The sequence below is a fragment of the Myxocyprinus asiaticus genome, chromosome 6, assembly GCF_019703515.2.
Source record: "Myxocyprinus asiaticus isolate MX2 ecotype Aquarium Trade chromosome 6, UBuf_Myxa_2, whole genome shotgun sequence".
NCBI lineage: Eukaryota > Metazoa > Chordata > Actinopteri > Cypriniformes > Catostomidae > Myxocyprinus > Myxocyprinus asiaticus.
The window spans coordinates 25,327,276-25,471,454 of NC_059349.1; the positions used below are offsets into that span (position 1 = coordinate 25,327,276).

The following is a 144,179-nucleotide window of genomic DNA, read 5'->3' on the forward strand; positions in this document are numbered from 1 at the left end:
GACATGTCTGTGTGTGGTGGCTCTTAATGCCTTGACCCCAGCCTCAGTCCATTCCTTGTGAAGTTCACCCAAATTCTTGAATCGATTTTGCTTGACAATCCTCATAAGGCTGTGGTTCTCTCGGTTGGTTGTGCATCTTTTTCTTCCACACTTTTTCCTTCCACTCAACTTCCTGTTAACATGCTTGGATACAGCACTCTGTGAACAGCCAGTTGCAAATGAATGTTTGTGGCTTACCCTCCTTGTGAAGGGTGTCAATGATTGTCTTCTGGACAACTGTCAGATCAGCATTGTGTAGCCTAGTGAACCAAACTGAGAGACCATTTTGAAGGCTCAGGAAACCTTTGCAGGTGTTTTGAGTTGATTAGCTGATTGGCCTGTCACCATATTCTAATTTTTTGAGATAGTGAATTGGTGGGTTTTTGTTAAATGTGAGCCAAAATCATCACAATTAAAAGAACCAAAGACTTAAACTACTTCAGTCTGTGTGCATTGAATTTATTTAATACACGAGTTTCACAATTTGAGTTGAATTACTGAAATAAATGAACTTTTCCATGACATTCTAATTTATTGAGATGCACCTGTATATAGGCATGGTCTTAAAGACACACCCACCTGCTGGCGATGCCAGTAGAATTTGGAGACACTACCCATGTCTTTTGGGAGTGCGTTAAGATCCAAGATTTTTGGTTAAAGGTTCAGAATTATTTGTGTGATGTTTTGAACATTCAAATTTTGCTTTGTCCCAGACTCTGTGTTTTGGGTGATGGGCCGGTCATGAATTTGGAGGATAATCACATTAAAAATTAGGTTCTGACCAGTCTCATGATCGGTAGGCAAGTAATTTTAAGGGGTTGGAAGTCAAGTGGAGCACACTCTCTTTTTCGGAGTGGTGTGTGGAAATGGGGAGGGTAGCTGCATTTGAGGAAGTGGTAAGTAGAAGCCTGGGGTTTAGGGATTTATTTGTTAAAAAATGTGGCAAATATTTAGTTTTGGGGGGGAACTCTCAGGGAGGGGATGTGGAGAGTGTAGTTTAGTTTATGTATGATTATTATTATTTATTTTTTTGGGATTGTGTGTGTATGTGTTATGTGGGACCACAGGGGTGTTCGTTGTGGGTCAGGGTGGGATTGTATTAGTGGGGTTTAAATGTAAAATGTTGATTCTTTGTATATGTGTTGAGTTTTTCCTCTGTCATGTGTATATGACTCAATAAAATGTTAATTACAAAACAAAAACAGTTTTTTCCCTCAGGCTGTCCATCTCATGAACAGTTAAAACTGTACTATAATTACGTGCAATACACAGCCTAGTCAATTATATTATTTAACATATCCTACCTCTTCTGCATTACATTCCCTTGCACTGTATATAACAGATTTGTATTTTTACATACTATATGTATATTTTTGTCTTATTGTGTATTTCTATATATACTTATATTTCAATTCGCTCTTTATTTATTTTTTATTTTATTAAATTTTTTTTTATTATCTCTGTCTTGTTGTTGTATTGTTTGTGCACTGGAAGCTTCTGTCGCCAAGAAAAACTCCTTGTATGTGGAAGCATACTTGGCAATAAAGCTCATTCTGATTCTGATTCTGAAATGTGAAAGAAAATGAAATTGGGATCAAAACACCTAATTTATCAAAAAATACAAAACATATTGCTGTGTAAAAATATTTCTACCTTAAACATCAGAGGTTGTAAGTTCCCGGTCTAAAAAGTGGAAAAATGACCAGTTTATGATGACAATAAAAATAGACTTTTAATTCAGAAGATAAATATTAGAGTCTGCATTAGAGACTGTGCGACAGGGATGTATATTTACTAGTAAAACATAACTGCTTTTTTTTAAATAAAATGACACAATATATCTCTTATGATTTATCTGTTAAAGGAGTCCACTTATAGATGTTTTGGTGCCCTAAAATATAAGCAATTTCAGCCTAAACACATTCATGATTTGGGCAACATCAACAACACAAATCCTCAAGTTTTTTAAAGCAACAAAACAATCGAGTCATACATTTATTGACTCATAAATTTACCAGCTTTATCAACTGTTGACAATGAACAATGTATAGTCATTCACAATTTTGGACAATAAAAAATGGAGAGTTAATTGAATTCTATTATTAGAGGGATAGTTCACCCAAAATGGAAAATTGTCTCATAATTTACTGACTATCATGCCATTCCAGATCTGTATGACTTTCTTTCTTCTGCTGAACACAAACAAAGATTTTTAGAAGAATATTTCAGAAGAATATTTCAGCTCTTTAGGTCCATACAATGCAAGTGAATGGGTATGAACATTTTGAAGCTCCAAAAAGCATATAAAGACACCATAAAAATAATCCATAAGACAGTGCTTAAATCTACATCTTCAGAACCGTTATGATAGGTGTGGGTGAGAAACAGATACATTTTTCAGTTCTTTTTCATTATAAATTCTCCTCCCTGCAGATGGCGATATGCATGAAGAATGTGAAAAAAAAAAGAAATAAAAAAAAAAAAAAAAGTGGAGATTTATAGGTTAAAAAAAAGGACTTAAATATGGATCTTTTTCACCCAAACCTATCATGTTGCTTCTGAAGTTATGGATTTAACCACTGGAGTCTTATAGATTACTTTTATGGTGCCTTTATGTGATTTAGGAGTTTTACAATTTTAGTACCCATTCACTTGCATCATGAGGACCAACAGTGCTGAAATATTCTTCTAAAAATCTTTGTTTGTGTTCAGCAGAAGAAAGAAAGTCATTCACATCTGGGATGGCATGAGGGTGAGTAAATGATAAAATAATTTTCATTTTTGGGTGAACTATCCCTTTAAGGTGCTTCAAAACACACATGTATATGAAAAAAAGAACAGAAACAATAACAGTAAAAAAATAAAATAAAAAAAAATCAAACGGGCAATCAGGATAGTATAAAACACAGTGTGTATTAAACACACAAAAAGTAAGAAACCCTTCACTCAAACACTAACAAGTGCCAGAAATACAAACTACTGACAACAAATTTCAACAAACAACAGGTCATTACTCCAAACACTTATTATTACAGCTCTGTATGCTTCTGTATGTTTATTATTCTGTAAATATACTGTACATAAAAGTGTATATGTATTGCAATAAGCATATACTGTATCTAAGTAATAGTTTCACTATTTTAGTTACAATATTTTTTGCCTAACTAAGGTTTATCATAGCACAGTTGACTGAGAACGTTTTGCATACTGAATCAATGTTTCATATGGGAATGGAAGGGAAATCATAATAGTATTAGACAGATGATAAGACAAAGAACACTGGGTTATTTGGACACTTTTGCTACATAAAAAGTACCTCTGTATCAGAAATATTATAATGCAGTATTATAATACAGTGCAGTAGTTACAGGTTTCTAGAGTCTGTCCTTCCAGAAGTGAAGAGTGGTGTAAGGGAACGCAGGTGAAAATGTGATGGAGCCACATCAACTGAGTGCAGCACAGCTGATGGAAAAGAGACTATACCATGCAGATGTGGGCCAATATCTCTCAGTGGTTTGCAGCAGCTTCCATTTGATTGGTTACAGTGGACGAGTCATATTCTGGATGAATGGCCTCAGAGATGGAAGGGTTCCTTACCTGGGAACACTTCTCTCTGTGAGCTTTCAACATGTTGGAGAAGCGAAATCGCAGGCCGCACACTTCACAAGGGTACGGCTTCTCTCCGGTGTGTGTACGGCGGTGCCGCTTCATATTGGGTCGGCTTGTGAAGCTCTTCCCACAGATCTCACATATATATGGTTTCTCTCCTAAAAAGAACCATCAGAACAATTTTTTACATGTTGTTTGTCAACTGTCTGTCTCTGTTTGTGTAAGAGTATCAGTGTTTGGATCTCACCTGTGTGTGTCTTCATGTGTTCATCAAAATACTGTTTCATATTGAAGTCCTTCCCACACCACTGACACATAAACTGCTTATGTCCAATGTGGATGCTCATGTGAGAACGCAGCTGGTACTTGTACTGAAAACGCTCACTGCAGACCTAAAGTATATACAGTGGACACATTACAAACACTGCCAGCAATGCCTCTAATAAATGTCAAAACCACAGTTTAAAATATCATACCTCACAATGGAATGGCTTCTCTCCTGAGTGTTGAAGAGAGTGGACTTTCAGTGACATGCTCCTTTTAAAGGACTTGCCACATGTCTCACAGATAAATGGCATCTCCTTGTTGTGGGCTGAAGGAATATTAGATAAGTAGAATAAAAGATTATTCAAAGCATAAACGTTTAGTGTTAAAAATATGGGAGAGATTGTAAGTAAAGCTTTGAAAGTGAAAAAGCCACTAACACAACTCACCAACCATGTGTTTGCGTACATGAGCCATTGTGTAGAATTTCTTCTCACAAATCTCACAAGTGTACTTCTTCTCAGCATAGCCGTGAACAATCTTATTGTGCTCATGTAGGGACCAGAGCTTCCTGAAGACTTTTCCACATATTAGACACTACAAATTAAAGACACACCAATAAAAATTCTACTCAATCTTTCAAATACAATCATGCACTATGTGCTGTGCTTTACATTTACTTGAGTATGTTTTTATGTGTAGGGGAGACTGGGCTAGTTGTCACATTGGTTAGTTTTCACAAGAGCTGTATTTCAGTAACTATAAGATTTGGAGTCAAAAGTAAATTTTCACTATCATAATATTTTGTTATAGCTCTCGGGTAAACAAGTGAACATAATCAAACCACACTGGCATGCATTAAGGCAAGGGTTAACTATATTATCAAGGGAGATTTGTACCAAAAAGTTTAAACATGTTCTTAGGAAAAATGTATCTTTCATAAAGTCAGGCATGTTGTCACACAACACATGTATTAAAATGTCATAAATTGGTACAATTTATAAATCACAATATTTTTGGCCAAAACAATGTTGTGATATGTTTATGTTACTTTTTCCATTTTTGTAGTTTCATGAATCGTTTTGTGCTTAATAATTGTAATAATTTATAAATTAATAAGTGTAATAATTTTATTTTTAGAGGTTTGCTTTAAAGGGATAGTTCACCAAAATGAATATGATCTCATCTCACCCATTCCAGATGTGTATGACATTCTTTCTTCTGCAGAACACAAACAAAGATTTTTAGAAGAATATATTAGCTCACATAAAGGCAGCATAAAAGTATTCTATACTACTCCAGTGGTTAAATCCATATCTTCAGAAGTGATATGATAGGTGTAGGTGAGAAACAGATCCATATTTAAGTCCTTTTTTTACTATAAATTCACCTCTCCGCCCGTCCAGTAGGTGGCGATATGCACAAAGAATGCGAATTGCCAAAAACGAAGAAGAATGTGGAAGTGAAAGTGGAGATTTATAGTTAAAAAGGATTTAAATATTGATCTGTTTCTCACCCACACCTATCTTATCGCTTCTGAAGATATGGATTTAACCACTGAAGTCGTATTAAGTAGAATTTTCATTTTTGGGTGAACTATCCTTTTAAAGCCAATAATAGGCTGTTTAATGCAGATGTAGATTTAAAGGCATAGATTTTGTTTTTGTGGTTGTGTTGGTTGGGGCTTTGTTCACTTAAAACCTACACCACAGGTTAAATGACAGGATCAACTGTGACAACTAACCCCATATAATGTTGTCACAAAAGGTCAACATGTTTTCAATGAACTGTATCTTTTTCCTAGGCAACAGCTTTAAATTTAAATAGCTTTTTTGTAACCAAGACTTTAAGGTATGTGGCAATGGCGAAATGTTATTTGAAATTGAAAAGGCAGGTCATGTTAGTCAAGCTGATGCTCAGCTGATCATGTCGTCTACCAATACAATTCAGATGCTTATCAGAGTGGTTCTATTTAAGTCCTCCATTTATTCATTGCCTTAGCTGCCTTTCCACGGCATGGATGCAAACTGCACTTAATACCCTACTCCTTTCCCAGCTCCACACTTGTATAGCTGCTTTGCCTTATAGTTTGTCTCTACACATGCCTTGTTCTGTGCTCTCAGACTACTATTCCTATCTTCAATTTGTTACTGCACCTTGATCTTGATTTAGCAACTTGATACAGAGCATTTGAAGTTCTATTAAGTGTTCATTTAATCTGTTATGCAATGAAGGATTGTACCATGTTGCACTGTCAGAATGTTACAAAAATTGTATTTGGGGGGTTTTATTTGCTGCATTCCCTGCTTTGTCCATGTTTGGCTGCATGGATGGGCAGAGAGTTTGCCCAGAACAGAACCATGATGCCAACACCAACAGATTGCTTCAATTGTCTATAAGTGAATAAAAGTATTCATTCAAGTATTCAGTATTCAAGTCAAGTATCATTTGACGGAAGTTGTCCTGACTGAACTATTGCAATTGTTTTTTTAAATATTGTGATTGCAATTTGAACAGTGGTATGATAAACTATGATTAATATGATTAATCAACTCATATTGCTGCTGCTTAGATATCAAGGCTAAAAACAATAACTAAAGGCATAAAATCTCAGGTTGAACAGTGTGTGCGAAAACTACAAAATAGCAAGTGATGTCTTTTGTCTCCAAATTTACTCACATCTCTTTTAGTTGATTCAAAAGAGAACTGTGAACCTAGATCTCTTTGCATTGACATTGCACCTGAACTTGCAAGTGCACTCAAGATCTCTTTTCGGCTGACTTTAGTTATGATTGAGTTTCAGTCCGCTTTTCATTCATTTCATTTCATATTTTCCGGAAGTGTTCTCAGTGTCTTGGAAACATCTACTGCTTTGACTTCCATTCAAACAAAACAGCCTTGTGTCTCCTAGTTCAGATATTTGTAGTTGACTTTGAAGCACACAACAAATGCAGACTATACAGTATATTTACAATAATCACACTTAGAATACACAATTTTACACTGAAAAAATTGCTGTACCATGAAAGCAATATTAACCCAACAAATGTGCTTCATGTGGTAACATCTAAATTAACTGGCTGTATTCGTCAGAAATATTATTTAACATCACTGAACCAAACTGATTACATGAGGTTACACCAACAAAAGTAATTTAAAGGGGATCATTATGGTAACTTTTTACAGTGTTGTTTGTACCTGTATGCTCTTCTCACAGTCTGTCTGCTGATGTAACAGTAGTTCACTTTCCAGGAGGAAGCGTTTGCCACACTTGTAACAGATCTGCATGTGGTTATGTGTCATGTTCATGTGTTTCTCCAAGTACCCGCGGTTGTTGAAGATCTTGGGGCACCTCACACAATGAAAGCTCTGAATCTCCAACCTATCATTCTGCTCCTCACCGCTCCCACCATGACCTTTCTCTTGCCTCACATTCACACCGGTTCTTTTGGAGACCATTGCTATTGCATTAACGGAGACACGAGTTTGTGGTAGGGGTCTTTCAGACATGAATACAGGTAATGTGTTGCCTTCCTCCTCACTGGTGTCTCCAAGTCCCACATCATCTTCTTCACTTTGCTCACCCTCCTCTTCTTCCTCCTCCATGGCCACATTATCTCTACATTCCTCAACAGTCCGATCATTCATCCTTGCTTTTCCAGGAACCTGCTGCCCTGAGGGAGATTGAGCTGCTGTGTTGGAAGAACTGCACTCTAAACCTTTGGATACATTAAGGGTCTGATTGTTCAAATTCAGCTCGACAATAATTTGCTTTCTATTAAATGAAGCAAGATCCTCAGATTCCTTTGATCCTTCGGTTTTGCCTTCTACTTTACAAGCACTTAATTGTACACTTACTGGACACCCATCACCAACCTGACCAGCAAATGGGCTTCCTTCAGTTTTCCCTACATAGATCTTGGCACAGGTAGGGTCCTTCTCTTGCTTGATCTCCATGAGAAAGTTAGAGATCACTGAGTTGCTGTTGCTATTGCTACAGATATGAGAACTGGTTTCCTGTTTGGCTTGGTCCACACTAGGACTGATTCCCAGCGAGTCTCTGGTAATGAGCTCGCTACAGGAAGTGGCAATGTTGCTCATTTGTAGCACAGTGGCAGCCTTGAACACATCCTGGGCATTGCAGCTGGTTACCAGGAGTTTGGAAGTGTAGATGAAGTTCAGGATTTGCTTCAGGCCTTGTGGCGTGAGAGCCTCCAGAGAGAGCTCCACTCGCTGCAACTCCTTACTACAGGCAAAGAGCGAGTGGAAGAAGGGGCTGTAGGCTGCTAGTACACCCTTATGGGCCTGAAAAGAGGTCTGATGGTGCAGGAGGATGATGTCCACATCACATAGGTCTGGTTGGAACAGACGTTGCTTGTTTAGCCTGTCCATCAAAAACATACAGTGAAGGGCCACATCCTCAACCAGGGAGAACTCTGCAGATGGGTGATCAGCAGTCTTCTCCACTATGAGCTACAACAGAACATTGGATAGGATTGAGATTATGAAAGAGATTCACATTTATTAAATTAGTATAAATATTACATTTTGCTTTAGCTATTTTGTAATCAAGCAGGACAATGTAAGAAAGTAAACACAGCATGCTGTTGAATTATAATGTGAAAGGCAACTATTAAGCAAATTCTAATTCTAGAAAATTAGAAACATTAGTCCAGGACAAAGATACTTCTGCAAGGAAGACCGACTCTTGACTCTTAGTTTAAAATTAAATGATCTATGAAAATTTTAAAAGATATTTCACACCTAAGAGTGTCTAAATATTAAACTGGCTGGCCAGCTGTCAACATGTGGCTTGAGACATAATGTTTTGACTATCCAGACAAGAGCAGCTAATATACAATAATAGTATATGCCTACATGCCAAAAAAGCTGTAATTAAATTAAAGGACACGCTGTAATTAAAAGTTGGGCAAAATCTTTTGCCGTTTTGCAGTGGGCTTTTTAATAATAGGATCAAACGTGCAGATTCAATTCATATCAAGCATTGTTGGCAAGATAAACTTAAGTGTACATAGTCAATGCATTATAAGACACTATACATACAGATATAAAACATATTGAATGCTGAAGTTTAATTTGCTTTTAAGTTTAAAATCTCAAAACTATTATTTTTTTCTGGCTGCCGTTCAGTCTCTATCACGCACATGCTGGGTCTCTCTCACGCAGTTTCGTTACTGACACTGGTTCAGATGACAGTTAGTGACTGTTTTAGGGCGATGCAAAGAGATACGGCAGCTTGTCCGTATTTCTCCCACACCTGGCTCACCACTTGTGGGTGAAGTCTCCATTCTCTGTACAGTTAATCAGCTCCCGTGTTTATTATGCCCCATGCGTCACACGTAATGAATAAACAAGCACTGCTCAACACAATCAGTTTCTGTGCTAGCCTAGGATGTGCAGTCGAGTCAAGCATGTACCTCCTGGAAATTTATATACAGTATGCCAATTTAAGTCACAAGAAGTGGGGAAAAACATTAGTGAAGTTTCAGAAAGTGAAAAAAAAAAAGACACTGCATTAATTGCGTTAAACAGTCAACTATTAATCCCAGAAATTAACGCGTAAAATTTCCAAGACCTAAATATAATATAAAGTATTTCTGGTCCTGAAATGTAATTGTACAGGCTGCGTTTCAAGAGTGCTGATATTTAGTATAATATCACTGGGACGCTTTACTATTTGTATCACTGTTCGTGGCTTGCCAAACAGTGGTGGGGATTTTAAATCATCTTTCATTTTGATTTAATTCACTTTGAATAGTTATTATTTCTTGAGATTGCATATTTACTCCAGTAGGTGGAGACAAATGAGTCTCTTTTATGTATGACTGAGTCTTTCAATCACTGACTCAACTGATTAATTAAAAAAAAAAAGTCATTCACCACCGAAACAATGGAAGTGAACGAGAATTCATTCACTTAAAAGATTTGTTATAAAACACTGATTTGTATATGAGCGAAACACCAGTGGTTCAAAACAGAGAGCAGCGCAGAGTGGAGTTGTGCTTGATGTTTTGCCTTTTTTTTGGAACTAGCCTACTTTTGCTGGCAGAGAAGAAATACAAGAACTAACAGGCCAATTTTTGTCTGAAACATACAATGCCTATAGAAAGTCATCATACCTTGTCAAAATCATTTGTCCCATTACACCCTAGAAATTTTTAAAAATTCAATCTAACCTTTTCCAGCTGTATTTACACATTATAACCATCAAAATCATAGTGAAAATAACATGTAAAACAAATTCTAAACAATTAGTACAAATTAATTAGTAAAATACCTGGTCTGGATAAGTCAATCAGCCCCCCAAGAGCAACCATTACAAACTTGCTCAGGTGCAGCCCACCTGACATCAATTGTGGTGGTTTTTATTTATTTCTGAATAAAACCATGTTCCATGCCACGTTCCATGAGGATTCCATTACTAGTAGAGCATATTAATGAATTCAAGAATTCACCATGGTTGGAAAGGTGCTTTCAAAAGGGCTCTGGGATAAAATTGTGGAAAGGCACAGGTTAGCAGAAGGGTACAAAAGATATCAAAGTCTTTAACTATCCCTCTGAGTACCGTTCAGAGCATTATTAAGAAGTGGAAAGTGCATGGCACCACCAAAACCTTGCCTAGATCGGGCATTCCCTCCAAACTGGATGATCAAGCTAGAAGGATATTGATCAGGGAAGCTATCAAGAGGCCAAAGGTAACTTTGAAAGATTTACAAGCCCTTTTGGCTGAGATTGATCGGTCTGTGCATGTGACAACAATCTCCCAAGCTTCACACAAAGCAGGCCTGTATGGCAGGGTGGCAAGAAAGAAGCCTCTTCTGAAAAAGTGCCACACTAAGTCTCGTTTGCAATTTGGGGGGAGGAAAAAAAAACACTTGGAGGATTCTGATGCCATGTGGCAAAAGGTTTTATGGTCAGATGAGACAAAAATTAAATTTTTTGGATTGAACTCCAAGCACTATATTTAGAGAAAACCAAACATAGCACACCACCCAGAACATACCATACCTACTGTGAAGCATGGTGGCAGCAACATTATGTTGTGGTGGTGTTTCTCTTCAGCGGGGACTGGGCAATTGGTCAGGATTGAAGGGCAAATGGATGCTGCCATGTACACCCAAATTCTTGAGATAAATCTCTGGCCCTTTGCTCAACAACTGAAGATGGGCAGTTGGTTCAACTTTCAGCATGACAATGACCCTAAACACACCGCCAAAAAAACAATGCTATGGCTTATGGATAGGAAGGCCAAAGTTCTTGAGTGGCCAAGTCAGAACCCTGACCTAAATCCAATAGAAAACCTGTGGATGAACTCGAAGGGAGCAGTCCGTCACTGCTCACTCATCAATTTGAATGAGCTCAAACAATTCTGCAAGGAAGAATGGGCACATATTCCCCAATCTAGGTGCGTGAAGCTAGTAGAGACATATCCAAACAGACGGATGGCTGTCATTAAAGCAAAAGATAGCTCTAATAAATACTAAAGGGATAGTTCACCCAAACATGAAAATTCTCTCATCATTTACTCACCCTCATGCTATCCCAGATGTATTTGACTTCAGAACACATCTGAAGTAAAATAGAAATATATCTCAGGTAAGTAGGTCCTTATAATGGAAGTGGATGGTAACATGATTTTTGATGCTCCAAAAAGCACAGACAATCAGCATTAACGTCATCCATATAACTCCAGTGGTTAAATGAATGTCTTATAAAGCGATACGATCACTTTTGGTGTGAAAAAGATCAATATTTAAGGACTTTTTAACTATAAATCATTGTGTCCCGAAAGCAGCAGTATGCGCGTTCACGAGAGTGCTGAGGTCACATGGTCTTTCATGGTATAGCAACGTTCTATTCGTTGCAGCAGACGCTCTCTACCTCTGTTGGCATTGCCAGGCATTGCCTACATGTGCACCACCACGTCTTCTGAGCTCTCTGTCTCTCTGAGGCTTTTTGTTGTGCTGCTGTTGGTTCAGCCTCCTCCATCTCCCTGTGCTCCTGGTCAGAGTACTCAGGTTCAAATAAATATGGCTGTGCAAAAACTTGTATCTCCTCTTCTCCTCTTAAATCAAAATCTTCTGACATCTTCGTTCAAATTTGCTTTCATTTGTTTACGGCGTTCAGTCTGAACAGCGGTCCTCCTACTCAGCTGTAAACAGCACTGCTCTTCTGGGTGTTTCGCGCAAGCGTCACTTCTTGTGTGAACATGCCAACGCCAATACGTCACACAAGAGACCACGTCACCTACGCACTCTCGTGAACGTGCATACAGCTGCTTAACAGAAGCGATTATTTATAGTTAAAAAGTACTTAAATATCTATCTTTTTTGCACCAAAAGCAATCGTATCGCTTTATAAGACATTCATTTAACCACTGGAGTTATATGGATGATTTTAATGCTGATTGTCTGTGCTTTCTGGAGCATCAAAAATCACGTTACCATCCACTTCCATTATAAGGACCTACTGAGCTGAGACATTTTTCTATTTTTCTTCAAATGTGTCCTGCTGAAGAAAGGAAGTCATACACATCTGGGATGGCATGAGGGTGAGTAAATGATTAGAGAATTTTCATTTTTGGGTGAACTATCCCTTTAAATTCAGGGGTATGATCACTTTTCCAACCCTTTTATTCTAACACTGTTATTTTATATCTTTTATACATTTTTGGAACTGTTGCCCCCCCCCCAAATTACTTTAAAATCTTATTTAAAAAAAAAAAAAAAAAAAAAAGTTGTACTAGATTTACCACCACTATTACAAACAGGCAACATTCAACATTGCTCCATTAATTTACTTGATTCTTCAAAATTCTTTTAATACATGCCATGCCAAAATAAACTACCTGCCATGGCTCAGGTAGTTTATTTTGGCATGGCATGTATTAAAATTTGAACAGATATTTCAATTATAACATTCAATAATTATAAAATGTCATCACCACCTGATCAAAACAAAACAAAAGTTGAAAAAAAAAAAAGTCGCTCAAGCAGCACATCTCCGTTCTATCATTATAATGTGACAGTCGACAGTCAGATTCCACAGGCCTAATACATATTTCCAAATATGTAAGACATCAGGAAATAAGCAGTCAGAGATGGGGGCTTACTACCATGGTGATTCAGTGGTCTCTGCCTCGAAGGAGTACCAGTTCCCCTCCTTAGCATTTAAATGATTCCTTTTCATGAAAATAGCTATCGTTTATATCCACACTTTGTTCTTCTGTTTATAAATCGGTCCTTTTTCGCCATGTCCGCGTGCAGAACGGTTCGCATTCTCACCGAGGGGAGTGATTACTATTGGAGGTCCAAAATCATATGGGGCGTTTTGTCTGTTGAGTTAAAGCGACAGGGACATGATTAAATGAGGGAGAATTCCATAATCGACTGCTTTCTAAGTACAATTTTGTCTATAAATGGCAGAAAAACCATTAGATTTTTGTTTTTGTTTTTTTGTTTTTTTGCTTTTTTTTGTATATCATAAAATGATCTTCCTGCGCACCTGAAGCCTGCTGCGCAGTCATATCAGCAAAGCCTATGACAGTCAGGGTCAACGAGTCCATAGCGGTGTTAACCGGTTCAATGCACAGTATAAAGCTGTAGTTGATCTTTATGGCCACAGGGTGTCGCTAGAACATAATGTGTAATTGATCTCACAACTGTGCCTGATACATTTAATGGATTTCATTGCTAAAACTAGCCTACTATATAAAAGCCATCATTTCGCAGTTTTTTATTCATCTAGATTTTATTACATTGAAAAGAAATGTTATTCTTCATGTTTTCAGATTACTGTTTAACATTTGGATTAATAATTGCTGAAAAAGTATTGTTCATTATTTGTTCATGTCAACTAATATAGTTAACTAATGCTAAATTATTTTTGTGTGTGTGTGTGTGTTACCCATGCACAATTGGTCTGTGAATTAAAACAGCCATAGATCTCTTTCTTATGGTCTCAAGTTTGCTGCCAATGGATCTGTTGATAGGCTGAGAATATCAAAGTCTGATTTCTTGCCAACACAAAAAAATCTGCGAAGGTATGAGTTTATTAAGGTTACTGGACTTTCATCCGTCCTGTCAAAAGCCTACTAAATCAACTCATTGCCTTGGCCTATATATGAGACTGCATATCTGTGACACACAAGTTGAAAAATTAAATCAGTCCTATATAAAAAACATTCACATAATCATTAAATGCAGAATGATGTTTAATTTGCTCAATGTAATGCATTCTGCATTCTATTGTTAAGGTATATTGTTGAAAAAAATTAATTGAATGTGTTTGCTGTTGTTATTAATATGCATAAGATTAGAAAGTGTGTTGCATTTTTTATTACACTAACACATTTAGTGCATTAACTAATGTTAACATACAATTTTTGATTTAAATGTATTAGACATTTGATATAATGTATTAGTATTTGTTGAAATTAACATTAACCAAGCTTAAAAAATGCTGTAAAAGTATTGTACATTGTTAGTTTATGTTAACTATTGTTGTTAACTAATGTTAACAAGCTAAGCTAACTAATGTTAACAAGCGTAACCTTATTGTAAGTGTTACCAAGCAATCTATAGAAACCCATGTTGGTAAAGGACTTTAATTAATGAACCTTGCAAACAAAGATGTTTATGTTTGCATTACTGAGTTATGCCAGTTTATGTATAAAATGTCATATGGGCTTTATCGTTACGTCCATTTTTGACCTTTTGAGGCTGCCTGTTAAAAGAATGAATTCATCCATTGAAAAGAGTGTCAGATATTGTGCAGATCATGACTTTCAGTAATATAACAACTAACTAATTAACATGATGTGCTTCTAAGCTTTGTTTCCAGCCCTCCACCCATGGGAGTCCATTCATTAAAAAAAATAAAAATAATAATCTTTGGTAAGGCTGCCTCCAGTTGGCTCCTCTGCTCAGTTCAAAAAACAAAATGTTGTTTATCTGTTGAAGATATATGTTATGTAATTTTAAACCAAGCTTGACCATGCTGAGTTTGGGTAATCTGTCTGGTGGGATAATTAATGCACTCACTGGTTTTCATGATTCTAAATAGGTATAAGGAGAGATAGGCTAAGAGAGAGAGTTACAAGAATAATTTGGGATTTTGTCAGAGGGAGGTCAAAAAGATGATATACGTCTCTTACCCACACTTTCCACTTTGTCTTTCAGTTACAGTCCTGTTTCTCTCCCTTCATCACTCTTGCACAAGATTTGAATGTCATAACAGTGATGCATGATTTACATTGTTTTTTTTAAACATTTATCCACAGTATTAGAAAACAAAATGGTTGCTATTTTGTTGACTTAATGATAGAATTCATACAGTACATTGTGTCTGTTTTAAGTGCTTTGTATATAAATACCTACCAGCAACAAATTAATAAAACAAATCCTTCATTTTGAAAAATTCTGTTGTCATTGTAAATGGAAGTGCTTATTGGCATGTTGATAATGATACAAGAACTATTCAAGGTTTCCTCCCACCAGGTTATCACCAAAAGTGATAACCTGTAATTGTTACCTTAAGCTGTTTCTACTTGATCTGACCCTTACAGGGATAGTTCACCCCAAAATGTAAATTCTTTCATCATTTACTCACTCTCATGCCATCCCAGATGTGAATGACTTTCTTTCTTCTGCAGAATACAAACAAAGATTTTTAGAAGAATATGTCAGCTCTGTAGGTCCAAACAATTTAAATGAATGGTGACCAGACATTTCAAGCTCTAAAAATCACATAGAGGCAGCATAAAATAAATCCATAAGACTCCAGTGGTTAAACCCATATTTTCAGAAGCAATTTTATAGGTGAGTGTGTGAAACAGATACATATTTAAGTCCTTTTTTACTAGGAATCTCCACTTTCGCTTTCACGTTCTTCTTTTGTTTTTGGTGATTCACATTCTTTGTGAATATTGCCACCTACAGGGCTGTAGGAAAATTGATAGTAAAAAAGGGCTTAAATATTGAACTGGTTCTCTCTCACACCCTTCATATCGCTTCTGAAGATATGGATGTAACCACTGAGATTTATAGATTAGTTTTGTGCTGCCTTTATGTGATTTTTAGGCTATCAAAGTTCTGGCCACCATTCACTTCTATTAAATGGACCTACAGAGCTGAGATATTCTGCTAAAAATCTTTGTTTGTGTGCTGCAGAATAAGGAAAGTCATACACATCTGGGATGGCATAACGGTAAGTAAATGATGAGAACATTTTTAAAAATTAATTTTGTTGCAACCTAATGTTGCCAGGTTTATTTAGATATGTTAAAAATATTTTTGACTTGAATCAAACCAGTTCATTTAGATGTTACTAAATGAAGCACATTTATCAGACAGTGTTGGGTGTAATTTGATTACAAAGTAATAACTAGATAGTAAAGTTTGAAGACAAACTTTATATTGGCTTGACAAAGCAATGTCTGAAAGTTTAAAATAGTTTGAAGAGTTGGAAGTTTCAGTCAGACAGACACAAGGAACATCATACAGATAGACAACCAGCTGCAAGAAGTCCAATGCAACCCTACCCCTTGCTTGTTTTTCTGAATGGCAAATTGGTTGCTAGGGTAACCCCATTTGGTTGCTAAGCAGTTACCAAGGTGATACTGAAAGGGCTCCTTGCTACCCTGAGTCAAATGAATGAAACCAGAAATATCTTTCGATGTTCTGGTGCAGAGATATGTGATTTGTTACATGGTTGCTAGGGTAACCCCATCTGGTTGCTAAGCAGTTACCAGGGTGATACTTATCAAGGCTCCTTGCCATCCTGAGTGAAATAAGTCAACCCGGAAGTCTCTACAATGTTCTGGTGCAGAGATATATGATTTGTTACTTGGTAGCTAGGGTAACCTCATCTGGTTGCTAGGCAGTTACCAAGGTGATACTTATCAAGCCTCCTTTCCATACTGAGTGAAATAAGTCAACCCGAAGTCTCTATGATGTTCTGGTTCAGAGATATGTGATTTGTTACTTGGTTGCTAGGGTAACCCCATCTGGTTGATAAGCATGTACTAGGGTGATACTTATCAAGGCTCCTTGCCATCCTGAGTGAAATAAATCAACCCGGAAGTCTCTACATTGTTCTGGTGCAGAGATATGTTATTTGTTACTGGGTTGCTAGGATAACCCCATCTGGTTGCTAGGCAGTTACCAAGGTGATACTTAACATGGCTCCTTGCTATCCTGAGAGAAATAAGTCAACCCGGAAGTCTCTACGATGTTCTGGTGCAGAGATATGTGATTTGTTACTTGGTTGTTAGGATAACCCCATCTGGTTGCTAAGCAGTTACCAGGGTGATACTTATCAAGGCTCCTTGCCATCCTGAGTGAAATAAATCAACCCGGAAATCTCTACAATGTTCTGGTGCAGAGATATGTGATTTGTTACTTGGCTGCTAGGATAACCCCATCTGGGTTCTAAGCAGTTACCAGAGTGATAATTATCAAGGCTCCTTGCCATCGTAAGTGAAATAAGTCAACTCGGAAGTCTCTATGATATTCTGGTGCAGAGATATGTGATTTGCTACTTGGTTGCTAGGGTAAGCCCATGTGGTTGCTAGACAGTTGCCAGTGTGATACCAAGAAGGCTGCTTGCTGTTCTGAGTCATGCAAGCCAACAATGAAGTCTCTACGACATTCTGATCCTGAGATACCCATATAAGCGATTTTAAATGGAAGTCAGTGGTGTTTGGTTTCTAGGGTGCTCTAATGGTTGCTAGGGCGTGGCTAAGCAGTTTCCATGATGATACTTGAAGACTGATTGCTCACCCAATTCAAACAACCAACTCTCATGTCTGTAAGACATTCTGATCAGGAGATATCCATCTAAGCCATTTTGAATGGCAGTCAATGGGTTTTGGTTGCTAGGGTGCACTAAATGGTTGCTAGGTTGTATGCAGTTGCTAGGGTGTTAAAGTGACAGAGTGAAAGAAAGAATAAAAAGAGTGATGGAAAGATAGAAAAGAGAGTGATAGATAGAAAGTATGAGTGGTAGGGTCAATTTAAAATCAGTCCTGTTCGGAAGTCTGATACAGGAATACCGGAAGTCCGATCAGTTAGAAAAGAGATAGCAACCCGAGTCAGACCAGTCTGAAAATCTGTGGCGAGTTTGGTGTTTGTAGCTTGAAAGCTCTAGGAGGAGATACTGTTTAAATTTTGGCTCAGAAGAAGAAGAAGAAGCTTAAATAGTAGATCAGTATGTTGGCTTTGTCATGCCAACATAAAAAGTAATGTAATGGATTATATTTAAATTCTAGTAATCAGATTACAGTTACTGACGTTCAGTTAACTATTTGGGTTACACATTTCAAAAAATTATACTACTAATGTTATTGTGGCAGCGGGGGCATGGTCAAGCATCTCTCCGGAGAGAGAGAAAGCGGTAAGGGCGCTTACACCTGAGCTAAATTATAATATATATATATAATTATAATATTATAAATTATATTATATAACTCTAATTTAGCTCAGGTGTAAGCGCGGAGAGATGCTTGACCATGCCCCCGCTGCCACAGTTATTTATGTAGAATACATTAAAACATGAAATATGTTCATATGTATGTCTGTTTGCATTTCTGTGATAGCTGAAAGGTATGCACCCCTAACAAATCATTGTAAGAGAGAAACGTGATGCTGAGTGAATGACTTGTGTGCAACAGTGAACAAGTAGGAAATAGACATTATTTTGAATTCGTTGAGCAGAAAAAAAAAATTTCTGTGAAAAGTGTGTAAGAAAGAAACTTAGAAGTAATTAGTAACGTGACTGCTTTTCGATGAATAATCAGTAATCTAATTACAATTTTAGAGAAGTAATGAGTAATTTATAGTGGAATACTTTTTAAGTAACTTCCCCAGCACTTGTCAGGTAACCTAACAAAATGTACTTTATATAGTAAGATCTAAATGGTTTTATTCAAGTCAAAAATTTTAAAAGGTTAGTCATTTTATGGGTTAGATCAAGTAGAAATAGATCATTGAGGTATTAATTGCAGGTTCCCGCTTTTTTCAGTGTATAAATACTTTGAAAGAGAAAATATGACACAGGTAATCAGAGAAGTGTGTCATAACATATTTAATGTAATAAACATGTTCTGTTTTTTTGCTATGACAACATCTACAAGACACTTTCATAAAATAGCAACAACACTTTTAAAGACATGTCCTCTTGACTACATATTCACACTGAGGTATAAGAACTGTGCATGCAAACATGCAGGACCACTTACATGCCAGCAACAACAGCTATGATAAACGCTACACATAGTATTTTTGAAAGACAATCATTTTTTACAAAGACTATTCTTATAAAAAAGAAAACAATTTACACTATTGTCTTTATATGCAACAAGTGCACAGTTACACAACCCATGCATATTTTTGTATATACAGTAGCTATACAATTACATTGATCCAAAAATCACAATCATATAACACATCAAGGAACCATATAGAATAGGATTTTAGCAGAATGTCAGATTGTCTAAGTCAGTCACATTAATTTTTCCTTGAATAAGGAAGGAGATAAAAATACAACTAGGTCTCTAGAGACCGAAAAGGTCACCATTCAGTTTACTACAGGTTATTACAATTTTAAGAAATAAAATCTTGAGCATTATAATAAGGGCAGGGGAAAGCAGAATAACAGAACAGTATGCTACCACAGATAGACTCCGAACACCAACACTGAGGATTAATGCGTGTTTTGTTGTGTACAGGAGGGTGCCTATGGAAGGAAATCATAATTCAAATGTAAATCACTCTCACTATGCATAGAATTGTCCACAGTATTATTCACCAACAGTCTCATGGGTCTGTAAGTTTGAGGTTAACGGGATAGTTCACCCAAAAACTAACAAAAGGATATGTTCGACAGAATGATTATATCAGTCACTATTCTCTTTCATTTCTCATACAGCCTAACATCTTTTGAGTTCCACCAAAGAAGGAAAGGAAAGTTCATACATGTGTGAAACAACATGAGGGTGAGTAAAAGATGGCACAGTTTTCATTTTTGGGTGAACTGTCTCTTTAAGAACATGAGCTTTAATTGCATCCTTTTACTAAAGACAGTGTCCCTTGCTGTTCAGAGTCAGTAGTTTTCTTAAAAACATTCAAACGTCAGAAGTGTAGTGTCTACATCAGTACACGTACATTTCACATATGTATGTGTATGATGGGATGGCTATGAGGATACATCATTATGATTGAATAGTTCATGTATGTCTCGTGCCAAACTAACAACAATGAGCACTGCTGTGTGCTGTTTCCCACACATTGCTACTGAGCAATGAGATGCAAAGTTACAACTGGATAGAGTTGAGCTGCATCCTTGGAGATGATTGATGGTGGTGCAAGTGCTTGTAGAGCACAGATTTATTGGTCTCTGTCTCTTATCATAGATGGAGCATCACTCAGCGCTCAGACTGTAGAGAAGTCATCTTGGCAGGTGGACACCCTGCGTGTGGTGGGGCTGCATTTAGTCATCGTGGTGATTTGGGAGCTGAAGTTTACACCGTTGCTTGCCATCGAGGGCTGCTGGTACTTGGTGTCAGCTCCAAGAAATCTCTGCATGTGCCACCGCCTCCATTTTCGTTTTATCTCAGACTGAACCTGGAGAGAATAGATAGAGGAATGTGACTTCAACATGTTCTTAGCAGATGAGCACACATACCAAAATGACTTCCAACAAAGCACCCAAATTATATGTAGGGGTCCTAAAATTTATTTGGACACTTACTGTAGAATACACTTAAAAATGTTTGAATGTGATTGCATTAGACAACAAATTATCAAAGCAAGTGGCTTTTATTTAAAAGAAAGATAACACAAGCAAAACTTTTCACAAAAAGAAGTTTTGAATGATAAAACAAGAGATCTACACTTACTGAGCACTTTATTTGGAAGATATGAAAAAGTGCCTGACGTGGTCTTCTGCTGTTTAAACTCATCCGCCTCAAGGTTCGACATGTTGTGCATTCTGAGATGCTATTCTGCTCACTACATTTGTACAGAGTGGTTATCTGAGTTACCGAAGCCTTTCTGTCAGCTCAAACCAGTTTGGCCATTCTCCATTGACCTCTCTCATCAACAAGGCGTTTTCGTCCGCAGAACTGCCGCTCAATGGATGCTTTTGGTTTTTGGCACCATTCTGAGTAAACTCTAAAGACTATTATGCTTGAAAATCCCAGGAGATCAGCAGTTACAGAATAGTCAAACCAGCCCGTCTGGCACCAACAATCATGCCACGCATGAATTCACTGAGATCATATTTTTCCCCCATTTTGATGGTGAATGTGAACATTAACTGAAGCTCCTGACCCATATCTGCATGGTTTTACACATTGCATGCTACCACACGACTGGCTGATTAGATAATCGCATGAATAAGTAGGTGTACAGGTGTTCCTAATAAAGTACTCAGTGAGTCTAGTATTCTAAAATGAAGACAAAAAGTATTTGGTTGTCAAATGTCAGAGAACTTGTCAAAAGTAATTAGTAACTTTAATCTGATTACCTTTGTAAATTCAAAAGTAGTGTCATGCATTAAATTTTAAATTCTTAAATTCTTGCGACTTTGAATTAAGTGAATTACTTTTAGGATCATTACCTGGATTACACATATTTCTAAATAATATTATTTATGCAGAATACATTTAAAATATGAATTATGCTTATACATGTATGTACGTCTGTGCGTTTTTGTGAGTTGAAGGGCTGTACGGACATTATAATATAGACATTTTTATGAATTCATTAAGTGGAAAATTAAAACTGTGAAAAGTGTTTTAGAAAGTACCTTAAAAGTAAAGTAATTAGTAATGTGATTTCTTTTCCAATGAATTGATCAGCAAATTAATCCGATTACAAATTTAGGGAAGTATGTAATTAGGAATCTGTAAAAGATGACTTTTTTGCGTAATTTACTCAACACTGGTGATGAACAACTGCTGAGCCATCTATGTGAAATTGAGGGGAACTGAAAAAGCTTTTTGTCTGCAGATGCTTACATATTTTGTTATCTAATGCAATGGCATTCCAACACTTTTATGTGTGACTTACGTGTCCAAATACTGCTTGGGGCCATTTTAAGTGTTTTTTTCATAAAATAATCCACAAACAAATATTGCATGCTGATAATATTACCTCTCCATTCAGAAAACAGTACAGGACAGCGACACAAAATCCCTGAAGGAAAACAGAGAGGGCAATTAATATGAGCTGCTGCAGGGCAGATTAAAGTCACATAGTTAATGTAAGATTATGAGTGAAAGTGTCCAAAATGTGTGTTCAAGATTTCATACATTTATTTCTTTAGGAATAAACACTTTTTTAAATGAGGAAAAAATTATAGAGTACACCTTTAAATTTCAACTAATTTGACTTGGAATAAGTGGAAGTGTAGCGGTAGTTCTGTCAGGAAGACTTGTAATAGCATTACACCAATGTGACGAGGAGGAGGGAGTAGCCGGTCCGTGATGGAACACGGCCGGCGCTGAATCAGCTGATCAGCGGGACAGTGAGATAAGGGACAGCTGGAAACGCCGGTTCGAGAGAGCGAGACACACGCGGCAGCGTTGCATGTTTGTTTATGTTGGTTTAACGAAAGTTGACTGTTCGTCACAACCATTTATTCAATTTAGGCATCTCATCCAATCATAATCAAGCATCTGCTTTACAAGCCTTGCAGCTGTCGTTCATCACTCATTATGCGAATTGGTTTCACCCACCATCCACCCCTTCGCCACCAGTTTAGGTCCCCTCCTGCTGTAGAGGTAAGTTCCTCTTCCCTGCCATCATCGTCTTTTGGCAGGATCTGATGGTTCGAGCAAGAATCTGAGCGCTGAACCGTAGGACGCAGCTTATGCCAAAGGAAACAATTCTATCCCCATATCATGATTATTCTCATTTATTCAGAGTCTTTCTGGTAGAAATGATGCATGGTCAGTCATAAAGTATCCAAGCCCATTTTATCTATCCATATCCAACATTTTCATCTGGCTGAATAACAAACACAGAGTGAATAAATACCACTGGGTATGTCTGGGGTTAAGGCAAACTGGCAGATCCCACGGTGAGTCTGTCACTGTGGCCATTTTTAGTATTCTATTGCCATTTGGAGAATCAAGACTAGATAAGCATTGCTTATGGCAAAGCAAAACTGTTTGTGTGTGTTTTTCAGTCCCCTGCTGCCTACCTGAAAGGACCCCAGGATCAAGTCAAACACCAGACGCACATTAGACTCTATGTGATGAGGCATAAAGGCAAAGATTATGTAGTTTATTCCAAACAGAGGAATCAGAAGTAGAGTTGATTTTGCCAGTCTCCTGCAAATCAAATGAAAGGGCACAGGTTGAAAAACAAAAGTTAATACTGTACATGTAAGATCTTTGCATTTATGAACTTCAAAATAAACTCACGAGTACTGGTGTGAATCATTTCTCCCAATATCTCGACAACTGATTTTCTGCCGAAGTATCCGGATGATACAAATGAAGAGAATAAAGTTCATCTAGAAAAACAGCATAAACAGATGGGGTCCTATTTGAATTACTTTATTCACCACCTGCCACATTACCTGGGGTGTAAAGTAACGAATTACAAATACTCACGTTACTGTAATTAAGTAGTTTTTCCCAGGAATTGTACTTTAAGTAGTTTAAAAATTGTATACTTTTACTTGAGTACATTTTAAGTGCTGTAACTGTTCTTTTAATGCACTATTTTTCCACCGTCTGTGTTCGCTACTTCCCTGTCCTGATTTTATTTTTATCTATCAACATGATGGGCTAGGGAGAGTCTCGTGACTCCCGTCAAATCAAATCACACGTAAAAAACTGGAACGGCAGCTGTAGATTTGGCACCAACTGTTATGGATGTGGAGGATGCCTCAAACACATTTTCGACACCTGAACATCACGGCCGCACCTGAAAGGGCTTTTCGCAGTGAAAAAGGCCAATTGCATGATTGTGTCATGTGAGTTTAACTTTAATCAGCTTTAAATCAGCTTTAATCCTGCCTCTAATTTGAAGAAACATATCGAGGTAAATTTCATATTTCTGCTTACTAGATTCTGTGTGTCTATAATGTAGCCTGTAAATTAGCTTTCTATCACTGAGATTATTAGGCTGATGTGAGATTAAGGCAATGTTATCAATAGAGCTTGGCAATAAAACAATCTTGATGTTTATCTGAAAAAAGAAAAGAGAGATGTCCTTGATATCGATGATAAAATTTGAGTATTTTTCTATACTTAGCCTATGTTCTACATCTAGACCAGGTGTGTTCATTACATCGATTGCGATAGCAAGACAACCACTGGTTGGTTGATCTAGATAAAATATAAAAGATTGACTTTTTATTTCCTGACGTCTGTAGCTGCGTGCTGTTTGATTGACAGACAGCTAATGTTTGTGCGCTTAAGCGGGTACTCGCCTAAATGGTCAAATACACTTTATAATTCCGCCAATGCCTGTCTTGGTGAGGCATTAATGTAAACACAGTCAATTTGGTCTAAAGTTAACGTAAGCAGTGGGTCAAAAAGCATATTTGTATCAAAATGTTGGACTTGAAGTGTACATGTAACCGAATTGAGCACTGTCTAGTAGGCTATGTCATAAAAATGCTATTAATCAAACAATAACAAGGAAACAAGAAAACCACTCACTACGTTTGGCTGAATAACTTGAGTAGCTTTAAAAGTATTAATGTAATAGAATAAAACAGTGACATTTTTAATAACAATATTTTTTAAAATTATTGTTAGTTTTTTAAATAATACTGACCCCTGATGTAGAGTGTGTTAATTTGTATAATAAATTACCAGGAAAGTAGAGATGATAAAATAATTTATAATTATGCTTAGCCTTTTTCATGTTTTTTCTAATGCCTGATAAAAAAAAGTATCAACCTTTGTAGAGCAATACTTCAATTCCACCAGTCACAAACTTCAGAAAATTGTGCATCATGCATTAGAATGAGAACACAACTATTTCTGGGCTTAAAAGATACAAGAACTAAATCAATGTGGAACATTGTATCTCAAAAGGAGTACAATGTGGCCCCCCATGTGCTACTTAAAGAAATAGTTCACTCAAAAATGAAAATTCTCTCATCATTTACTCACCCTCATGCCATCCCAGATGTCTATGACTTTATTTCTTCAGCAGAACACAAATTAAGATTTTTAGAAGAATATTTCAGCTCTGTAGGTCCATACAATACAAGTGAATGGATACCAAAATTTTGACACTCCAAAAAGCAGATAAAGGCAGCACAAAAGTAATCCATATGACTCCAGTGGTTTAATCCATGTCTTCAGAAGAGATATGATAGGTGTGGGTGAGAAACAGATCAATATTTAAGTCAATTTTTGCTAGAAATTCTTCTCCCTGCCCAGTAGATGGCGATGTGCATGAAGAATGTGAATCACCAAAAACACATGACGTGCCAAGTGACCCTTTTTTGTTTTGCATTCCTTGCATTGTTTTGAACATGTTTTATGCACAACAGTAACTCTCTGTCGACATTAAGGGAAATTTAGACATTACACATAAACTGATTTTAATGTAATTGTTTCATACGTTACGATATAAAATGGGGATCATTGTATTGAAAATAACTTTTTCATCTTTTCATTTCTGTAATCATGTCGCCCTTTTATTTTTTCCATCAGATTCATGTAGTGTGTACAGTATCATAGATAAGTGATGTATTTTAAAAGTTGTCAATCACAAACGCCTATAATATACCTATATTTTTATTCTTTCTGGCAAACAGCCATTAAAGGGAATGTAAATTACGGTATGTGTGCTACATTTTTAAATTGCAGCATAGAGTTTTTTTTTATAAAGGGGCATAGCTTTCACAACTCAGTACTCAATACTCATGAGTACTTTTAAATGAGCTACTCTTTTACTCTTACTTGAGTAGTTTTTAGGACAGGTAATTTTACTCAAACTACATTTTTTAAGAAGTATCAGTACTTTTACTTGAGTATTATTTTTCAGTACTCTTTACACCCCTGCACATTACGATGAAATTCTCATTGAAGTTCAGCAAAAATGTCACTCACCAGTATTGTTATCAAAGTAGGGGTTTTTATAATCCACCACAGATCATCATCAATAAAATCCCAGCATCTGTCAAAAGAAAACAATACCCATTTAACAGTCACTACAAGGAAGAAAAAACAAAGATATAATAAATGAAAAATTCTTGCAGATTTGTTTTTCCATTTTGACCATTAATGGAAAAAATATTGTCCTCAACCAACTGGTTGAAATATTTTGGGTTTTATTTAAAATTGAGAGGATTCTTTTTAGCTTCTACTTTCCCATCAATGTTATCATGTTCAAAAGACCCAAAGTCCCTTTCAAGGTAAGTCAGTCCACTTGGCGGCCATCTTTGGAGGCAGATATTTTCAATGTAAACAAGCGACATAAAAGAGCAGCTACTATCTACTTGAATGGGGAAAGATTACGATCAAAGAACATATAAAAAATCAGCAGTAAAATCTGACAACAACGGTATCATAAACTGTGCATCTTTAGCTCAATCACGCTAAAAAAGGCTATTTTCAGGCTGATTCAGCTAATGCGCATTCTCGAGTTGATTGACAAGCGATATCTGTATCTAAAAAGTGATTGGCTCTTTTACCTTTAAGGTCAGACTTCCTTTGCTTTACCTGCTGGCTATTCCAATTTCTCCAATTAATTTTAATACCAGTGGTCCGTCTCTGCTAAACTGTCTCTAAACCAACCAACAAGATGGTTTCCTGCTAAATTGCACTGAGGGTGGGGATCTGATTATCCTGGGCCAGAAACTTAGAAAATCAGATCTGGGTCTGATTCACAGTGGTTTAACATTTTTTATCTACAACCAAACTATGGTCTACCAATCGGCTGAAAAACTGTTAAAAGTTTTCTTTCTTGCTGCAGTTTCCTGGTGAAATCAACACTAGAGGCGCTATACAACAACTTTGCGTTTTATTAACCTTCACACAAATCACGTGTACTATAGCTGTTTATGACTTTAAAAAACTATAATGTTAAGCTCTATTACTCACACCCTGCTATGTTATGATATCAAAACACCTACTCTGATGCATCATTCGAAAAAAGACACATATTAATGCTTGTATTACAGACCCACTTACATTTACACACTTATTCAAACATAATTAGCTTGCGCTGTAGCTCACCTGTTAGAGTGTTGGACTTGGGACTTGGATATCGAGCCTTGACGCATGACACGAAAGTGAAAGTGAAGCGAAAATGCCTTAGAAGTAACATGAAATAATGTGGTTGCTTCAGTAAATGTGTTTTCCATGTCAAATTTGCTTTTAAAGCACTGTCGGTTAGGTTTAGGAGTTGGGTAAGGATGTTTATTTTGTTCATCTCTCATTTATTTTTAAAGACACGATTGGTTAGGTTTAGGTTAAAATTTTAGGTTAGGGAGGTACGTTTTATTAATTAAAACATCCCTCTAATATTCACCTTAAAAACCTTGTCTAATTACAACATCATTTCACTTGTTTCTGGTGCCCCCACTGGACATTTCAATGGGAAACTGCAGCCAAACGTGTAATGAAGCATGACATTTTGGTTTACTAAAATTTAGCCATTGTCACGTAAATTTCATGAGATCAGGCTTAATCAGTCAGTCAGTCAGTCAGTCAATAAATCAATCAATAAAATTATCCGAATATAGTATATTGACTTCTTTTAAGGTATGTCATTTATCGCCACAAGGAACAGCCTTGAGTGAAGTTTGTTGAAAGGATTTACACTGTCAGCTGTATTGTAGCTATCGGAAGAAGAAGAGCAGGAGGCAGAAATTCAATTGAGCTAAAAAAAATCATAAAGTCAAGCACATCCTTTTCTCGACTAACATGCTTTTCAATGTTACACTAAAGTAACTTTACAGAAAGTTGAAGCAGATAAGATGTATCTCTCTCCCATGAATGTGTATCTAAAAATGTAATGAAGAAGCAAAGGAAATTTTTATTTCAGCAGAGGAGTGCTGTTCTGTGAACAAGTAGTATTTACTTACCCAATATCATGTAAATAAGCTTTTGTGATGCTCCAGATTGTTATGAAGACACCTGGAACTCCTATCACACACAGAAAACACACTAACTTACAACATTTGGTTAAAAAAATCAATATTGTAATTTTTTTAAATATATACAGTTTTGATACATTTTTAAGTATCTGTTTGAAGGCATGTTTACACAGATTTTCTTCTTTAATTGGTCTACAAGGTAATTAGGAATTCAACAAAACAAGTGGGAATGCCAATTAATCTTATAAACCTTAATTGAGCCTTAAATATAGATCTGATCCTGTTTTAAATGTATAGAAATGTGAAACATTTGCCAACACTACTGTAGTACTGTACAGTTATGACATCAAGGAGAGGCTAATTACCAAATAGAGAGTGTGTACATGCACAAAGTCCTATTGACTTTAGTGATCAATTTGTCTTTCACATTTGACAGGTGTTGCTCTTATGTTGTGAAGATTTACAAGACCTAGGGGCAATTTCTCATTATTTCACTGATACTGAGAATTACGAGCACGTACTCACCCCAGCCAATGAGAATGTACCACCAAAAGTACTTCCTCTCAGAGAAGAAGGATACAGTCAGGAGGGCATGGAGATAAAGACCCTCCACCAGTAACCAGAAGAAACTGGCCATGACGCCATACTGGAAGAACACCACTGCAGCTTTGCAGCCCACCTGTGAAATGCAGAGAGAGTTTTGTTTAGAAATATTATGCACTTGTGTATATTATAGCAGGAACTGCGGTCTTGCATGTTTACCGTGTATTTAAACAAAGGGAATGCCTTTGCTGTTTACTGTGCTAGTTTGTAGCATGTGCTAGACACAAGAAAACATTGTGTAACACTTCTAAAGAGAGGCATTAAATGAAGTGTAAACACATATAAAGAATTGCTGTATGCTGTTCTGTTAATGTTTGACGCTTGTATTATTTCTAGTGTGCTGATAATAGTATACACCGCACCTGCACTGCATAATGATCACGTAGAAGCATTTCATAATTATTGGAATAATGACATCGCAATAACCAATAATAACATAATGATAATGAAATCACACAGGCACAACAACTTTTGACCAAAGTCCCATAAAGGCAAGTCAGTTCACTCACTGTCCTTGGTAACACCCAAAAAGCAGACCGAAATCTCTAAACTTTTAAGATAAAGTTTCAATAATATATTTAAAACAAGCAATAAAATCTGACATTAATGGTGTAATAAATTTGCTCCTTTAACTCAAATAAGCCATGAGAGGCTTTGCATTACAGTGATTTTGACATGGGTTAGGGTGGCTTTTTGCTTTTACAGTCATTATACAATGGCTTAGAATGCGGCTCATCCAATCAGAATTCAGAGTCGGAACTAGGGATGTCATAAAATATCGATATATCGATTATTGATCGTCACGTTATTTTATCGATATATTTTTGAGGCATCGATATTAACATTAGCCAACATTTAAATTAGAAGCCTAATTTGTGTGCTTTCCAATGGCGTAATAGTTTTGGAAACCACAAGGGGGAGATATAACATTTACTGAATGCTGGTTGCCGGTAGAAGAGGCACAGTTGCAGTCCAAACTAGGTTGTGGTGGATCACTATACTCACAAAAGTTACAAAGGTTTTTGTACTAAATTAACAAAGTGACGATAATGAGTTTTCAGGTAAGTGTATGTAACTGGTGTAACTGGGCAAATTATCGATTAGAAATGATGACGTTTTTGATCAAATGTATCTGTGTGTAGCACTTAATAAGTTTCATTCAAGCTGTCAAACCACAAAAAGACATACTTGTAACTGAAAATACATTGTATAGGCTATATGAAAGATACATGTACACAATGTGTACACATTGGTGGCAGGAGTAAATAATCTTTGTCCTTTGATAATAATTTGGGTCGAATTTAATGGAAAGCTAAACGAGTTGCGTTAAGTAGCACTGCAGAATTTGCAGCCTCCAGAGTCATAGCTCGTCGTCTTTCAGTGGCGGTGCGCATACTGTAATAAAACATAATTATTTTGAATTTTAAAGCGCACCATGTCATTCACCAGACATGTCCGGTGTGCTTACCATTTTAATTTACCCTGCCGCTCATACTTTACCAAAGTTGTGTTTAATATTTTTATTTTTTTTTAAAGACAAAGACTACTGTGCAACAAGCAGCCTTATTTATATCTAAAACAAATCCTGATATATAGCGATAGTCATCGGGAAAATCTTCCGATTATCGATGTGTGAAAAAGGTATCGATCCCTAACCTAGTCGGAACTATATCATTTTTATGTTATAGTCATATTATGTCATATTTCTCAGGCTGGTCCATTTAATGTGCATACATGTTCTACACTGAAAACATTTTAACCAAAAATTTGCTTCATGTGGTAACATCTAAATGAAATAGTTTATAATAGTCACAAATATTATTTAACATCACTGAATCAACCTGAATACATTAGGTTTCAAGGGTTAGATCAAGTAGAAGTAGCTCCTTAAAGTAACAATTGCAGGTTATTACATTTACAGAGTAAACAAACATGATGAAAAAAGCCAATCCTACAACAGCCATTTTGAGAGATACATTTCTTCCATTAATTTTTCTACAAGTAGTCCTTATAGTGTCACTGCCTTTGAATGATTTCAAAGAAATGATCCCCAACAAATACAGACTCTATTTTAATTTATGACAATATCAAACTAAGACTGATTAATCTATGGACCGTTCAAATGTTAGACATGTTACAGTACTATGTGACCTTGCACCGGTGTTTACAGTGGGGACACCATACCATCATGAATGTTTGAGCACCCTGTTGTGACAGATGTTATTTATTGTGTTGGCCAGCAGCTGCATATAGACCGCTCAGAACACTCAGCCAGACCCAGATGAAGAGTGTTTATACAGGGACAAACACACACAGAATACAAGAGAACAGTACAACTAAACACTAATACACACACTAACACACACAGAGGCCTTCAGAAAACTTTTCTAATTACCAAAAAGACTCACTGTTATTAAGGACATTTCACAGCTACACAATTATTCAGAAAATCCGAGCACAGCATATGCTATTCATAACTACGCAAATGGAACTAAACAAACCAAACATGACTATGATGTTGGGTAAATACAGCGTTGTCCATATCCGGATAGAGGAGGTCATTAGCGCACTCTTCAAAGATCTTGAAGGACATTTTTCAAACACAGCTACGCCTCGTCACAAAATGAGTATAAAGAGCACTTTGACAACCAGCATTCAAGAGCAAACCTTATAACAATACTTCAGAGCGAATTTAATGCTGACAGTGTATTAATGTTGGGGTTTGTGCTGTGCTGTTTATTTCTGGTGAGGAAGAGCAGTCAATTACAATAACCTGATACACTAACATTAAAAGAATAGTTCACCCAAAAATTATGTAATCATTTACTCACCCTCATGTCATTCCAAACCCATCTGACTCTCTTTCTTTAGAAAGATCGTAAAAGGAAATATTTCAAAGAATGTTGCGATCGCTGATTTCCATACAGTTGCAGTTGATAGTGACTCACTTTAAAGCTTAAAAAAGCACCCAAAGTGTCATAGAAGTTGTCTATGCGTCATATTCTAAGTCTTCTGCAGGCATACGATAGGATTTGGTGAGAAACAAACCGAAATGTAAGTTACTTTACAGTGAAAATGTCTCCTTTGTGCGTTCATGAATGCAGGAGAAGCTTGTTCACAATGGCATGCTCTTAAGGCCGATTTATACTTCTGTGTTGAACCTACGACGTAGACCACAACAGCTGTGATTGGTCCATTGTGTTACCAGAGACACCCCTTTTGTGTTAATCAAGCAAGCAGTTATTTATAAAAAAAATTCAGCACGGAGCATCAAAGTATGCCATAATATTTATTAATTATTATTTAAGCGACTCAAAAGCAAGCATACAGTGTATGCCTGATTTATTCTCTCTCATCATGGCAGGCAACATGTATAATAAATAATATGTACCTAAATACAACATACTTTGATGAACTAGTTTTTAATGGTTTCATAATTTAATAAATACTTTTGAATCCATGAATTGCATTGTCTTCTTTATGAAATGAACAGTTATTTCAGAAATTAAGGCATTTTCTCTCAAAACAATAGCATTTTGGCTGTGAACTTAGAAAACGAAGCAGACACACCAACGCAGAACTATAAATGCAAACCAACGCATTGGCCTCTACCCAGAGCCTATGTCGTAGGTTCGACGCAAAAGTATAAACCGGCCGTGTGAACACAGAGATATGGTGAATGAGCTTCACTCTTGCGTTTATGAACGCACAAAGAAAATGGCGGAACATATTCACTGAAAAAAAACAATTTGTTTCTCTCTAAAATCTATTATACACCTTCAGAAGACTTTGAATATGGTGCACTTGGACTACCTTAGGCTTTTAAGTGAGTCATTATCAACTGCCATTGTATGAAAATCAGGGATGTTCTTTAACATATCACCTTTGTATTCTTCAGAATAGAGAAAGTCATGCAGTTTGAAACAAGATGAGTTAATGATGACAGAATTTTCATTTATGGGTGAACTATTCCTTTAAACTATGAAAGCATAGAAAGATAGTAGACCATGGAAATATAAAATTAACATTGGAAACTACATTTAGCTTTTACATGGCAAAATTGGATTTAGAAATATCTGAAGGGACTATTGTGCTGGTTATTACTACAATTTAAAAAACACTTACAGATCCATAGTGGCAGTCGTCAGGTTCCTCCACCTCATACAAGACTACATCTTTCATAATCACAGCAAAAGCTTTCAGTATAAAGGACATGAACAGGTGAATATGGATGTAGTTCCTTGTGCAGTGGAGTTTTCTGGGAGCCAAAGGACAATGAGAGAAAGAGAATGGGTTGTCTCAGCACAATGAATGACAGGCAAGAAAACAATTAAAAGTCTTTGCGTAGGGCTAAATAATAGACTATGTATTTGAAATACATCTACAAACACAAAAGTACTTTCGTCCAACATATATACTGTACTTCATACAGATATAGTTATCTAAATTCAGGAGAACAATTCAATGTTCAGGACAAGTTGTTTTCCTCTGTTCACATTAAGGGGAGAGCCACTCATTCTATTCAAACACATTGGGCTCATTGTCCACCCTTCAATGAAGAGTAGGCAAGTCATATATTCATGAACCTTACGTTCACCGCTTACATACTGTACACAGACACCCAAGAACTATGTTCCTGGTTTTAATGGTTTAATGGTTTTAATGGTTATAATGCTAATTGTACTGGTTTTAATGGAAACTATAATGGTCTGTTCTGGTAATATGTTGGCTTCTGTTGGTGGCATGTTATGTCTAGTGGATACCATTAGAGACCATTACGTATCTATAATGGAAACAAATACATACTATTAAATCCTAATGGAACATGACCCCAAAAAACAAACAAACTTGTAACTATTAGAATTTCTATAGTTTTTTTTTTGTTTTTTTTTTTGTTTTTTTTTTTTCAGCAGGACTTCAAAAACCAAAAGAGGAAGCTTTAAATACTCTTGAGATCTTGCTTTAACTCTTCATCTAAGATCACAAGAGGGGAATGTTTTGTGGATCTTATTTATCATTGAGAAACTACAAGTTAGAGTTTACAAACCTCTAAGCCCTCTGAGTGTTTGGGAGGTTGAGCAATAATGAGAACTGTGTATAACCCCATCAAATGCCTGAATCTGTGGCCTTTCTCATTGTATTAAATGTGATATAAAACAGGGCATTTTGAGCAAGGTCATCTGGTCTGACAGCAGTATGATTTAGCAGAACACTGATTCACAGCTGGACATAAAATGTGGGCATCCACTGAGAACAGCAAAACAACAAATGGGAGATTTTTGGGAGTTTCTTGAATCCAGGAAATGCCATAAAGAGCGTTTATGATCCCGTAACACGTGTCAAGTGATGTGTTTGGAGGATTTACCTGAAAAAGCACAGTATGATGATGGCAATGATGAGGGATATAAGAGACAAAGTATGACCAATGGTGTATCCAATTCTCACAGAGCCCAGAAATTCACCCTAAGAGAAAAAAACACAGTGAACAATTGCTGAATAAACTCAGAAACACACTGATGATGATTAAACAGCACTGGAATAAGAACTACATGCCAGCTAATGATTGCCTTAAATGTTTGTTTAGTTAGCTGCCATTTAGCAGCAAGCAATTCCCTTTAAAGCAATCTAACACATTATTATTTTAAAACACAGTAATTTCATATTCTGATTCTGTAATTGAATATTTGACTACTAACTTGCTCAAAACTTGTGAACTACCTATGAACTTTATCAACAAAAAAAAAAACTGAAAAATGAATGCTTAAATGCTGCACAGCATCATACGCACCACATTTCCATCCTCTGTGATATTGGGGTCATAGCCACAATTAAACGCAACGACAACTGGGTTTATTTCAGTCCAGCCATTGGCAGTACAGCTCTTCGATATATTTCCTGCACAGGGCAAAAAGGCAGAGAATATGTCAAAAACTGAGAGAGAAATGTAGAGTGTCAAACCAGAGGTTACAATCACGGCTTCGTTACTCCAGTAATCACTGCTACTCAGACACACTTAGTGCACACAGCCAAAGATGAGGCCACCGATTACTGCAAAATAAGCAAAGGAAATGAGCACTTCATGGATAACTCACAAAACCCAAGACTCCGATGAATTAATCAACAGGAAATTACTTGCATAAAATGACAAACTTGGAACACCTTTTTTCCTATGTTGCAACACAAAATTTCACGATTTGATTTATTTTGAGCAAAATCTAACTTTGGAAGAGATTTTTGGAACAGTCTTCCTTGCAATTTGGAGAAGCAGATTTCAGCACCTGATTAGATTGTGCTAAATGTTCATTGGCTCGAGAATCCTCTCAGGCCTGGAGGACTTTAGATTGAATTGTGCTGATTTTCGCACCAGGTCTGTTTTTGTGAAACAGAAAGTAGTGTAGCTCGTCATCAGGTAATCATGCCAAGTGGAAGAGGAAAACTAACAGCTGTAGCTCTGTCCTGAATGTCTTATCACTGCCTGAATACCTACTGCAAAATCATTTTACTGACTGGACACATCATGGAATTCAAATTATGACCTCTCTGACACAACAGAAGATGAATAGAAAGGAATGGAATTTTGAAAAACAGAACCTCCCAAAGTATTTGTTGTATTAAGAGGAAAGGATAGTAAGTTTGCCTTTAACTTCACTGAGCATGAAAATGTCATACATATGTTTTACTCCCTTTTTTTATTTATTTATTTATTTATTTTTTTATGGTTTGTTTGTCACTAGTTGTATTCTTCTGTAATACATTTTTTTGTGGACGCTTTGCCTGCTCCTAACAATTAAAGAGATGATTCATGAATAAAAACAAGCATCTTTACCCCTGAAAATGATATATACTCTAATTTATAGGAAACTTGGCATCCTTAGGGAATGTTCTGGCATCAAAGAAGGTAGGCATAAACCTCTGAAGAACACATCAGGCTACACTTGTAGACCAAAATACACAACAGTACTGTATATAGGGTTTCATGTAAACCTACTATATACAAATTATAACAGAATGTTGGTAATGAAATGTCACAAAATATCAGCCAGCAACTAAAAACAAATGTGTCAATGAAGTAGCACTTCACACATCCAAATTTCCACATGGACAGGGGACCAGAATAACAATATTTGAAAAGTTTTGTAGGAAAATAAATGGACAAAAGGCTCTTTGTTTTGTCATGCTTGTTTCCTGTCCAGTGTATTTTCACATCAGTTATTATTTTTGCAAACTGGTCTCATAAAATCACATTACTTACCTACATTTTTACAAAATTATTTTTATGTGGCAGTATCTTGGTGAAATGGACACTAGAAGTGCAACAACAACAATGACTTTTATTGATTTACACACTAATCACGAGTAAAATGGCAGATTAACAGTTCATAAACTTACTTTTCATCCTGTTCCTCACACAATGCTAAACAATGTTATGACATCTAAACACTTTTAAAATAACACATTACTGACATTTTAACATTTGTATCACATAGCCAACTACATTTACAAGCTTGTTCAGATACAGTCAAATTGTGCAGTAGCTCAAATGATAGATCGTTGCGCTTGTAAGGCAAAGGACAGGGTACCAATCCTGGGGAGCATGAAAGTTGACATGTGTTGACAAGTGTCATAGAAGTACCACAAAATGATTTGATTGTTTAAAGGTGCTGTACATAATTTTAGCCATTCTAGAATGTCCTTAAGGTGAGGCATTGGATTAGTCACGCCCCCTTTTCCCAAAAACCCGCACTGCAAAGATACCATATGAGCTTTATTGAGACCGACACGAGCAGAATTGGTTGTTAAAAACAACTGCAGCAAAATAGCACTCTCAACTGACAACTATTATGAGCAGCATGGCACAAAAATTGCATTATGCTTCAATAATTCACTGCAACTTCAGTACCATGACAATGTGCAAAGTGATTGACAGGCAGAAGGTGTCATTGTCCGTGGCTCGCGGACACATTTTTGTTTGCTGTTTACAGAGTCTAGAGCTGTCACAGAGTGAGATATCTCCGGACATGTTTAAGGTTTAGGTAGATAGGTTGGTTTTGTTGATTTAAAACTTAGAGTATTAAAGGTGCACTCTTTTTTCCTCATTTAAAAAGTTTTTCTTCTAAAGAAATTATTTGTAATTTTGAAAGGTATGTATAAAATCACAAGTACTCAAATGATATAAAGACTCCGTCATATCAGTAACCTTATAAAAGCTGTTTTATTCTACATGGAGAGAGTCCACGCATAGTGGCTGCCATTTTAGAATCACATGACCAGCCGAATACTACTCGCTTAATCTCAGTAACCATCCTGTTATTAGACACTTTCATTCAGGAATTAAATTAATCCTGGCTGACTGTGAATTGTGAATTTCTACAATGGCATCAACAACTGAAAACTACTGATTTTAAATTATGCTGCATCCACACCACTAGGTGTCAGTGTACATATTCAAAAAATTACTGAGTGCACCTTTAACCTTAAAAACCTCATTTGTTTTTCATCTCACATTTATTTTTTAGGACACTATCGGTTAGGTTTAAGGTTTAGGGTTGGTCGTAGGTTTTGTTGATTTAAAACTTACAGCTGGATACTATTGGCATCTGTTTGTGTGAACATTTTTAACCTGCTTTCAGTGCCACACAGTGCACATTTCACTTCGGAAATGCAGCGGTACATGTAATGAAACACCGCATAACATTTTGCAAAAATGTCACCAAATGTCACCAAAATCAGGCTGAATTTGTTTCTCACAAGTACTTTTATCATGCATAGCATTCAAAATTCCTTGAAAGGCTTTAAAGGAGAATTTGAATAGAAGGTATTAATATACTGTATTTACACAGACAAAAAGCTGTTCTTAGTAAATGCTAGTTTAGTACTGAACCCATGCTTCAAGCCACCCGTTCACCACTAGCATTAAACACATGTTAACATGAGCAGAGAAGCTTTCCTTATTTCTCAAGTTAAAAACCAGCTCCACATCCTGTTAAAATTGCTCTGTGGGTAGCAAGAGAAAAAGCTCACTGCAAAACGTAGACAGAATTTTGGAACGTTCGATTCGCAGTTGGCTGCTTGCCAGTTGTGGCCATGATGATTTCCCTCACATGGAATCATTTGGAAAAACCTCATGTTCACCGTGCATACCAGCAGTATGTGTAACTGATGATGTTTTGCCTTATCTGTAGAGGGTGAAAACTTCCATTTAGATAAAGTGAGAATTGAGGACATTCAGAATGCAGCTCCTGCAAAACATCAAATCTGAGGTTTTTTTATCCAAATACACAGATTATAGTGAAAAAACGATGAAGACAAAAGAAGACAAACTGCTCACACTCAACTCATAACAGCATCCACAAACTGCAAAATCCTTCAGTGACTCGAATTTTGAATCATATAAGTTTACCATATCCAGCAATATTTCCACTGTTATTGTGTGAAGGAAAGCTGACAACAATCTCCTCATCAAAATATATGTGCATTACTAATGCACAAGACATTGTCTGTGTAATCTCAAGCAGGGGAACTAGACTGAGGCAGATAAGCTACCGCTGCTAGAGTTGGGATTTGTTTTGAATGAGGGATTGTTAGAAGAATGCTTTCATCATCCCGAAAAATAAGGGAATGGGGATTTTCAGTGCAATGTATGAAGATGTGCACTGAACATGGGGGCTATTCAACCTGCTGTTATGTTGTTTCAGAGCATGCCTATGAAGAGGTCTTCTCTCTCTCTAAGCATGCTGCAGAGGTACATGCAGGGCCTCAAATTAGGCTTCAGGTATAAGCTTGCCCCTGTGAGAAGGGACTAAAGGGAGAGGTTGGGGCTTCTGGTTGTGCTAAAGGTTTGGTCGGTGGACAAGTGTTGATAGTGGCATGGCTTGTATAAACATGAATCACAGTGGGCCTCTGATTAAGCCTTTTGAACAAGGTGTTATTACAGCAGATTTCTGCAGTGAAGGTGGGTGTGTGGGCGTGTCTTTTGTGTATTTCAAATTCAAGATGCTTGTCGTATTATGACAACAGCTGCAAAAAAAAACTCACACAAAACACTAAGCATGCAAAGCAATGTAGGAGAAGACTTCAGGTTCTAACAAACCATTTACTTTTATATGAGGTTTGATCTTGAGATTATTAGTGACAATCTTTTTGAATGTAGCACATTGTAAAACATATTTTCAGTATGTTATAAAAGCATCTTTGTTTCCTTCCATTTCACTTGTCACAATAATTTCTAATTCTTGCTTAAAGGTGCTGTAAGTTATTTCAGCCCTTCTACTTCCACGAGACTGACCGTTGAATTAGCCACACCCCCTCTTTCCACAACCCTGCACTCCAAAGATAACAAATGATGAGCTTTATTAAGACCTACATGAGCAGAAATGGTTGTTTAAAACAACAGCAGCAAAATAGCACCCTCAACTGATAACTGTTATGAAAAAATGGCTTAAAAATGTCAGTAAGCCTCAATAATTCCCTGCAACTACAACATTATGAGAATACGCAAAATGACTGACAAGTGACGAGTGCATGAAGTTCCAAACATTCCACAATCCGCAATTTCAATATTAACATACTACTCCCACTAGTTACACAAAAAAATGGCATAGAATAGTGCAGAAGTGTGTGATTTCGGATGCACCATTTTGGAAATTATGTAATTAGGAAACTAAAAATGTTGTTTTCAAACAAAAACGGATTACTGTGGATGTGGCATTATATACAAAGTGGTCAAAAAAGAGCTGAAAAAAAGGTTCCAAAAGGTTGGAACTTTGGCACTGTTTTGATTTTACTTTTAAAACTAAAGTTTACAATTTAAGATTTTTCCATTTCAGTAGATTTATTGATTGATTGATTTATTTTACATTGCATGTAAGTGTTCTTTATATTACTCCGTCTGAATTATCACCAAATAAATTACTCTGGACAGTTGAGATGATAAATGACTATGTTTGCTCTAAAGCTCCTGGGTGAAAAGTTCAAATGTGTTAGGACACTAGAAGCTCCACCCACCATAAATTTATGACATGTCCCTGGATCTGTGTGCCGTCAAGTTTCGTAACGCTTGTTTTCCTTTTCCATGCTCCTTTAAAATGAATTGCCTCTTGATTTTAGCAGAACGCTAGCCCCAGTAGATTCTTTTGTATTTGTAATCTTATACTAAAACTGTAGAGATTAAGCCTCAGGGAAGGAATTTTACACCTGGTGGACAATATAGGAACAGCTGGAATGGGATTTAGGATCTTCAAGCTTGATTACATACTGTGTATAGAGCATCAACACTATTAGGTCAAAACCATTAACTGTCATTTTCCTTTGATTGGACCAGAGAGTCTCTAAATTAATGAGGATTTTCATGTCCAAGGATATGGATGAATATCCTTTGTTCTTCACTCTGGTTCATAAAGTGTTTCATCACCATGTTAATAATATAATGTATGTCACTTTTTCCCCTAAAATGCAACTCAACATTCCCAGTTAGTTCTGTTTGTTCCCATTGGAGCTTCAGAAGTGCACATGATAGTCAATCAGCCTACCTCCAAACTCCAATCTGGCCTGTATCACTACTCACCAAAGGCTATCTGATGCATGAACTCCACAACCACATTAGGGAGATAAATCCACTGTATTTCACCCTGTACCATCTAAATCCCTCAATGCATGTTTTGGATTTCCTCCAAAGAGCACTCTCTCAAGAGCTCAGAGTTTTACAGGAAAGGCATACCCTTTTCATCAAGATGGAGAAATGACCTGGAAGACATTAGATGTATCTAAACATAGTTCATAGGGTGAAAATCAGGTTCATAAATCAAAGCTGAAATTCTGTCAGGGAATGTAATGAAAAAAGAGTATCTGCACATAAATGAACTTGAAAAGAAATAGATTACAATACAAAATGTGTATATTCCATATGGTCGTCCGATGAAAATATAAAAAATGTAGGCACTCTTTATAGATCAAAGACAAGGTGCCACGGCTACATTTTCTACATACAACAAGTCTTTACAAGGGTTCTAACCTAAGTGCTGTACTTTCCACAATAATGTGTCATCAAATAAAAATGTACCCATTCATGAGAATTACATGGATGTTGCAGCTACTTTTAAATTAGAATCACTCTGAAAATCCATATTGAGTAACATATAGTTGCACTATCATTTCCCCTTGCAACTTTATTATTATTGTGCAACACAGCCTTAAGAAATACATTCATTGTCGCTCTTAAAGGAATATTCTGGGTTCAATCATTTGTGGCATAATGTTGATTTCCACAAAAATGAACTTTGACTTGTCCCTCCTAATCTTTAAAAAAAGGACAAATCTGGGTTACAGTGAGGCACTTACAATGGAAGTGATGGGGCCAATCCAAAAACATTAAAATACTCTGTTTCAAAAGTATAGCCACAAGACATGAACAATATGCGTGTTAACATGATTTTATTGTGATAAAATCACTTACTAAACTTTTCTGTGTAAAGTTATATCCAATTTTACTATGACAATGTAATGACCATACAAATTACAATTTAAACAACTTTACAGCTCAAATAATACATAAGTTTTAACAGAAGAATTAATGTAAGTGCTTTTATGAAATTATAAGCTTCACATTTCTGCCTTTAAACCCTCCAAAAACTGGTCCCATTCACTTCTATTGTAAGAGCCTCACTGTAACTGTAACCTTAATTTTTTCTTTTTCTTTTTTTTTTTAAAGAAAAGGAGAGATGAGTCAAAATACATTTTTGTGGTTATCAACATTATGCCACAAATGCTGTCAATTAAGCTTAACTTGTATTGAACCCAGAATTTTCCTTTAAGGCAAATTTAACTGCCTCAGCTCCAAATGACATTTCTTTCATTACATTGCAACTGTAATGATTTCAAAGGTCAAAATTACAGCACACTCTTTTACTCCTCTGTGTACTTGAGGGGGGAAAAAAAGAAAAGAACAGTCAAGCGTATTTCCTGTGAAAATTATTGCAGAGTAGAAGAAATTAAGGCTGTGATCCATTAACTTTATGACAAAAAGCCAGTTTTTAAATTCCCCAGATGGCTACACAATCAAGTTTCATATAATTTATTACTGACATGTTGTAAATGTTTATGAAAAAAGCTGCCAGTCATGGTTCCATCAAAAGACTGCAAGACTGACAGGTGCACCAAACACTCAAGTAGAACAGAGACGTCAACAGCTAAATTCACACCACTGCAAACTAGTAATACTATGCACAAACAGTGCTGGGTAGTAACAGCTTACATGTAATCTGTGTTATATAATCAGATTACAAAAATCAAGTACTTGAAATTGGATTTAATTACATTTTAAAATACTCATAATTGGACTACAGTTACTTTTTTTATAGATTACATGATTACATATTAACAAGGCAACAGCAGTAAATTGTTATAATTGATCATTTTCATATCAATATCATCATATTCTTACCCCGAAGCGCATTAGTCTCACAGATGAACATTTTGAGCATGTGCTCCTTTTACATTACAACAGTAAAATATGCACCTCAGCAAAGGAATGATATTACTTGTAAGGGCTAAAAATAAGTGTTATAATAAGAGTTTTGAGCTTTTTTAGCTTTGACATAGCAATGTCATTGCTGTGGATTTCAGGTTCATTACTGTTTGTTCATTTAAATTTTCTGTTGTTTTATGCACTTAAAATCAACTAGATATGTTTTAAAATATATATATTATTTCTTACTACCTCACCAATGGTGTGCAGTTCACACACTGAAATTAATTGCTTCAAAGGATCTAGTGGATGCCATCTCTAAGGGTCCTGCCTGCTGGGTACACAATAGTCAAACTACAAAATGTGCAGCAATATAAAAATTCCACTGCATGAAACTTGACTTAAAACTTGACACAATTGTTCCTTTTGTGACTCGGTGAAACTCTGCTGTTTTAAAATACTCTTCTCTTTTAGAATATTCTTGCTGTTGAAAAGATAATCTCTTGCATCTCTTGGACTATCAAGTAAGGGTTAAAAGTGTTTCAGTGTTTTTAGATGAAAGCTTTGACCTAGGCAATGTCGTTGCTGTTGATTTTATGGTCATTAATTTTCATTCATTTTATGATAATTCTATGTTGATTTTATGGTCATTAATGTTCACAATGCTGCTATTGTTTTATGCACTTAAAATGAACTTGATGTCTCAGTGTTTTGAATTATAAACTTTGTTAGATTTAATGTTTATTTCATTAATGTAATAATGTTTAATGCACTTTTTAAAAATGTCATAACAAGCTCTTTTTGTGAGACTCTTTTTGTTAGAAATAAAGAGTGGAATCAGTAACTAATTACAATTCACATGTAATCTGCCCAGCACTGTGCACAAAACATTACATTTACTAGCCAGTTAGCCAAATACGAAAGGCAAGGAATGCATTGTAGAAGTCTAATTGACATTCCCTTATACAGGAACATTCTATATATGACTGAATCAACAATATAAATCAGTAACGGGTTTAGAATGTGTCATATTGCCTTTTAATTATATGAACAGTTTGCAACTAGAAAGAGAAAACAATCACTAATTTGTTTTCACCTCACAAAATATTGTTTAACCCCTTGCATGGATAAAAAAACAAAAAACAAATGTAAATTACTGAACGGAAATGGACAATTTCATGTCTGCTAGTTGGTATCTATAACAAAAATCTTGTTATCATATGCAATTACTAAATACATAACTAATCCTGAATAGCATTAAATAACCACAGAAGGCTTACTAAACATAATTAAATGTTATCCAGTGCTTTCTTCATTTAAATTAATTGCACCACCCAGATATCAATTCCCAGCAAGTAATTTGCCCACCAGGGTCTCTCTAGAGAAAGCTTTACGATTATAGTCTTTGTCTGTGCAAAATCAAAGAACCGCGTTCCAATAGCAAAGACAATTTGTCTCTTTGCCAATTTATCAAAGACAAGTCAGAAAAAGGCTTTGACCTAATTTGTACACAATGCTACTGTAGTGACTCTTTTAAGTACATTGGTTATGACACTAATTAAGTCATGTCTCCCATTACTGAAATAACATTACACGTCTACATGAAAATACAGGTGGTCTGTGCATGTACATGTTTGTTTTTTCTAAGAACAAGTCTCCACAGAAGTTGTCAGAATACTTGTCACTGGGATAATTCCAGAGGTGTATAGTAACGAAGTACAAACGAAGTTTGGTCAGTTAGGATCACTACTTTATTTTAAGAATGTGAAATGTCAGAATAATAGTAGAGAGAATAATTTATTTCAGCTTTTATTTCTTTCATCATATTCCCAGTGGGTCAGAAGTTTACATACACTTTGTTAGTATTTGGTAGAATTGCCTTTAAATTGTTTAACTTGGGTCAAACATTTTGGGTAGCTTTACACAAGCTTTTCACAAAAATTTGATGGAATTTTGGCCCATTCCTCCAGACAGAACTGGTGTAAATGAGTCGGGTTTGTAGGCCTCCTTGCTCGCACATGCTTTTTCAGTTCTGCCTACAAATTTTCTATCAGATTGAGGTCAGGGCTTTTGTGATGGCCACTTCAATACCTTGACTTTGTTGTCCTTAAGCCATTTTGCCACAACTTTGGAGGTATGCTTGGGGTCATTGTCCATTTGGAAGACCCATTTGCAACCGAGCTTTAACTTTCTGGCTGATGTCTTGAGATTTTGCTTCAATATATCCACATAATTTTCCTCCCTCATGATGCCATCTATTTTGTGAAGTGCACCAGTCCCTCCTGCAGCAAAGCACCCCCACAACATGATGCTGCCACCCCCATGCTTCACGGTTGGGATGGTGTTCTTTTGCTTGCAAGACTCACCCTTTAACCTCCAAACATAAGGTTGGTTATTATGGCCAAACAATTACATTTTTGTTTCATTAGACCAGAGGACATTTCTAAAAAAAGTAAGATCTTTGTTCCCACTTGCAAACTGTAGTCTGGCTTTTTTTATGGTGGTTTTGGAGCAATGGCTTCTTCCTTCCCGAGCAGCCTTTTAGGTTATGTCAATATAGGACTCGTTTTACTGTGGATATAGATACTTGTCTACCTCTTTTCTCCAGCATCTTCACAATGTCCTTTGCTGTTGTTCTGGGATTGATTTTCACTTTTCGCACCAAACTACGTTCATCTCAAGGAGACAGAATGCGTCTCCTTCCTGAGCGGTATGATGGCTGTATGGTCCAATGGTGTTTATACTTGCATACTATTGTTTGTACAGATGAACGTAGTACCTTCAGGCATTTGGAAATTGCTCCCAAGGATGAACCAGACTTGTGGGAGTCCACAATTATTTTTCTAAGGTCTTGGCTGATTTCTTTTGATTTCCCATGATGTCAAGCAAAGAGGAACTGAGTTTGAAGGTAAGTCTTAAAATACATCCACAGGTACACCTCCAATTCAGTACACCTCCTATCAGAAGCTAATTGGCTAATTGTCTAAAGACTTGACATTATTTTCTAGAATTTTCCAATCTGCTTAATGGCACAGTTAACTTAGTGTATGTGAACTTCTGACCCACTGGAATTGTGATATAGTCAATTAAAAGTGAAACAATCTGTCTGTAAACAATTGTTGGAAAAATTACGACTTGTCCTAAACGACTTGCCAAAACTATAGTTTACTAATATTAAATCTGTGGAGTGATTAAAAAATGAGTTTTAATTACTTCAACCTAAGTGTATGTAAAATTCTGACTTCAACTGTAAGTACAGTTTTTTATCATTTGTACTTTATTTGAGTATAAATATTTCTTTGGACTTTTACTTTCACTTCACTACATTTTAAAGAGAAAATTGACACTTTTACTCCGATAAATTTCTCCAGACCCTTTCGTTACTTTTGCAACTTAACACCACAAAAAAATAACAGCTGTACGTGCAAAAATGCATGCAGATCAGCGATAGTGATGTGTGATTTGTTGAAAGAATAATTTGAGTTGAATCTTTTAAATTTGATTCCTTTGAACTAAACAAAAAGATTCAAAAAGCGGTCATTTTTTTCGTTTTGCGAATCACGAATCCGAATCAAAATCACATGCGAAGTGCACGCCAGATTACGTATTCTGTCTCCACTGGGGAAGACAAGAAACTGCTCATGTGAATTTTATTTTATTTTATTTATTTATTTTGACTAATTAATTTGATAAGTTTAGGCTTAAACATTATGAAAGCTGTTAAATAATGAAGTTATGTGCGATCAGTTTCCTGCCTTTGCAGGAGACCTGTTCATATAAAAGTCAATCACATGCGTTTACATTTTACATTCAAACAAGGTACGAAGTGTATGAATATTTACAATTGCTCATGAAAATGTCCAACAATATTTATTTTGATATTTTATGAAGATGTGAATGGTCTTTGCCTAAGCAAAACTAGTTTTCTGGTGGTTGCTAAAGTGTTATATTTGCTTTGTAGCATATTTATGCTACAGTATGTGGTAACTAGAGTTTTCTGGATGGTTGCTAGGGCATGCTATGCAGTTGTCAAGGTGATCTCTGCTGTTTTGGTGCATTGCTACAGTATGTGGTTGCCAGGTTGTTTCTATGCTGTTGTTAAGTTGTTTTAACTGTGTTTCAGCACATTGCTATGCAGTTGCCAGGGTGTTCTGGGTGGTTGCTGGGTGGTTGCTTATTGGCCCAAATGAAAAGAGCCCACCCCCACAAGTCTCTGTTCAGGTCACTAACTCCCTCCTTCATGTTCCAGTTTTTATGGACTGTGGTGTTCATTTACACTCATCCCATAAACCCTAATTGCCATTAAAAGTATAGTTCATTTAAAATGGAAAATTCTCTCATAATTTTCTCATCCTCATTCGATCCAAGATGTGTATGATTTTTCTTCAGAACACAAACAAAAAATATTTTCAGAAGAATATCGCTGTTATGTAGGTCAATTCAATATAAGTGAATGGTGGCCAGACCTTTGAAGCTCCAAAAAGCAATAAATTCAGCATAAGAGTAATTCATAAGACTCCAGTTGCTTCATCAATATCTTCTGAATGGTTCCAATTGGTTTGGGGTGAGAATAGACCAAAATATAACTCCTTTTTCAACTATAAAAATTGACATTAGCAGTCTCCTTGGTTGATCAGAATTTCAAGCTTGATTACACTTCCTATAGCGCTATCTAGGGCTCTGCGCATGCATAAAGCACTAGAAAATGAAATCAAGCTTGAAATCATGATTGTGCCTAGAGATTGCAATGGCAAGATATACAGTGAAAATGAGTTACAATTTGGTTTGTTCTCACCCAAAACCAACTGAATCGCTTCAGAGGACATGGATTTTAGTATGGATAACTTTATGCTCCCTTAATGTGCTTTCTGTAGCTTGAAATGTCTGGCCACCATTCACTTGAATTGAATTGACCTATAGAGCTGAAATATTCTTCTAAAAATCTTTGTATGTATTCTGCAGATGAAAGAAAGTCATACACATCTGGGATGGCATGAGGGTGAGTAAAAGATGAGCACCACCAATCAAATAAGTTGCCATGGGTTTAATGAACTGTTTACTTGTACTTTTGATACTTAAGTAAATTTAATATCAGTTACTTAATACTTTTACTTAAGTCGTTTTCCCATGAGCTACTTTAACTTTTACTTGAGTCAATTTCCATGAAGGTATCTTTACTTTTACTCAAGTATAACAAATGGATACTTTATACAACATTGTAATTCCATTCTAGCTTATGAGGAAAAAACACGAAGCCAGACTGTAAGGTTTGTTGCAGATGTATTGCATTTTCACATGTATTGGAAACAATATTGTCATACCTCTCTGATCACTGACATGGCTGAAGTAATTTGGACAGGGGATGGTGACCAACTCTCCAATCCTGGCTGATGGCCAGCATGCTAGGTCCCATTCACCTGTGCAACCTAGGAAGAAAAGAAAAGCTGGTTAGAAGATTGGCAGATATTGCCACCTAATAATGTCTTAATTGGTAATGAGATAAAGCATTTTATACATTGTCTCTTTTATTGGCCTAAAGACTATTACTGTCTAATTGTTTTGCTTCTGTAAAGGTCTCATAAGAGCAAACTTCCATAAATTCCCCTCAGAGTTTTGAATAATCCAATTTGGAATGCCCAATTCCCACTACTTAGTAGGTCCTCGTGGTGGTGTGGTTACTCACCTCAATCCGGGTGGCGGAGGACAAGTCTCAGTTGCCTCCGCTTCTGAGACCGTCAATCCACGCATCTTATCACATGGCTCGCTGTGCATGACACCGCGTAGACTCCCAGCATGTGGAAACTCATACTACTCTCCACAATCCATGCGCAACTTACCACGCGCCCCATTGAGAGCGAGAACCACTAATTGCAACCACGAGGAGGTTACCCCATGTGACTCTACCCTCCCTTGCAACCGGGCCAATTTGGTTGCATAGGAGACCTGGCTGGAGTCACTCAGCACGCCCTGGATTCGAACTCGTGACTCCAGGGGTTGTAGTCAGCATCAATTCTCGCTGAGCTACCCACGTTTTGGAATTTTAAGTGGGTAAACTTAAGGCGGCTGCACACCGAACGAGAAGCGTCGCGCCGTGTTGCGGGTAGGACACGGCATAGGTATCAAACACAGGGCATGTCGATGAGGTTCAGATGTCAGACAGTACATACAAAAGTTACTAAGGTTTTTCCCTTCTTCAAAAATTAACAAAGTGATGAGTTGCAGGTTAGTGTATGAAACTGGTGTAACTGCGCAAACTGTACATTTAGAAAGGCTATGTTAATTATGCAATTTCTATATCTGTGGCATTGAATGGGCTTCATTCAAGCTGTCAAACCACAAAAAGACATACCTGTAGCTGGTAATGATTTGGGTCGAATTTAATGGAAATCTATGCGAGTTGCGGTCCGTGGTGCGGCAGAGATTTGAGCAGCCTCCAGAGTCGTAGTTGGGTGCCACTGACAGACTACGAGCAGCAGTGTGTGTACATTCATAGAAAACCATTGTTTCGAATTTTAGAACATGTCATGTCGTCCTTAAGACGTGTCCGGTGTGCGACCCCCTTAAGGCAACGTCCACACTAATGTTTTCATTTGAAAATGCATTGATTTTGTTACGTTTTCACCTCTCATCCACACTAGAACTGATTTTTCTGCCACCAAAAACTTTAGAAAACGCTTTCCTTTACTTGATACTTTGGAAAACAATGACATTAGGAAACAATGACCTTTTTCCATTTCCTAATGTCATTGTTTTCTAAAGTATGTGCAGGGTTGGGAGGGTTACTTTTGAAATGTATTCCACTACAGATTACAGAATACATGCTGTAAAATGTAATTTGTAATGTATTCTGTTAGATTACTCAAGGTCAGTAACCAGTAACGTATTCTAAATACTTTGGATTACTTCTTCAGCACTGGTAGATTTTTATCACTTGTTTTGACTATAAAAACTCTGCCAGTACAGTAAGACAAAATACATGTTAAAAATACATTCTCTGAAAAACCTAAATATCTTATGCAGTGTTGTTTCTAAAACAAGATAAATCAAACTGATATTATCTTAAGGATTTTTAGATATTTTTACAGGAAAACAATACAAAAATTATTATCAAGAATACGATTTTTGCCCTAATATCAAAGGACTTACTAGAAAAAAAGAAATTATCTAACGTGAATTTTCTTGATAAAAAAATATGATTGTACCTGGTAACGTGTGCATGTAAAATGGCTAGAAATAGCATTTTAGCTTAGCGTAAAGCTGACAATTTACACAAGGTTTATTTCTATTTCTTCTGCTCCAAACTTACTTCAAACTTACTTCTCTGTCTGCTCGTGTGAATGTAACACATCATAAGAAAGTGTTTCGCCTCTGTTCAAATGCACTTTGGATCGCATTATTTATATGTATAAATGTTTTCCATCTGAAAGGACTAAATATTAAATGAAACAAATGACAATAAAATGCAAAGTAATCTCTTCAGTAATTAAAATACTTTTTGAATGTAACTGTATTCTAATGATTTAAATTGTAACTGTAGTGGAATACAGTTACTTATATTTTGTATTTGAAATACGTAATCCCGTTACATGTATTCCGTTACTCCCCAACCCTGAGTATGTGGTACAAGCGTGATCATGACAAAGAAAATCCAATCAAACACAGAACCACAAGGGATACTGCTTTATCACAGTTCATCTCTGTCTGAGAAATCAATTTGCATATTGGTCTAACATATATTACTCAAGGGAGGTATCTAGTGGGAATTTAAATCACAGGACACACAGATGACAATGCAGAAACTTCACTCACTTTACCATAGGTAATTAGACTTCAGCTTTACACAGCCAGGCTTTGTACTTGCTTTGTTCATTAAGAACAAAATCAATATAAGATTCGTTTCAAAAGAGCAAGGGAATTGACTGTGCTTCAGTTTGATGAGGTGCATGCCCAATGGTCAGGCATTGCAGCTCTTAGTAATGTAAACAAACTCAGTTACTAATAATTCACTCATTCCAGCTGTTTTCACACATACACACACACACGCGCATACATGCGTGCATGCAAATCCCTGTCTATGATAAGTAATTAAGGTGCACACATTGTATACGTTCTTCAAATTTGCAATTAAAGATGTATCATGGCTCTGTCCACTCAGCTCTAGTTTTTGTCTGCTTTGTCAGTAGTGAACAGTCAGGAGGAAATTGAGATCTATGGTGATCTCCCTTTAATGGATTTTTTTTTCTTTTTTTTTATCGAAGCAGAACAAGACTTTAATATTAAAGTGAAACAATAGGCCTACTAATAAAAGCAATTGAATTTAATCTATATTTCTACCAGATTACTTAATATTTTCATTAGTTGGAGGAGGCTCTACAAAATAATTAAAGGATAATGTCAACAGTATAATATATGTGACAACAGTAGTGCATAACTGGAGATTGTGCATTCAGACCATCTCCAGTTATCATCTTTTGCATAAGCAGATCTAATTATGTGAGAAGATAATGTGAAAAAAACTAACTTGTTGAAGTTCACGAGGCCATAGCACTGAAACAACCCCTGACAAAATCATACAGATAATGACTGTAAAAAAAAAAAAAAAAATGATGATGAAATGTGAAAATAACATGTTCTTCCAAGCACTGCCCAGAGTGACATTTCCTGTGTACAAATGGCATACAACTCTCCCTAATTAACAAGCATGCCTTTGCATCCTATTCCCTGAGGAATAGGACCTGATAACTCACACCATCAAACACAAATCAACAATTCAACAAATCTGTCCAATCCACAGTATCCACAAGAATAATAAGAGGCATTTGAGCTGACTACTGCAGTCTGAGTAAAGAAATAAGAAAAAAATGTTAACGCTGATCATCAAATTTTGCATATATTGTTAAACATCATAGTTCTTTGGGACCTGGGTAGCTCAGCGAGTATTGACGCTGACTACCACCCCTGGAGTCGCGAGTTCAAATCCAGGGCATGCTGAGTGACTCCAGCCAGGTCTCCTAAGCAACCAAATTGGCCCGGTTGCTAGGGAGGGTAGAGTCACGTGGGGAAACCTCCTTGTGGTCGCAATTAGGGGTTCTCGCTCTCAATAGGGCACATGGTAAGTTGTGCGTGGATCGCGGAGAGTAGAGTCTCTGAGGTGTCATGCACAACAAGCCACGTGATAAGATGCATGGATTGATGGTCTCAGAAGCGGAGGCAACTGAGACTTGTCCTCCGCCACCCGGACTGAGGTGAGTACGCACCACCATGAGGACTTAGTAAGTAGAGGGAATTGGGCATTCCAAATTGGGAAAAATTTGTAAATAAAAAAATTTAAAAATAAATAAAACAGCATAGTTCTTTATACCTCAGATTTATCATCAAATCTTCCAACACTTATAAAATGTTGTTCTTGCATTAAAGGGATAGTTCACCCAAAAATGAAAATTCTCTCATCATTTACTCACCCTCATGCCATTCCAGATGTTTATGACTTTCTTTCTTCTGCTGACCACAAATGAAGGTTTTAGATGAACGTTTTGACTCTGTAGGTCCATACAATACAAGTGAATGGGTACCAAAATTTTTAAGCTCCAAAAAGCACAAAAAGGCAGCATATAAGTAATCCACATGACTCAAGTGGTTAAATCTGTCTTCAGAAGCGATATAATAAGTGTGTGTGAGAAGTAGTTCAATATTTAAATCCTTTTTTACTATAAATTCTCCTCTCTGCCCAGTAGGTGGCGAAATACACAAAGAAAGCGAATAGCCAAAAACAAAATAATTTGAAAGTGAAAGTGAAAGTGGAGATTTATAGTAAAATAAAGTACTTAAATATTGATCTGTTTCTCAACCACACCAATCATATTTCTTCAGAAGACATGGATTAAACAACTGGGGTCTAATGGATTACTTTTATGCTGCCTTTATATTCTTTTTTGGAACTTCAAAGTTCTGACCACCATTCACTTGCATTTTATGGACCTACAGAACTGAGATATTTTTCTAAAAATCTTCATTTGCGTTCAGCAGAAAAAAAGAAAGTCATTCACATCTGGGATGGCATGAGGGTGAGTAAATGATGATAGGATTTTCATTTTTGGGTGAACTAATACTTTAAGGCCAACCTCTTACTATTCACTTCTATGCTTTTTTATGTTTACAGTGATTCTGTATTCACTTAGACTTTTTTATGAATGGAAGCGATCGTATTGAAAGCCCAGACCAAGCATTACAGAATCACTCGGACTTACCTGTATAAAGAAATCACAGTAGAAGTATTGCTTTTACATGCATACAATTGTCATACAGTTACTTATATGCAACATATATACCTGATGTGATGTTTTCCAGCTTAGACAAACACTCCATTTTCTCTGCCTCCAGCTCCCACATGACCTCACACATCTGGACAGACAGCATCTGTTTAAATCAATAAGGCAATTATAAGAATCTGACATGAGCTAAATTTTGAAAGTTAGAAAGAACACTATATTAATAGCAATTGCCCTTTGATCACATTAAAGGCTGGACATACTAAATACTGTTTGAAAAGAACAAAGTGAACTGGCTACACATGTGACATTGCCTCTCCCTTTTCCTGAGTGTCATGGAGATTTTGTGAAGGTTCAGACTATTCATGTTGTTCCTTCATTTCAACACAAGTGTAACACAAGTACTAGCTCTGTGCTTCAGCTGAGATCTTTATCATGTCATCTTTCACCTCTGTTGATCCCTAAATAACTAAATGTTGGATATCTATATGGTGGAAAAAATCACAACATAAATTATTTTTCCTAACAACCATCTCTCTGCAGCTGTATCCAATTTTCCTTAAAGTGTAAGCTTCACGATATGAGAATATGCTCTCTTAGATTCCTCTATATAGAGCACTAAAAGTCATAAATTTATAGCAGGTACTCTGACAGATGAGGCCAGTGAGAGGTGACATCAATCAAAATGTTACTACAGAGCTGCTTACTCCCAAACCAGCCCATATGGTTACCTAAAGTATGTTTATCTGGGTCAAAGCTTACTCCAGTACCTGAGCGTTCAGTAAGCCTATGTGTAACAGGACCAATCCTGAATAATCTTGTATGTGCTATTCAATCTGTGTATTTTAGCTTGATAGATCAATGCTGTTGTAAATAAAAGAACAGCTGAAAAGCATAGGTTTTACAATATTTCATATATGTGTCCATAGCAAATGTTGCCACTCATATATCAAATTTGGAAGCCAGCTTGATGAGCTGAGCTGTACTGTACTGAGACATGATTCATTGCTGTCAGCAGTGAGGAAAGAAATATGATCAAGGACAGTGATGACATGGCCACATGAATGAACAAAGAAATTATAGAGGATTGTTACCATACTGTTACAATAACATTATACCATTAATATAATATTGGAAAAGATTTGTTAGCATAAAAATGTAGAGTATTTGGGGAGACCACAGCTAGTAACGGTTTTGAGTCAAATGTCCAGTTACACAAATTTGTGTTTTCTTTAGCATGTTTTATATGTTGCTTTCAAACTAGCTGAAATCTGAAATATTTTTCAATATACTTTAAACATTTCAATTCTACATTTAGTAATATTTTTAAATAAATAGTTTTATATATTTCCATTGTTTTTAATTTGATTAAGTCATCCATAGTGCTTCATGGGATTCAAAATTACCATCTAGTACCTTTGTCTTTTTGTCATATTTTCAAATACTTTTTTGCTTCAAATCAAAGTTTGTAGTTTTATGATATACCTCGGTGCTGGTTGGTTCGGTTATAGCTTAGAGCATGATGTGAAATCAGGGGCCGGATTCACAAAATATTTTTAAGAAGGAAATTCTTCTTAACTACCATTTTCTTCATTTCCAACTTAAGAAAAAAATTACGAATATTTTGTATTCCCGAAAAAAAAAAGAAAAAAAGAAAAAAGAAAATGTTGAAGTTTAAATCTTTTTCTCAAGATTGTTCTTAAGAAAAAACATAAGAAGAATTCAAATTCTTGAAAAAAAAAAAACATCTTAAAAATCATAATAAATAACACGTTAAGGTTAGGATAACCTCACAGTTGTCTTAAATCCCAAAAGGTAAGGTGTTTAATGAATTTACTGGGTTGTTTCAAATATGACGCATTCTGTTACATTGAGTCGGAAGTTGCAATGTGCTGTTTATGTAGAAATGTGATTTTAGACCAAAACCAGTTTTTGACTGTTTTATGTTTTATGTTATTGTTGTTTTCAGCTTTCAAACCATGTAAATGTTATCTAAAAATTCAGACAATAAATGTTGTTTTGAAGCTTTTTAATGTGGTGACCAGTCATGCTAGTCAATTTAAACGGAAGCACTGCATGGTGCTCTCTCTCCTCTGTATCCACTCCAGACTTCCTATCACCACTGTATCTCTATTGTAAGACTATTGACAGAAACTGCTGCTTTTATTTTGACTTTAAAGAGGTCATGTCATGAGGAATCAAATTTTATTTGATATTTTGACATTATACTATAAAAACATTCTGTAAGTTTCAAAACTCAAAACTTCTTCTCTGGTCCGAAAAGAACATTTATTGTTTCTACTTTGCAAAAAAGACTCTTTTTGAAATGGGCTATTTTGTGACGTCACAGTGCAGTGTCATTTCAATATCCTAGCCTCCACAACATACGTAATCATTGCAGTGAACTGATTATTACTGTACTTTGCATTTAACCAACAAAAAAATAAGTAAGGTCCCCAGATGTTGTTCTGTTCCTGGTTATAGAAGATAGAAGTTCCTGGTGCACAGCCTTCTGAAGATCCCAACATTAGAAATGAGTGGCTTCCTGAACGCATCATTGTGAGATTATGTTTTGTTTGGCACATTTCTCTAAGGTTCATTTTGAGAACTATTATGATTCAGACTTCGCAAAGAAACATATATTGAAAGATGGAGCAGTGCCAACTATACTGGACATGACAGTAATGCCAGTGAGTAACACATTTAATACTACTGTTTCTATCTGTGTTTGTTTGATATGTAAGGAATTTTATAGTCAGCCATTTTTATTGCAAAATAAACCATGATCAGGACTCCAAAGGGGAGCGGATAGTATTTATTACACAGTTACCTACCATGAAATACATAATTGCTCACAAAATACTGATGTAAGATTGAATTATTTTATTATGTAAGGAAGTTGTAATACAAGCTAGTAGTTGCTATCTCATCTGTCTTGTACTAGCCAGAACGTCACGTATTATGGCCAAAATGAACGCAACTGGTTGCTCATTATCCCGTATTTATGTATCCCCTTAAGCGAACCCTTCCACTGGTCAGCCAGCGAACATCCCGTATTTCTCATTACAAATGATGCATATTTAAGCGGCCACACTACAGAGGAGAACACCAGGGTCGACCGTCCATTACAGCTTGATACAGCCTTTCACATTTGCTGCTTGTGTTAGTCTGGACAGTTTTCATTGTTCTCAGATTTAAATAGCATTATTGTTTCGCCATATCTGCCTAATAATATAAGTATTCGGGAGTAACAGCATGATGACTTTGTTCAGTTTTCAATTGTTATTTCAGTCAGAACAACTGTAGTAGTTTGATTGCGTGTTTCAAATATAATTGGGACATATACTGTAACTATTAATGATTACCTGCACAGCACTTCATGTTTGCACTTCAAAGTTGTTAGTCAATCATAACACAGTGGGCATGGATATTGAAGTCTTAAAGGGTACAGCACATAAAACCGAGTGTTTCAGACAGAAGGCAAGAGACAGGGTGGGAAAAGGTAATTTAATACTATATTATGACTGTTTTTTTGTGCAAAAACCTTTACTACCATTATAAGTGAACCTCATGGAAAATAAAAAAGTAAAAAATAAATGCCCTACATGACCCCTATAAGTCCGCCCATTTCATTTTCACCCCATCTACATCCCTAATGGAGTTGGCCACAGTGGAAACAGCCTCTGCCACCATTTCCCATACCCGTCTCATACTTTTTGAGGCGATATAATTATCAAGATTCCCAAGAAGAACTTATTTTCTTGCAGTAATTTCCTCAAGGAGAACCTCTTGTCTACTGAAGGTTTTTCTTTTACTCCATGTCAAATTAAAAGTTGTCAAATGGTTACCAGTGAGTATTAGACAAGGAAACTTCATGATCAGGCTAGTATAATCAGACAATGTCAAAGCCTGTCATTTTATTCTTAAGAAAAAAATATCAAGATATTCTTTAGAAAATATTTGAGAACTTCTTTAGAATTTTTCATGAATTGCACATTCTTATGATTTATCCTAAGAACTTTCTTATTTTTTATTTCTTCTTAAGAACATTTTCGTGAATCCGGCCCCAGATGAGTACATTTTAGGTTCAGCTACCAGATCTGAGTAAATTTGTCCTAGGATTTAGTCAGTAAGCCACCCTACATATTGATGGAAATCTATTATCTACTAGCAATGTAAATATACCCTGACAATAAAAATGCTGGAGGGTTGACTACATGGAAGTTAAGCGTAAACTACAGTATATGGAAGTTATAGCATTACTGAAAACCTATAGGCCTTAAATGGCAATTCAAAAGGTAGTGAAACTGATTCAGACACAATCCACAAATCACTGAAACAAAGAAAACTTTTTTACTTTTATAAAAGATAAGGTTTCAAAAATGCACAAAATCTGAATGGTTATCATTCAAGTTATAAGCTTTATTAATAATCTCTTTGATCTCTATGTTTTATCAAAATGTGATAGAAAAGTTCATTGTAGGTAAAGCTCCTTTATCCACATAATTATTCCATATCTAGAGGGAGAACAAAGGGATGGCCATTTTACAACCTCCTTGTTGTGGCAACCCTAATGTTTACAGACACTTTATTGCCCAGCACTCTCATGCCAATACATGACAGCTGCTCCTCAAAGAGCTGACAAAAGATCTCTTCACTCCACAGGTCTTGTATCAGCATCAACAAAATCACCATATTCATAGTCACATCAAGTGACTAGAGAGGCCACAGGTGCTCAAGAGCAGACTCGAAAAGAGAGTGATCTTGCCAAAAGCCATTGCCAGCAGTGATATTTCTCATACAAACACACGCTAAGAATAGTTATAATTAATTATACTGAATGTCATTTTTTTTTACTGTATGTGTAGGGGAGACCAGGGATAGTTGGCACAAATTTGATTCTTTGTTGAATATCTCTAGTGGAACAAACATTAAGATAACCCAACTAGAGGCAAATGAAAGCTTAAAGGAATAGTTCCCCCAAAAATGAAAATTCTCTCATAATTTACTCACGCTTATGCCATCCCAGATGTGTAGGACTTTCCATACAATGCAAGTGAATGGTAACCAAAATGTTGAAGCTCCAAAAAGCAAATAAAGGCTGCATAAAAGTAATCAATGAGACTCTAGTGGTTTAATCCATGTCTTCAGAAACAATCTAATCAATATTGGGTGAGAACAGACCAAAATGTGTCAATTTTTTTTTACTATAAATCTTGCCATTGCAGTCTCTAGGCACGGTCATGATTTCAAGCTCAATTACACTTCTCAGTGCGTGATGCATGCGCAGAGCTCTAGATGGCACTAGGAAGTGTAATTGAGCTTGAAATCATACTTTTATGCTGCCTTTATATCTTTTTTGGATCTTCAAACTTCAAGTCACCATTCACTTAAATTGTATGGACCTACAGAGCTGAGATATTCTTCTAAAAACCTTAGTTTGTGTTCTACAGAAAAAAAGAAAGTTATACACTTCTGAGATGACATGAGGGTGAGTAAATGATCTGAGAATTTTCATTTTTGGGTGAACTATTCCTTTAAGTTCTTCTGTAAAAATTTGACTAAATATTGTTAATTCATGACTAAAGTGTTTAAAGACTACAGTTTTAAGAGAGAAACAACAAGCAGAAAATATACAAATATTTATTTTAAACCAGACTAAAATCACTGAAAACATATTTTATTAAACAATATTATTACTATATGATTAACATAAATATTTTATTTTATTTGACTAATTGTAACTGTTTTTACAATCTTCTATAATGCTTTTTTCACATAAAAAAACTAGCAGGTTTATTTATGTATTGAGGCGGATGGGCTACAACAACAAAAGACCTCGTCGGGCACTTTATTAGGATCATAGCGTTTCTAATAAAGTGCTCAGTAAGTGTATGTGTGTGTGATATGTGTGTATGGTTGTGTGTGTCTGTATGTATTACAGTTAAATGTTCAGATTATGCTTGGAATTATTAGTTATTTTTATATAACTCTCCATGTGCCAACCAACCACAAATCCAATATGCCAAACATCATGCACTCTTTTCTTAAATAATGATAGCCAGGAGGCATACATTATCACAGAGTGTATCTTTATTACAGTAATTAACATTTATTTAATCGTCATCATTGATCAGTCAGTGTGGGTCTGTGACAGCACTTTATTATAACCCCGGTAGCCCTATCTCCCCTATAGTCAACAAATAAACATGATAGATGCATTAAAATATTTGTCAATTATCTATTTCTTAAATTATTTATTTAAGTTGAAGATAAAGTTGAAAACAAGATATCTCCACGTTTCTTTAAAACAAACAAACGAATCCAATAGGTGACATTTATGAATATGTTAAATTATTATTATTATTAAATTATGAGTCAAAATGGGGGGATTTTCAACCATGTTACCCTCTAGGGCCAATTCTTGGGTAACATAGTTGACATGACCCAACTGTGTCCACTGATGATAATGAATTATTGTCCATAGATAATATGTTTCATAATTTAAGCCTGTATGTGTCAGAGGACACTGAGTGTGTGTGTGCCCTCGACAGGGGCGGAGTGGCCATTGGGAGAACCGGGACTTTTCCCGATAGGTCGGACGCGAAATGGGCTGAATGGGCCGCGATCAGCTTAAAACGGCGCCACGATATACCGAAGGGGGCAGCGATATGCAGAAAAACGTTTGGGCCAAAACAACATTTGGGCCAGTTTCTATGTAAAATCCCGGGCCGATTTCTCTTCCCAGTCTGCCCCTGGCCCTCCTGCATTTGTGTGCGTGCTTGCGTGTGAAGCATGATGATTAGGGATTAAGAGACATTTAGTTGATTTTACAAACTTAACTAGATATTGTCCTTTGCAAGTTAAAACAGAGATATTCTTATGTAAATTGTGTCATTGTATTTTGTGAAAAAAGAAGGATATTGCTTTTTCAACTATTTTACTTTCACTGTCAATTATGTTACACTTAACAAGAATGCTTCTCCTGATATCCTTCTAGGTATATTTACATCCACAAGGGTTAGAGTTTTGCTAAATATCTCTTAAAACTACCAAAATTATATTTAAGGCAGATTTATGATTAATTTTGTTTTACTGTCACTATGCTGAAAATATCACATGAATATCTGCACAAATTAAAATTCTTAAAATTATTTTAAAAGAATTACTGCAAATATGGCAGAATAGACAAAAGAACTCTTAATTATGCGTGTTACTTGAAGTGTAGCATTTAATCAGTGTCTGTAATGGCATGCAGTTTGTCTGTAACATAGTTGACAAACTCACTAGGGAAAACATCCTTTCCCTTATCATATCAAAAAGGTGTTTAATGCTTAAGCTTTGCAACTAGTAGATATGTTACATTAAAGAAATATATGAACTTAAACCAATAGTTGTTTTATTAAGAAAGTACTTTGTTTTTGTACTTTTTTGTTGACATGAAATGTACCTCAAATGAGAAACATGTATTAGGCAACAATTCAATTAATCTCTGACGGATAATGCAGAAAAGTTTCAAAGGACTGTGTTTTTATTGCATAAAATAGTTTTTATTGAAAAAGGTGTAGGCTGCATTTTCTTGTCACTTCTTCGATCATCTGCTTAACTATTAGGAGAGACACTACGCTGCTCACAAAAGTGCAACAGATGTTAGATTAGAAATGTTAAAGTCAGTTCACTAAGACCAATTCTATTGAAGTTTCTTATTTTTGTCAGCATAACTTAGGGTGAAACAGATTTGGATATCATCAAGAAAAATGGAAAAGCATTCGCATTCGACGTGTTTCTTGACTTTACGTCCTTGCTTGCTTGAGGACTAGATGACACTTTAGTGCTTTTCATTCAAATCAATGAGTAATTAGTCTACACGGGGAAACGGGGTAATAAAAATAAGAAGTGTTGGTACTTACAGGTCCGAGCGAACAGGTTAGACATAGAACTAGCATTCGTTTATGCATATCCATCTTGAGCCTCTTCAAGCAAATTGAACAGCAAATTCAGCAGTTGTTTCTGTTCCTCTTTTTCCTTGGTCTCTGAGCGCTTCCCAAAAGTACAGATATACAGGGACAAGTTGACGACCGAAAAGTGACTGACTGAGAATCCGAAGCGTCAGCCAACTAACTGTGCGCGTGGGCGCTCCGGTGCGTGTGGGCTCACAAGCTGCACAACGCCGCGCGAGCTGTCCATGTTTCTCCGCAATTCAAAAAACACTTCATTCATGAACGCCTCTTGATTGCTACTAAGATTTGGACATTCACATTTGAGCGTTTGCATGAACCATGTATACGCATGACACAAACGAGGTGGCTTGTACTTGCCAGGCTGTCACCCAACGTCTTCTACTCTCACTTGCAAAGTAGGTGTGTGGAGCCTATTGTGGAAGCACAACCCTGAGAAGAGAAAAAGACATCGTTTAATGACTCATTCTCTGTCTTAACCTGTCCGCATAACACAGCCTTTGCTCTTGTTCCCTTCAACTATCATCTATGGCACAGCTTTTGCTCTCTGTTCTATTGTAGCCTACTAACACAGCTATTTCTCTCTATTCATTTAAACTATCATAGCACAGCTTCTGCTCTCTATGGCACGGCTTCTTCTGCTTTCTAATCTCTTAAATGATCTTCATTTCTAATTTGCTTTCAACTCTATTTATCTGTAGCATAGCTTCTGCTGACTGTTGACAGAAGATTTTCCCGAAGATGGCCAGAACCCATGTGTATGCCATTAAATGGCCGTGTAATATTTTGACATGACATATGCAAGATAATAATGTAAACTGACACACCAATGCAAACATCGAAGCCCTTGCCATCCCAAGTTCCCGTAACTGACCGTTGACAGTGGCTCAGGAAAATTTTCCCACACTCTGCTCTTGTGGACCCAGTGTTTGAGCATTATATGCCCTTTCTGGTATTGGTCTGACATATTAGAAGTAATTTTTTGTAAAAAATGTTCAAGACAAATCTACACCCTTGCATGCAGCATGTGAAACTGTTAACTATACTGGTGTAGAAAGCATACTGGACTTAGTGCTCAGTCTAATATTCAGAGGAACACAAGTTCTCTTTTATTTGCAAAACAATCCGCAATTTGGCTCATTTTCAAAAAGACCTGCCAAAAAAGAAAAGTGTGCATATTTGGTACAGCCTATAGACAAAAATTCCAAGGATGTCGAGGTTGAATGCTGTACATGTCCTCAGGAAATTATATTTTTCTTCCCTTATCAGGAGTCACGTTCTATGAGCTCCCTTTTTCATCTTTCCAAAAGCTATATACATACTACATTCTTTTGTAGATTTACTGATCAAGCCATTTAGTAAAGAGATGTATTGACGATGTGCTGCCTCAGCACAATAAATTGCACCCTTCATCGTTACAAGCAATAATATTGCAAGCAAAGAATTTGTGAAATGAAAAAATACATTTAACAAACATGTGTGCTCCATGTGTTATTTAGCTGATAATATTTAGTTAATTAATAATAAAAAACAGCATGTAATACACAGCTCACATCCTTGACAGTCTACACTCCAAAAGATTTGTGCATTTAAAATATGCAGGCATAAAGCAAGCAAAAAAAAATAAATATTTGAAGCTTTTTAGTCTTGTGAAATGGTATTCTGGTATTTTGTTGAATAGCCAGGATGAGTCACTAAGCTCACTGGTCTGTGGAATGCCATTAACCATGGAATAGAAGAGCTTAAATGTACAACAGTGCTATTTAGACTACCTCAAAGGTATTTGGTATCTGCTTATTTTCCTAACCTAATTTAGACCTAACTTAATTGACGTCCCAGTAATAATTTTAAAGACTGGCTATTTGTGAAGTCTTATGTGTTATCACTTTCCCTAATTGACAATGTGTCATAAACGAACCAAATGCTTTCCCATTAAGGCTCTGTCCTTTAAAATCAAGGACATTTATGAAAGGATCCTTCAAAATCTTTTCATAAAATGTATTTTGTAATATATTTTCAGTAGTCCTTCAGTCTTTGTTAGGATAGTGCTGCCAGTCTAAAGTGGAAATATGGCTTCAGACATGGAAAGGATGAGTTGAAACTTTTATCTTTTGTTCTGGCCGCCGTTCTGTGATGAAAAAGGACTATAACATTTCTTATCTCATGTTTCATCTATCACTATCTTCTCCACTCTATACTCCTACAGCCCACATCCTGTTCAAAACTGAGGAGCCCTGCAACGCCCTCTCAAGGCCTGCCTGGATTACAGCAAGCCCACACTATCAATAAGAAATGTCATAAATCATACACTTGCATAACAGAAGTAGATCCCTGAGTGACAATGAGTTTAAACTTTGAGCATTACTCATCATGTGTTGATGGTAGTGGGTGAGTCTATATCACATATTGTGGTAAAAACGACACCATGGTGCAGTTTTGTGGATGTAAAAATGAGATTTGTAATGCTGTTATAAATATATGCACATTAAGATATCTCAAATGTATCATACATTTATCCACTAAAAGGTGATTTTGTCACCAAAGGTCATTTTCATCAGTCAACTCTAAAAAATCTCATCTCTGCTCCCTTTGTAGCCTTTTAGACAACACGATTATTGTTTTTTCTCATGGCAGTCTGTCAGCTACAAAATGCTTTAGGGGATAGTTCACCCAAGAATGAAAATTCTCTCATCATTTACTAACCCTCATGCCATCCCAGATGTGTATGACTTTCTTTCTTTTGCTGAACACAAATGAAGATTTTTTTTAAGAATATCTCAGCTCTGTAGGTCCATACAATTCAAGTAAATGGTGAACAGAACTTTGAAGGTCCAAAAAGCATGTAAAGGCAGCATAATAATTATCCATATGACTACAGTGGTTAAATCCTTGTCTTTAGAAGTGATATGATAGGTGTGGGTGAGAAACAGATCAATAGTCCTTTTTTAAAATGCATACTTTTACCATATATTTTATTAATCTTAAGGATGTGCCTCCCTTAGAAACAGCCACAAGGCAGAAGTTCAGGAGTGACCGCTAATTAAATCATAGAGGTGTGTGATTTTGAAAGGGGGTAATGATTCATAGGTGTTTGGTCAGATCAATTCAGTATAATGTAATAAGGACACAGACAGAAAGGCAGAGCTGTTGACTCAATTTACCCTCCAGAAAGTCAGCATGAAATCTAGTTAGGAATCGGTTTGCACATTAAACCTCCTTATCTAGGAGAGAACAGAAGAGGTCTATGGCTTTTTTGTCCTTGAGACAAAAACAAACACAAAACAAGCCAGCTGTGCATCACTGGTATACCACTAAAGTATTATTATACAGGAAATTCTGAAGATTCTATTTGCTCATGTTGTTGGTCCAGTTTCTGCATGAATGATAAACCAAGCCTGGACATTTTTATTGAAAAAATAGAAAGGCAAAGATTTGTTTGGCTCAGGATTTATTAAACAAAAAAATATCAAACTTCAAACTTGCTGTTAGAATAAGAATCTGCACAAGTTGTGGCCTGTTCAATGGAGGAATGGTGCACCTGTGCATTTTGAGAGAAATCACAAACTGTCTCAAAAGAGTACGTGCATCCAACTTTTGCAAATCTAACACATTAAAATTATTTATTGGTTGGTGTTTTCACCGCTGTTTGCTAGACATTTGAATTTGCAGGCAACAGATGCAAGATAATGCAGATGTTTCTTATTATGTGCATAAACAAGTGAAGTGCCTAAGTGTTGAATACATTGAGAATTGGGGAAATTGATTGTATTGATTAAAGCAGAATCATGCTTGATGGCCTTTTATGGGTGTGGACACTTTTTAAATGAATGGAAAATACAATGATGCAATGTGGTCTGGATTCTTTCAGCACTGTCACTGCATTTAAATAATTGCTTTTATTTTCTTGACATTGCTGCTGATGCTGAACATGAAAACAAATAATTTCTTAGTATGGATTACAAAACCTCTAATGGTTGACATGTAGTGATAGGTGTTATTTCCCTGCTGTTCTTCACAGACTAGGAACTCTGGTGTTTGTTTTTTTTTTTTTTTTTTTGTATAGAAGCTTGAAACATTTCATGTAAAACTATTGAGTATATTTGTATTTAGTAAAGTGTTGTGGCATGTAGGAAGAGTGTTGGTATTTTATGGTCATGTTTCTCATGGCAAAATGTGCAGTAGCCTAATGCAATTATACCGGTGTAGTTTCTCTGCCTTGGTTGCTGAGCCACTCTATCTCTAATCTAGACACAAGATCCATTTAATCAAAACATCTGGTAACAATTGCAGAATACCTACGTGACAATGTGTTGTTAGAGCTTATTGTAACTCTATCCTCAATCAAAAGGTTGTAGTCTTGAAACATTTGCTATCTCATCATTGGAAATGAAAAAGAGGACCTGGTGATACAGTTGTAGTCAGAAGTTTACATACACTTAAGTTGAAAACATTTTAACCACTCCACAGATTTCATATTAGCAAACTTTATTTTTGGCAAATCATTTAGGACATCTATTTTGTGCTTGACACGAGTAATTTTTCCAACAATTGTTTACAGACAGATTGTTTCACTTTTAAATGACTATATCAAAATTCCAGTGGATCAGAAGTTTACATACACTAAGTTAACTGTGCCTTTAAGCAGCTTGGAAAATTCCAGAAAATGATGTCAAGCCTTTAGACAATTAGCCAATTCATTTCTGATAGGAGGTGTACTGAATTGTGGATGTATTTTAAGGCCTACCTTCAAACTCAGTTCCTCTTTGCTTGACATCATGGGAAATCAAAAGAAATCAGCCAAGACCTTAGAAAAATAATTGTGGACTCCCACAAGTCTGGTTCATCCTTGGGAGCAATTTCCAAATGCCTGAAGGTACCACGTTCATCTGTACAAACAACTGTATGCAAGTATAAACACCATGGGATGGAGACGCATTCTGTCTCCTAGAGATGAACGTAGTTTGGTGCGAAAAGTGTAAATCAATCCCAGAACAACAGCAAAGGACCTTATGAAGATGCTGGAGGAAACAGGTAGTCAAGTATCTATATCCACAGTCAAACGAGTCTTATATCGACATAACCTGATAGGCTGCTCAGCAAGGAAGAAGTCACTGCTCCAAAACAGCCATAAAAAAAGCCAGACTACAGTTTGTAAGAGCACTATAAACAATGGGGACAAAGATCTTACTTTTTGGAGAAATGTCCTCTGGTCTAATGAAACAAAAATTGAACTGTTTGGCCATAATGACCATTGTTATGTTTGGAGGAAAAAGGGTGAGTCTTGCAAGCCGAAGAACACCATCCCAACCATGAAGCATGGGGGTGGCAACGTCAGGAAGGACTGGTGCACTTCACAAAATAGATGGAATCATGAGGAATGAAAATTATATGGCTATATTGTAGCAAAATCTCAAGACATCAGCCAGGAAGTTAATGCTCGGTCACAAATGGGTCTTCCAAATGGACAATGACCCCAAGCATACCTCCAAAGTTGTGGCAAAATAGCTTAAGGACAATAAAGTCAAGGTATTGGAGTGGCCATCACAAAGCCCTGACCTCAATCTGATAGAAAATTTGTGGTCAGAACTGAAAAGGCATGTGTGAGCAAGGAGGCCTACAAACTTGACTCTGTTACACCAGTTCTGTCTGGAGGAATGGGCCAAAATTCCAGCAACTTTTTGTGGGAAGCATGTGGAAGGCTACCCAAAACATTTGACCAAGTTAAACAATTTAAAGCAATGCTACCAAATACTTACAAAGTGTATGTAAACTTCTGACCCACTGGGAATGTAATGAAAGAAATAAAAGCTGAAATAAATAATTCTCTACTATTATTCTGACATTTCACATTCTTAAAATAAAGTAGTGATCCTAATTGACCTAAGACATGGAATGTTTTCTACGATTAAATGTCAGGAATTGTAAAAAAACGAGTTTAAATGTATTTGGCTAAGGTGTATGTAAAATTCTGACTTCAACTATACATAATAAAACTGAAATGCTCTTTTGCTTTGGTGCTGATTGTCATCAGAGACTATTTGTCCATGATGTAATATTAAATTTATTTATTACACATTTATAGTGAAATTATTATTATTTTTTTTTTTCACATATCCCAGCTAAACTGGGGTCAGAGTGCAGGGTCAGCCATGATACAATACCCCTGGAGCAGACAGGGTCAAGGGCCTTGCCCAAGGGCCCAACAGTGGCATCTTGGCAGTGCTGGGGCTTGAACCCCCAACCTTCTAACCAGTAATCCAGAACCTTAACCGCTGAGCCACCACAATGATGGAGCAGCAGCAGGTTGTCTAAGTGGAAGATGTAAATGATTTGCTTCCAAGCCGAAACAGAGGTTTTCACCAAAATGATCTCTTTGCAGAATCTAATCTCCACATCTCTAAGGGCAGACTGACTGACAATCATTGTGTTATGCATGTGTATTGTTGTTATTCAGTTTATTTCCAACAGTAGTGTGAAAACAGACACCTAACTATATTGATGGTATTTCCTTTTCCTGATTTGAGCAAAGCACAATCCACTCATGAGTCAATCAGCACATTTCTGCAAAAAGATTTGACTTGACCAACAGAATATATTGTCTATTCCAATCCAAAACAAGAATTTACAAAACATTTTTAAAACCAGATAATGTGATTCGACATCTCACCCTGAAATTTCAGGAAGAACAGATTTCTCTAAGAGGAAGTTGAAAGACACTTCACTGTTGCTGCTGACTGTCGCTGGTTAGTACGATCTTCTTGTGCTAAGGCATGCATTTAGCACAGTCTGTAAATAGGCTTGTATACTCACAACATTTTTTAATACTGTATGTAACATATTTAAATTAACTTTATATGCAGACCTATTTTAATTTTACAATTTTACTTTGAGAAGACATGAAAAACAAATGGAAATTTGGTAAGAAATATATTTCCATTTTTTGTAAGTGTTGTAATATCATGTTATATTCAAATTTATGCCTTAAATATGTCAATACTCTATATATCTTTGGTTATTATACATATATAATTACGGGTATCCATAATTTGTTTTTCACTTTGTGAATTATTATTATTATTATTATTATTATTATTATTATTATATAAAGTCACTGAACATATCAATGTCTTGTAAACATTTTCATTATTCACCTTTGTTATATTCTTTGTGATTTTCATTTTCCATGCATCTTCAAGATTATGTTGGTAAATGGCGCTACCTTGTTCTGTGTGTCGGTCATCGATATTGTTATGATATTTGTTGTTTCTCACTTGGAAACACTTTTGAAAGAAAAAAAGAAAAAAAGTTGGCACATATGGCTATAAATTTAAGCAGTTGAAGCAGTAACTAGATAATTAATATAAAATGTCTCTCACGCAAAATGATTTGCTTCATTGTAATGGATGTGTTAATACAGACCTGCTTCTTAAAATTAATTTTGTTCAGTCCATGTAACAGCAACATTTTGTGCTCCAATAAGCAATCAGACTTGAAGAATATGTATAGCTGGGATGTGTTATGTTTTATATTTTATACAGATCAAAATTTAAGCATATTTTTTTACTCTTACAGATGTAAAAGTGAAAGTGGATTTATAGTCACATGTGGTGCCTGTTTAGTTTCACTTTCATATCTGAAAGTGAAAGTTAAAGTGGGTATTTAATTATTTTAGACTTATATATTGTTCTGTTACTCACCCACACCTATCATAGCGCTTCTGAATATATGGATTTAAACAATGAAGTCATATGGATTACTTTTATGTTTCATTTATGTAATTTTTGGAGCTACAAATATCTGATCACCATTCACTTGCATTGTATGGACCTACAGAGCTGAGATATTCTTCTTAAAATCTTTATTTGTGTTCAGCAGAAGAAAGTCATACACATCTGGGATGGCATGAGGATGAGTAGAGAATTTTCATTTTGGGTAAACTATAGCTTTAATACAGATTAGATGCTGCTGGATTTTGACTGAGAAGCAGATCTGTGTCGTGTATTTTGTTGATTCATGTTTTTCATGTCTTTTATTTTGAAAAGTTTAGGTCCTGTTTCATGTCATGTGTTCCTGGCCATGTGATGTACTGTTTTCCCTCCATGTTCATGTGTCTTGTTTTCATTGGTTCATTGTTTGATTATCTTGTTTAAAGTTCTGTTTGTTTATTGGTTATCTTTGTCATGCCTTCTCCCATGTCCAAGCATTTAAGCCCTCATGTTTTTCATTGTGGTTTGTCAGGTATTGTGTTTTGTCATATTAAGTCTAAGTCTAAGTCTAAGTCAAGTTTATGTTCATGTTAGTTGTTCATGTTTATAGTTAAGGTTTTTGGAAATCACATTTGTTAATTAAATTGCACTTGGGTTCTTCACTCCATCGTCTCTTTGTTTACCTCATTGCCAGCTTCATTACAGAATTCAAGCAATCCAACTCATACGCCTACGTCAGGGGAATCGTCCCCTGGAGGATTATGTAGAGGACTTCTGCAATCTGGCCTGCCGGGTGGACTTTAATGAGGTCGCCCTCAAAGACTGTTTCCGTTTTGGATTGAGTGAACCACCACTTTGATGCCTGGCGGTCGCAGTTCCCTCAGCCTGGCTCAGTATATCGACCTTGCCCTGCAGATTACTGGTTCTGCGTTCACTGTGGGGGAGGCGGATGCCGAGCCGGAGTCCCACGTCATGGCCGCCGAGCCAGAGTCCCACGTCATGGCCGCCGAGCCAGAGTCCCTCGTTATGGTCGCTGTGCTAGTGCCATCTTTTGCTCCGGATCCTGAGTCTGCTCCATGCCATGTCCCAGCAACGCCTCAGCCTGCTCCATGCCATGTCCCAGCAACGCCTCTGCCTGCTCCATGCCATGTCCCAGCAACGCCTCTGCCTGCTCCATGCCATGTCCCAGCAACGCCTCTGCCTGCTCCATGCCATGTCCCAGCAACGCCTCTGCCTGCTCCATGCCATGTCCCAGCAACGCCTCAGCCTGCTCCATGCCATGTCCCAGCAACGCCTCAGCCTGCTCCATGCCATGTCCCAGCAACGCCTCAGCCTGCTCCATGCCATGTCCCAGCAACGCCTCAGCCTGCTCCATGCCATGTCCCAGCAACGCCTCAGCCTGCTCCATGCCATGTCCCAGCAACGCCTCAGCCTGCTCCATGCCATGTCCCAGCAACGCCTCAGCCTGCTCCATGCCATGTCCCAGCAACGCCTCAGCCTGCTCCATGCCATGTCCCAGCAACGCCTCAGCCTGCTCCATGCCATGTCCCAGCAACGCCTCAGCCTGCTCCATGCCATGTCACAGCCACGCCTAAGTCTGCTCCACGCCTTTTCATAGCCATATCTGAGCTATTAGACCTGGAGATGGTTCCCACCCTTGTACCCTGAGCAGGCAAGGTGAACTTTCAACCCTCCGACCCCACCTGGACCCTCCGAGCCCTGGACTCTGCCTTGGCCTGTCGGTCCCTCGACATCGCCACGGCTCTGCGTTCCCTCGGCTCCACTGCGGTCCTTCAGTCTGTCAGCTTTGACGGGCTCCCTCGTCCCTCCGGCTCCTCATTGGTCTGTTGGTCACCTGGCTCCGCCTTGGCTCTCTGATCCTCTGGCTGCGCCTTGTCCCTCCCGATCTGTCAGCTCCACAGGGGACCTCCTTCCCTACGGCTCCACCTTGGTCCTCATTCCCACCGGCTCCGCCTCAGTCTTCCGGTCCCCAGCTCTACCTTGCTTCTCTCAGCCTCCAGCGCAGCCTTGGTCCTCCCTGCCATTGGCTCCACCCTGGCCCTTCGAGTACCAAGTTCCCTGGTTTCACCCTTCAAGTCTCTCACAGCTCCGCCGTCCATGGCTCCGCCCCTCAAGTCTCTCTCAGCCCCACCTTCCATGGCTCCGCCCCTCGAACCTTTCAGGGCCCCACCTTCCATTGACTCTGCCCTGGTCCCATGCCCCATGCCCTGTCTCGCCAGGCCACGGCCCACGACATGCCATTCATAGCCATGCTTCAAGACAAGACCCCCCCAGCTCCCTACAGAACTTTAGGTTAGTTCATGTTTTATGTGTTTGTTCAGGTCTTGGGGCATCAGGAGCCGCCCCTTAGTGGGGGGGATATGTCATGTGTATTTTGTTGATTCATGTTTTTCATGTCTTTTATTTTTATAAGTTTAGTTCCTGTTTCATGTCATGTGTTCCTGGTCATGTGATGTACTGTTTTCCCTCCATGTTCATGTGTCTTGTTTTCATTGGTTCATTGTTTGATTATCTTGTTTAGAGTTCTGTTTGTTTATTGGTTATCTTTGTCATGTGTTCTCCCATCTCTAAGTATTTAAGCCCTCATGTTTTCCATTGTGGTTTGTCAGGTTTGGTAACGTGTCATGCTAAATCTAAGTCAAGTCAAGTTTATGTTCACGTTAGTTGTTCATGTTTGTTTTGTTTAGTTCACGTTTATAGTTAGGGTTTTTGGATATCATGTTTATTAATAAAATTGCATTTGGGTTCTTCACTCCATCGTCTCTTCATTTATCTCATTGCCAGCTTTGTTACAATCTGTGATTAAAATTATGCTTAACTGTTAATTAACTGTATGCTTGTTATGATTTTTGTGATGATAAATCCACCACACAGGAAAAAAATAATAGCTTATTTTGGTGAGGCAAGTGGCTTATTTTGGCCTTGTTTTTCCAGACCAGGTTGCTTGTATCTCTTGCGAGATCTGGTAACACTGCAATTGGTATTTCAACCACCCCTTAGCACAGAGTACTGTCATTTTAAAAAGAACGTTATTAACCATTCTTTTATGTTCTAACCAGTGACCATTTGGAAGGGAGGCTGCGGAACTTCTGAATTGGAATGAAAAAAAAACAGTTTTTGCTCAAAACAAACCGAAATAAAAAACATTTACTTTTTAGTCCCTGCAAGAGACAATGAAAAAGACTCAGTATGCTATATCTTTGCATATAAATTACAGTATGTTCAAGGCCTTTTCTAAAAAGAAGACTTTCTGTTAACACTATCAATGATTTAATAGCACAGGGCTAATAAGTAAGCTAGATTTTGTTTTTAGAAAAGAGATGCAGAGTTGTTAAGGTAGTCAGTCAGATCTCTGATGCAAACCTTTATAAATTCAATATTTAATACATCATTTAGTGTAAGTACTCAAAAATGTTACATAATCACCATCATTTAAATACTGAGATTAAAACATCACAGAAGAAAACATTCCTGTCATACTACATTAATATTAGCACATTAGAAATGGAGGGGATGCTAATCTCTTGGGAGGAAAAAAGTTCCTTTATTTAAGGTCTTTTAGTTTCTCATGAGTAATTCATCCTGTAACGAACACACCAAAGTACACAGTGTCAAGTTTGCTCCAGCTGTTGCCAGGAGAAGCACACATTCCAAAGGGCAACAACATGCATGACAAGATGCTTCAGTTCACATCCACACCAAAGTAAATGTAAAAGAAGAGTCATAATCAAAGTGTGTATTCTTACAAGGCAGATGTTTTGTGGCAAAGCTGAATGTCTTTTTAATCACTGTAGAAAGCCCAGAGATTTCAGCAGCTTATGAGCCACACCACGGTGGATTCCCAGGTACTTACACTGAACTAACACAAAGTGTTGCCAAACGTGTTTGTCATGAGTCATTCGTCTTAGTGTGTATCATGCAACACTGGCAAGTTGTGTCAGTCTCTCTCTTTCTCTGATCTCTATTAAAATTTCTAGCTGTAATTAATAATAAGAGCATTCTTACATCAGATGCATTTTTGGTACATTTAATACAAGTTAAGCTCAATCAACAGCATTTGTTGCATGAATCTGTATACTATAAAAATAATTTTAACTCATTGCTCTTTAAAAATAAATAAATAAATAAATAAAATACGCAAAAATCATAGTTACAGTAAGGTACTTACAATGTAAGGAATGGGGCCAGTCCATAGACACTACAAGATTTCAGTGTGATAAAATCGCTTACTAACCTTATCTGTGTAAATTTATATTCAGTATTCCAACTTCATTGTCATGACAATGAAAACTTGAAATCCTGGTATTGGATATAACTTTACAAAGATAATATTACATTTACATTTATTCATTTAGCAAACGCTTTTATCCAAAGCGACTTACAAAAGAGGAATAATACATCATAAGTGATTCATCTTATGGAGACAGCAGTAAGAAAAGTGCTGCATTACAAATTTTCACTAGCATCAGAATAGTAGTATCCAAGACAAATTAGAGTGCAACAAGAATATATAAGGAATAATTGACAACAAACCGTTAAATTGTTTAAAAATAATGCACACCCGTGGTGGTAATGTGGTCACGATGCGCAGCAGAGTTACACCTCGGGTGTGCATTATTTTTAAACAATTTAACGGGCCGGAGTCCATTATTCTGCTTATACCATGGTTACCACACCTTAAGACATTGTTCAGGGTTTTATTTCAAGACATTTTCTGGTTTTCATCTCTAAAACGCTCTTGTGAGTGGAACTACTTTCTTCTGCCACGGATTCAGCATCTTGCTTGAATACAGTCTGAGTCAAAATAATCTTTTTGTGGTAATCAGCATTATGCCACAAATGCTGTTGATTGAGCTTAACATGTATTGAACCCGGAATATTCCTTTAAAGATTCATGAATACACTTTTTATATCTTTATAAAAGAGTTAATGAAAATCACATACAATTTCAAATAAATACACAATATTTAAACTTTGTAATGTATGTTAATTATCAATAAAAATACAGTCAAGTATAATACTGATATTTTGTGGTCACACACACAGGTTAGTGTTCAGTATTAGTTACTGCAAATACACAATACAGTATAGAATACCACATTACCACAAAAGGCACAATTATGATTCTAGATTTGGCACGGTTCAAGCTCAAAATAGATACTAAACTTTTATGTATAAGCAACCACAGATCCAGTAACATGCATTTCTAAAGCTTTTGTTAAGGCTAAAAAACATTCATCCCAGTATTGCACACCTGCAGGGGTTATTGTTCAGCACATGCTATCTCTGATGTTCCGTGAGAAGTACTTGAGCATTTACGGGCGCACACATTGTTACTTATCAGTGCCGTTATTTGGTAAAATCAGAGTTGACTTCATGGATGAGAGGCTGAGCCCTGTGTCTCCAAACCACCAGCCCCACCCGAACTCCTAACACAATACAGGTCATCACAAGGAGCACCACTATAGCAAATATAAGCATGACAACACTGTAAGCTTTGTGCCTACCCACATTTCACACAATGCTATCTTACTCTTTAATCTTTAAAGTAATATTCCAGGTTCAGTACAAGTTAAGCTTAATCGGCAGCATTTGTGGCATAACGTTGATTACCACAAAATATAATTTTGCCTTGTCTTTCGTTTGTTTAAAAAAATAGAAAAATAATAATAAAATAATCTGGGTTCCAGTGAGGCACTTACAATGGAAGTGAATGGAGCCAGTCCATCAACATTAAAATACACATTTTCAAAAGTATATCCACAAGACGAAAACATTATATGGGTTAGTGTGATTTTAGAGTGATAAAATCACTTAATAGCCTTAAAGAAATATCTAATATTACAACTTTGTTGTCATGACGACGGATCGCAAGCTAACCCTGCTAACACTGTAACGCCTGTAAATCCATAATTTTATCATGCTAAAATCATGTTAACACATATTATATAAATATAATATCTTGTGGCTACACTTTAGAAACAGTGAGTTTTTTTTATGTTTTTGGACTGGCCCCATTCACTTTTATTGTAAGTGCCTTACTATAACCTCAATTTATGCTTTTTTTAATAGTCAAAATAGTCAAAATAATTTTTTGTGGTTATCAACACTGTCACATATGATAAAGATTGAGATTAACATGGAACATTCCTTTAAGAGGGGTTTTACAGTTTTATGAGTTTATGATTTAATGATATACTATATTTACATGAGTAAAGGTTAACTAAAACAACGTGTTTTTCATTGGCTCACCTGAAATGATTGCATTTCAGCCAGGAGTTGATGCATCATAATGCTTTGTTAAGTTTCCAATTAGAGCATAGATAATGACAGGGTGGTAAGGACGTAGCAGACATGCTTCTCTGTTACAAAGTTTTCAACAGCAAACCTGTAGAAGAATACATAAAAACTGTGTTGTATATCTCTGATTAGACTGATTTTGTAGATTGAATGCCTTTATGATGTAATTTAATTATGATTACCATATAAGTACTTCCAACAGAAGAATGCATAAAGAAGCTGTAGCCACATTTGTTGCAGAAACTGATGCCAAATTCAACACAACCATCAAGTTGGGCAGTGTGGCAACTGTTGTTCAGGTTGCATAAGTGGCAATACCATTTTGAACCTGAAATACAAATTTGACATGGTCAGTTCAAACAGCAAGTGAAGCTGTAATGCTCTTCATCTACCTGCTATAGTCCTATGAATCTGAAAATCACAGGTGTAAGACTCAATGGATTTTGTTTTTTATTTGACACCATACATTTAAGTAACTTATTTATGAGACATGCCCAATTTAAAGAAAACTTTCAAAGAATGATGAGTGCTCTGCTTCTACTGGTCAAGGTGGATCCAGCAGAGTATGATGTTCAATGCATACCAACAAATGCAGAGAAGGTCTTTTGGGTGGTTCTGTTAGATCCATGATCCCGAAGACCAATACAAGAGAAGAGGATCAGCAGGTAGTTATTAAAAGTAATCAGGGCAAGAAAACAAACACGTTTCCCCAGTCATGACTCCCTAGACCGACATTATGAGAAACAACTGACAAAGTATTTTAATAATTTGTGGTATTGCATAAATCTCTTCTGATTTTGCCAAAAAATATGTTGGCTGTCCCACAAGACAAGCCAAGTGCTGTTTAGAATCATGCTGATCCACGAGAGAAAGAATTCAGGGGGCAGGATTCCTGGGCTTGAGTACAACCTGACAGTAAATATTTAATTACTCATTTAACTATTTTTATAAGCTTCATGAGCATAACTCAGGGCAAACATTATTGGGTTATTCCTACAATTCAAGTCCCCAGTACAAGTTGTGGTTTTTATATTGTTTAATTTCACCCAATTACAATTTTAATAGGCTTGGTAAAAAGAATTAAGACAATTTATAATTTTACACACTGCTATGGGCCTAAAAGTTACATTTGAAATAACTTTTGCAGTGTGTCATTTTCTCATGTCCCCAGATGTGCATGTCAAACATCTTTGACAAAAATAAGTGCAAAATCATTGGATTTCTATTTGTTTCCACATACAATTAAGAGTTTAGTGTTACATACTCTCACTAACATGCATTCAGTAGTGGTAAATGTGTCATTTTAACATTGATAGTGGAGGTTTTTTGTTTGTCCCTTGATGCATTTATTGAGTTATTTGAAGTTCATAACTTTTGTTTTATTTGTGTTTTCCTTTATTTTGTGGTGTTAGTCATATGTGGTCAACATGTCCACCCTGTTATAGGAAGATATATGGGAAATTAATGTAGTTTTAAACTTTCAATATATTTCTGTTTACAGAAATAAAATCATCAATATAAGTTTACAGATATGTTTGCTAGATATCATTAACAGACTAATTTATCCACTGAATGTCCACCCCGTTATTGTCCACCCTGACCCTGCCCATTTAACTGGATAGACATCTGAAATTTTTTTGATCATTTAGCTTTACCAGTATGACTAATAAAATCTTTAACATGTCCCTTTGATGATGAAACATAAAGATACTTTTAAAAGTGCCACCGATTTGTAGGAATGACCCTATTAAAGGGATAGTTCACCCAAAAATGAAGATTGTCTCATCAGTTACTCACCCTCCATGCCATCCCAGATGTGTATGACTTTCTTCTGCAGAACACAAGCAAAGATTTTTAGAAGAATATTTCAGCTCTGTAGGTCCATACAATGCAAATGAATGGTGATCAGAACTTTGAAGCTCCAAAAATCAGATAAAGACCACAGAAAAGTAATCCATACAACTCCATATATGTACTGTAAGCCTGGAACGATATTTAAGTCTTTTATACTATAAATCTCCATGTTCACGTTAACCTTCAAATTTTTTTTCACATTTTGAAAGTGAAAGTGGAGATTTATAGTAAAAAAACAAACACATTTTTTTTAATATATATTGATCTGTTTCTCACCAACACCTATCATATCACTTTTGAAGATATTGATTTAACCACTGGAGTCATATGGATTACTTTGCTGCCTTTATGTGCTTTTTGGAGCTTCAAAAGTCTGGTCACCATTCACTTGCAATGTATGGACCTACAGAGCTGACATATCCTTCTAAAAATCTTTTTGTTTGAGTTCTGCAGAAGACAGAAAGTAATAAACATCTGGGAAGGCATTAGTACAGGGTTCGTACAGATGCTTCAAAGTTAAATTCGAGGATTTTCAAGGACTTTTCAAGCACATTTTTTGTTGTTTCAAGGACTATGCTTGAGATGACATTAAAACATTCTTTATTTGTTCATTTTGAATACAAATATTTTATACATTTAGTTAATGTATTTTTATAAAACACCACTTATTACAAGTACAACATATCTTAATTTGCATCTTTAACTACACATTCTCACAGTAACAATTGTTGGTTCATTCATGATGAAATTGATGTGCAATTCTAGTGTGCTCCCTTAAAACGCACTTCGCTTTCCCACAAAAGTGAATAACCGGGTCTGTAAACAGTAGTCCATATGACTCATGTGCTGTGTTTCATGTTTTCTAAAGTCACACAGCAGATTTATGTGAGGAACTGAACGAAATTGCAAATGGGTCATTCTCAAAAAATTTTGACTTTCCAACTTACAAAATATTGAAATTTTCCGTTCAGTTTAGTTTTTGCCCATAAACGCTGAGGATAAACCTTTTGTAACATGTTGACATTAATTTGAATTTATAAAGGACAACTTGGCTGTTGTTCTGTCTTTTATTATTTAATTCTGTTTCATGAACGAAGCAAGTTAACAAAGTTAACACTAATGAGGGTTAAATGGGTTACAACACCACATTTTGAGGGTTAAATGGGTTACAACACCAATTTTTTGTGTGTGAAAATTTACAGTTAAAATGTGAGTTAATAACTTTTTAACATGCTGGGAAAAATCACTATATGCATGTGGTGATGGGGGCGTGGTCGTGCATCTGTTTGCGGGAGAGAGGGAGTGATGTGGCTCCTCAAGCTGGTTGACATGATTTCTAACAGCTGTTTCTCATTATAGTGATAGCAGAGAGAGCCCTTAAAAACAGCTGAACATGTCAGAGAAGAGAGAGAGAGAATGAGTGTGCAGTGTTGCCAGCTGTTTACGTTGAGTGTTGATCTACTGAGTATTTGTAAAAAAGTTTATGGTTATTTTGAAAGTGTGGATTATTGAACTGAGTGAAAACATTGAAAAAAGTGCATACGCTGCACACGAAGGCAAAGAAAATAAAAGCCTTACCTGAAGCGTGTCACTGCTCCCTGTCTCCTTTCTCCACACAAACCCAGACGTGGTGTCACACTGGTGCCGTAACCCAGGAGGGAGGAGCAATTCGCTGTTGCGGAGTCCTCGCCATCCGCCAGGGGAGCAGCCGCGGCCGTCTGCCTGGAGACGGAGGGGTCGCTGCAGGCTGCCGAGAGCCGGAGGAACCACTGCCATCCGCCGAAGAAGGGGAGGAGCGGTTCCGTCCGCCAGGGGCCAGAGGACTCGCTGCCATCCACCGGGGGAGGAGCGAGCTGGCGTCCGCCAGAGCTGTTGAGGACTGGGTGACAGTGCATCCGGGAGCCGGCGAGCAAGTTCTTCTCTCTCTCTCTCTCTTTGTGTCTCCGCTTGCCCTTTCCCTCTCCCCATGCCTCCCCTCGTCTCTCCCCCAGGTTCACAGGAGGCGGGGTGGATCACTGGCAGACAGAATGGCCGGAAGGGCAGCACCTCCCCTCCAGAGATGGGGGGATTAGCTGATCAGCAGAATCAGCGGGATAAAGGGGAGCCGGAGACGCCAGTTCGAGAGAGACGCACGCGGCCGCGTTGCATGTGTGTCCTTGTGTTTGTTTATTTATGTTGAGTTTCTGATTAAACTTTAAGTTTACTGTTCAGCCGGTTCCCGCCTCCTCCTTGCTCGTCCTTATACTGTTACACTGCATATTTAAGCAGCCTCTGAACTTTGGCCTTAAAAATTATTTTCCACAACTTTTTGTATTTAAAAAAAAAAAAAAAAAAAAAATGTTTTAACATTGATAACACCAATGCCATGAAATCAAGACACAAACATTTATAATAATTTGTTTAGCTTTTTTGCACACTTGTTCGGTCTTGCACTAATGCTTGTATTAAAAATAAGTACAAAATAAACACAAAAATAACTTTAAATGTCATAGAAGCAGTGTACCAGATGAAGGGGACAAGGATTTGTCCCAGGCAACTGACAATTTCAAATATATTTTACAAGAAATATCAAAAACAAGAGTCAAGGCATTTCATATCATTAAAGGTTTGGTTATAGAATGATACCTATAAATTTATTTTATTTTATTATTATTATTTATTTATTTATTTGCTATTTAAAAGCTTTTTCATGACTAAAAAAAGTCAAGGGACCTGTTTTCAACATATTTTCATATTGACTCAAATGTTGTCAGAAATAACCTATTTTGTGGGACACAAAGTCTTCTTTAAACAAGGGGGCGCTAGATGGCTCACAAAACTGAATCCTCCATTGATCTGCATTCAAATCTCAGAACGTTTTACATCTCATCACTTATTTTGAGTAACAAACAAAGTTTGAATATGGAAGAGACCAAGACAGGAGCTTTACTCAAACCCAAATAAAGAAATGCAAGCACACGCACATACACACACACACACACACACACACACATAGACAACTGTGCCTATGGTTGCATGAGTAGTTAATAAAACAATGGAAAATAGAATACAAAATATAGGCTATATAACTGAATGTATCTGTAGATGTTAGCCAGCTACAAGCCCTGTTCCAGATCAAAGAGTGTGCTTCTGAAAAATAGTGGGGGTGCTCTGTATAAAGTGGAGATGTATCGTAATTACATATTTTTTAATAGATTAAATCCTATTTAAATGCTACTAAAACAACGTAAAGAACAGTTTTTCATGTACAAAACATTTATTGCTTCGGAGTTTTCCTGCAGATTAGGACATCCATTGATGCAGCATTTTGTGTGTTCACAAACTACAGGGATTTTTGTGATTGCTGGGATTCAAGGAAATCTGCAGTATTTACAGTAGCCTATTAGTCTTACATATTCAATTGAGCAGAGGTTTGCAATTATTTTGGTACAGGGGCCACATCAGCCGTTAAGTAGAACATGGAAGAGAGAAGATAAAAGGTTCTGCATAGTTCTATCTTTTAATCCCAGAAGTAGAAGTGCACTCATGCGCTCAATGAATGACACAATTTTCTGAAGTGTATACAGACTGATGGGACCATTCTGCGACTGCTTGAAGTTTTGCTGCTACTTTTCTATCATGTGTTAGTAAAACTGAATAAAGGCTGAATAAAATTATTAATTGTTTATTTTACCATACTTCAGTTCAATGGTAATTTAGTATTCAGTTTAACACTCTACATCAGGAGTCTGGTTTAGTAGGGGAGTGCGGGGCACAAACTAACCCGGGGTTAGTTGTCACACACGTGGTTTAAACATTTCCACACACGCTGGTAAGATGAAACTTCATTTGTTTACTTGTTGCCATATCAACACTGTGTAGATAAAAAAAAAAAAAAAACCCGTACATTTTCATCTCTGTTTTTACTGTTTATTTAAAATTAGGTAAACTTGGTAGCAATTTAATCTCCAATCTTTTAGCTTGCATCTTATATAGTCTTTTAATTCTCAGATAGCCATGCATCAGAAGTGACCAGCCAGGTTTAAATCCCAGTTGCCCCACACTGCCTTACAATGTGCCCCAATTACAAAAAAACTATATGCAATTTCATGCAGTCATATATGTAATACATAATTCCCCTTAATGCGTGTTTTGTCATCAAACCATGCATTATTTCGGTCAATGCTGTGGCTTTGTTGTGTATTTATTGTCAAATGTCAAAATTATTGCTATATTATATTCAGTGTTGGGGAGTAACGGAATACATGTAACAGGATTACGTATTTAAAATACAAACTATAAGTAACTGTGTTCCACTACAGTTACAATTTAAATCATTGATAATTAGAATACAGTTACATTCAAAAAGTATTTTGATTACTGAAGAGATTACTTTGCATTTTATTGTCATTTGTTTCATTTAATATTTAGTCCTTTCAGATGGAAAACATTTATACATATAAATGATGCGATCCAAAGTGCATTTGAACAGCGGTGAAACACTTTCTTATGATGTGTTACATTCATACGAGCAGACAGAGAAGTAAGTTTGAAGTAAGTTTGGAGCAGAAGAAATAGAAATAAACCTTGTGTAAATTGTCAGTTTTAAGCTAAGCTAAAATGCTATTTCTAGCCATTTTACATGCACACCTTACCAGGTACAATCTTATTTTCTTATCAAGAAAATTCACATTGGATCATAATTTCTTTTTTCTAGTAAGACCTTTGATAATAGGGCAAAAATCATATTCTTGATATTAATTTCTGTATTGTTTTCCTGTAAAAAATACCTAAAAATCATCAAAACAAGATCAATTTGATTTATCTTGTTTTAGAATCAACACTGCATAAGATATTTAGGTGTTTCGAGTTTAGAGTTTTTATAGTCAAAACAAGTGAAAAAATCTACCAGTGCTGAAGAAGTAATCCAAAGTATTTAGAATACGTTACTGACCTTGAGTAATCTAATGGAATACGTTACAAATTACATTTTACAGCATGTATTCTGTAATCTGTAGTGGAATACATTTCAAAAGTAACCCTCCAAACCCTGATTATATATGACAAAGTTAATAAATGGCTTTTATTGACATGAAAATGTAGTTTATCTTCTAGGCTTTTTAAATAGATCAGATACAGTTGTTCGAGGGGGATTTTAAGCTGTTATATGGTCTTGTTACAATGTGCCCCTCACCTGTTACAACGTGCCCCGCCTATTTTTCTTATTTTTTTCGAGGTATATTGCGAAAAACACAAACTTAAGAAAACCATAAAGTGTTAGTTTGTGCCCTGCTCTCCCCTAAAATAAAATATTCGGAAATGATTGCTTCTAAAAGCTTATTTTAATGTTTGCCGCAAAGTGGATAAAGTTGTTTTATTCTGAAAACATTACCAAATATCATTACCATTCGCATACAGTTGTAAGGGACTTGGTGAACTCGCTTGGTTTTGCTCACGTGTCCCCTCCATGTGCAAATGATGGGAATATCTATTGGGATTTTATTAAAGTTCATCACTGAAAATGTTTGCTCGCAGACTTGGCACTAAACAGCACACGCAGCATCACGAATGGACACGGAGTGGCTGCATCACACTTTTCTTTTAGCATAATATTACACTCCTGAGCGCTACGTTTTTATTTATTTATTTATTTATTTTTTCGAAGAGGAGAGAGAGAGAGCATTCACACTCTCATACATGGTTGCCAGATTGCATAAATTGACATAAGGCGAAATATTTCCTATTTGTGCAAGTATAAATCTCTGATTGGGGTGTTGCATCTATTATCTGGCAACCCTGAGCATATTAAAAGCTTGTGGATGCGCGATAGGTCCCAAAGCCAGATAAATGAAAGATTAAATAAAAAACATTCATGATAAATCGACCCACGGACAGTAGTTTGCTCTGGTCTGCAATTGAGGGTGCTCTATGGTTCGTTTGAGGGTGCTTAGCATGAATGCTTTAGACTACAGTCCTAATCATGGTCTCTTTTAAAAGAAGACACAGGAGTTTTTTGGTGAAGTGAAAGCAAGCAGCAATATAACTGAAATTAAAACAACATTATAGAAGCTTAAGTTTATTTTTTATTTTGCTTTAAATTAAAAGTTTATTATGCTCCTCTTCTTTGCCGCTTCTGATAATTTGGTTATTTTTTCACTCATTTTGTCTACATATGATATAATAATATAGCCGCAAGTGACTATTGTCGGGGGCCAAGCACATATGGCAAGATGACCAAAACAAACAAATTTGACAGAAAAGATCCTGTGGAAGCTGTGGACAGCTATTTGGTGTGACATTTTACCTGCTTTGAGCACAGTTGCAAAAATCGGATTGTCTTAATTTATAGCGCCCCCTAGCATAAAAAATGATCGAAACGCGTTATGTTACCTCAAGAGTGTTTCTCTTGTCCATGTGTAAAAATTTTGTGAAGTTTGAAAATTGCACTCACAAGATACAGGCTAATTAGTCATTTTAGGCTGGCCAAAACATATTTGCTCATATCTTTGGAACAATTCGACGCATCAAAACTCTTTTGATAAATTTTGGTCAGGAGGGTAGATGATAGATACCAAGTTTCATGAGAATCGGACAAACGGCCTAGGACAAGTACGAAAAAGTATGTTTTTCGAATAAATTGAAATTGTAAAAAAAGTTTCTGGTGGATTCAGAGAAGCTACAAATTTGTATTGTAGCCTATATTGTTCCGGAGTTATGAGCAAAAACACAAATTAGCTAACTATACCGCCACTGTGATTGTCACAAAATCACAAAATTTGATATGCGGCTTTGAGTTGACACCTTACTTGTGTATAGTAATTTCCATAACCCTCGGCCATTCCTAACACGAGTTATAAGATGCTGAAATTTGATTGGCCATTGGCAGTCATTTTTGTTAATTTGTCGAATAGATTTTTTAAGAATATGTCAGCATTTGAACCAAAGAATATTCATATTTAATTTGAACTTTTTTGCTCAAACGGCTGTAAGGTTATGCCAGTTTTATTGTTGTAGTGCCCCCCTAGGGGTGAAATTGTATGAAACTTTGCTGACGTCTTCTAAACGTCCTGTTGACTATGTGCACCGAGTTTGGTTACTTTTGGAGTTTGCGTTGAGTAGATATTGATCAGTTACTCAAATTGCATTTAACCAAAGGAATTGCATCGTTAACATCTTCGGAACGAATTCACGTATCGAAATTCTTTTGATAACTTTTGTCAGGAGGGTCTGTAGATGATGTATACCAAATTGCTTGCGGACTAACAGTCTAGGAGGAGTTTGAAAAAGTAGTTTTTTCAAGAAATTTAAAATGGCGGAAAAATTTATAGAATACTGTATATAAAATTATATAGGAAATGAAATCGGCTATATACATTTTGTAGGGCTTGACTCAAAGAATCAAAGGAAAAATTTCAATTCTAGCCCTTATGGTTGCAGAGATATGAGCCAAAACTTAAAAGTGTTTATTATAGCGCCTCCTAGGGTCAGATTGGTGTGCGTTTGTGCGCCTGAGTAGTGAGAGGGATTTGGGATCATCCTGCCTAGTTTGGTGTCTCCACGACTTACGGCCTCTGACACCCAGACACTTTTAGGGCAGAAAACAAAATACGAAGAAAAAGAAGAAAATCAGTACAATTACAATTGGGTTCCAGCAGCTTCGCTGCTTGGCCCCCTAATAATCGCGTAGCACTAGTGCTCAATATATGGGTAGAGGGGCACACAGTCATCACGATAGGGCGCATTTCCGACAACAACAAAAAATGCGGTGCCTCTCTGGCATTTTGCGCCCTAGGTAACCACCTATGTCGCCTATGCCAATGCCGGCCCTGCTCTGGATAGTAATTTGTAATTAAAATTCATACTTGTTAAATCCACCACAGCAGTATCTATAATATATATATATATATATATATATATATATAAATATTTTAAATCCTCCAGTAACAATTGATTCAGATTGGGCCATTCTGAACAGCGTGGCCAAAAGTAACAGGTGCCATGTGACTGCGCCATCTATGTGCGGCTTCAGCTGTGGTTTGGGGCCGGTTGCACTAGCTATACGTAAGATTCAACTTAGCCTAGTAGTGGCATATATGGGCACTAAGTTGGAATTTACGCACTACTAAATATGTGAGCGTTGCACCATTAAACTTAGGTAGGACGTAACCCTACATATAAACTAAATATTTAAAGAAACCTCCGACCAAGATTAACGGATGGAATAAAAAAAGCAGACTGATATTTTATTACATCAATGAGCTCATGTTTTGCATAATAGGCTTTTTTACTTTTTTTTTTACTTTTAAGCGGCTCTTCAGCATGTAAACGTTCTAACGGTGCAGTTTTCAGGGTGTGTCACCCAGTGTCAAGTTTCAACACATTCAAAATATACAGTATATGATATTAAAATGAATAAAATATCATATATATGCTGTTTTCTATAAATTCGAATAGATTTTAAAAGGAAACTCCCTGTTTCCACAGAACAATTTCACTTCAGAATGATAGTACACCTCCTCAGAGTGTCACTCACACAATGTCAGGGCATGCTGATGTTGAATTTCAAAATTAAAGCCCTTTAAAATGTCATATGCAGTGTTTTCTATAAATTCAGATAGATATGAAAAGAAAACTCCCTGTTTCCACAGATTAATTTCACTTCATAATGATTTTACACCACCTCAGAGCATCACTCAAACAATATCACTGATGTTGAATTTCAAAATGAAAGTCCTCTAAAATGTCATATATATGCTGTGTTCCCTCTAAATTCTGATGGATATTAAAAGGAAATTCCCTGTTTCCACAGATCAATTTAACTTAAAAATGATATAGAGTCTGAGCAGCTAGTAGTCTGGTGCAGTCACAACAACTTGGAGCTGAACACGCTCAAGACAGTGGAGATGACAGAGGACGCACCAGGAAGAACTACCTCTCATGACCTGAAGTGGGAAACTTACATCGACTCCGTTGTGAAGAAGGCCCAGAAGAGACTGTTCCTATGCTCCTTGCCCTTATGTCTTGCTATTACAGATAGTTTTGGGGACACAAATCTCTGATCTGTGGTGGACACTATTCTTAAATATCTTAGTTATGCAATACAAATATAGCTGAGATATGGAACACTTGTAAATACATTTACAACTTCTGTATCACTGATCAATAAAACTGTGTGTGGTAATTGCCCATGTTGCCTCAAGGCCCGTGTGCCTGTCGCAGGTTGGTGTAACTGCTGTTTAAATGTTTCTTGCTTATCAACCATCAATCCTACTTCCCATCATAGAAAGCTGTCTTCTCTCTTTGACTGATCCCAGTGGGTGGGAGCGATGCAGTCTGCATTTTTTCTTTTTTGTTTTGTTTTTGTAATTTGTCTGAGAGAGAGAAAGACAGATTGTGTTTTAAATTCTCTTATAACTAGCCACAGTCAGCCAAATGGCCCTATACAAAATTTCCACACATTAATAATCATATTAGCTTACACTAAGAAATTAAATAGTTTTATCTATCAAATATCTGGTCCAATCAACCATCAACTTGTTTTGTGTCTTTATCTTCTATTACCTGGAGTGGTGGTGGCGTAGTGGGCTAAAGCACATAACTGGTAATCAGGTTGCTGGTTCAATCCCCACAGCCACCACCATTGTGTCCTTGAGCAAGGCACATTGCTCCAGGGGGATTGTCCCTGTAATAAGTGCACTGTAAGTCGCTTTGGATAAAAGCGTCTGCCAAATGCATAAATGTAAATGTATCTACAATCAGTGGTGGAATGTAACTAAGAACATTTACTCAATTAATATGCTTAAGTACAAATTCAAGGTACTTGTACTTTTCTTAAGTATTTCCATTTTATGCAACTTTATACTTTTACTCCACTACATCTCAGAGCCAAATATTGTACTTTTTGCTCAATTTCATTTGTCTGAGAGCTATAGTTACTAGTTACTTTTCAGATTACAACTTTTCATACCCTTTCTGTCCAGTGAAAACCATGTATCTCCAAATGTGTTGATTTTGAATTTGAAGTTTTCTGAGAAACTGAAGGATTACGTGTTCCTTTATGGGTTTAGGAAATTCTCCTCCTTCTTAAGCTAAATAAACTATTTAGAGATACATGGTTCTCACAGGACAGGGATGCTACAAACATGATGATGTTATAGAATATGATGCATTGGTATAGATTAAACTATCCAACAGTATATAAAGTTGCTCAACCTTAAAAATCTACAGCAGTGAAATGCAACATATGCAGTAAAGCACCAGCAATTTTAATCCCAAAATAATCAAAAGACAAGCTGCTTTGAGGTGTTCAGAGGTGGACAAACAGGCTTGTATTAAACTGTGATAAAGGCCGAATATCATTTTAGTTTTATTGCCTTTAAACTCTGAGATAGTAGCATTTGTAGTAGCTTATGCTGGTGTTGTGAAAGCAGAATTTGGAGATGAAAAAGCAGTAGAAACTGAAAACTGTGATGCTGAGTATTTAGATACACCAGCATGTTAATATTCATTAAAATTTATATGAAGACAGGTAATCTCAAAATACTGAGAGGTCTAAATTTGTGAGAGTACCCTGATATTTCCACCTTGTCATTTTATATATCCAGTGTGACACATTTGAGAGGTGGTTTCATGAACGCCGAGGACCTGGAACAGGTCAGGGCAGACAGCTGGAACTGCAGCTTGTGCCCTTAAATCCCTCTGTGCTGAAGCATGGTTATATATATATATATATATATATATATATATATATATATATATATATATATATATTTATGTGCCTTCATGTATATACATATGTATTTGTTTTTATTACCTACTTTTATTTTTTTTACTATTTTACTACCATATTGTCATTGATATTTTTTAGGATGCTCAGTTTTAATAGTTATTTTTTTAATGATTTTATTTATCTTGTTTTTATTGTCTTGCAAAACTCTTTGTAACATCTCTTTGGAAAGAGGTATGTATATAGAAATTGGTAATTATTTATTATAAATATAATTTCATAAAAATGCATTCAGTGCCTAGTTCAGTGTGATTCAATAGTGTCTGCTGAAAACACAAAAATCTAAATTTCAAGAATGCAAGATAGCAGTACAAAAATAATCACTCTTTCTTGCCAGTTGGACTTTGCAGGTTTCCTCATTGTTCCTTTTGGGCAAACAGTTGGCAATACAGCTCACTCTATAGTGATTTCTATCACTCCGACATGTGACACATGTAACACATCACATTGACATACTCCACCTCCTATCTGTGTCCCTGTAATGATAAAGAATATTGTTAGAGTATAACAAACAACATGGGGCAAGGCATGAAAATAATCGAACTGTAAATGACAATGCCATTACAGATTTTATAGGGCTTTCATTTGAAATTCAACATCAGCATGCCCTGACATTGTGTGTGACACTCTGAGGAGGTGTACTATCATTCTGAAGTGATATTTTTATGTGGAAACAGGGAGTTTCCTTTGAATATCTATCTGAATTTATAGAAAACGCAGCATGTATCTATGACATTTTAGAGGACTTTAATTTTGAAATTCAACACCAGAATGCCCTGATATTGTGTGTGTGACACTCTGAGGTGGTGTACTATCATTCTGAAGTGAAACTGGTCTGTGGAAACAGGGAGTTTCTCAATAACAGTCTGGCATTTTGGTGCTTAAAAGTCAGATGTATTCTTTATTAATAAGTTTGCAGGTGTTATTTATTTTTTTTATTTATTTTTTTTTTGTTATTTATTTTTTAAATGTAATCATTTTGTTTTATGTAGTTATTTATGTATATTTTTATTTATTCATTTATTTATTTTTTTCATTCATCATTATTGACAGACTGAATGAATTTGAAATCACGTTCACCGGAAGACCGCTTTTATTTTGAAATCAGTTCTTACACGCTCTTACCGTAATGCCTAGTATATACGCGTACTACAAAACAACGTTGGGCTAGCTTGACAGTGTTTTTCTAAGTGGAGTCTGGCTTGACCGCAGTTAAGAACAGGTGGTGCAACCAAATTAAGCACTTACAAACTAACTACTAGTTACTAAGCCCTTCGTGTGAACTTTACGTCCCAATTTACGTGAGACTTTACGCACAGCTGGTGCAACCCTACCCTGGACCTCTGCCATATGGTTAAAAAGAACCGGCTCATAAGAGTGATTTGTTCGTCAATTTGACTCTATTGGTCGCGTTTCTTGCTACACACGCAACTGAATAGCGCGTCTCGAAACACTGTCACAGTGTGTTATTACGGTGTTTCGTCTGCACCAGCAGAAGAATGTACAGTATGTTTTTGAACCGTTAACGGAACCGACAGTCATGAAAATCATCCGGTGGTAAGCGGTTCTGAATAAGAAGCATACAGCACACAGAGAGAAGTATGCAAAAAAAAAAAAAAAAAAAAAAAAAAATTAAATTAAATTAAAAAAATTCAAAGAAATCCTTTATTCTGCATGATTCATGACACGAGCCGTGTGTGAGAGCAAGAAGCGGGAAGAGGGGGGTCTGTTGTTTGGCTGTAGGCGTGTCGTCGTGTTTTTCCGAAAATAAATAAATACATTTAATTTATTAAATGATTTAAACAACGTATTTAACGATTTTCTATAATACAAGCACTTTTAAGAACCTATTGGTACCCTAAACATGGCTATTTTCAAGGGTTTTCCAGGTCTTAAATTTGAAAAAGCCAAATTCAAGTACTTCAATCACCTTGTACAAACCCTGTTAGTAGATAATGAGATAATTTTCATTTTTGAGCAAGGATGTAATCACATATTCAGGATTAAGGGGGTACCAAATGTAATAATTTACTAAACAACCATGGTAAAAACCCGTATCAGTAGACCACTATTATGAATATTGAGGGGGACATGTCCTCCACTGAATAGACAGTGTTGACATGAGTGTGTGTAGTTTCTAGTATACCCTCTGCAGAGCCAAGTCAGGGTATATATGTTCATCAGAAAGAGCCAGGGATAGATAAGGGCCCATACAGAGAATGTCCATCTAGCAGGAGTGGTCATATCTCCCTGACACATTTCCTGTACTGTGCTGAAATGGACATTGAAAGTAATAAATCAATGTAAAATTAGTTCAGTTGACAGTATGCAACTGTTTTGTTCTTGACACATTTCTGAGCTCCAGAGAAGCAAGATCTAGCAATTATGTTTGCATGTATACAATAATTTGATACCTACATAAGTGTGTTGATTACCTAAGTCCTTTTTTTTTTTTTTTTTTTTTTACTATAAATCTCCACTTTAACTTTCACATGCTGAGTTAAAGTGAAAGTGGAAATGTATAGTTAAAAAGGATTGAAATATTGATCTGTTTCTCACCCAAAGTGATTGCATCCATTCAAAAGACATATTAAACCAAACCACTGGAGTCATGGATTACTTTTATATGGCCTTTATGTGATTTTTGGAGCTTCAAAGGTCTGGTCACCATTCGCTTGCATTGAAAGGATCAACAGAGCTGAGAGTTTCCTCTAAAAATCTTTGTACAGAAGAAAGTCATACACATTTGGGATGGCATAAAAGTGAAATTTTCACTTTTGGTTGAACTATCCCTTTAATTCTTGAAAAAAAACAAAATCATACTTCACTTGAAATCCACTTTTCTCCCAAATTCCCAATGCGCTCTAAGTCCTTGTGGTGGCGTAGTGACTCGCCTCAATCCAGGTGGCAGAGGACGAATCTCAGTTGCCTCCGGTCTGAGACCATCAATCTGCGCATGTTACCACGGAGACGTAGCACGTGTGGAGGCTTCACGCTATTCTCTGGCATCCATGCACAACTCACCACACACCCCATTGAGAGCAAGGACCACATTATAGTGACCAGAGGAGGTTACCCCATGTGACTGTACCCTCCCTAGCAACAGGGCCAATTTGGTTGCTTAGGAGACCTGGCTGGAGTCACTCAGCACGCCCTGGATTTGAACTCGTGACTCCAGGGGCCGGTTGCACCAGCTATAGGTACGTTACAGCTTAGCCTAGTTGTGGCGTAAATGGGCACTAAGTCACAATTTATGCACTACTAAATATTTGAGCGTTGCACCATTAACCTTATGTAGGACATAACCTTACGTATAAACTAAATATTTACGGCAGCCTCCGACCAGGAGTAACGGATGGAATAAAAAAAGCAGACTCACTTAATGACATCAATGAGATCATGTTTTGGTTGACAGCTTAAGTCCTTTCAACATATATGATGTTGCATTACACTTGTTTACATTTACTGGAGAAAAAGTATGTAAAAAACTTATTCAGTATGAAACCGATCTAACGGTGCACTTTCCTGTGTACTCTGCCTGCTGTCAAGTTTCAACATATATAAAATATTAAAATGAATAAATGTTGGTTTTTCCAGCCTGTTGTATTAGTATTTATTTATTTATTGTCCCTTATTCGTTTTAGATACAGTTATTGAATATTGTTATATACATAAGCTAAATAGCCTATATCATTAATGAAATCTTTTTATTACGTATCATATTTTAATGGGGATATAATTTATTACAGCTGACAGTTACGTGAGCCAACAAGGTTTGAACATCAACCATAACAAGATCAAACTGAAATTCACGGCTTTTTAACACTGTGTACAAATTTGAAGGCTGCTTATTGGATAAATACAGGTAAACGTCATAATATGCGACTACGCGATACTTTACAAAGAGTAATTACAACCTACTAGTTAAGTCTTGCCATAAGAACAGGTGGTGCAACCAAATTAAGCACTGACTTAGTTACAAACTAACTAGTAGTTACTAAGCCCTTTGTGTGAACTTTATGTCTCAATTTAAGTGAGACCTTACGCACAGCTGGTGCAACCCTACCCTGGGGTGGTAGTCAGCGTAAGTACTCACTGAGCTACCTAGGCCCCACTTCACTTGAAATTAAAGTTTTCTGCTATTTGTATAAAACTGGTAAATCTGTGCAAGAGCAACATATGTTGTTTGACATATTGCTGACAGGGAAATAACATGTTCATAGTATATGCAATGTGCAAACACTGCATCTTAAGGGAACAAGCTTGTTTTTCAAAATATATCAGCCAATGTGCTTCAGCATAACAATGACCACATGAGAGACCATGACAACTTAAATGCAGTATGCAAATACTTTATGTTGTAACATGACCTAAAAGATTCCAGCACAACACACTGTGCTTCTGAAAAACAATGTTTCAAGAAGACAAAATAGGAAAGAAAAACAAACATTAAAAGTGACTCTTTGCTCCTCAAACTGTCTGGTTGCATAGAGAAACAAAAAAATCTACAACCTCAAAAAGATTCTAAAATAAATAAAAATGTTTTCTTTAAATGGGCAGTTTCATATGATAATTCAAATATGAATTTCTCCAATGAGTAATGCTGAAGTTTCAGGCTTTGCTGAATATGGCACATTGACAACAGGACTTCAGGTTGCATAATTAAGGCACATTATAAGCAGGTGAGAGGTGAAATACTGAGGACCTGGAGTCAGCTCTTGGCTTGTTTCTTTTTCAGAATCAGCTCTGCCAACAGTTTGTATCGGGACATGCACTCCTCCTGAACAAGTCAAAGAGAAATAAATCAATTAGAACATGAGACCACAACAAAATTCATTCTTTCACACACAGTTAAACATTGGTCCAACTTCTGCTATTTTTCTGAATCTGTTTAAACTATAAATGAAAACATAATTGTGTAATTTCTTCTCCCCCAGCATCACCGAATGGAAAAAAATATACATAGTTTCAAACAGCTTTTCCGAATACTCACTCCCTCTGCCATTGGTCAAACAAACAGATGGGATACGAGAAAGCATTTTAAAATCGAAAAAAAATCCCACACATCTGCTTTAATTGTAGGCTGGCTGTACGTGATGCTCACCTTGGTTTTTCCAGGCACCACTTTAGCAACCCTGTCCCAGCGTTCAGTGGTGCCACGTGGGTATTGCTGCAATGCCAGCTCCAAGAGCTTTTGCTGGTTCTGTGTCCATACGTCATCAGACACAGCACTGGGTTTTTCTTTAGGGGCTGATGTTTTTTTCTCATCTTCACTGTCTTCATCTACAGCTGTGGGGTCAAAATCCCTCTGTCTGCGCCCTTTCACTCTCTCCTCCACTGCTCCAGCACTTCCAGCTACAGACTTTCTTTGTCGCCTTCTCAGGGTTTTGCTTTCTGAGTCCTCTCCCCCAACAGGCTCTTCTAAATCATCCAGCTGCTGCTCTAAGGGTTCCTCTCTCTGGGTCATCAGACTGTCTGCCAATGTGATGGCTCTGGAACTCTTTGCTATCACAGTACCGCTCTTTAGCTCTGAAAGCTTCACCAACCCTGGAAAAAGGGACAAAGAGGTGGCAAATTACTCTGACGGAGATGCTTATGGGTCACTAACAAATAAGGGTGTCCGGGTGATAAAAATGAGAAATCTTTTAAAAATGTAGTTGTCAAGTTCTGCAAAATGTAATCTTGGAGTCCATGTTGGTTTCATATATCTTTGAAAAAACCATTGACCATTTTCTACAAACAAAAATTTATTTGATAACTTTACAAATGTCATGTGGTGTAACCATCAATTAAAAGGTTGTTCCTTGAATACATGGGACTGTACACAACTTTATCATTAACTTCAAGAACTTTTTCAGACACATTTTTCAAGGATTTTGTTTTTTACAATTATCATGAATGAGTAAATAATATCAAGAAGTTTTCTCAGGGTTATTCCATTGGACCTGAACAAAATGTGCCTGTTCATAAAAATGTCAAAATATCAGATATTTTATTTAAACTTCAAACACAGTCTTGAAAATCTAATGTCATCAGTTTTTTTTTTTTTTTTTGTCATATGACAACAAAATGGCAACCTACATGTTGGTTACATCACCTGACTGAGTTGGTGGACAAACATTTTTCAAATATTAACATTTTAAAAACAAATTTTTTCATTGCTTATTTTTTTAAAGCAATTACAAAATATTACCCTACACTGCTAACGCCAACATTTATTTTTTTCAAGGATTTCAGCTTTTAATGAGATTTTTTTTTTTACAGTTTCTGGATGGTTACACCACATGACAATTTTTCCTTTAAGTCACAGAACAAATATCAAAATGACTTCCATCTTGGTGATTGAAAAACATGTCCATCATAGAAGAGTTGTATTTAAGTAATTGTTTTGTGTGAATTGCCCTTTTCATTTATTTTTTAGAATAACGTAACAGTTAACTTTTGCTTTTAGAGCAACCCATTACTGGATTTGACTTCCAGCTGATTTGAAAGATCTAACAAGTCATGGTGATTTCTCTGAAAATTAAAAGTCTGGTTACTGTCATACCAGAATTGCCAACATGGTACTCAGCGTTAGTAGTACTGTCTTAGGGAGATATATATACAGTTGTGCTCAAACGTTTGCATACCCTGGCAGAAATTGTGAAATTTTGGCATTGATTTTGAAAATATGACTTACCATGCAAAAAAACTCGGGGAGCACAATCTCTTTTGAGCACAACTTTAATATTTATATATATTACACACACACACAGATCAGCCACAACATTAAAACCACTGACAGGTGAAGTGAATAACATCAATTTTCTCATTACAATGGCACAGTCAAGGGGTGTGATATATACTAGGCAGCAAGTGAACAGTCAGTTCTTGAATTTCATGTGTTGGAAGCAGGAAATATGGGCAAGCGTGAGGATCTGAGTGACTTTGACAAGGGCCAAATTGTGATGGCTAGACGACTGGGTCAGAGCATCTCCAAAATAGCAGGTCTTGTGGGGTGTTCCCGGTATGCAGTCATTAGTACCTACCAAAAGTGGTCCAAGGAAGGACAACCGGTGAACCGGCAACAGGATCATGGGTGCCCAAGGCTCATTGATGCGCTTGGGGAGCGAAGGCTAGCCTGGTCCGATCTCACAATAACACAGATTGCTGAAAAACGTAATGCTGGCCATGACAGAAGGGTTTCAGAACACAGTGCATCGCAGCTTGCTGCGTACAGGGCTGCATAGCCGCAGACCGGTCAGAGTGCCCATGCTGACCCCTGTCCACCACCGAAAGCGCCTACAATGGGCACGTGAGCATCAGAACTGGACCATGGAGCGATGGAAGAAGGTGGCCTGGTCTGCTGAATTACGTTTTCTTTTAGATCATGTGGATGGCCGTACCACCTACCTAAAGATTGTTGCAGACCACATACACCCTTTCATGGCAACGGTATTCCCTGATGGCAGTGGCCTCTTTCAGCAGGATAATGCGCCCTGCCACACTGCAAAAATTGTTCAGGAATGGTTTGAGGAACATGACAAAGAGTTCAAGGTGTTGACTTGGCCTCCAAATTCCCCGCATCTCAATCTGATTGAGCATCTACGGAACGTGCTGGACCACCAAGTCCGATCCATGGAGGCCCAGCCTCGCAACTTATAGGACTTGAAGTATCTGCTGCTAACGTCTTGGTGCCAAATACCACAGGACACCTTCAGAGGTCTCGTGGAGTCCACGTCTCCACAGGTCAAAGCTGTTTTGGCGGCATGAGGGGGACCTACACGATATTAGGCAGGTGGTTTTAATGTTGTGGCTGATCAGTGTATATACAGTATACACAGCTCTGGAAAAAATTAAGTGACCACTGCAAAATTATAAGTTTCTCTGGATTTACTATTTATAGGTTATGCATTTGAGAAAAATGAAAAATTTTGTTTTATACTATAAAGTACTGACAACATTTCTCCCAAATTCATTTTCATTTAGATTAATTTAGAGCAGGGGTACTCTATTAAAGTTACAAGAGGTCCAGTCTCTACATTTCCTTCCCAGCAAAGGTCCAGATAGTATGTAGCTTACATGTTGTCAGTAGTTATATGGCTAGGAATTTATGTATCTTTTTTTTTTATTTTTTTTTTTATAGTTTTTATAACTTGCCATGTTGACAGCAATAGTACTTTGTAAAAAAAGATGAAAAAAATCCTGATGAGGATATTGGGGGCCCAGAGACAGCTAGTGGGGTCTGAGAGATCTTTTCTACCAAAAGATTAAAATATTTCATCAAGACTTCATCAGTGGAGCGCACTTGCATATGAATATTAAAAGATAAGATCAACAGTTTGTTTTGAAGCTGAATGACAGCAGTCCAGTTTTGTTTAAATATTTTTACATTCAGAATCTATACAATGTTCATGGGACATAGGAGGCCTTTTGACAGATGAAATAATACTGTGGGTTCAGGGATGTCCCCTGAGAGAAAATGTATAAAAATGTAAAAGCCTAAATGGACCATTTTTATATTTTCTTTAAAGTGAGAATCTACTAACAACAAAAAAACAATTTACATAACAGTGAAGTATTAAATATCTGTTTGATTAATTTAAGGATAAATAGGCTTTCCTTGCCATGATGACATCTCAGCTTAATTTTCACAAAATGTGAACAAAAATCTGTTTATTATGAAAGGCTCGTGACATGCTGATTAATTAAGCTATATCTAGATGGTTAACTTGTCCTGACACAAACCTGGCTTAGCTGAATCACATATACAGATGAAGATAGTTTCACTTTACTTAATTTTTGTTTTCTGCAGTGTGTTTAAGCGAAAAATGCCAGTATCTGTAGCGGTGTCTCCGCTACTGTTGTTAAAATAACTGCACCTGCAACTCGTTCGTACAATAAATTAGGCTTTATGCGGCGCCTCATGTCTATAGCGGGGAGAGAGGCAACGCACGCGGAGCGGGAATAAAGTGAGTAAGGCTGAACGTGCTTTATTCCCGCGCTGAACGCTATTTATTCGCGCTCCGCGGTTGAATACACGTATGCTTACATAATCACTTAGCCAGGTGTCAGATAACTAGCACAAAGCTTCAGAGTTCGGACCGGATTTAATTGTCCTTCGGTCTGGATCCGGACCGGAGTCCGCCAATTGAGTACCCCTGATTTAGAGCATTTATTTGCAGAAAATGACAAATGGTCAAAATAACAAAAAATATGCAGTGTTTTCAGACCTCGAATAATGCAAAGAAAACAAGTTCATATTCATTTTTTAACATCACAATAGTAATGTTTTAACCTAGGAAGAGTTCAGAAATCAATATTGGCACCCTTGGTAAATATGAACATATAAGGCTGTGAAACAAAAAATAAAAAAATCTACATTGTCCTTTTGATCTTTCATTCAAAAAATTCACAAAAATCTAACCTTTATTTGAAGTAAATCAATTGAAAGAGGGGAAATATCTCATTATTAAATAAATATTTTTATCCAAAATACATTGGCCACAATTATTGGCACCCCTAGAAATTCAAATAGAAGAGTCAAATATATCTGAAGTATATTCCCATTCATATTTAAAAAATTTGAGTGCACCTGGGTGACTAGGAACATAAAATTGTTCAGCCATGACTTCCTGTTTCACAGTAATATAAATATGAGGTAACACACAGGCCAAATTCCCTTAATCATCAATCACAGTGGGTTAGACTAAATAATATAGTTCTGATGTGCAACAAAAGGTTGTTGAGCTTCACAAAATGGGAAGTGGCTATAAGAAAACAGCCGAAGCATTGAAAACGCCCATCAGGGCAATAATTAAGATGTTCCAATCAACTGGAGATCTTGAGAATCAGCCTGGAAAAGGACGTGTATCTATATTGTCTCCACGCACAGTGAGGATGGTTCAAGTAGCCAAAGAATCTCCAAGGATCACAGCTGGAGAACTGCAGAAATTAGTTGGGTCTTGGGGTCAGAAAGTCTAAAAAAAAATATATCGAACATCACCTACAAGTTGTTTGGGAGGGTTTCAAGAAAAAAAGCCTCTGCTCTCATCCAGCAACAAACTCAAGCATCTTCAGTTTGCTAGACACTACTGGAACTTCAAATTCGACCAGGTTCTATGGTCAGATGAAACAAAAACAACAACAAAAAAGAGCTTTTTGGCAGCAAATACCAGAGATGGTTTTGGCGCACACAGAGATGAAGTAGTACCAAATGCCTGCGGTTAAATGTGGTGCTGCATCTTTAATGTTATGGGGCTGTTTTTATGCCAGAGGTCCTGGACATCTTGTTCGGATACATGGCATCACGGACTCTATCAAATACCAACATATAAAAAAATCTAAACCTGACAGCCTCTGCCAGAAAGCTTAAAATGGGCACTAGTTGGATCTTCCAGCAGAACAATGATCCAAAACAAATATCAAAATCAAAACAAAAATGGTTCACTGACCACAAAATCAAGGTTCTGCCATGGCCATCCCAGTCCCCTGACCTGAACCCCATAGAAAATTTGTGGGGTGAACTGAAGAGGAGTCCACCAACATAGACCTCTGAACTTGAAAGATCTGGAGACATTCTGTATGGAGGAATGTTCTCAGATCCCTTGCCAGGTGTTCTCCAACCTCATTAGGCAGTATATGAGAAGACCCAGAGCTGTTATCTTGGCAAAGGGAGGTTGCAAAAAGTATTGAATAAAAGGGTGCCAATAATTATGGCCAATGCATTTAGGAGAAAAATATTTATTTAAAAATGAAATATAAATGTTTTACTTCAACTAAAGGTTAGATTTTTGTGATAAAAAAAAAAAAAAAAAAAAAAAAGAATGATCAAAAGGATAAACAATACAGATTTTTTTTTCACAGCTTTCTTTGCTCATATTTACTAAGGATGCCAATATTTTTGGCCACCACTGTGTGTGTGTATGTATGTATGTGTATGTGTGTGTGTATATATATATATATATATATATATATATATATATATATATATATATATATATATATATATATATAGTGTTTTTGAATTTCATGGTTAAGATTTATTAACTGGTTTTGTTTGTTATGTTCATTTTTACATTTTGCATAGTGTGTATTTTTTGCATTTAAAATTATGCATTTTGAGTGTAATTTTGACCTCTGACATCAACCTGCCAGGGACAGCAGAAAAAAATTAGCCATTGGTGAAATCTGACACATTTACATCAGTAAGATGTCTGATTAATGTGCATTGTCCATGATAAATAAATAAAATAAATAAATGAAAAATAGTAAAAATAAATAAGTCACGTCGATGCCACCTACAGTTGTGGCACAAAAATATTGGCACCCTTGGTAAATGAGCAAAGAAGGATGTGAAAAATATGTCTTTATTGTTTATCCTTTTGATCTTTTATTCAAAATATTAATAAAAATCTAACCTTTAATTGAAGTAAACTAATTGAAAGGTGGGAAAAATCTCATAATTAAATACATATTTTTCTACAAAAAACATTTGCCAAAATTATTGGAAACCCTAGAAATTCTTATGAGTAAAATATATCTGAAGTATGTTCCCATTCATATTTTACACTTTTTAGTACACCTGGGTGACTAGGAACACGAAATTCAACCATAACTTCTTGTTTCACATGGTTATAAATATGAGGTAACACACAGGTAAAATTCCCGTAGTCATCCATAACAATGTGTAAGACCAAAGAATGAAGTTATGATGTGTGGCAAAAGGTTGTTGAGCTTCACAAAATGGAAAGTAGCTATAATAAAATTCCTAAAGCATTGAAAATACACATTTCCACCATCAGGGCAATAATTAAGAAGTTCAAATCAACTGGAAATGTTAAGAATCGGCCTGGAAGAGGACGTGTGTCTATACTGTCTCCACGCACGGTGAGGAGGATGGTTCGATTGGCCAAAACTTCTCCAAGAATCACAGCTGGAGAACTGCAGAAATTAGTTGGGTCTTGGGGTCAGAAAGTCTCCAAAACTACAATCAGACATCCCCTACATCACCACAAGTTGTTTGGGAGGGTTTCAAGAAAAAAGCCTCTGTTCTCATCCAACAACAAACTCAAGCATCTTCAGTTTGTCAGACACTACTGGAACTTCAAATGGGACCAGGTTCTATGGTCAGATGAAACAAAAATAGAGCTTTTTGGCAGCAAACACCAGAGATGGGTTTGGCACACACAGAGATAGCCATATGGAAAATTACCTCATGCCCACAGTTAAATATGTTGGTGGATCTTTAACATTGTGGGGCTGTTTTTATGCCAGAGGTCCTGGACATCTTGCTCGGACACATGGCATCATGAACTCTATCAAATACCAACATATAAAAAAATCCAAACCTGGCTGCCTCTGCCAGAAAGCTTAAAATGGGCACTAGTTGGATCTTCCAGCAGAACAATGATCCAAAACAAATATCAAAATCAAAACAAAAATGGTTCACTGACCACAAAATCAAGGTTCTGTCATGGCCATCCCAGTCCCTTGACCTGAACCTCATAGAAAACCTGTGAGGTGAACTGAAGAGGAGAGTCCACCAGCATGGACCTCAGAATTTGAAGGATCTGGATCGATTCTGTATGGAGGAATGGTCTCAGATCCCTTGCCATGTATCCTCCAACCTCATTAGGCAGTATATGAGAAGACCCAGAGCTGTTATCTTGGCAAAGGGAGGCTGCACAAAGTACTGAATAAAAGGGAGCCAATAATTGTGCCACACATATATTTGACAAATATATTTGTTTTTGATAAACTTGTGTTATATTAGCAATTGTTTGATATCCATTAAATGTTAGATTTTTGTGAATATTTGGAATGAAAGATCAAAGGGATAAACAATAAAGACATATTTTTCACAGCCTTCACTGTTCATATTTACCAAGGTGTATCACAGTAGGTGAAAAGGTTCATGATTATTAAAATCCTTTCTCCCATGTTAAAAATCCTTTTATACTACACTGAAAAAGAACCTACCTGATGTATTGGTGACACAGTCTTTGACTTGCTTCACTTTTCCTGTGACCTGTACAGAATTAGTCACTTTTTTTTGTACATTTATTGTACAAACCATATTGGCGCTCACACATACAGACACAAACACACACACATTTTATTAAATCAAAGCACTTAAAAATCCCATTTAAACTGCTAAGTCCTTGCATGCCATAACTGTATACATGGTTAGAGACTCACCTCAGTCACTGATCTGCCTAATTCATGAGCAATCTTCTCCCACCGTCCCGGTGTTCCACCAGGAAACTTGGCCATGCAGCGAGAGAGCTGGCTGAGATCCTCCTCTGTCCACTCATTAGCCTACAATCATTACCAGCCTTTGGTAAATAAAAATACTTTTATTTTAACCAATGTTCTTTGAAGACTTACATTCTTCTTCTGCTGCTGCTTTCTGTCCTCTAACCAGTCACCCATTTGATCTTCAATATCTTCAATAGATGTTCCCTGATCATATGCAGGCACAAAAGCTGGATCTGTGTTGGGTTCATAGGCTGGAAACTCTACTTTAGGTTTCTTCACCTTGGGCCGTTTTTCTTCTGCAGAGCAAAATTAACCACCATCACAGATATTAAATGTCACGTTGTCACAATTTAACCACATGCACATGCATGGTTATATAGGTTATCAAGGCCTTACTCTGCTGCATTTCCTGCTCTGCCAGAGCTTCTGCCTCCTCCTTTTCTTTTACTTTCATTTCCTTATAATCTTTGTAATACTGCTTTACATCCTGAAAATACAACATATGCCATGATTTTTACAGTTATATGCTTGAAAACAAAGATAAAATATCAAGTAAGTCATGGTGCCTTTAATCTGGTGGAACAGTACCTGTATTATATGAGGGAGAGACTTCACAGAATAGTATAACCAAATGCTTAATTTCAGAGGCAAAATGTCATGCCAGTGTGGCTTGTCAGATCTATGGAAACAGAAGCAAAGAATACACTAAGATTTCCTTGTTTGAGAACCAGTCAACATTTCTTAAAAAAATCTAGTTTATTTTACCTTTCACTTTTTTCCTGTGCCAAGGACTTAATCTCCTCTGTTATCTTACTGCTTTGTTTTTTCTTCTTCTCTCTCTTTTTCCTAGTCAGAAGTTCATCCTGAGAATAAAATTAAGACAAAGCTTCCATCACTTTGTATGCTGAAGTAAATGTAGCATCTTAGAAGCCAACACTGCACGACAACTCCTGCGCAATAACATGTTTTGCTACTTACCAACTGCTTCTCAAGGTAGATGGACCATATAACTGCGTAGTGGCCCACTGTCAGAATGAGGAAGAGGAGGAAGCCCAGCTCTCCATTACTCATCTTCCTAACACGTCTATAGTAGAAGACAGGCTGTCTCCAATCTGGCAGCCCATTAACCAGGATGTCATCATATCTGTAGATGTAGTGCAGTTACCTGTGAGAAGGTTCTATGCAAAATATTTTCTTAAAAGAACTTTGCAATTATCAACAATTCATCTCAGGTGAAAACCCTTACCGCTTCCTCTCTACCCAGACAAATGCTCGACCACACCCTCGCCTCCACAAACAGTTCGCAGACTCTAGTCACTGTCCCAATGGTGCAACCAGGGTTTGGGTATCTTACTCAACATCCCTCTACATTGCAAGTAAATCACTCGCATATGTGAGTCAATTTTGCGCTTGTCTGTTATTAGCCACTGGCAAGTATATATTAACATTTCACTCGCCAGTGATAGAGTTGTGTGGTGTCGAAGCACTGAGGCCCTTTTACTGAATAAAAAGCAGTTGATTAAGAAGCTGGATTCAGCCTCGTCTTTCCCTGCATGCTGTCTCATGAGCACGCAGGAAAAAGCACTTGCCCTGCTCTATTTCTGTGGAGATGATCAAATGCAAGAAACAGAATCTCAAAGTCTTCCTTCATGAGAAATAAGGGCTTGTGAGTTAATCAGAGAGCCTTAAAATGTGTGAAAGTGAAGAATTTAAGGGAGAAAGATTTTACTATTGCATAATATAATATAATATAATAGCTATACAGGTTGGCTGGGTTACAAAAGAAGCAAAAGAAAACAAAACACTGAAAAAGTCTAAAGGATCAAAAGTAAATCGGACAAATAAGAGAGATATATTTTAGTTATTTAGACATATTGATCATTTAAATATTATTTTAATTATTTTAAATTTTATACTTTTATATTTGACTGTCATTCATACGTTTTGAAGCCTGAAAAGGAAATCATATACCCTTATTTTATTATATGACCAAAGCTAAATTTTTATAAATGACTTTGTTGTGTGCATGAAGCACACATAGTGAGTTTATATGGTAATTAATAGTCATATTCGTGAAACACCTAAAACAGACAATTAATCATCATAGCCCTAAAACAGGCAATTAATCATCATAATCGCAATTATTTGTTTGACAATTAATTGTCAGCCAAATTTCACAATGGTGACCCCTAATTTTCATTATTAGGTTCCTACCTTGTGAATTGTTTTGTTAAAAATGTGTACAAAATTTCAAACAGTGACAACAACTTGTATCATTATTAAAAATGCGATTTCATGACATCATATAAATTGATAGAATGTGAAATTTTTAAAAAGCTAAAATGTGATTAAAATCATAAAGCAAAATCTAAAAAAAAAATTACAATATACTATATTGCATGAATATATATGAAGAGGCCCCCTCTCTCAGTTTGCTTAATATATATTTTAGTTACATTATGCTTACATGTCGTCAAAGTCTGGCGAGTAAAAACAAAAATGTACTAGCCAATGACGATTCTTTCTCCAACATGATCGTAGAGGGTTGCTCAATAGCACTAAATCACTAAATTAATGAGTTAGCAGTCGGTTTCTTCATCTTTTAGGCTATCACAAGCTCTTTGCAAAAGGTAAAGACTGCCACAAGTTATGAAAACGTCTGGTAAAAATGTAATCAAAATAAGGCATAATACCAATATTGAGTAGTGAAATGAGTAAGTGGAAAAATAGCTTAATTTGAAAACCAAAGTATAGCTGCTTTAGAATTAACTTCTGTTAGACATCCTACAATGACTTTTGACTTTCAATGAAAGAACACAAACCACCAGAGGCTAGTCATGAGAACATGACGTTTGCACAGTTGCTCACCTTTGTCTTCTTTCTTCATCTTTAAGAACCTCATAGATGGCAACTAACTAGTAAGAGATGACAAAGAAGATATGCTGAATTCCAAAAAGTGTACAGAGAAACAAGCAAATAAAATAATTTACATATAATGACATAAAATATCATACCAAAGACAACTTTTGTTCAGCCTTAAAGAAACACCTACCTGTCGGAACTGGGTTTCTGCATTTTCATCTTTGTTTTTATCTGGATGTAATGTAAGAGAGAGTTTTCTATATGCCTTCCTAATCTCAGAGGAAGATACATCCTGTGAGAAGCAGAAGCATCAACATTAAAATCATTGGCTTTTCAATTACATATCCTCCGAGACTTTTTTAAAAAAATAGTTCACCCCAAAATGAAAATAGTCTCATTTTTTCATTCCAGATGTATATTACTTTTTCTTCTGCCAAACACAAAATGAAGATTTTTAGAAGAATATCTCAGCTCTGTTGGTCCATACAATGCAAGTGAATGGTGACCAAAACTTTGAAGCTCCAAAAAGCACATAAAGTCAGCATAATAGTAATCCATAAGTCTCCAGTGGTTTAATCCATTTTTTTTGTAGAAATCCAATCAGTTTTGGGTGAGAACAGACCAAAATGCAAAACAAATTTTACTGTACATTTTGCCATTGCAGTCTCTATAGGCATGATCATGATATCGAGCTTGATTATACATACTTCTTAGTGCTTGAGGCGTGTGTAGAATGCTAGATGGCCCCATGAAGTGTAATCGAGTTTGAAATCATGATCACCAAGGGGACTGCTGATGTCAAGATTTATAGTGAAAAAGGTGTTATATTTTGGTCTGTTTTCACCAAGAACTGATTGGATCGCTTCAGAAGACAAGGATTCAACCACTGGAGTCTTATGGATTACTTGTATGCTGCCTTAATGTGATTTTTGAGCTTCAAAGTGTTGATCACCATTCACTTGCATTGTATGGACCTACAGAGCCGAGATATTCTTCTAAAAATCTATGTGTTCTGCAAAAAGAAATAAAAAGTCACCCATCTGGGATGGCATGAGGGTAAGTAAATGATAAGATAATTTTCATTTTTGGGTGAACTATCCCTTCAAAATTAAAAGGAATGTGATTGACAAGTGATTGGACTGCCTGTGGTGTTTCAGGAGAGGAAAAGTGAGATAACTGTTAGCATTGTGCAGCAACATATTTCTTTCATCAATTTGTTTACTACATAGAGACTAAACGTTACACGCTGCTGTGCTGACAACAATATGAGCATAGCTTTATTTAAAAGGTATTAAAAGCGAATTATCATGGTAAATGTGTAGCAGCGGCACTGTTATTGTAGTTTTTATCCGCCATACGTTTGGGAAAGATAAATTGAAACCCACGCTAGTTTTTCACAAGCAACGGTTAGATACACACACAAAAAAAAATACGGGCTCTTAGATCATCAACGCATTAAATATCACTTAGCCACCAAATTGTAAATTTACAACAGAGCGAAAAAATGACACGTCATGTCGTGCTGTCTAGGCCCACAGCCCGGAGATTTCTTGGTCAATGGCCACCGCCATTCACATTGTGCAGGAGGCAGGGCCAGTTTTCCGCAGCCCTCGTTCGGTGGATATAAAGTCAGGCTGTTGAGAGATATTAAGTTAAAAAACAAAAAAAAAGGTTTGGGTTGCTATTTGATAGGAATGCATCTCCATACACGCGCAGGAGTTAGAACTGCGATATTTACTACGCCGGTATGCTGTCTATCTTCTTATTTTTACTTTACTGACACAGTTCGAATTGCAGATGTACAAAGTGTGACAAAACACAAACGGTAGAGATAAAAACCAGTCTTACGTGATTCACAGACAGGAATTCGTAGAAGGTTTGTGGGATTTCCTCCACTAGGTCGAAAAGCTCCAAGTCTGCGTCCCATGCTAATGTTGGTAACGGCCGTATAACCAACATCCCGGAGAATAACACCAACGTAAAGACCTCTGGCAAAGTCATTGTTGGTTGTTTTTATATATCTGCGAAGGCCTACCATTAACTATCCATTCGGGAAACCTTGGTTTTGAGATTACTTTAGCATAACATCACGGCCATTGAAACAGCTCGGCCTCAGTCTGCTCTAAATCCACACACACACACACGTTTCACATGCAGCCGCCACAGCAGGAACCAATAAGCATGAAAGCTTCAGTAGTTACTTGGTGCATCAAATCCACTGTTACCATGAGAGTTACCACTGGCAAATGAACTTTAGCTGTGTTGAATATTTCATAATATAACCGTTGCCTATTATATCTTAAGCACTAAAGATCAACAGACATAGGTTTCTCTGTAGATCTGTACAGTTATGTAGACCTGGAGCAATTTCTTTTTTTTTTTTAAATGTCAAACAGAGAGGAAAGAAACCAAAAGTTTGTGCCCCAGCAAGATCACTGTTCTCTTTAACTGAAAGCCCAAGCATGGAACATGATCTCGCTTTTCCGCTCTCCTTTAGTAGAATGTTTCCTATTACTTCTAGGGAGGGGTGACAAATGTTGTACGTTTCTTCAGATGTAGCGCTATTAGGCTACTATCATACTATTAGTAGGTCAATTTAAGGGGCATTGACATTCTATAGGCTATCAACATTTGGACAGTTAATCCTATCTCTAACCTCAGCCTAAAGAGAGGGCCACAGACAAAGGCTACATATCCAGCACAGCAGGTGTCCTAAAGTCCACATGAGAGTCAGCTTGATTTTTTTATTAAAACTTGTTGGCACCAATAATCGGCCATCTAGTTTTTTCTTAACATCAAGGATGACTCATTGCCTGCGCATATTTAGCTGCTGATGTTTTTCCTCGATGTTCTTGTTGGGCTACTGGAAAAAAAAAATATTTGAGTGAGTATCTACTGACAGATCAGACAGAGAAAACATTTGAAACGTCTTCAGTAAGTTAGGAGATGAGAAAGCTGTAAATGCACCGCATGCATTTGAAAGCAACAGAACATTCAGCGAGTAAAATTATAGCTGAAGAAAATCTTTTGCTGAAACATAGGCCTACATTTTTTTAAATTAAAAAAGAAGAAAACGCAATATCTAAATAGACTGAATTGTTTGAAATAGATTTGCCATCGTATCAGCCAGCAGCCAATTATGGACTTATTTTCAGTTATTTTCTATAATTTATTTGCTTGGCCTGTTTTTTTCTTTCTTTTTTTTTTTTTTTTTTTTTTTTCAAATGAAAGGTGATATTTCATTGTTTTCAAGCTTAAATCTTTGGATTTGGTCGTTTTAGGGCCAAAGTAACATTTTATGAACTGCTCACATGTTTAAGTCTGTGACATACTTTTGAGAATCTTTTTAGATTGGCTAGTTCACGCAAAAATAAAAATGTCATAATTTACTCACCCTCATGTTACTTCCGTTTGACTTTCCTTCTTCCATAGAACACAAAAGGAGATGTTAGGCAAAATGTTAGACTCAGTCGCCATTCACTTTCATTGCATCTTTTTTTCCATACAATAAAAGTGAATGGTGACTGATGATGTCATTCTGCCTAACATCTTATTTTGTGTTCTATGGAAGAAAGAAACGGTCCGGCTTTGGGACAACAGGTAAGTACAGTATGGAAGAATTTTCATTTTTAAATGAACCATCCCTTTTTAATTTTCATCTTCTGGAATTGAGAAACTCGTGGGCGTCGTTTTGCTTGGTTAGCGATATAGAAGAAATCCAGTCTGTTCAAACAGAGGTTACGAATAGTATACAACGTAAATCTGAAACAAAATATAAGGGTTTTTCTTTTTTGTTTTATTTAATAGTTAGTCGGTCATTTTTTTATTGGTTTGGTAGCCTATAAGTTCTTTATTCGGCGCCAAACAGTGATGGCAAACTAAGAGCATAATACACCAAATAATATTTTTTTCCTCTAATGGGCTTTTATTCTTTTAACTGAATGTTCATTGATTAAAACACCCAGTTACAGTAACAGCTTGAGGTTTAACCCCTTACAGTTCATTTTAAGTAGAGATGTATTACTGGTTCTTCCTTAAAGTATAGGCCTAAACAAATTTGGCTTCATTGATTTAAATAATAAAGCATATATCAGGATTGCCACCGCCTTATAAAATAAACTGAAATGGTACAACAGTTGCAGGCCTACTACGCATGCTATGTATTAATCAATAAAGCGGAATAGGCAAAAACACGGTATCCCAACCGGCTCCATATTTAAAATAGTACATTTTCAGTGGAGTATTAATAATAATTTTTTTTTTTTGTTGAATTGATCACCGTCAAGCCTACAATTTGTCCGATTTCCATTTTATTTTTGTATCATTATTTCATGTATTTATTTTAATAAATTAATTAATAAAACCATTTGCCTTATCGCATCGTATTTTTTTCAACACTTTTATAATTCACTTGTATAGCTATTTTATATAAAAGACAATAGCCATGATATGCGACATTTCCACTACAGCAAGTCAATCTCATGTAACAAAAATCAATAGCTGTTTGATTTATTTTCTTTGCTTCTTTATAAACAGTATGGGATTATCGAAATGCAAGGAAGAAATTCAATTTTCTTTGATATGTAGCCTTGATCTGATAAAATGTGGCAAACGTAATTCTGCTAAAAATAAATAAATAAATAAAAATCTGTAGGCTACATATTAGAAATCCCTTACAACTGTAGATTGACCAGAGAATGTTAAACGTATAGGCTATAAGGGGTAACGTCGGTATGCATTTATATATAAGGGAAAATATATGCAAGAAGAGGCGAACAAACTCATTGCGCATGACTGATCAGGTTGATAAATGTATGGATTTGAAATTCTATTAAATACTGTAAAATTATCTAACGCATACCAATATGCTACCTGACCGCATTTTGTCTGCACAGTTTGTTTCATTGGTATAGAAAATATCATAGTGGGACAATATTCATGTTCATTCGTAAAATTGTCATAAATAGATTTAGATCATCAAACGTAGAAATGCAAACTCAAGTCGGCTGTATCTTAACTAGGCCAAGTCCTGACCTCCATATCTCATTTAGTTCACTAATCAATCTTGTGGGATCATATACAATCAATAAAGTCATTAAGGTTTAAGCCAATAGCCTATAGGAAATACAGGAGAGGAAACACGTCTCCTTAAAACGCAGTCACTGAACATTAACCTACAGTTTTTTAAGAGATCTGCACGGTATCCTTGTTAGTTTATCGGCTAGATGTAAAAATAATTCGCTTTTAATTGTCTTTATGGACGAAGATGAAAGAATGAATAATCGGCCAAATGAAAATAAAAGAGAAATCACCTCTCATATTGAACATTTTCACTGTGGAAAATGTTGCCCTGTTATCAGGAACTTTAGACGATGTTTCTCTATTTTTTTCAAAAGTAGCTGTAACACCCGCTTGGCCATACAACCATTTTGACGAGTCACATCTGTGGTCTGAATAAAGAAATAATCGGTATTCTTGAGATTGTAGAGAATGACACTAATCATTGAAATTAAACGTGTTGTCTGACCAACTCGACTAATAATACACAGAGTAGCTAAATGGCCTGGTTTATGGATTAGCGATAGCTTTTGTTGAAAACTGGTATGGTTCATGTTAATTGAAAGAGCGCCAACGTTTTGCAGAACCTGGTAGCCTACGGTTAACGCTTGCGCCTCGCGTTTCCGTCAGCATGCTGAGCTTCTTTGTTTTCGCTGAAGTGCCTGTATTAAAGCAGCTGACGTCATGGCAGGCAGACTGCGCGTGTGGTTTGCAGCTGAACACAGCACCCTAAACGAGTACTGTCCAGCACTACAGAGAAAAAACCAACACAGACCTACCACACACTCGCGCGCGCGCGCGAGTACACGCACCGCAGCGCGCGTTCACACTCTTATTGATTATCCAGCCATTGGAAAAAAGAAAAATCATGTGTAACTTACCGTACTGTTACACTACGCGCTGAGAACGGTTATCAAGGTAAATGTAAACGTTTGTGAACTGTCTGTGAAATATCCAAACATAAAAGCCTGTAGTACAGCTAAATAAATCTTTTTTGAATATACAGTATGTGCTAATTTGAGTTACATTTGTGATTTAACCCACAAATAAATTCAGGATTAGAAAATAGAGGCTAACCTATAAATTGTAATTTACTAATGCATGCTATTGCTTATAAACGGCTGCCATTTGCCTTCATTGTATATGTTCATTTAAGGCGAATGAGTGGACTTATGCACTTCATAAGAACTGTCTTCTATAAGTTTACAGATTAGATGTTGCGCATGACATGACAACACAGCTTCTGTTTGTATCCACGTTTCAGGAGCACAATTGTTTAATGACACACTCGACTTTTCTTTTTGAGAGACTTTACTGTGACCTGCGTGAAGCTGAATAAAAGCAACTGCATATAGCTGACATCTGAGGTGTGCAGACGTATATTGGGAAACCCAAGAACTGCATCATGCATCGGCTGGAGTTCACAGAATCTTGTAAATGTGAGCTACTGGCACAACGATCTTTAAATGAGACTTTTGCTTAGGTGGGGTCATATAGGATATATGTCTTGAATGTATGGGGGCACATCATTATCAGCTGTCTTCAACGCGTTATTTCGAATTGGTCACACTTGTCCTTTGTTTGTACGAACGGCTATAATATAACCACTACACAGGTTAGAAAGTTAACACGTTGTGTACAGACAGTTGTTTAAAATGAGAGTTTTCGTGGCAAAATAAAAGAAATCAGCGTAGGTTATAGGCGGAAAAATAAGACTGTTTAGTATAAAAAATAAGGTAGTATTTCTCTTGACTAAATGATTAGCCTACTTTACAACATTATGCGATTTTAAAAAATGATGCCTAATATTTGAAAGAACCCTTCTGCTTGTTCTGCAATAAAATTAAAATTTTACGCGCAATTTGTGTGCAAAAAAAGAGCAGCGCAGCTCCTCTAAAAGTGTCTTCAATGCTTATCCTGAGAATCGTGTCTACCAAACGACGTGGCTTGGCTAGGGTTTTCCCTGTTGAGAAGTGGTGATGTGGGTGGTGAGGTCTGACAAAGACATCCATCAGAGGGGTACTCTATTGATGATATACCCCACTACTAATTCCCAGGCTACCCGCAAGGAATGAGATCACGTGATGGAGTGGGGCGGTCGAACTAAGCCATTTTGGGGACTGTGTCAGTTTGCACTGAACCATCAGACACTGTGTTTTTCAAATCAAATCACTGTGCTGAAAAACTACTCCTCTGGAATTTACCATCTACGTCCGGAATCTGTGGACTAATCTGTGAATCAAATCGGAAAGAAGAAAGAAGGCCACAATGAGCACGGCGGTGGTACATTAGAGCCATTGACAGCGTCTGCAGCTCATTCCAAGATGGCCGCTTCGGTTGCATTCATTTTTTGCTGATCGACTCTCAATTTGTATTGTCTACCATAACAAAGCTAAGAAGCCATTGGAGAATAATCCGGGTATGTACGTTTGGATGTACAAAAAAATTAGGAGTTAAGAGCTTTTCTGCCTTTGTTTTATTTTCTCTTCTCCGGAGACAAGAGAGGAACAATGTTGCCTCTTGCATGTATGAATGTTGTCAGTACTACGTACGAATTTCATTTAAAATGTTGCTAAATGTTTTGGAAAAGGATTCTGTGGCATATGTTAACACAATATGCACGTCAGTGAGTATTTAATCTTTGTGAAACTGAAGTATATTGTTCTCCCCAAGTCCTGTTTTTAACCTAAAAAGTCGGCGCGCACTGGAAAATAACAGGCGAGTTAGGTCAGGTGTTAACGGGTGACCACTTTCATCAATTTCTTCACGCTCGAAAATCAAAGATTAATTGCCTTATGTTATAGAAATGTTTAGCTTGGAGAATGTAGATTTAGGCAAAATTAGACTTGCCACGTTTTAATGTCGTCGATTATTTTTTTTAACTTAAATCCATAAGCTGATTTGCTGGGTAGGCTACTATCTCCAAAGCGGCAACACGAGAAACCACTAACATACCATTATTATGAGTCGGTTAACTTTAGAGTAAATGTATTTTGGGGTGTGCTTATTATTTTTTATTTGTCACCGAATGTAACTTCGCTTGCGTGTTTTGTATTCTTTTTAAATAATACTAAATCATTGTATATCTATATGACCAGGGCAAGTCAGGCGGGCTAGATTTATTTTATTTTTTTTGGGGGGGGAGGTGGAATAAGTCTTAATTCCAAGACCTGTTTTTAAAAGCCCTTTTTTCGTTATTCTGATATAACTATATAATATATGATTATTTATCAGTCAGTTGTTGACTAAACATGTCAACATGTAAAACATGTCAAGCGACTAAACGTGTCAAGTTCATAGGCTGCAAATGTTGTTGATAACTCCATCTAAGAAATGAAAGAATGTTAACACAATCTAAAGTTTGTTTATAACTCGAAATGGATTGTTCCATTTCGTGTCCACTTGCCAAATCATCCTTCTGGCAAAATGTAAATGATTAAGCTGTCATTGGAAATTACGTGCTGTGTTGCCACTGTCTGGCCTTTCCACCTTGCCGTGTATTACTGACTTTCAGTTATCTAAATCATACATTGCATATAAACAGCCATACATTTTTGCCACACTGCAAGTTATATGTAGGCTATTTCATGGCCACAAGAAAGGGGACGTTTCGATGTCCATCAATCAGCCATAAATGCATATAGCCTGAAAGTGCAGAATATCAAGTTATAAATCCGCACGTACAACCAGTTCTTCTTTCTTCTCAACACGAGTTGTTTTCTAATGCATAAATGTGACACTAATCATCTACTGTATTTTTTATATTATTATTAAGCCCAAACTTGTGAGAAGGTTTTATGGGCCTGGTTACCTCGTTTTGCCTTTGAAACTTGGCCACCTTGTTTATTTAAATCCACCGTCCGATCTACAGATTCCCTTATGCAAAAGCTATTATAATTCAATCTTAATCCATAACCACAGTCGATTCTTAATGAAGAACAGTTGTACCACATCTTCTCTTGGGTTTCTTGGGATTTGTTTTTATAGCCAACTGACTACCGTAAATTACTAGCTGTCGTTCTGTAGTCTTTCGAATTGATTTTCTGTTTCACCTGTTGTGGACTAGGCTATATGCTATTCAGTTCTTACATTGTGATGTTTTTCCTTTAATATAGTAAGCATATTTGCTCAGGCATGGTTGGTCTGTGTCATAAGAGACTTCAGACAAACTTGGTTTTGACAAAAGAGTCATAGTTTTATTTGACGGTCATTTAGTGCGTTGGATTCGTGTCACTTTGCACTAGCAGAGTTTACTATTTAAAAATCGCATTTACGGGCTATTGATATTTTCATGAACATTTCGCATGTAGGGCTGCTCTCACATAGACATCGCAGTCGAGATAGCGGGATCACAGCAGCGAGGATTCGCGCTTCGATGTGTTTCCTCATTTAAGAAGACATCGTCAAGGCAGAACACAATTGATTTTACAGCTTCAAAGCTGTATGTGCTGATATTATGGTTGTACGACGTGTTTAATAGGTGATGGTGAGCACTGCTTTTTAAACAATAGTGTGGCGCATAGGTCGTAGCCTCACGAGAGCAAACTCGCGTGGACTCGGGACTGTGCAAAATGGCAGCCACGTTCAAGGAGCTGCATGCTTTTTTTAGCGAGAAACACATGAGCAGAGAGGAACGACCAGTGCTTTACCGTTAATTGGTTGAATTTATGATCGTATTGATCCGGGCAATCCGTGAATCCTTCGAAGAGTGCGGCTCCGTTTGACTGGCACAATGCCAATTACAACCCGTCGTCATAGCAACAAAGTGTGGGCATTTTGGTTTTCGTTCTCACCTGTACGCATCAACTGCAATGAATGAATGAACCCCATTTCACTAGGCTACTTGTGTGTGCAATTCACAATGAGTTTTGCCAAAAGAGATTTGAGTCGGCTGGTCGGTTATAATTGTCGGGTTACATGTTAAAACAATCTAGATTAATTTTTCTATTGTTGTATATTTGGTCCGTCACGTGCAAGTGAATCTGATTTGTCTATAGCCTTAATAACCTGTCTCAAATTTTTTTTCTATAGGCTGTTTTAATAATGGCTGTGGACATTAATGAGTCTCTTGTTTGGTCATCAGGTTCGCGAACTCACATGACAATGCACAGAACAACGAGAATCAAGATAACGGAGCTAAATCCTCATTTGATGTGCGTTTTATGTGGAGGATACTTCATTGACGCGACCACCATTGTTGAATGTTTGCATTCATGTAAGTCCTAAATCGATCATAATCTGCATTCATTTTTTTTTTGTAATTATTTTTTTTTTTAAATGCTGCTTTGTTGATTATTCAAATAGGTTTGTCTTTTTACTACAAACTGTTTTTAATTCGATTAGGCTATTGTTTTCACAGTCTGCAAAATGTGCATTGTGAGGTATCTGGAGACCAGCAAATATTGCCCTATTTGTGATGTTCAAGTCCATAAAACAAAACCTCTTCTGAATATCAGGTAACGGCTATGTATTTTGATTAAATATTTTAATTTGGAATACGGAAACATTTTTGCATTATTTTTATTTTAATGAGCATACATGTTGCTAGTGTATCCCGAAAACAGAGTAAAGTTTTGAAATTCTGTATAGGCTTACATTATTACAGAAGCCACAGCTTCTTTGGTACACCTGTAGTACATAAACGTGACTATCCAGAATATTTGCTCAGAGTAACCCCTCAAAACAACGTTGGTATATTCCAGGTCAGATAAGACCCTTCAGGATATTGTATACAAGTTGGTGCCTGGTCTATTCAAAAGTAAGTGTTTAAAACATTTTTTGAAGTGTTAATTTAATTAGGCCTATATTTATTAATGTATTTTCTGCTAGACGACTGGAAAACAAATAACTTTCCTCAAAATATCATGATGTGACCTTTTAAGGGCTATTAATATTTTAATAATTATTTTAAAAAAAATAATAAAAAAATATATAATATATATATATATATATGTGTGTGTGTGTGTGTGTGTGTGTGTGTGTTATTCAGATGAAATGAAACGAAGGCGGGATTTTTATGCAGATCATCCTTCAGTTGATGGTAAAATGTGAAGAGACTTAATTCTAAAATTAAAAATTATTATAAAATTATATTTTCACTGGTGAGTATTGCATCCGTATCATTTGAGAAATTCTTTCTCTGAACTTTAGCAACAAATGGTTCGAATGAGGACCGAGGAGAAGTGGCCGATGAAGACAAGAGAATCATTGCTGATGATGAGATCATCAGCTTGTCCATTGAGTTTTTTGATCAGAACAAGTAGGTTCTGTTCAACATTAGCTCCTTGTGGTGTCTAAATTTAAGCTGTGCCATTATCATTAAAATCCAGTGTTGCTTTTGAAGGTGTTAATGACATAATCATGCCAAGTTGTAAACCAGACCTGTAAAATTTATGATATTGTAGTTAAACATTGCAATCATGTTTTTCTCTTTAATATTTTCAGGCGTGATAGTAAAGATGGGGAAGAAACCACAAAAGAGGTAATGAGTTTTATAATAAATTAAATATTTTTTCAACATGTCTCAATGAGTCCATTGTAAGATTTATATTGGACAACCTAAATTTGTGTAATCTTGTAATTTTCATAGGCTAATGTAAAACGGTACTTACAATGCCCTGCTGCTATGACAGTGATGCATCTCAGAAAATTTCTCAGAAGTAAAATGGATATACCATGCACCTTTCAGGTAATCTTGTTTACATTCACTTTCTAAATGATTCGGTTTCATCTCCTCTCTAAACATATTTTTCTTCCTGACATGTTTCTACATTTTAAGCACAAATATCTGCTTTCAAACACTTAATATGCTGCACTCTTAGTGTTTAAAGGATTACTAAATATTAACTTGTTTAGCAAGATTGTTTTCTTCTTTCAGATTGAGGTTATGTATGAAGATGAGCCCTTGAAAGATTACTATACTCTTATGGATATTGCTTATATCTACACATGGAGAAGGGTAAGAGTATAAATTCAAAACATTAAAACATAATTTAAAACATATGACCCATACTTTGAAATTTTGAAAGTGTCCTTATGTTTTTATTTTTTTTTTTTACATTTAAGTTTGGTTGCTTTTAAAGTTAATGTAATAACAGGTGTTGATATTTTACAGAATGGGCCCTTACCATTGAAGTATAGAGTTCGGCCTGGCTGCAAAAAGATGAAGTTAAGCAGCCCTAGGGATGCTATTACTGGTGGCAGAAGGCCTGATACAGAAAGTGACTCCAGCAGTGACAAACCAAACAGCCCAGCTGCTGCCGCCCCCTCCACATCCTCCTCTCTGCCCAGCCCAAACACTCCTGCCCAGTCTTCACATCCCAACTTCCCTCATATCTCCACGGTTAATGGAGTCTCTGCCAAAGTTGGCCCAAATGGCCAAGCTCCTTTTAGCAGCAAAGTCTGCAATGTTTCATTTAATGGCTCACTCGAGTGACTTGCTATAGATGCCAAAGCCATCAACCCCATGCAAAAAGAGCTGTGATGTAGATGCTTTCTTTATGAACCACCTCTAAAAATTTTGATATCATTTTTAAATATATTTGTTTTGTCACAGTGTGCAAACTTTGTAACACAGCATTGCTTGTGTCATATTTTGTATTAATTACTATGGCTTAACTAATGTTGTGAAGAGTACTTGAGTACTCAGCTAGGAGCTGAATGTATCTAGGTGTTTTTATAATCTTTGTCTTTTTTTTTTTTTTTTTTTAAGATTAGAACAACAATGTAAAAAAAATTTTTCTTGTCCATAAAGTCAACAATAAAACTCAACGGGGCACGCACAATGTTTTGATCATCCCGGAATTGTTCATCATATCATAAAGGGCATGGGTTTTATTTGGTGGAAATGTGTAAACCCAAACAACATTTTTGATAACCGAAGTATATCCTTGAAGTGCAAATGTGAAAGTTTGCATTAATGTAATATTTGGAATGTTGCATTTATAAAGGGCGGAAATGCTGCGTCAGCTATATTGTTTGGAGAAACCCAGGAATATTATTATTATTAATATTTTTATCTGCCACGTGCTCGTCACATAAGTTGAGAAATTTAGTCTTCTTTTCCCCTCAATATTTATCTTATCACGCGAGGATGTAGATAGTTGCTAGAAGATTCCGTGCACTCATAGCCTTAAGTTCACATGTTCTTTCTTGCTCTACATTTCTGTGTTCAAGCGGTTATTTGTTAATGTCAATGTATCTTTTACTGTTGTACAATATGAAACCTTTGTCTAAATAAACATTTTACTTTTTATTACTATACATTGTTTGGCCTTCATAAAACAAAACCGCAATTGCTCTGTGCAGTGCTCAGTCGACTGCGGCCATGAACGAGTCCGCACAAGTCGGGTCCTCGGGTCAAAATTAAATGTGTGATAATTAAAGGTAAGAAAACTGCGACATGATATTTATTTATTAATGAATGGCTTGGTAAAGCCGTATGACTGATATGTGTTCGTGAACTTGTGGGGTCGCTTGATTCTCAGGGAAAATGCACAGCTCCAAAAGAGCAAGGACATCTTTGTGCACTGACCCTTCTGTCAGTCTGTAAGCAATAGATATTTCTTCATACACAGTGTTAAATTAACAAATAAATACATTTCAAACTCCAAAAAATATGCTAATGAGACGGACAAAAAACGATTCGACAAAAGGCACAATGAAAATGGAAAGCAATAGGTCTACGTTAGGCTACTCATTAAGTCAACGAAAACAAATATATATAAAAAGGACCTTGTGCACAGTTAATGAAGTTCTCTGTCATGTCTAGTGATCTCACTGGCCTCACACAAGCACTCGCACATGTACAGATCTGGACTAAAGCGCCCTTTTCATGTCCGACCACCACTGCACATGACAAAAATCGACTCTGAAAGTTTACATAAATATTAAGTAGCTAACGCAGTGGACAGCTGAGCCTATTTCGTTCTCACAGTAAAAAATCGTACATTTTAGACATAGGAAAAAACATTTCCTAATTATTAAACGAAATTATTTCAACAGGAAAAATTGACCAAAATACCGCTGATTTTTATTTGATTTTATTTTTTTTACTTGTATTAACTGCATTAATAAGCTATTGTCTGTTGATTAATTATCCACTGGACTAGGCGCATGCTCGAATAGGCGTAGTGTCCCTATCACAATTAGCGGCTTACCAAAAATATGTGGATTTGGTAGCTGTTTAACGAAATGTATTAAATAAATAAAAAAATCTGTTAGTTTAAAATATTAGGGCAATGTATTTATTTAAAAGGAAACACAGAATAAGTTCAGTGGCTTTGTCAAAAAAAAATTTGAAAATTAAAAATTAAAAATGCTTTGAAGTTGGCATCACACCGGCACGAAGCGCAAACTTTCATTGCTAATAGGCGGCATGCTGTAATCTGGACCTGTGGGGACAATGTCTCTGAAACACAAAGCCTCGATAGTCTCTCATTTGAAATGGAATGGTCCCATTTATTTTAGCGTAGTTGTGCTTACAGTAGGCTATGTGAACCTTTTGGAGTGTCTTGTTGATTAACAACACTGTGGATAGTGAAGAAGAAAAAAAGATTTAGCATGAAAGTGAATTACCAGATGTAAGTACTATTAATGTCATATGAAAGTGTAATCTTTAGGCACAGCAGTAATAAAGCTTCTTGGTTGACGGCACTTTCGTACAGTTTTGACAAACAGAAATTACACGCCCAGAGTCAAAACATACTGATTATTCTGTACAGCTTTCCATATTGATATAAAAAGGATAACTTAAAATAGCATCGCCCCAGAAGATATCCGTTTTGCAGAAGCAGCAGGGCCGCAATGCTTTTCACGAAACACTGCAGGAGAGCGATGCGCCCTCGTCTGGTTGTAGGCATGTCACGCAGCCCAGTTTTTTTTTTTTTTTTTAAATGATGGAGAAACACAATTTGTGTGAAAAGAAATAATAAAGGAAGGGTTGTTTTGATTAGAACGATAATAATAAAATAAATAAATAATAACCAAGGGGTTACAGTGATATCGTGTAAATATAGGGATAATGGTTATAGGTCAAAATTTGTCAGCTAATGCAAATAATTTTGAGACTTTAAGATAATGCTTATTCACAATGACCACTTCAGAGAAACGTTAACCATTTTCTGTTAATTTCAATCATACCATCTCAAGTGCTCTATAAACAACTGAATCTCCATTGTGATTGGATCAGTCAATGCGAGCCCATTTTGAAAATGTTTAATATCTGATATATTCAGATTCAGATCTATCAGATCTTTAGCCCCTATAACAGGGGGGATTTTTACCCCAAATACTATCCGTTCACTTATCGGACAGTTATTAAAAACTTTTGATTTAATCACCTTGAACAAAACTGAAAATGACATAAATATTTAGTCTCAAAATATATGTGATAATATCAGGGTTAGCTAAATTTTCAACAATTAAAAAATGATTAAATATGATATCAAATGACTTAAAAATCAAACTTTAGACATTGCACACAATGATCTAATGTATCAGGAACATTTTGCAGTGTATAGTGACAAACAGGTGTTAAGGGAAGTACTGTGGTGGTTTTTGTTGCTGTTTAGTGTTTTGGGTGAAAATAAAATCAAAAGCAAAAGTTTAGCCCCTTTTTACTAACTAATATACAGCTTTGGAAAAAATTAAGAGACCACTGCAAAATGATCAGTTTCTCTGGATTTACTATTTATAGGTATGTGTTTGAGTAAAATGAAATTATTTGTTTTATTCTATAAAGTACTGACAACATTTCTACCAAATTCCAAATACAATATATTGTCATTTAGAGCATTTATTTGCAGAAAATGACAACTAGTGAAAATAAAAAAGATGCAGTGTTTTCAGACCTCGAATAATGTAAAGAAAACAAGTTCATATTCATTTTTAAACAACACAATACTAATGTTTTAACTTAGGAAGAGTTCAGAAATCAATATTTGGTGGAATAACCCTGATGTTCAATCACAGCTTTCATGCGTCTTGGCATGCTCTCTACCAGTTTTTCACATTGCTGTTTGGTGACTTTATGCCACTCCTGGCACAAAAATTCAAGCAACTCTGCTTTGTTTTATGGCTTGTGACCATCCATCTTCCTTTTGATCACATGCTAGATGTTTTCAATGGGGTTCAGGTCTGGAGATTGGGCTGGCCATTACAGGGTCTTGATCTGGTGCTCCTCCATCCACACCTTGATTGATCTGGCTGTGTGGCATGGAGCATTGTCCTGCTGGAAAAACCAATCCTCAGAGTTGGAGAACATTGTCAGAGCAGAAGGAAGCAAGTTTTCTTCCAGTATAACCTTGTATGTGGCTTGATTCATGCGTCATTCATTCACAAAGATGAATCTGCCCGATTCCAGCCTTGCAGAAGCACCCCCAGATCATCACTGATCCTCCACCTGGTCATCTAATGGTTAGACGGAGTCCTGGAGAGACCTTCAAACCACAGTGTCTCGCACCCACTGTGAAATATGGTGTATAATATTAATGTATTTTGAAGTGTTGTTTTTTTATTAGTCTTTATACTATTATGAAATCCAAGTAAAATCAGTTCCATTTGCGTTTAATGAGACACATAAATTATTGTTTTGTATGTCCATGGGTTTATAAAACAAAACCAATAACACATTTTAGGGGAATCCATTTTTATTTTAATGGTTTGTCTTGTGAACATAATATTATACAATAATACATGAATATTACAAACATTAACCAAGCTCAGCAAAGCATCGTTTTATTGAGCAGTGCTTATTGTACAGAGTGCTCTTAAATATCTTTAGGCTACACCACATACACAAGAGCTACACACTTTCATGACGTAGTTAACAACAGTTATGACAAGTAGACTGACAACTGATTATATCTTCCTTTGACAGCATATTTAAAAGGGATCACATTTTCTGTTTCCACTTTTTTTTTCTCTTCCTCAAATATTTATCCAAGTGTCAAACTCACACTGCACCATCCACATGAAAGGATGTTTATGTTTTACAAATTACAACACGTGATCATAACTTCATTTACAATTTGAGACAAAGCGAAAAGTCATTTTTGGATCAAGGCCCACAGAAATTATAGCCTTCATCTCCACTGTGGCTTCTTTAAGATTTTTATCAAAGTTTATCAAAGACCAAGGCGGAACAAGACAGGAGTATGTGTTCATAAAGCCTCTTGTTGTGCTGAGTTATACGCAAATCCACTGAAAGTTGTCCTAAAACTTACATTGCATATTCATTTTTGCTTAATTGTAATTGATAGGGCAGAAATGTTAATATAGCAACAAATATCTCATATCAGCATCAGTTTTAAAAGTAAAGAAAAAAACAAAATATACTTTATTTATGACACAACAGAGAATCAAACTGATCGGTAGCAAACTTGATAATTTCAGATCAATTAATGCAACAGTTAGTAGGAAAAAAAGAGAGTTTTTGTACCTTTAAGACAGCAACATTCAATCAATACACTTGCATATTTACAGGAACAGCAAAACCACCTTAGTAAGGATTCATCCTATTCACCTCTCCTTTTTAGAAAATAAAAATTTTCAAACTTTTCTATTTAAAAAAATGACTAAAATACAAAATTAAATAATTCAATGTAAAAAAGGCACACCCTCGCACAGTGTATATGTGTCAACATTTCAACAGAAACAGTAGAATATTTAGGATTACTTTGCAAACAATATTCCAGAAGACAACGTCACAATATCTCTATATTTTTATAATACTAAAGGTCTCTGGGATCACGCATAGTTTCAACAATGATGAGAGAGAGTGAGAGAAATATCAACAGTAAGACCTAGAGTTAGGCAGCATTCTCTCCCTCTTTACAGTGCAGCTAAAACACTGTAAACAGATTCAAGCATCAAATTAGCGCCAGCACAACTACATTCTCACTAAGAGAATGGCTCATTGTAAACTTGCTAATTTCTGTAAAAAAGGGAGGTACAAAATATGCTTCATTTTCATAACATGTTCTCTATTCAATAGCCAAACAACACAAAACAGGCAACATTTTAACCTTTCACTAGGGATACAAAAGTGGCAATGCACATGTAACCCATCAGGTGCTTAACACATTCTATGAATCACTACTATTGCATGACCCTTTGCGAGTCAGTGGTAAAACTGGAATCGTTTCCATAAACATTTTGGTGCTTTAGATCATGTGCAAAAACAGAGTCTTATCGGAGTCAATTTCAAATATTGAGCTCCTGTGCAAGACATTATACTGCACAGCAGGCAGCTAATCTAAATCCAATTTGCTAATTGGAACTTAACTATGAATTCTGCAGTTGAACCTGAAGTTGCATCCTTTAAACCCCACTGTTACATATGCTTATTAAACAGATAGAAAAATTAATCTGATTTAAAGGTACTGCCTGCAGCTATAGCAATAGTGCTACACTTTCAAACAACTGTGCTCCAATTCATTTTTATGCATATTCTGATCATATATTTTTAGGGCTAATTTATTTTATACAATTTATTTATTTTAATTATATTGTTTTAAACTGAAAATTTTTCTTTGCAAAAAAAAACAAACAAACAAAACAAACAAATTAAGCAGCTTTGAGAATTCCAGTATAATAATTATACGACATATCTGGGCACAAACAACATCACTCAATTTCTCAACAATATCTAACACAAGGTACAGAATGGTATATATGACATATGACTATATCACATGTATCCCTTATCAATGACAGAGCCATAAACCTACTGAAAAAAAATAAATAACAGCGGAGAAAAAGATTGTAAACAAAAAAGATCTTGATGGATCTCAAGCGTGATCCTCATGACAAGTGGGAGAGAAACTTCTCCCAGGATATGAAAACTCTTGTCACCACCAGTTACTCTTCATTTACACCGCACCCACCGCCTCACTCCCACCTCAAGCAGCAGTTAGGACAGGATGGTGGTGATGAAATCATAAAACCGCTTTGAATATTGCTCGGGGTTAACTGTTGAGATCTCTGCCCCTGCCTAAGGAAACAGATGATAGTTAAGGAAAATAGCAAAAATGGTTGTACACCTTCAAACATGTGCAGATTCTGAGTAAACTTAATTAATCACTAGCACTAAGGGGAATTAAGTGTTGTAAATTAAGATTATGGGCGAATTAAACAGCATTTTTGGCACTGCGGGCAATATGATCACATAGGAAATCGACATGTTGCTTCCTAAATTTCATGTGACCTGAAATCAACCCCATTCAGTCAAATTACTGGCAAGCACCATCCCCCATCAGAAATTTTTGCATCAATGCAAGAGTGAATATATTTCCCTCTAGCTCTACTTATAGCGTGTTGGGCGAGCACCCCTAAGACATGGGTTCTGAAGAAACCAGGAAGTAATCATGTTCACATAAACAATGGTTGAAATTTTGCTCTAAAATTAATTTTTTCACCCCACTGACGGTTAGGTTTAGGTTTGGGTTAGGGGGTAGAGTTAACTAAATATGCATTCCTGTTGACTGTATTACATCGACACTAAAAATACAACTCTGTGGACATTTCACATGGAAACTTGAGCTCACACATGCCCATATGTTCAACACTTCCAGCTTCAGCCACTTGTGGTTCGAATTTCACCAAGCACAGGCCGATTTCAGCAAACAAAACTTTTGACTTTCGTTGCCGAATTCACAGTGTGATCAGTCTGCTGCGGGAAGGGGATACTAATCGAAGGCTCATTCCAAACAAATGTGAGCACCTGAATCCCTTAACGAAGGGCCCTTCCACAAGGCCATAAGCGAAGTGAACATGCAATGGTCACTTTGAGGAAGTAACTTTGCTGTAATATAGTACTGTGCAAAAGTTTTAGGCACTTGTGAATAATGTTGCTTAGTGAGGATGTCTTCAAAATTAATGACATAAATAGTTTTCATTTATCACTTAATGTCATACAAAGTCCAGTAAACATAAAAAAGCTGAATCAATATTCAGTGTGACCACCTTTGCCTTTCAAACAGCACCAATTCTCCTAGGTACACCTGGACACAGTTTTTCTTGGTTGTTGGCAGATAGGATGTTCCAAGCTTCTTGGAGAATTCGCCACAGTTCTTCTAACTATTTCGGCTGTCTCAACTGCTTCTGTCTCTTTATGTAATCTCAGACTGACACGATGTTCAGGAGTGGGCTTTGTGGGGGCCATGACATCTGTTGCAGGGCTCCCTGTTCTTCTATTCTAATCTTTTCTATTTGCAAAAGTAATGTTTGAGAGTCTAAAATGTATATTTCCTATTGACACACTAAAGCTGAAGACATAAATAACCATCTTAAGACAAATGCTTTTGTGAAACATCTTATGTGCCTAAGACTTTTGTACAGTACTGTATATTTTTTGCTATAGTAATTTTTCTGACTGGTGCGCCTCGGGATTTTAAAACCCTCAGTTCCTCTCGTACACCCATGGACTATCGATGAAAAATATTCCTTACATGTTTGTTTATTCTTACCAAACGCCACACAGAGACGCAAGGTGCGTCCCAAGCCGCACACTTCTGCACTATTCTACATTATTTTGTAGTGTAAGTAGTGCGAGTAGTATATTTACACTGAAAATGCAACAAAAAGTGTACTATGAGTACCCGGATGATGCATTTCTTTAACTGTCAAAACAGAGTGTGGAATGTTTGACACTTTATGCACTTAGCGCTCGCAGCTTCCTGAAGATAGTGGAAGGGGCGGAGTTACCTGGCTGCAATGCTGGTCTGAAAAACAATTGTAAATAATAGAGAATGTAGCAACTAGCACAACTTCAGTTACAAATGTGAGTTGAATGCTTTATCATCAACCCAACGCTGTGTGAATATGTACGTTGTATCAGATATAAGTGTTAAACTGAGGTAAGTGGCAACACATCGCATGCGTTTGTAACATCCCTTCTGTCAGCTGTTAAACGGCAAATGCCTCCATGTTTAAAAAACGTTAAGTGTTCCATTTGGGACGTTACTACACTTTAAACATTCATACGTAAGTGCATAGCATATAGTGCACCATTTGAGACACAGCTACAGTATGCAGGTTTGATTTGTTTGTTTGTTTCTTTCATTTTTTACGCCATGCCAGCTTCTATGGCTATATTCATGGCGGGAACCAGGTTTAGTTATTTAAAATAGTTAAATAAGTTAAATGAGGTGTTTAAGATTGTATGCAGGTTTGATATAAATTTAAAGACATAAAGAGGCAGTATTTGAGGTTATATTTGCCACCATAATCTTAACAGCTATAAGCATACATTTTGCAGGAATTACAAGTAACTTTCAGATTCAAAATGAAGTGGTAACTTTCAGATTCAAAATGAAGTGGCAACTCACTTCAAGGGCTCTTTCCTTCAGAGTGAGTAGGGCACAAGGACGCTCACTTTCGAATGGAAATTCAAAAGTACTGCAATTGTGTTTCTTACCCCGTGTTTGACTGTCTTTGCTGCATGGGCTGCTTTCTTCTTGGCATCATATGGAGTGAGGATGTCAATCACTGCCATGAAGTAGATCTCTTTTTTAGAAGCGGCTGTAGTTGAGAATAAGGAATTGTTTTAGCACAAGCTAGAACTAGAATGAAGTGACAGTTTTACAGCAAAACTCACACATCTCCAAAATGCAATATTACCTATGATAAAGATTTTTCTATGTATACAATAAGTGGTGCTTGCTAAGGCAAGCATCACTAGTACTATTACTATTACCTTTTTACGTAACTTCTCTGGAGTATACGGTTTGTACTATGGACATGCATGATACCTCAAACCACACAGCTTGTTGAGGAGACATGTGATATTACTTTTCTAAGCAATAAGACTACTGTTTTGCCTGGTAGACAATAAAATGGGCGAAATATATATATACACATTGAAGGTGGGACCCGAGCCATATATAGGAACCAAAATATCTGCCCCAGAAGAGGGGCTTGGGATTTTTTGGCATGGGCCAGTAAGCAACCACCCAGAACACCCTTGCAACTGCATAGCAATACACTAAAAATCCCTCCAAACACCTTAGCGACCACACACAACTCCCTAGCGATGTGGCAGTGAGTTTTGCATGTGCAAGAACCCCTTACATTTTCTTCAGAAACTAGCAAACTAGTTAATTATATGTTAGGAAAAAGTATATCTCAGTCATTAGTTCTGTCAAATTAAAAGCGAGCTTCTGCAGATGAGTGACCAAATTAAAAGAATTAATTTAGTTCTAGCTGTAAAGTTACTCACTTTCATGGCTCTTGATAGCATACACATCAATGGTGGGGTCAAACTCTCCTGGACCCAGAGGCCTGTTGCTGTCTAGTGTGTTACTGGGGCTGTCTGGTGGGGAGCCGGTGGCCCCTCCATCACTCTCTGTCCCCTCTTCCTCCCCAGCATCATTGTCCTCACTCTCCTCCTCGGGCTGTTCCTGCTCCCCTCGCTCCACATCATGGATCCCTACCAGCAGACTGTAGTCCATCAGCTTCAGCTGGGCCAGGAACTGTCAACATATTTTTCATCCTTTTCAAGTGATCAAGTGCTAAATCATTCTCTTTTTAATTAGACACAGTTGAATGGCACAGATGGGGGATTTAAAAAAAAAAAATCACATTTAGTTTGAAGTTTAATTATCTAATTAGATTAAACAATGCAAATGACTGACAAGACAACTAAAAATGGGGAATAAGCTTGATCAGGAGAGAATTCTCAATGGATGAGTACAAAAACATCTAGATATAATACATACAGACCTCTACGTCATTCTTCAGCTTCTCCAGGAAAATTTTCTTATTCTCCTCATCTATTTGGATCTTTTGGCCATCATTGATGAAGTCATTATCTTTGTAAGTTGGAAGCTCCTTGGTCTGTTCACATTGGAAAAAAGTGTTAAAGTACATAAAGAGTATGTGCATTTAATTTGTATATTCTTTTTTGTTTTTGTTTTTTTTACTTAAAATGGACAATGCAATTGTTCCATTAAAGGGATAGTTCACCCAAAAATGAAATTCTTTCATCATTTACTTACCCTTATGCCATTCCAGATGTATATAACTTACTTTCTTCTGCTGAAAACAAACAAAGATTTTTAGAGTAATATTTCAGCTCTGTAGATCCTTTCAGTGCAAGTAAATGGTGACCAAAACTTTGAACATTAAGGCAACATAAAGGTAATCCATAAGACTCCAGCGGTTTAATCTATGTCTACAGAAGTGATATGATAGGTGTGGGTGAGAAACAGATCAATATTTAATTCCTTTTTTACTATAAATTCTCCCTGCCCAGTAGGTGGCGATATGCACAAAGAATGTGAATTGCCAAAAACAAGAAGAAGAATGTGAAAGTTAAAAGATTTGTAGTAAAAAGGACTCATAAAAAACTCGTTGTAAAAAAGGGTCATATGGATTACTTTTATGCTGCGCTTATGTGCTTTTTGGACATTCAAAGTTCTGGCCACCATTCACTTGCATTTTATGGACCTACAGAAATGAGTTGTTTTTTTGTTTTTTTTTACTAAAAACCATCGTTTGTGCCCTGCAGAAGAAAGAAAGTCATACACATCTAGGATGGCATGAGGGTGAGTAAATGATGAGACATGGGTGAAATATTCCTTTAACGTACCATATAATAACTTCTGAGTTTGTCATTTTTATTTGTTAACATGATTATATTGTTAACATGAATACAATTATGCTGTCACATCAATGCCATTAACATTTCAAAAGTAACTTGTCATGACACGTTATGACAAAGTTTAGCAATAATTAAAAACAATATGTTTATTCTTTTTTTCATCACCTTTCTATTATATTATTCTAAAATAATTTCAGTGTTTAAAAATAAATACAGTCTGGTCAGTGATGGTCTACTGCTATTATGTTCTGCCCACACAGAACAAAAGAACATATGAGAATGAACTAAGTGAGCTTAAAAATAGAACATTACAGATGCTCTCTACTGTAATACAAAGCAGTGTTGCCTCCTGTGGACACTCATTGTAGCAGGGTGTGATTTAGATTTCATGATTAGAGTGAACAAACAATTACCACATTTATAATAATTACAGTGATTAAACCTAAATGCCCTCTTACACAAAGATCAGTGATTCCAACCTAAAGTGTACAGTAAGGATCAAGCTTAATTCTTGGATTTGATTTTCATGCATTAGATTTGTTTAAAAAATATTTGTCTACATGTACTTCTGCATAGTAGGTAATATTTTTAGAAAACGTCAAATAAATACCACAATATTTAAAACTTTGTTCTATATGGATAACTGAACAAGAAAATAGACAGCTCCCTCAAGAAACACCAAACCATATTTTAACATTTTATGACCTAGTTAACATTTAATGAAATTTGAAATGATTACTGAGGCATAGGATGAGTTATGTTGATCCAAACTAAAAGAAAATTCAGATGGTCAGATGAAGCTATATATATATATATTTAAAAAAAAAAAAAACTCTGGCTCAGCAGAAAACACTTTAATAAAATGATGACACTACTCATCCAGTTCTTTTTGGAATTCCAGTAGAGATTGTCAAAGATGTTATTTCTGAAACAGAACATCATAAAGCACTGTCTCTGGTCTCGGGTTTTACGTTCCCTTGAGGATTCCAGAGGGAACTTTGCTTTCCTGAGGCAAAATGTAGGATGATGCATGTTGAAGAAGAACAGAGCAATATGGGACAGTTCTTTGCTGATGTGTCCTTACGTGTCTTATGGCGCAGTAAAAGCGTGTGGCAATCCGGATGGTTTGTAGCTTTTGGCTCATGCGAGATTTGGATGGAGCCCCATCCTCAGGTGTGCGTGGCTGCCAAGAGAAGGGAGGTAAGATGCATGCACCCACTAATTAAGTTTGTGGAGGTGATGAGCTGAAAAGTTTTCAAGATAACTTTGATAAAATAGTTTTGTACTTAGTTATTCAAAAGGGTGAGAACACTCCATTTCATACAGAAATATGTTCAACATGTAAAGCCTTCAGAATGTGGTGACAATTTTTACAAAGTGATGGAAGTATCCTACATACATGCATCAAAAAGAACACACCAAAAGTACAGAGTGATCTAAAACTGATTGATAGCATGGCTGCTACACAGTAAAAAAAAAAAGTGTAGACACGAAAAATCACAGGAGAATGTTAAGAAAATCACAGTTTAGAAACATTGCATAAAATACAGAGAATGACATTAAAATCTAGTGTGTATATGACACATATTTACAAATATACAGCTGTTAATATTTGCCAGAGAGTATCATATACAGCATTAGAATAGATCTCAATCTTAATGGAGGAGAAATCAGTAATGAAATAATCCATCATGCCAGCAAGAATAACATGCATATATTTAAAAAAAAAAAGAATATACATGCAAAAGATTCACATGCCCTTCATGAGAAAAACACAAGATCAGGTTTGCCTTGTGAGAGAGAATACTGTTCACAAATGTAGACTGCAAGCACTTCGTCATTTGCACTTTTTTATTGTGCAAAATGTTTTTGTATGTATTTGTATACAGTTTTCACACATTAAATCAATAAATATATTCAAGAAATTTAGTTCAAAGTGTAATCCAACCATCAAACATTTTCTGTCAGCAGTTTTTGTTTTCCCTGAAACCAAGTAGGTTGAAGAATATAATTGTCACTGGCACATTTCAGTCTGGCCAATCACATTTACATTCTGATTCCATTATCATCCGTCAATGGTTCCTGTAACCACTAAACTCTTTACATGCAGAGATCAGAGCACATCAATTACAGTGTAAAACAATAGGATATAAGGGATACTAAGGTTCTTAGGTTTAAATTACTCCAATATTTAATGATCATTTTCATTCTCCTCAGATCACTGGACTATAAAGTGCAGTTTCCCCACACTTCGAAGCAAAAGAAATAGAGCAAACCCTGAATTGAAAAGGAGCACAAAGAGTTTTTTTTTTTTTGTTTTTTTTTTTGGAAAGGAATGGAGAAAGTAAAAAATGGGATCTTTCACGCAGGAGAGTTTTATTTTGGTAGTTTATTAATACACAAGACACATGGATGGGAAGTTAAAATGTGATCAGAAAAAAAATGTTTTAGAATGTTTTACATTATTTCCAAACTCATGCGGTACGTTCAACATGCAAGTGTGAGCTCATTCTCTGAACACCAATCTAATATGCACAAGAAATCATACACTGGCCCTTCTTGACTTTTTTTTTTTTTTTTACATATGAACTTCCTTCGAAAGTTCATCCCCTCATCAAAAGTACTATACTTTCAACACATAATAAAAGTTAATGAAAGTTTGAAATGTAAGTTTACCTTTTCTTTGTCGCTAGCCTCTCTGGCGACTGTGGATCCCTAAAAAAGTAGTTCACAGAATAAAAGAACATAAAGTCATTATTAAAGTGGCCAACAAATTTAAGTTCTTGTGTCATTTACTCACCCTCATGTTGTTCCAAACTTAAATGACTTACTTTCTTTCATGGAACATCAAAAAATAAGTTAGGCAGAATGTTACTGAGGCTAATATTTTGCCTAAAATCTCCTTTTGAGTTCCATAGAAGAAAGTAAAATGGGTTTGGAATAACATGAGGGTGAACTATCCCTTTAAGCTCAAAGGTCTAGGTCCATAATACATACATAATCTAAAAATAAAAAATAATGCCTGTCATCACTCACCTTCAGATCATATTTTTTGTAAACAGGCAGCCGGTGGCTGAAAACATTGCGAGTGACGATCATGTAGGTCTCATCTCCATCCACTGTGAGGCGATACATGCCCAGAAACTGAGGGAGAAGCGTGTTGCCATGGCACTCAACTATATACTAGGGGGAAAATACAAATGTATTTCAGATCATAGCTTGCAAAGATCACTATAGGCTAGGAATTGTTTTTCCTTCTACCTGGTGGTACTTCTTCAGAATGTTGTGCATCTCGGCTACATCCTCGCTGGTGATGATCTTGATGACATATCTCTTGTTGAATGAGGTGTGGAAACGAGCTCCACTGCGGCCCTGAGCGTCACTGGGAATTGGGGCCCTGCGTGTCAGAGAGTTCTGCCACAGGAGGAGAGAATGGTGAAGGACTACACACTGCCAACACCAGACAAGCTTGCATTATATTCTGCTCCAGTAAAATGGTGCGAAACCAATGCTGGCACTTCTCCTAGACTGCAGTCTACAGTCAGTCTGGCCACTTCTTTTATTGAACCTCACCACACACTGAAATATGGTGACAGATTTTGCTCATTTGGATGGCAAAGCTCCCTGCCTAGTCTTTCTATAGCAACAGAAAATGTGAGAGGAAATGTTAACAGATTACTGTATTGTGCTGATAGTTTGCAAAGAGCTAAAGTATAGCCATTTTACTGTCCGTGCTTTAGCATAGTTGCCAAAAATATGAGCTATTGCTGCTATAACCACACTCTCTTTGTAGCTGTTGTACTGTTTGATATTAATCATTTTACTGATGTTCAAAGCTGTTCCAAGTATCTTCGCAGGTATGCAATGTAAAATTGATTTTGTAGATATTTACTGTATATTGGATGCGTGCATTGATTTGGGGAGGTTTTATGGAAGTCACCTGGAGACAGTTAGAGACAAATGCAATATGGTACTAAAACTGTGCTTTCACTTCAATGAAAAGGTAATAATGATTCCTAAAATCACAGTGCTGAGTCAACAGTAGTCTAAGTGAAGTATTGAGGCTTTCTGGGAGATGGGCCAAATTCAATAAACAATTTTCTACATATAGCATTTCTAGCAAGGTCTTCTGAGCCTGGAAGATCTGATAATTTGATAATTGCTGTAGAAAAAAGTTTCCTTAGTTTAGGATAAAACTGGTACATATAAACTGAGAAACCAAAGAAAGCCTAATTTTTTAATAAAAGGAGTCAGATGATGAGGAATGAAAATGTCCTTGATCTTTTGAGATACTTGATGTACAGTACAATAAAAACACACTGTAACATTCAGAAATCAAAACTTCCATCTCAGTCCAAAAATAATATTTTTTGAAACTGAGCTGCAAAAATGATTTGTTCCATACCTCTGCGAAACTTTGACATCACAAAGTAGCACACATATACACTCACTGAGCACTTTATGTGCCCGATGTGGTCTTCTGCTGTTGTAGCCTCAAGGTTCGATGTCTTGTGCATTCTGAGATGCTATTCTGCTCACTACAATTGTACAGAGTGGTTGTCTGAGTTACTGTAGACTTTCTGTCAGTCTGGCCATTCTCCATTGACCTCTCTCATCAACAGGGTGTTTCCATCCTCAAAGCTGCCGCTCACTGGATGTTTTTTGTTTTTGGCACCATTCGGAGTAAACTCTAGGAACTGTTGTGCGTGAAACTCCCAGGAGATCAGCAGTTACAGAAATACTCAAACCAGCCGGTCTGGCACCATCATGCCACAGTCAAAAGCACTGAGATCACATTTTCTCCCCATTTAGATGGTTGATGTGAACATTAACTGACGCTCCTGACCCGAATCCGCATAATTTTATGCACTGCTGCCACACGATTGGCTGATTCGATAGTTGCATGAATAATCACATAATCGATCAGTTTCACCAGGAAAGTACTGCTGAATATTCGGCAGAGCATACCCGATCATTTTTTGCCAGTGTTTGATTATTCAGACATTTTGTTAGACATCTTAGTTGGAGTTGCAGTGGAGCTCTACAAGCAATCCAAGAGACGCAAGCGAGGGAAACATGCCGGCACGCTTGTGAAGCTCCGTCGATGTGGCTTTAGGACTCCACTGCCGAGTATTCATCTGGCGAATGTCCGCTCCCTCGCCAACAAAACGGACTAACTGCTTCTGCTCACGCAAACAAGTAAGGACTTTTCTAACTCCGCTGCTCTGTGTTTCACAGAAACCTGGCTGAATGAAGCCATCCCGGACAGCGCATTACATCCGCCGGGCTTCCAGTTGTTCAGAGCGGATCGCGTTGCGGAATCATTGTAGAAAATGAGAGGCGGCGAGACATGCTTTTACATCAATGAAAGTTGGTGTACAGATGTAACAGCATTGAAGATGTGCTGTCCTAATTTAAAAGCGCTCTTCCTCAACTGTAAGCCTTTCTACTTGCTGCAGGAGTTTTCCTCATTCATTCTGGTGAGTGTTTACATCCCACCACAAGCATGCGTGAACGCAGCACTGCAACAGCTGGCTGATCACATCACAGACACGGAGCAACAACACCCGGACTCTCTTATCATTATTCTGAGAGATTTAAAAAAAAGTTAACCTCACCCGTGAACTGTCAAAATACAAACAACACATCACATGCCTCACCAGCTACAGAAATATACTGGACCACTGCTACACCACTGTAAAGGATGCATATCGCTCTGTCCCATGTGCAACTTTAGGACTCTCTGATCACTTTCTGGTTCATCTTCTCCTGACCTACAACCAGAAACTAAAATCAGCTAAGCCTGTAGTAAGGACTGTAATGAGATGGACCAATGAAGCAGAGCTGGAACTACAAACCTGCTTTGAATGCACTGATTGGAGTGTTTTTAAAGCTGCAGACACAGACCTGGACAAGCTCACAGATACTGTGACATCAGTTTCTGTGAGGATATATGCATCTCTACAAGAACTTTTCATTCAATGAAATTCAATAACAATAAACCATGGTTTTCAGCAAAACTCAGACAGCTTCGTCATGCCAAAGAGGATGCTTACAGAAGTGGGGATAAAATCTTGTACAACCAGGCCAGAAACACACTAAGGAGATTAGAGTGGCTAAAAGAAGCTACTCTGAAAAGCTGAAAAACTGATCCTGCATCTGTGTGGAGAGGCCTGAAGGACATCACCCACTACAAGACACTACCTTCTCGCTCTGTAGAGAATCAACAATTGGCTGATGACCTGAATGTGTTTTACTGCAGGTTTGAAAAGCCCAGTCTCACACGCCTCCCCCGCTCTGATCTTCACTTCACACACACACTTACACCTCCTGCAACCCCCCCTCCTGCTACTCAACCTGCACCTATGGTCTGTGAGGAGGATGTGTGCTGGGCTTTCAAGAAACAGAAGACTAGGAAAGCTTCAGGCCCAGATGGTGTTTCACCTGCCTGTCTGAAAGTCTGCGCTGACCAACTGGCACCCATGTTCACACAGATCTTCCATAGATCACTGGAGCAGTGTGCAGTTCCCTGCTGTTTCAAATGCTCCACCATCATTCTGGTCCCCAAAAAAACCAAAATCACAGGACTTAATGACAACAGACCTGTCACTCTCACGTCTGTGGTCATGAAGTCATTTGAGAGACTGGTTTTGACCTACCTGAAGGACATCACTGGACCCCTGCTAGACCCCCTTCAATTTGCTTACCAAGCAAACAGGTCTGTGGATAATGCTGTCAACATGGGACTGCATTATATCCTGCAACACCTCGACAGACCTGGGACTTATGCAAGGATCCTATTTGTGGATTCATTTCAGCCTTCAATACCATCACGCCTGATCTTCTCTCAACCAAACTGACCAACCTCTCCGTGCCCACCCCAATCTGTTGATGGATCACCAGCTTTCTGACAAATAGGCAGCAGCTAGTAAGACTCGGGAAACTCACATTCGGGACCCTCACTATTAGCATTGGTGCTCCGAAGGGATGCATTCTCTCTCCACTGCTCTTCTGCCTGTACACCAATGACTGCACTGCAAAGGACCCCTGTCAAGCTCCTGAAGTTTGCAGATGACACCACAGTCATTGGCCTCATCCACGATGGTGACGAGTCTGCATACAGACAGGAGGTTGAACAGCTGGCTGTCTGTTGCGGTCACAACAACCTTGAGCTGAACATGCTCAAAACAGTGGAGATGATAGCGGACTTCAGGAGAAATACCCCTCCCCCCCACATCCTGAACAGCACTGTGGCAGCAGTGGAGTCATTCAGGTTCCTGGGCTCTACCATCTCTCAGGACTGGACCACATAGACTCCATTGTGAAGGCGGCTCAGCAGAGGTTGTACTTCCTTCGCCAGCTGAGAAAGTTCAACCTGCCACAGAAGCTGCTGACACCGTTCTACTCGGCCATCATTGAGTCTGTCCTGTGTACATCTATAACTGTCTGGTTTGGTCCAGCCACCAAATCAGACAGAAGGAAACTACAATGGACAGTCAGGACTGCTGAGAGGATTATTGGTTCCCCCCGCCCACCCTCCAAGATCTGTTGGTCTCCAGAGTGAGGAAACGTGCAGGTAGAATCACTCTGGATCCCACACACCTTGCCCACACCCTCTTTGAACTGTTGCCCTCTGGCCAGCGCTACAGAGCACTGAGCGCCAGGACATCCAGGCACAAGAACAGTTTTTACCTTCAGGCCATTTTCCACATGAACAATTAGACTGCCTTCAGGACACCCCCATAGTGCAATAATGTCAATAAATATCTCATGTACATATGTAAATTCACTCATATTTAATTAAATAACTGTACATACATACCCCTATCACTTGCACATGTACATACGCCATTCTATGTTATATGTCCTATTATTTGTATGTCTATTTATACGCTTACCTTGTTTTATATTCTGTGTCTCACTCTAATTTTCTGTGTGCACTTGTTTCTCCTATCACTAAAAAAAATTCCTTGTGTACGTGAGAACACTTGGCAATAAATCTCATTCTGATTCTGATAAAGCTCATTCTGAATAAGTAGGTGTAAAGGTGTCCTCAGTGAGTGTAAATGTATCAACACGAGTATCTACATTTACATTTTAATTATGCCTTTTGGTGATCAGAAGCACTGCGCTTTTCCTGGCTGTTTGTAGCACCTGCCACTCTGTATATCTTTCTGAAGAATCACAATGTTATCAACAAGTTCCTGCAGTTTGTTTAAACAAGATCTCTGATTAGGTCCAACCTGATTTCATAAAATCACGTAACACCTACATTTTTGCACAATGATTTTTATGTGGCTTGTTGTACGTATCACGGCAGTTTTCTGGTGAATGAACGCTAGAGCCGTTACTACAACAATGACTTTTATTCACTTACAAATTACCAAGAAAACTGGCAGATTATCAGTTCATGAACACTTTTCACCCTGTTGCTCACACAATACTGTTTTATAACATCAGTACACTTTTACTATAGTGCATGACATACACAGAATTCGATACATTTTAATGTTTGCATTACAACATTACCAACTACATTTACAAGCTAATTTAAACACTATCAAGTTGCATGGTAGCTCAACTGATAAATGTGTTGCACTAGCGATGCAAAGGACCGCGGTAAGAGTCCCAAAGTACACAATACGCAAAGTGTCATAGAAGCAAATCTCCATTTTCACTTTCACATTCTTTCACATATTGAAAGTGAAAGTGGAGATGTATAGTAAACATTTACTTAAATATTGGTTTCTCACCCACACCTATCATATCGCTTTGAGTCTTGTGGATTACTTTTATGCTGCCTTTATGTGATTTTTGGAGATTCAAAAAAGGTCTGGTCACCATTCACTTGCATTGTATGGGCCTACAGAGCTGAGAATTTCTTAGTTAGTGTTCAGCAGAAGAAAGAAAGTCATACACATCTGGGATGACATGAGGGTGAGTAAATGATTAAGAGAATTTCCCTTTTTGATTTAACTATCCCTTTAAGTACTTAGGTACCTGATATTCCTGATCATCAATGGAGAACCTCTCCCTCAGATTGCGGAAGACTAGGGGACAGTACTCCTTAAACTTGAAATGGCTTGGCATGTTCTCTCTTTGTAAGTAGAAAAAAGGTACAAAAGCCATTAACTAACAAAAGCAAAGCAATGAACATATAGCAAAATGATCATTCTAATTTTAACAACATTATCTCAAGTCAGGCTCTCTTACTTGTTGAAGAGGTGGTTGTCCACCTTGATCTTAGAGTTGGCTTTGAAGTCATCAGGCATTAGCATAACAGGAATTTGGATGTGACTGAGTTCATTTATCTGCAAGAAAACAAAAGAATGTCAACATGTTGAATACAAAAAGGAAAGAGCAATTCATTAAAATCATACCAACTTATACAATTATATTACAGCTTAAGTACATCAAAAAATAGCTTCATATCTGCTCTACAATAGAATAGAAAGGCCTCTGGAATGACTCCAATTAAATAAATCAAATCCTTTCTAATTTACAGAGCACTATCTGCATTACAGGGGCCATTTCTCAAAATGTGCACTGCTGGACTACTGCCAAGAAACAACTTCCTTTCACTAACAACAGCAGCAATGAAAAACAGTGCTGTCTGCACCAACAGTGTAATATTACTTATTTGGCTGGACTACCTAATTGAATACAAGTAGTCTTTTAGGGGCAATAACACAGGCACCCCTACACATTCATGCAAGCAAGTCAGTTTTTGACAGTGACATGAACTGAATAAGGTACGGTGTAAACATATATTTTTGTTAGTGTTCAAAAATGCTTGTCTGTCCTACATGGTGGAATCCAACCTGTTTATTTGATGCTCCTTTTCCATCATATAAAAAACACACTATTAATTGTTGTGTGTATGTGAAGAGCTATTTCTGTGCATCTTTCTGTGCCTCCATCTGTCCCTGCCGCATCAGGGGGTGTCGTCCAGTCTATTAAGAAGCGGTTCACTTAATAAAGAAGACTGTGTTTTGTAATTTGAAAGACATGACTAATTAGTACTAGTAATAGGTATTAGTTTCTGAAACCAAATATGTCCTTGTATGATTTACGTATAAGATAATGTGTTGATCAACAGGGTAATTTGGAAACCCTGTTTTACTAACCACCATCTTCCAATGTCTTGTTCTGCATGATAATATATTATCAAAGAGGAGATGCAAAGGTAAACCATAGTCTAAAAATCAAAAAAGAGAAAGAGGAAACAGAAAGAAAGAGATGAGAAAGAGAAAATGATGGGGGAGAGGGAAGCAGGTTCACTGAGAGCAGCACTGTAGCAGCAGCAGCAGCAGCTAAAAATGGGAAAGGACAAGCCACGGTCAACTAGCCCAAGCTTTTTAGCATAAACACACACACATACACCATCTACTCTTTATATACACTCACTGAGCACTTTATTAGGAACACCTGGTCCTAATAAAGTGCCCGATGTGGTCTTTGCTTTTGTAGCCCATCCGCCTCAAGGTTCGACATGTTGTGCATTCTGAGATGCTATTCTGCTCACTACAATTGTACAGAGTGGTTATCTGAGTTACCGTAGCCTTTCTGTCAGCTCAAACCAGTCTGGCCATTCTCCGTTGACCTCTCTCATCAGCAAGGTGTTTCTGTCTACAGAACTGCCGCTCACTGGATGTGTTTTGTTGTTGTAAACTCTAGAGACTATTGTGTGTGAAAATCCCAGGAGATCAGCAGTTACAGAAATACTCAAACCAGCCCGTCTGGCACCAACAATCATGCCACGGTCAAAATCACTAAGATGAAAGTTTTTTCCCCATTCTGATGGTTGATGTGAACATAAACTGAATATCCTGACCCATATCTGCATGATTTTATGCACTGCACTGGTGTCCACGATTGACTGATTAGATAATCGCATGAATAAGTAGGTATACAGGTGTTCCTAATAAAGCGCTCAGTGAGTGTAGTATATCCAATGTTCAAAATATTCTAATTTTTTTCTACTCATGAAATTAATGCAATGCTGGAATATATTTTCATGTCACAATGGTCCAATTTCAGCACATAGCTTGACAAATACACATTATAATTAAACGACTATGAGCTAATCCTGATAAAATCACAATGAAAATCTAAAATTAAAAGTAAAAGGGATAGTTCACCCAAAAATTGTCATCATTTACTCACCAGCATTTTGTTCCAAACCCGTATGACTTTCTATCTTCAGTGGAACACAAAAGGAAATGTTAGGCTTCTCAGTCACCATTCACTTTCATTATATGGAAAAGAGATGCAATGGAAATGACTGAAACTACCATTCTGCCTAACATCTACTTTTGTGTTGCACTTAGTAAAGTAATTCAGGTTTGGAACAACATGAGGGTGAGTAATTGATGACAAAATTTTCATTTTTGGGTCAAGTATCCCTTTAATACACTAACAACCATGTTCAGAAAAATGTACGCTAACCTGTTTATCCTCTAGTAGTGGAGTGTCTATGTAATTATATTCAGATATAGAGGGTATGTGGTGTAGTGGCTCTGTAACCCCATCCCCCACTTTACACTTGGTTGCATAATCAACATACAATTTCATTTGGATAAAGCCATTGAGATTAATCCAGCAAGAGACCAGAGGCTTTTCCTGGGGAACAGGAAAGCCACTCTGGAACATGTGTACTGGGATACAGAATCATTACATGCAATTTTATACTTCCTTTTATTGTATTTCAAATCAGATTTGCAATAATAGCAATCACTGGGGCCTGTTTATTCAGCAGATTAATATCTGTCAGAACATAAGGCTCATCACCCGGTTTACATAACACAGTGCTACTACAAATTTACATCAAGGGCAACTGACAGCATATAGCTCCTTATGTGCTGGGAAAAGAGTGCATTTCATTACAGCCCTAGTTAAAGCAATTTTTTCATTCCTGCCACAATGAAAGGGGCCTTCTTTATCCCCTTCACCTCAGACTTCAGTTATACCTCAGAGACTGTTATGTAAGCAACTTGAAAAAGCTTATCTGAGTCAGTGCTGAATGGAGGATGAGGATGAAAAATCTAAGTGAGGGATAATAAAAGGAGAGAATGGGAAGAGGGGGTGGGGATTAGATGAGAGAGAAGAGATACAGTGATGAAGTAAGTAGTTGGGATGAATACTGAAAAAAGGACTATCAAGGATAGACTTGGTGTACAAAGTAAGAGGGTGTGGGCTATAAGTAGTCAAGGGAGGGGATTAATTGGCCTCAATTACAAAAATAGGCGAAACCCAGAGGCAATATGCCTGAACACTGTGTTTATGAGGTAAAAAGTTCCCATTTGCCAATAATGTCAAACATAAAGGATGGACAGGGAAGATTGCGCTAATTAAGTTTGAAAGCATAACCTTGTAGGCAACACTGATTTATTTTGAGGCCAAGTTAGTGATGTAATATATAATGATTTACACCTACACCCAATGACTGATGAAAGAAAAGTAAAACATTTTTAAGATGGAGTTGAAGCCAAGATGGTAAGAACATACTTAAGTGTTGTAGATATTGTTCCATGTATTTTTGTATCCATGACTAATGAGCAAATGAGTCATTCTAACAACCTTTTGATTTCCTTCTTGAAAAGAAAAAAAAAAAAGAAAAAAAAAACAGGAATTCATGTTGGCCTGGCTTTTTCTCTGTTACCTAGAAGGATACTCTGATGGACAGTGTAATGTTCTCTCAAAAGCATATCTGAAAATCTACAGTACTGTGCAAAGTTATAGGCAGTTGTAAAAAAAATTTTGTATAGTGAGGATGTTTCCAAAATATTAGCATGAATAATTTTTATTATCACTTTACCTGTGCAGTAAATATTTAAAAAAGCTAAATCAATATTTGGTTTGAACACCCTATGCCTTTGAAACAACACCAATTCTCCTATGTACACTTGCGCACAGTTTTTCAAGGTTGTTAGCAGGTAGATTGTTCCAAGCATCTTGGAGAACCTGCCACAGTTCTATGTAATTAGAGTCTCAATTGCTTCAGTCTCTTCATGTGATCCCAGACTGACTCAATGATGTTGAGATCCATGCTCTGTGAGGGCCATACCATCTGTTGCAGGGCTCCTTTTTCTACTTCAATTCTATTTTATTTGCAAAAGGAATGTTTGGAAATTCTAAAATTTGGAAATGTAAAATTTATATTTCCTATTCGCTCTAAAGCAGAAGATATAAATTAACCGTCTCATGTGCCTATGACTATTGCATAGTATTGTTCATATCATATGCACATCTTCCTATTGGATGTATCAAAATGTTTTAACAGCCGATGCACCTCTTTTACCAGAAGTGGTGTACTGGCATACAGTGGTTGCCTATTAGTGTTTGAGAGTAACTTCTATGTTACACTTAGACACAAAAGCAAAAGAGACTCATATAGGTTATTATTAGTCATGTATAAAATATCGATATATTGATTGGCACGGTATATAATCGATATATTAGCATTAGCCGATATTTAAAGAAGAAGCCTACTTTGTGTGATTTCCAACTCACTCAGTTGGGCTTCTGTTTAATGTCTGGGGTAATAACGTTGGGAGACCACAAGGGGGTGATATAACATTTACTGAAGCAGGTCGTAAGGCACAAGTATCACAACTAGGATGGGTATTTTAGAGATCCTTGCACAGGATGCATTCACTCAAAAGTTACAAAGGTTTTTGTACTTCTTCAAGAATGAACAAAGCAACACTGATGAGTTTGCAGGTTAGTGTATGAAACTGGTTTAACTGCGCAGACTGAACGAATTATGCAATTTCTCTATATGTAGCTATGAAGAGGTTTCGTTTAAGCTGTAAAACCACAAAATACATACTTGTAACTGAAAATACATTCTGTAGGCTATTTGAAAGATGCAAATACACAATATATCATCTACTGATGGCTAGAGAAAATAATGTTTTTCATTTGATAATGATTTGAGTCAAATTTAATGGAAAACTATGCGAGTTACGCTCCGTAGCACTGCAGATTTTTGAGCCGCACAGTGTATGTACCTTCATAGAAAATAATTGTTTCAAATTTAAAAAATGCGCCATTTCGTTCGCCAGAGACATCCAGTGTGCGACCCCCTTTAATTACCCTGCTGCTCACGCTTAACCAAAGTTGTGTTGAGAAATATGTTTGAAAAGACAAAAGACTATTGTGCAATAAGCAGCCCTATTTATATCAGAAAAAAATATTGATAATCATAGGGAAAAGCTTCTGCATAACAATGAGTAAAAAAGGCATCGATCCCAAGCCTAGTTACTAGAAATAGAGTAGAGTTGGACAATCAAAATACAGCCCCAAACAGATGTCATTTTTGTTCAGGATAAAGAAATAAACAAGAATAAATTATTCAGCCATATGGCTTAAAAAAAATTAAATATCACACATTACTTTCTACAAATTGAAACAGCCATATGTCATGTTTAGGGTTATATGACCTACAAAGTATATCAAACTGTTGGCATTAGATGCCACCATAAAATACTGTATAAAAAATAAATAAATAAATAAAATGATATATATATACAGTGGTGTGAAAAAGTGTTTGCCCCCTTCCTGATTTCTTATTTTTTTGCATGTTTGTCACACTTAAATGTTTCAGATTATCAAACAAGTTTAAATATTAGTCAAAGATAACACAAGTAAACACAAAATGCAGTTTTTAAATGAAGGTTGTTATTATTAAGGGAAAACAAAATCCAAACCTACATGGCCCTGTGTGAAAAAGTGATTGCCCCCTAAACCTAATAACTGGTTGGGCCACCCTTAGCAGCAACAACTGCAATCAAGCGTTTGCAATAACTTGCAATGAGTCTTTTACAGCGCTGTGGAAGAATTTTGGCCCACTCATCTTTGCAGAATTGTTGTAATTCAGCCACATTGGAGGGTTTTCGAGCATGAACTGCCTTTTTAAGGTCATGCCACAGCATCTCAATAGGATTCAGGTCAGGACTTTGACTAGGCCACTCCAAAGTCTTCATTTTGTTTTTCTTCAGCCATTCAGAGGTGGACTTGCTGGTGTGTTTTGGATCATTGTCCTGCTGCAGAACCCAAGTTCGCTTCAGCTTGAGGTCACGAACAGATGGCTGGACATTCTCCTTCAGGATTTTTTGGTAAACAGCAGAATTCATGGTTCCACTTATCACAGCAAGTCTTCCAGGTACTGAAGCAGCAAAACAGCCCCAGACCATCACACTACCACCACCATATTTTACTGTTGGTATGATGTTCTTTTTCTGAAATGCGGTGTTACTTTTACGCCAGATGTAATGGGACACACACCTTCCAAAAAGTTCAACTTTTGTCTCGTCAGTCCACAGAGTATTTTCCCAAACGTCTTGGGGATCATCAAGATGTTTTTTGGCAAAAATGAGACGAGCCTTAATGTTCTTTTTGCTCAGCAGTGGTTTTCGTCTTGGAACTCTGCCAGGCAGGCCATTTTTGCCCAGTCTCTTTCTTATGGTGGAGTCATGAACACTGACCTTAACTGAGGCAAGTGAGGCCTGCAGTTCTTTGGATGTTGTTGTGGGGTCTTTTGTGACCTCTTGTATGAGTCGTCGCTGCGCTCTTGGGGTAATTTTGGTCGGCCGGCCACTCCTGGGAAGGTTCACCACTGTTCCATGTTTTCGCCATTTGTGGATAATGGCTCTCACTGTGGTTCTCCGGAGTCCCAAACTTTAGAAATGGCTTCTCAATTACTTTCTTTCTCATTTGTTCCTGAATTTCTTTGGATCTCGGCATGATGTCTAGCTTTTGAAGATCTTTTGGTCTACTTCACTTTGTCAGGCAGGTCCTATTTAAGTGATTTCTTAATTGAGAACAGGTGTGGCAGTAATCAGGCCTGGGTGTGGCTAGAGAAATTGAACTCAGGTGTGATAAACCACAGTTAAGTTATGTTTTAACAGGTGGGGCAAACACTTTTTCACACAGGGCCATGTAGGTTTGGATTTTATTTTCCCTTAATAATAACAACCTTCATTTAAAAACTGCATTTTGTGTTTACTTGTGTTATCTTTGACTAATATTTAAACTTGTTTGATGATCTGAAACATTTAAGTGTGACAAACATGCAAAAAAATAAGAAATCAGGAAGGGGGCAAACACTTTTTCACACCACTGTATATATACACTCCGATCAGCCGCAACATTAAAACCACCCGCCTAAAATTGTGTAGGTCATACTGCCAAAACAGCGCCAACCCGCATCTCAGAATAGCATTTTGAGATGCTATTCTTCTCAGAACAATTGTAGAGCACGGTTATCTGAGTTACCGTAGACTTTGTCAGTTTGAACCAGTCTGGCCATTCTCTGTTGACCTCTTTCATCAACAAGGCATTTCCATCCACAGAACTGCCACTCACTGGATGTTTTTTTGTTTTTGGCACCACTCGGAGTAAATTCTAGAGACTGTTCTGCATGAAAATCCCAGGAGATCAGCAGTTACAGAAATACTCAAACCAGCCCATCTGGTACAAACGATCATCCATGCGATTATCTAATCAGCCAATCGTGTGGCAGCAGTGCAGTGCATAAAATCATTCAGATACGGGTCAGGAGCTTCAGTTAATGTTCACATCAACCATCAGAATGGGGGAAAAATGTGATCTCAGTGATTTGGACCATGGCATGATTACTGATGCCAGATGGGCTGGTTTGAGTATTTCTGTAACTGCTGATCTCCTGGGATTTTCACGCACAACAGTCCCTAGAATTTACTCAGAATGGTGCAAAAACAAAAAACATCCAATGAGCGGCAGTTCTGTGGATGGAAATGCCTTGCTGATGAGAGAGGTCAACAGAGAATGGCCAGACTGGTTCAAACTGACAAAGTCTATGGTAACTCATATAACCGCTCTGTACAATTGTGGTGAGAAGAATAGCATCTCAGAATGCTATTCTGAGATGCGGGTTGGTGCTGTTTTGGCAGCATAAGGGGGAACTACACAATATTAGGCAGGTGGTTTTAATGTTGGTGGCTGATCGGTGTATATATATATATATATATATATATATATACAGTTGAAGTCAGAAGTTTACATACACTTAGGTTGAAGTCATTGATACTCATTTTTTAACCACTCCACAGAATTCATATTAGCAAACTATAGTTTTGGCAAGTCGTTTTGGACATCTACTTTGTGCATGACACAAGTCATTTTTCCAATAATTGTTTACAGACAGATTGTTTCACTTTTAATTGACTATATCACAATTCCAGTGGGTCAGAAGTTTACATACACTAAGTTAACTGTGCCTTTAAGCAGCTTGGAAAATTCCAGAAAATGATGTCAAGCCTTTAGACAATTAGCCAATTAGCTTCTGATAGGAGGTGTACTGAATTGGAGGTGTACCTGTGGATGTATTTTAAGGCCTACCTTCAAACTCAGTGACTCTTTGCTTGACATCATGGGAAAATCAAAAGAAATCAGCCAAGTCTTGGACCTCCACAAGTCTGGTTCATCCTTGG

General features: G+C 36.9%; 5 protein-coding genes and 1 pseudogene across 7 annotated transcripts in view; 1 reads left to right on the forward strand and 5 right to left on the reverse strand.

The window, feature by feature from the left end:
• Positions 1-2,244: 2,244 nt before the first annotated feature.
• zbtb47a (zinc finger and BTB domain containing 47a) lies at positions 2,245-13,198 on the reverse strand. Its single transcript, XM_051699505.1, has 6 exons — positions 13,046-13,198; positions 7,111-8,385; positions 4,362-4,509; positions 4,125-4,240; positions 3,896-4,040; positions 2,245-3,806 (listed from the first exon to the last, which is right to left on the reverse strand). The coding sequence occupies exons 1-6, from the start codon at positions 13,049-13,051 to the stop codon at positions 3,547-3,549; spliced, it is 1,950 nt and encodes a 649-aa protein (XP_051555465.1). The 5' UTR covers positions 13,052-13,198; the 3' UTR covers positions 2,245-3,546.
• A 5,813-nt stretch (positions 13,199-19,011) lies between these two features.
• Positions 19,012-61,203, reverse strand: LOC127441931 (vasoactive intestinal polypeptide receptor-like). Its single transcript, XM_051699513.1, has 14 exons — positions 61,127-61,203; positions 60,252-60,731; positions 52,402-52,489; positions 47,395-47,499; positions 34,400-34,506; positions 33,977-34,074; positions 32,737-32,869; positions 28,534-28,687; positions 27,997-28,057; positions 26,018-26,084; positions 23,363-23,454; positions 23,140-23,269; positions 22,089-22,130; positions 19,012-20,555 (listed from the first exon to the last, which is right to left on the reverse strand). The coding sequence occupies exons 2-14, from the start codon at positions 60,303-60,305 to the stop codon at positions 20,364-20,366; spliced, it is 1,323 nt and encodes a 440-aa protein (XP_051555473.1). The 5' UTR covers positions 60,306-60,731; positions 61,127-61,203; the 3' UTR covers positions 19,012-20,363.
• A 12,172-nt stretch (positions 61,204-73,375) lies between these two features.
• Positions 73,376-89,223, reverse strand: LOC127442710 (uncharacterized; annotated as a pseudogene).
• A 2,048-nt stretch (positions 89,224-91,271) lies between these two features.
• Positions 91,272-105,223, reverse strand: LOC127441928 (dnaJ homolog subfamily C member 1-like). Its single transcript, XM_051699507.1, has 12 exons — positions 104,895-105,223; positions 103,237-103,338; positions 103,053-103,099; positions 101,163-101,328; positions 100,950-101,047; positions 100,773-100,863; positions 100,581-100,671; positions 100,314-100,480; positions 100,125-100,244; positions 99,906-99,954; positions 92,050-92,492; positions 91,272-91,725 (listed from the first exon to the last, which is right to left on the reverse strand). Exons 1-12 carry the CDS (start codon positions 105,045-105,047, stop codon positions 91,657-91,659), a joined length of 1,596 nt encoding a protein of 531 aa, XP_051555467.1. The 5' UTR covers positions 105,048-105,223; the 3' UTR covers positions 91,272-91,656.
• A 4,981-nt stretch (positions 105,224-110,204) lies between these two features.
• LOC127441932 (polycomb complex protein BMI-1-B-like) lies at positions 110,205-116,364 on the forward strand. Of its 2 annotated transcripts, XM_051699514.1 has the most exons (10): positions 110,205-110,523; positions 113,188-113,319; positions 113,464-113,560; positions 113,807-113,862; positions 114,094-114,144; positions 114,255-114,363; positions 114,549-114,585; positions 114,694-114,792; positions 114,982-115,062; positions 115,219-116,364. In XM_051699514.1, the coding sequence occupies exons 2-10, from the start codon at positions 113,202-113,204 to the stop codon at positions 115,537-115,539; spliced, it is 969 nt and encodes a 322-aa protein (XP_051555474.1). In that variant the 5' UTR covers positions 110,205-110,523; positions 113,188-113,201; the 3' UTR covers positions 115,540-116,364. The 2 variants fall into 2 exon arrangements, with proteins under 2 accessions (XP_051555474.1, XP_051555475.1); XM_051699515.1 differs by lacking the exon at positions 110,205-110,523 and having other exon boundaries at positions 113,195-113,319; positions 113,448-113,560.
• A 4,076-nt stretch (positions 116,365-120,440) lies between these two features.
• pip4k2ab (phosphatidylinositol-5-phosphate 4-kinase, type II, alpha b) overlaps positions 120,441-144,179 on the reverse strand; it is a 26,649-nt gene continuing 2,910 nt past the window's right edge. The window contains exons 2-11 of one of the 2 annotated variants that reach the window (XM_051699511.1): positions 135,919-136,016; positions 135,706-135,802; positions 129,967-130,119; positions 129,742-129,888; positions 129,382-129,420; positions 127,790-127,888; positions 125,826-125,939; positions 125,323-125,575; positions 124,522-124,625; positions 120,441-122,097 (exon numbers count right to left, since the gene is read on the reverse strand). In XM_051699511.1, coding sequence (XP_051555471.1) covers positions 122,017-122,097; positions 124,522-124,625; positions 125,323-125,575; positions 125,826-125,939; positions 127,790-127,888; positions 129,382-129,420; positions 129,742-129,888; positions 129,967-130,119; positions 135,706-135,802; positions 135,919-136,016 — 1,185 coding nt within the window. In that variant the 3' untranslated portion in view covers positions 120,441-122,016. The remainder of the gene's footprint in view (positions 122,098-124,521; positions 124,626-125,322; positions 125,576-125,825; positions 125,940-127,789; positions 127,889-129,381; positions 129,421-129,741; positions 129,889-129,966; positions 130,120-135,705; positions 135,803-135,918; positions 136,017-144,179) is intronic. The other variant, XM_051699512.1, reaches the window with a different exon arrangement.

Coding starts and splice junctions, on each gene's coding strand:
- zbtb47a (XM_051699505.1), bottom strand. Junction 4,510..7,110: donor ACTGTGAGAAGAGCATACAG/GTACAAACAACA, acceptor TTTAATTTGTAG/TGTCTAATATGTGGAAAAGT. Junction 4,241..4,361: donor TGTACGCAAACACATGGTTG/GTGAGTTGTGTT, acceptor ATATTCCTTCAG/CCCACAACAAGGAGATGCCA.
- LOC127441931 (XM_051699513.1), bottom strand. CDS start 60,305: ATGGATATGCATAAACGAATGCTAGTTCTATGTCTAACCTGTTCGCTC. Junction 52,490..60,251: donor TAACCTGTTCGCTCGGACCT/GTAAGTACCAAC, acceptor TGATTTAAACAG/ATGCTGTCTGTCCAGATGTG. Junction 23,270..23,362: donor AATGATTCACACCAGTACTC/GTGAGTTTATTT, acceptor TTTGATTTGCAG/GAGACTGGCAAAATCAACTC.
- LOC127441928 (XM_051699507.1), bottom strand. CDS start 105,047: ATGACTTTGCCAGAGGTCTTTACGTTGGTGTTATTCTCCGGGATGTTG. Junction 101,329..103,052: donor GATGAAGAAAGAAGACAAAG/GTGAGCAACTGT, acceptor CTACATCTACAG/ATATGATGACATCCTGGTTA. Junction 100,864..100,949: donor GCACAGGAAAAAAGTGAAAG/GTAAAATAAACT, acceptor CTGTTTCCATAG/ATCTGACAAGCCACACTGGC.
- LOC127441932 (XM_051699514.1), top strand. CDS start 113,202: ATGACAATGCACAGAACAACGAGAATCAAGATAACGGAGCTAAATCCT. Junction 113,561..113,806: donor AAACCTCTTCTGAATATCAG/GTAACGGCTATG, acceptor GGTATATTCCAG/GTCAGATAAGACCCTTCAGG. Junction 114,364..114,548: donor GAGTTTTTTGATCAGAACAA/GTAGGTTCTGTT, acceptor TAATATTTTCAG/GCGTGATAGTAAAGATGGGG.